Source organism: Pristiophorus japonicus, chromosome 23 (genome assembly GCF_044704955.1).
Source record: "Pristiophorus japonicus isolate sPriJap1 chromosome 23, sPriJap1.hap1, whole genome shotgun sequence".
In the NCBI taxonomy this organism is placed as follows: Eukaryota; Metazoa; Chordata; class Chondrichthyes; family Pristiophoridae; genus Pristiophorus; species Pristiophorus japonicus.
The window spans coordinates 54273504-54417682 of NC_091999.1; the positions used below are offsets into that span (position 1 = coordinate 54273504).

At 44.3% G+C, this 144179-nt stretch overlaps 4 non-coding genes and 1 pseudogene across 4 annotated transcripts; all 5 read left to right on the top strand.

Moving 5' to 3' along the window:
* Positions 1 to 5150: 5150 nt before the first annotated feature.
* Positions 5151 to 112724, top strand: LOC139235546 (probable G-protein coupled receptor 139; annotated as a pseudogene).
* Positions 99381 to 99463, top strand: trnal-uaa (transfer RNA leucine (anticodon UAA)). Its single transcript has one exon. It is a non-coding gene; the product is annotated as a tRNA-Leu (tRNA).
* Positions 101774 to 101856, top strand: trnal-uaa (transfer RNA leucine (anticodon UAA)). Its single transcript has one exon. It is a non-coding gene; the product is annotated as a tRNA-Leu (tRNA).
* On the top strand, positions 104163 to 104245 carry trnal-uaa (transfer RNA leucine (anticodon UAA)). The gene has a single exon. It is a non-coding gene; the product is annotated as a tRNA-Leu (tRNA).
* trnal-uaa (transfer RNA leucine (anticodon UAA)) lies at positions 106548 to 106630 on the top strand. Its single transcript has one exon. It is a non-coding gene; the product is annotated as a tRNA-Leu (tRNA).
* Positions 112725 to 144179: the final 31455 nt, after the last annotated feature.

Sequence of the window (144179 nt, forward strand, 5' to 3'; positions counted from 1 at the left end):
AATCACCTGAAATATCTCAAAGTCCCAATTCAAATATTGTATTGCCAATCTTTTATTTAAAAATCTTTTTACTGAGCGAGAAGCTTTCGCATCAAGATTTTACACAAAGGAATATGGGGGCGTATTTCCCCAGCCCACAGCCTTGAGACACCCACGCAGGCTTCTTTTTTTAAGGCATTACAATTTGCCTTCATCGTTCTTTATTTCATTCCTAGATTAAATGTATTGTCTTTCAACAAAATGTAATCAATGCATACGTGTTTTCTTTTGACAAGTGAGCGTGTCGAAAAAAACAATTTCAACCAACGGGACCTCGCATTTTTTATCTTTTGCTCAACAAACCTATCCTTTGTGCATTTCCTAACTCCATAACATATCATCCAAATAAATCCACACCTGGATTTCTAAATCAAAATGTAATTCAATTCTAGGTTCATACTTTCTTAAAGCTTCCCTCATACAGGACAGCACTGTAAAGGATTAAAAAAATCGTTCACGCTGTTTGAAAAAGTAGGTTGGGCCAAAACAACAGACAGCTCCACCACTTTCTGAAGCAGGCTTTCAGACACTTGAAAAATTCATTAATTCCCACCTCAAATATTCCGCAGTCAACAATCACAGAAGCACTTTCATTCAAAGACAGACATTCACAAAAGTCCATCTTCAATCAACAAAGCTTATTGTTTGGCCGCCTCTAATTTTGGATCCATATTTCACTTAAGATAGTCACTAACAGTTTTTATTATGGTCTTCCGAAAAATATCTGCTTAGCAATACTTCTGGCCCCCAATAAATCCTTTATTTTCTTCGACTCCCACTCATAACCCTGTTAGTGGGGATACAAATTTGAGCCAAATTCCTCTGTCCATTCCCTTCTGTCAACTATATCTATTTTTATACTTACAGCCTCTTGTCTTTTGTCACTTTCTCTGTCCATCTCAACTTCGGGTATATTTCTATTAATCTTTTCGGCTGTTAAACTGCTCTTTTTCTCTTCATCATATCCTGCCTTAACCATCTTCTTAACCTTTTCAGATTTATCTCTCAGAAACTCTTCTGGTAGTTTATACCCCACCCCTCCAAGGGCCTTCGCAGATTCCCTTGCCATTTCTTACACTGGGGCTTTTTCCCCAGTTCCCATTTTACCCATCTTTACTTAAGCCGACCTATTTACACCGAGGCTTTTACCCCGATATCCCGTATACGTACTTATTCTCCCGACACATGTATTTACTTACAGTGTCCTGACGCACCCCTCAACTGGATTTACTGGCTGCACAGACTCTGCTTCAGATTCGTTGCATCTCTGGTTACTTTGCGAGGAGAATTCCTCAAGGTAATTCTCTACTCATTCGTTGTTAGTTTGGTCAGCTTTTTGTGCCTAATCTGCCCGTCCAGTAGATCCTGCTGACTGCGCCAAGTTGTTAGGGTTAACTTCAAACCAACACTCGGAGTCCGTTAGCCGTAAAGTAAATGCAGTTTTTATTAATAAAAGATACAAGCTGGCAGGGGAGCTATCCTTCAAGGAATGCTCAGAGAAACTGCCAGAGATATCTTATTTTATTCAGTTTCAGATTATAGCATTATGTAATTACACAAGTTACAATTAATATGTGCTGATTGATTAATACATGATTATCTGGTAGGTTACTTCCTCCAATCTGACCTCTATATGTTTAATTAGTAATTCAGGATACATGTTGTTATGATTCTTTTTATTTAACTTGTATCTTGTTATAGAATTCAAATTCCACGTTATCTGTGTCTGTGCCCAGCTCCCAAGGCCTTTGATCTATGAATTGGAACATCTGCCCCTCTGTGGAAGGCATCCCACACATGCTTCCCACAGACTGAAAAACAGGCTGTGGGATCCATTTAAAAAATCTGCTAACTCCATTTTAAAACATCCCAATTATTATTATTAATTATAATTACGATTTGTGATCTGCCCTTTCAGTCGATTATGGGGTATCTTATCGAAGGCCTTTGGAAATCCAGATAAATTATATCTACTACAGTATGTTAGTTTACGTTATCTGTTACCTGTTCGAAAATTCAAAGAATTTGGTCAATTCAAGACTTTCCCTTTTATAATCCATGCTGACTATTCGTTTTTGGTTTCTAGCTGTTCTTCCCCTTTTTCTTTTAGTAGTGAATCCATTATTTTTCCTCCCAACGACGTTAAGTTGACTGGACTATAGTTCCTCAGACACGTTCTACCTCCCTTCTTAAAAATAGTTATTACATTAGGTGTCTGCCAATCCTCCGGCACTGCACCTTATTCTAACGAAGTATTAAATATGTTTATTAATGCCTCTGCTGTCTCTTCTCTAGATGTGATTCATCCGAAGCTGGCACTTTATCCATTTTCGGTTTGATTAGTTTATATAATATTTTCCTCTTGTTATTTTAAATGCAGTTATTTCATTTCTAATATCATCCGATGTCATGTCCACCTGTGTTGTCTCCCTGATAAATACTGATGCAAAATAATTGTTTAATATTTCTACCTATCTCTGCCTGTAGACAACCTTCTGAGCCACGTACTTTGGTATGTATTGTGGATGTCCTCCACGCAATCTTTATCCTTATCGTTAAAGGTAATGAGTATATCTTACCTGTTGGACAGGAGCAGTGTCTCATTCTCAGTCTCTCCTCAGTTCTCACTACACGGCACCCAATCAGCCACGGACATTCCTGAACCTGCGCATTTCTGTGGGATGTGACTGTTTTCTGGATTAAATCACTTATCCTGTGTGTTTCAGAGTGTGTCGAACTCGCACTCCAGCCCAATTACGCTGAGCCAGAGCGAATAAAGCATAGACATTTCCTGCAGATGTGGGAATGTGGGACAGATTTCCTGTCCACAAACTCACACACAGTACAGTCTCGACTCATTGCCTGCCCTGCCATCTTTAGTTATTTTTTATAAATTTATTTGCTTATTTACACACTGAATTAATTGAATTACTTAGTTTTTATTCAAATGGTTATTTATAATGATATAATTAATTAGTAATTATAGTTAAATTATTAATTTAATAAAGTGTTGTTATTGCTCCCAGATCTTAGTGTGGACCAAGCGTCGAGAAAAAAGGTAATACTCACCAAAAGTTCATCTACCTGCTGTATTTTGGAGGCCAAAGCAGCACCTCCTTCAACCACTGTTCCCATTCAAACTCTCACCAAATTCCATTTAATATCACTGTGCAGAACACACTGTGAATCTGCAGTTAGTATTTAGTTTTATACCTTTGGAGCCACACACAAGTTACAAGTGCTGTCTCAGCTCCATGTCCATTGTGCGCAGTAATTAGCACATATTTAAGACTAACACTTACAGCTGACTGATAGTTAACTACCACTGACAGGCAATTTCTGCTAACTTCTGTTTTTAAAGTTCTAAGTTCAATTCAAAACGTTAAACTAAATTTCCCTTCTTACAGCTAATACTCAGCCAGACTCACCCCGGACTTACCACTGAATCTCACTTTCTCTACGTTCCCAAGTTTATCACTCTCTTTGTGCACTCCGTTTAAGATCAGGATGTTTTGATAGAGTAAGCTGGGCAGAAAGGGTCGGGGTGGGGAAGGTCGCTCTGTAAATTTGCAGTCCACAGGCAGACGGGCTGCTAACGCCCAGCACCCCCAGGGAAACCTCAGGGGAACCGCCTCAGAAAAGTTTGCAGCCGCGAGCACCGAATGGCCTATTTCTGTGCTGCAGACATTAATTGACTCTTTGTAAGGTGATGGGTGAAGGAGATGGGATGTCTTAAATGCGATTCTGAGTCAGCCACAAGCCAGGGCGTGGTCAGAAGGGCAGGTCTGCGATGTCACAATGCTCAGGCACAGTGTCATGCGAGTTTCCCCGCTTTATTACATCACACATACTGCAATACCTTGCAACAAAGCTCGTTACCACCCTCCCTGAATGTTGCATATTATGGGCTATGTTTAGCACGGAGATTATTGAGAGAGTGAGGAGGAGCTGAGTTTAATGTGTGTCGTGTGTGTACGGGGAACACTTCATCCTGCAGATCACTGCATTGTTCAGGCAAACTTACAAAGGATCGTTATAGTCGTGAATGTCACTGGGATATACTCCGTCTGCAGGAGACCCTTTAATCCCAAAGGTAGATTATCTGAAACAAGGATACGCCGCTATCACCAGGCGCTGGGGCTGCTCAGGTTAAACCCCACTGGGAGAATAACACAAGGAGCCTGCAAAAGGATGAAAGCACTGACCTTTGAGCCTTTGAAATCTTCCCTCTCTGGCTGTTGTTTGGTCCCAGGCCATTTCCCCCCAACTTTCCATGGGAGTGCTGGGGACTGAGCGGCCCTTCCACCCGAGGACTGAAAAGTAACAGAGCCACCTTCCCCGCGCCGCTCCCTTTGGGTAAACACATCCTACACGTGCCTGGCGGTCAGGAGCTTTATAAACCCGTCCCAGGCTGCAGCAGACGTCTTAGCGGGGATAAAACCTGCAGGAGTCCAGCGGGACTGATCTCCGTGGACTTCCCCACCTCTATCATTTTTGTTAGTCACTGAATCCGCGCGGTGAAAAATGAAAACAGGCCTCACTGTGTGTGTATAACAGAGATGAGTGGATTGGGCAGAATACCCGTCCAAAGCATTGTGCGATTCTTATTATTTAACACATTTAACAATTACAGAGAAGGGATATTTCACCACATTCTTCAACTCCTCTCTGAATTTCGTCTGGGTCACGGCATAAATACATGTGTTGGTGCAGCAACTCAGGAGCTGAAGCATAAATCCCATTTCCTGTACATATTGAGGTAGAAACCCAGGATTAAAGTTTAACGAATACAATCGATTAACCACAGAATACAACAGAAACACTACCCATAAGAGTATAAAACTGCCGGATATAACAAACAGTAAAATTATGGATTTCCTTCGCTTCTCCATCTCTGGGTCACTGGGACTCTCCCCACTGCTGTGGGCCCGGAGTCTCCTGCGGGCTCTGCTCGACACTAAAACGTGTCTGACAGTTAAAGCATTGAGCAGAAGGATCAGAACAAATGGAATAAACGGTGTTATAATATAATGAATGAATTCAATTACTGCCCATGATAGTGACTCAGAGACTTCCCATCTAACAATACAAAACCAGGGATTATTGGAAATATGATACACGCCTCCATACATAAAGTACCAGAAAGTGTTCTTTACACAAAACAGCGCACTCAATGTTCCCACAACCATAGTCGCCGTTTTCTAGGAGCAATATTTGGTTTTGAGCTTCTGACAACAAATAGCTATACATCGATCAAAGGTAAAAGCAACTGTGAACCAGACGGAACAGTCTGTCACTGCGTAAAGCAGGATGGCATGGATATTACAAACATTAATCTTCCACATGAACTCAAACGCGGTTGAATAATGAATAGGAATCTGCTTGCATATCAGGTCGAGGATAACGACCAGTAGATCTGCCGCTGCCATTGCCACCAGGTAACGGCTGACACACTTGGAGAGACCGCACCTTCCTCGAGACAGGATCATTATCGTCACTAAGTTCACTGCAAGCAAGAGAAAAAACAGGGAATTTATATTTCAGATTGAGAGCAACAACAGCTGCCTCAAAGAATTATGTGTGAAATGTGTCAGGATTAAATGAACCATCCAATGGGACGTGTGGAGTTTGGGTCAGGACTGATTACACCAGCGGATGGGACGTGTGGTGTTTGGGTCAGGACTGATTACACCAGCGGATGGGACGTGTGGTGTTTGGGTCAGGACTGATTACACCAGCGGATGGGACGTGTGGTGTTTGGGTCAGGACTGATTACACCAGCGGATGGGACGTGTGGTGTTTGGGTCAGGACTGATTACACCAGCGGATGGGTCGTGTGGTGTTTGGGTCAGGACTGATTACACCAGCGGATGGGTCGTGTGGTGTTTGGGTCAGGACTGATTACACCAGCGGATGGGTCGTGTGGTGTTTGGGTCAGGACTGATTACACCAGCGGATGGGTCGTGTGGTGTTTGGGTCAGGAGTGATTACACCAGCGGATGGGTCGTGTGGTGTTTGGGTCAGGACTGATTACACCAGCGGATGGGTCGTGTGGTGTTTGGGTCAGGACTGATTTCACCAGCGGATGGGACGTGTGGTGTTTGGGTCAGGACTGTTTACACCAGCGGATGGGACGTGTGGTGTTTGGGTCAGGACTGATTACACCAGCGGATGGGACGTGTGGTGTTTGGGTCAGGACTGATTACACCAGCGGATGGGTCGTGTGGTGTTTGGGTCAGGACTGATTACACCAGCGGATGGGTCGTGTGCTGTTTGGGTCAGGACTGATTACACCAGCGGATGGGTCGTGTGGTGTTTGGGTCAGAACTGATTACACCAGCGGATGGGACGTGTGGTGTTTGGCACAGGTATTGAAAGAACCAATATATGGGACGTGTGGGTTTCGGGTCAGGGACTGAATGTACCAGTGGATGGGATGTTTGGGTGTTGTGACAGGGAGTGAGTGAAGCGGTGGATGTGATGTGTGGGTGCTGGGTCATGACTGAAAGAATTAATGTATTGGACTTTTGCCAGGTGGGTAAAGCGCTGAATGAGACTCTGATATAACGCCATATTCAGAGGGAGCAATAATTGCACAAGAAGCTGTTAATAACCTGTGTCCATTGAGGGGAATAGAGTCATTGTCCATGGATGGGAATGTAGTATGAGGACAGCGAGGGAAATGGAATCTGTGTCCAGGGAGGAGAATGGAGTTGTGGGCCAAGGGAGTGAATGGAGTCTGTGGCCAAGAAAAGGAATGGCGTCTGTGACAATGAGGGGAATGGAGTATGTGGCCAGGGAGAGGAATCGATTCTTTGTTTTGGAAGGGGAATCGAATTTGTGTACATGGAGGGGAATGGAGTCTGTGGCCAAGGTGGGGAATGAAATCTGTGGCCAGAGAGGGGAATGGAGTCTTTGGCGAGGTTACTGCGGTTGTGTCGAAGGCTGAAGAAGGTGAATTGAATTGTATTATGTGTCGAAATCAGAACCTTTCCAACCATTGTATTGAAAGTACACTTTGTAACTGGCTTAAGCTGACTTTCCCACAATATTGCAAATAATCTTTAAAGAAGGGACTGTCGCTTTACAATAGACTGATGATGACCCATGTTGTAAGATGTCACAAACGATTTTCGAACGTGTCTGTTTACAGCTGGAACCGTGTCAACCAGCTGCCTTTCACCTGGTGTGAGAAAGTTACAGACTTCCAGTTGACAGAGAGAGTTTGAGACTGGAAATATCAAAATATTTCACAATATAGTGCTCCGTTTTGAATAGTTGCTACCGTGCGGCCCACACCGAGCTCTCCTGAACTGTGGCTGAACAAGGGAAATAAATCAATTCAAACACAACTGAATAAACATTTTACTGGAAGTTTTAACCCTGTCCTGACCGTCTGGAATTAGTGACTGTGAGGCAGAGCAGGAGACGGATAAAATTACGACAACTCTCTATAGCTGAATCATTAGTGAATAATGTCTCATATCTCAGTGTATTGGTGAAGGATCTCTCAACGCTGATTTCCACAGAGCAGTGTCATTTACAATAACCAGCGGTCCTTAAAACACTTGTTACCGCTGAACACATATTTATTATCCAACACTGGGCATCAGTGCAGAAGCTGACTGCAAGCTGTTGAATAATATAATCGTTTACTAACATATCTTGTGTCAAAATCAAATTTCTGTCAAATCCTGTAAACCACTTTCACTGGAAACAAGTTGTGGAAACAACACACTGTTTATTGAACTGGGAGTAGCGAGTCAGCAAATGATCAAACATTACATGACAGAAACTTCTGTGCATTGCCAGACACAGAACAAGAGGTTTAAATTGTGAAAACAACATACTGTTCATTGAACTGGGAGCAGCGAATTAACGAATGATCAAACATTACATGACAGAAACTTTTTTGCATTGCCAGACACATTACAAGAGGTTTAAATTGAATACAATTAATCAGTAAAACTAAAAGACGAGGACAAAAAATACAGATAAAAATGGGTTACATAATTAATTGCAGATGAAGGACTCACCAGGAACACCAACAGCAGCGAGGAGCGGGTAATAAATACGTTCTACATTGAAAAATGCCCACAAGATCCAAAGCTCAGTTGGAATCTCCCAGAACATGATTTGACTTTCTGTGAGCTCCAATAAGCACTGTTAATTTTAGACAACAACTTCAGTCAAACATTGCTGAACAGACCGAAAAAGAAATCCCTATTTATAGCCTGAGGGAACTCTCCAGTGAGACAATTAAACTGCACACTGAAGGATATTAATCGCAGTCACTGAATAAACAAGTTGTCCGAACCTTTTCTTTGCATCAGTTTCAATTGCAAAATATCTTAAAAGCAACGTGGCTTTCAGATCAAATAACGTTATCCAAAACCAAGCACTATTGGTAAAAGCAGAAATAGTTAAGTCCACAGAATCACAGCATGCATGTGAAGGGAGCAGCTTCATTCAGGGAGTTTCTATTATTGCTGAGATGTAAAATAACTCTGTAATTTCAGATTTTCAATTCACTTCTCGGGTAACACAAGTGAAATAAAACAAATGGAAGGATAGATTTCGAAGTAAAGGTCAGTAACATACATGGTGACTGACAGTACAGTGTTAAGTAAGGATACATGGGCACTGATAATACAATGGTCAGTAAAGATATATGACGACTGATCACACAATGGTCAGTAAGGATACATGAGGACTGATAATACAATGGTCAGTAAGGATACATGGGGACTGATAATACAATGGTCAGTAAGGGTACATGAGGACTAATAATACAATGGTCAGTAAGGCTACATGGTGGCTGTTAATGTAATGCTGAGTAAGGAAGGATACGTGGGGACTGATAATACAGTGGTCAGTAAGGGTACATGGGGACAGATAATACAGTGGTCAGTAAGGGTACATGGGGACAGATAATACAATGGTCAGTAAGATTACATAGGGACAGATAATGTGGTCAGTAAGGATACATAAGGACTGATAATACAATTGGCAATAAGGGTATATGGGTTCTGATAATACAATGGTTCGTAAGGATACATGAACACTGATAATACAATGGTCAATAAGGATATATGGGCACAGATAATGCAATGGTCAGTAAGGGTACATGGGGACAGTTAATACAATGGTCAGTAAGGGGACATGGGGCAGATAATATATTGGTCAGTAACGGTTCATGGGGACAGATAATACAGTGGTCAGTAAGCGTACATGGGGACAGATAACATATTGGTCAGTAAGGATATGTGTGTGCTGTTAATACAATGGTCAGTAAGGATTCATGGCGACCGATGCCATACTGACAGTCACAGGCCATCCTATGAACAGACCAGCAGGAAGAGTAGTGCAAGGAAGGTAGTGCAGGGGACCCCTGTGGTCATCCCCCTGCAAAACAGATACACGGCTTTGAGTACTGTTGGGGGGGATGACTCATCAGGGGAGGGCAGCAGCAGCCAAGTTCATGCCACCGTAGCTGGCTCTACTGCACAGGAGGGCAGGAAAAAGAGTGGGAGCGCGATAGTGATAGGGGATTCAATGGTGAGGGGAATAGATAGGCGTTTCTGCGGCCGCAACCGAGACTCCAGGATGGTATGTTGCCTCCCTGGTGCAAGGGTCAAGGATGTCTTGGAGCGGGTGCAGGACATTCTGAAATGGGAGGGAGAACAGCCAGTTGTTGTGGTGCACATTGGTACCAACGACATAGTTAAAAAAAGGGATCAGGTCCTACGAAACGAATTTAAGGAGCTAGGAGCTAAATTAAAAAGTAGGACCTCAAAAGTAGTAATCTCGGGATTGCTACCAGTGCCACGTGCTAGTCAGAGTAGGAATCGCAGGATAGTGCAGATGAATACGTGGCTTGAGCAGTGGTGGAGCAGGGAGGGATTCAAATTCCTGGGGCATTGGAACCGGTTCTGGGCGAGGCGGGACCAGTACAAACCGGACGGTCTGCACCTGGGCAGGACCGGAACCAATGTCCTAGGGGGAGTGTTTGCTAGTGCTGTTGGGGAGGAGTTAAACTAATATGGCAGGGGGATGGGAACCAATGCAGGGAGACAGAGGGAGACAAAAAGGAGGCAAAAGCAATAGACAGAAAGGAGATGAGGAAAAGTGGAGGGCAGAAAAGCCGAAGGCAAAGAACAAAAAGGGCCACTGTACAGCAAAATTCTAAAAGGACAAAGGGTGTTAAAAAAACAAGCCTGAAGGCTTTCTGTCTTAATGCAAGGAGTATCCGCAATAAGGTGGATGAATAGACGTTAACAAATATGATGTGATTGGGATTATGGAGACGTGGCTCCAGGATGATCAGGGCTGGGAACTCAACATCCAGGGGTATTCAACATTCAGGAAGGATAGAATAAAAGGAATAGGAGGTGGGGTAGCATTGCTGGTTAAAGAGGAGATTAATGTAATAGTTTGGAAGGACATTAGCTTGGATGATGTGGAATCTATATGGGGAGAGCTGCAGAATACCGAAGGGCAAAAAACGTTAGTGGGAGTTGTGTAGATACCTCCAAACAGTAGAAGTGATGTTGGGGAGGGCATCAAACAGGAAATTAGGGGTGCATGCAATAAAGGTGTAGCAGTTATAATGGGTGACTTTAATATGCACATAGATTGGGCTAGCCAAACTGGAAGCAATACGGTGGAGGAGGATTTCCTGGAGTGCATAAGGGATGGTTTTCTAGACCAATATGTCGAGGAACCAACTAGGGGGGAGGCCATCTTAGACTGGGTGTTGTGTAATGAGAGAGGATTAATTAGCAATCTCATTGTGCGAGGCCCCTTGGGGAAGAGTGACCATAATATGGTGGAATTCTGCATTAGGATGGAGAATTAAACAGTTAATTCAGAGACCATGGTCCATAACTTAAAGAAGGGTAACTTTGAAGTTATAAAGCGTGAATTGGCTAGGATAGATTGGCGAATGATACTTAAGGGGTTGACTGTGGATGGGCAATGGCAGACATTTAGAGACCGCATGGATGAATTACAACAATTGTGCATTCCTGTCTGGCATAAAAATAAAAAAGGGAAGGTGGCTCAACCGTGGCTATCAAGGGAAATCAGGGATAGTATTAAAGCCAAGGAAGTTTCATACAAATTGGCCAGAAATAGCAGCGAACCCGGGGACTGGGAGAAATTTAGAACTCAGCAGAGGAGGACAAAGGGTTTGATTAGGGCAGGGAAAATGAAGTATGAGAAGAAGCTTGCAGGGAACATTAAGGCGGATTGCAAAAGTTTCTATAGGTATGTAAAGAGAAAAAGGTTAGTAAAGACAAACTGCAGTCAGAATCAGGGGAAGTCATAACGGAGAACAAAGAAATGGCAGACCAATTGAACAAGTACTTTGGTTCGGTATTCACTAAGGAGGACACAAACAACGTTCCGGATATAAAAGGGGTCAGAGGGTCTAGCAAGGAGGAGGAACTGACGGAAATCTTTATTAGTCGGGAAATTGTGTTGGGGAAATTGATGGGATTGAAGGCCGATAAACCCCCAGGGCCTGATGGACTGCATCCCAGAATACTTGTCGAGGTGGCCTTGGAAATCGCGGATGCATTGACAGTCATTTTCCAACATTCCATTGACTCTGGATCAGTTCCTATGGAGTGGAGGGTAGCCAATGTAACCCCACTTTTTAAAAAAGGAGGGAGAGAGAAAACAGGGAATTATAGACCGGTCAGCCTGACCTCAGTAGTGGGTAAAATGATGGAATCAATTATTAAGGATGACATAGCAGCGCATTTGGAAAATGGTGACATGATAGGTCCAAGTCAGCATGGATTTGTGAAAGGGAAATCATGCTTGACAAATCTTCTGGAATTTTTTGAGGATGTTTCCAGTAAAGTAGACAAAGGAGAACCAGTTGCTGTTGTATATTTGGACTTTCAGAAGGCTTTCGACAAGGTCCCACGCAAGAGATTAATGTGCAAAGTTAAAGCACATGGGATTGGGGGTCGTGTGCTGACGTGGATTGAGAACTGGTTGTCAGACAGGAAGCAAAGAGTAGGAGTAAATGGGTACTTTTCAGAATGGCAGGCAGTGACTAGTGGGGTACCGCAAGGTTCTGTGCTGGGGCCTCAACTGTTTCCATTGTACATTAATGATTTAGACGAGGGGATTATATGTAGTATCTCCAAATTTGCGGATGACACTAAGTTGGGTGGCAGTGTGAGCTGCGAGGAGGATGCTATGAGGCTGCAGAGTGACTTGGATAGGTTAGGTGAGTGGGCAAATGCATGGCAGATGAAGTATAATGGGGATAAATGTGAGGTTATCGACTTTGGTGGTAAAAACAGAGAGACAGACTATTATCTGAATGGTGACAGATTAGGAAAAGGGAAGGTGCAACGAGAACTGAGTGTCATGGTACATCAGTCATTGAAGGTTGGCATGCAGGTACAGCAGGCGGTTAAGAAAGCAAATGGCATGTTGGCCTTCATAGCGAGGGGATTGGAGTACAGGGGCAGGGAGTTGTTGGTACAGTTGTACAGGGCCTTGGTGAGGCCATACCTGGAGTATTGTGTACAGTTTTGGTCTCCTAACTTGAGGAAGGACATTCTTGCTATTGAGGGAGTGCAACGAAGATTCACCAGACTGATTCCCGGGATGGTAGTACTGACCTATCAAGAAAGACTGGATCAACTGGGCTTGTATTTACTGGAGTTCAGAAGAATAAGAGGGGACCTCATAGAAACGTTTAAAATTCTGACGGGTTTTGACAGGTTAGATGCAGGAAGAATGTTCCCAATGTTGGGGAAGTCCAGAACCAGGGGTCACAGTCTGAGGAAAAAGGGGTAAGCCATTTAGGACCGAGATGAGGAGAAACTTCTTCACCCAGAGAGTGGTGAACCTGTGGAATTCTCTACCACAGAAAGTAGTTGAGGCCAATTCACTAAATATATTCAAAATGGAGTTAGATGAAGTCCTTACTACTCGGGGGATCAAGGGATATGGTGAGAAAGCAGGAAGGGGGTACTGAAGTTTCATGTTCAGCCACGAACTCATTGAATGACGGTGCAGGCTAGAAGGGCTGAATGGCCTGCTTCTGCACCTATTTTCTATGTTTCTATGTTTCTATGGTTTATTTTCCTCAGTACAGGGAATGGAGAGACTGGAGGTGAGGAATGGAGATGAAAGGAGCAGAGAGGTAAGGAGGGGAGAAGAGAGAGGACAGGAGGCGGGAGGGGAGTAGACGAGAGGAGATGAGTGTGGAGGAGAGGAGAGGAGGGGAATAGGAGAGCAGAGGTGAGGGGAGGAGATGAGTGGAGTGGAGAAGACAGCAGATCAGAGTAGAGGATAGGAGGTGAGAGGAGAGGGTGGGAGGAGGAAAGAGAGAAGATGAGTAGGAAGGGGAGGAGAGGTAAGTGGAGGATAGGATAGATGAGAGAGGAAGTAGAGAGGAGGGCAGAGGAGAACAGTCAGAGACGAGTAGAGGAACGGAGAGGAGAGTTGATAAGAGGAAGGAGAGGACAAGAGACGAGAAAAGAAAGGAGAGGAGAAGATAGGAGAGGGGAAGAGAGGAGAGGAGGGGAATTAAGATGATAGTGTAGGGGAGATGGTAGGAGAGGAAAGTGAAATAGAGGTGGGGAGAGGGAAGGGGAGGGGAGAGGGATGAGAGGAAAGGAGAGGGGAGTGGAGATGAGAGTGTAGGGGAGATGGTAGGAGAGCAGAGTGGAGTAGAGGTGAGGAGAAGGTAGGAGAGAGAAGAGAGATGAGAGGAGCGTGGAGTGGAGGAGAGGAGCAGAGTGGAGAAGGGAGGAATGGAGAGAAGTGGAGAGTGGAGAGAGGATGCGAGGGAAGGAGAGTAGAGCAGAGGAGAGCGGAAGGGTGGCGGGAGAGCAGAGGAAAGACCATCAGAGGAGAGGAGAGGAAGAGAGTGGGGAGAGCAGGGGCGAGAAGAGATGAAAATGGAGGGGAGGGGTTCGGAGAAGAGAGGGGAAGTGGAGAGGAGAGTGGAGGAGAGCAGAGCTGTGGAGAGTCGAGCAACGGAGAGGAGAATAGAGGAAATGAGAGGAGTAAAGAGAAAATAAGAAAGCAGAGTGGAGTGAGGAGGTTAGTAGATTAGAGGAGAGGAGGGGACAAGAGAGGGGACAAGAGAGGAGAGTAGAAGAGAGGGCAGGAGAGGATAGAAGAGTGGGTAGAGGAGAGGTGAGTAGAGGTGAATGGAAAAGAGAGGTGGAGAAGTTAGAGCAGAGAAGAGGAGGGAGAAGATAGTGAATGAGAGGAGGAGATGAAAAGAGGGTAGAGGAAAGGAGAGAAGAGGGGAGGAGAGGGTAGAAGGGGGAGGAGAGGAGTGGAGAAGAAAGGAGTGGAGAGGGTAGGGGAGAGCAGAGGGAAAAAGTGGAGCGGGAAGGAGAAGAGAGGGGAGAACATCAGAGGACACAAGTGACGAGAGGAGTTGAAATGAAAGGGGAGAAGAGGTGAGGAGGAGGGGAGAGGAGAAGAGGGGAACATTTAGGGGAGAGGATTCGAGATGATTGGAGTGGAGAGGAGTGGAGCGGAGAGAGGAGAGTGGAGAGAGAAGCGACTTAAAAACAGGGGAGAGAAGAGGAGGGGATAGGTGAAGATAGGGGAGGAGAGGAGAGGAGATGAGTCAAGATGAGAGAGCAGAGGAGAGGAGATGAGAGGAGAATGGAGGAGAGAAAAGGGGAGGAGAAAAAGGTCAGGGCTATGTGAGAATGGAGTAGAGGCGTGGAGAAAGTAGGCGAGAGGGGAGAAAATGAGGGCACAAGAGATTTGAGGAGCACAGCGGAATGGGGAGGAGAGTTGCGGAGAGGGAGAGGAGCGGGGAGAGGACGGGAAGACAGGTGAGGAGAGAAGTGGAGAGGAGAGAGGAGGAGATGGGAGAAGGGATGAGCCGAGTGGAGAGGATAGGAGAGGAGAGGGGATAGGAGGAGAGAAGATGAAAGGATAAGGATGTGAGCAGAGGCGATAGGAGAGGAGTGTGGTGGAGAGGAGAGGCGAGAGGAGGAGAGTAGTGGAGAGGGGAGGAAAATAGTGACGAAGGGACAGAGGAGGGTAGAGATGAGCAGGGAGGGGACGAGAGTGTAGGGGAGGAGAGGGGAGAAGAAAGCAGTGCAGGGAAGAGTAGAGGAACGGAGAGTTGATATGATGAGAGGAGAGGAGAGGAGAGGAAAGCGGAGTGAAGAGGGAAGGGGATTAGCGGAGAGGACTGGGGAGAGAAGAGGAGAGGGTAGGGGCGAGGGTAGGAGAGGAGAATAGATTAGAGGAGGGGAGAAGGTAGGGGAGAGGAGAGGAGATCAGCATAGGAGAGACGTGAGGAGAGAGGAGAGGAGAGGCGAGGGGTGAGGAGGGGAGGTGTTGGGGTACAAAGGAGGCTTCTCTCCTTCAAGGTGGACTAACCGATGTAGTTAATCGACACCTGCCCATCCGTTGGGCTAAAAGGAGGCTTCTCTCCCTCGGGATGGAAGAACTGATATAGCTAATCTACACTTCACCCAGCTTGCCACTGTATAACGACCAAGGAAGTAAACAAACAAAACCTCAGGTTTATCGGTTTTATTACGAGCAATGCACGGGAAGGTTCAGTATTGGAACCTCTGAAATAGAAGCGTTTTCAAGCATTCTTTATACAGGTGTTGGAGAGGAGCTAACCTCCTACAAAATCATCGATCGGTCTATTGCTATTAGCGAAGTTACATTGATTTGTTGACTCTTATTAGACGGGCTCTGAGTGGTACATGCAACTGCCCATCTCTCATCTTTGTTTTGTTCCATTTTGCCCTCTACCTCAGTCTATCCGATGCCTGCTGTGGTTGTCCTGGCTTCTTTATCTCGTCTCAGGGACCTTTAAACAAAACTGCTGTTGGCTGTTTCAGTGTTACTAAGGTTAAGGTATAATATAATGCGTATAAGTATAAGTGTGTTATACCTTTATAAGCAAGTGTTACATACATAGGCAATTGATAAGTTCACAACCTTCAGCATAATTCTGACCCCTATCTACAACCTAACTATTTATCCCTTACAATTCCCCTTAATGGCCCTTGGCTATATGCCCAAGATAGGCCATTTCACAATTAATTCCACATGGGTGAGCTTCCAGGGTTGTCCTTTCACTTGGGTAGTGCGACTTCCCGAGCTCCTGGAGCTATCTGTTGGCTTCCCCATCCATATGATGTAAGTCCTTTCTGCCGGATTGTCTGATTTCCCTTTCTTCAATGTTTTAACTATAGTACGGGCTAGGGCCTGCCTCTTATGTCGGTTGCAGCTTTTAAAAGGATAATACTATCAAGGTGAGTACCCTTCCACTACAACCATACATTGAATCCAGCAAAGTCCTTTCTAGCCAACATTTTCTCGGTGTTCGAGTTATGTCCCGCCTGGGGTATCCTCTGCTTCTTCTATCTTTCCTCCACTTGGGGTCTTCTCTATTCTGCCGAATTTCTGCCCCGCCTGGAATATCCTCTATGTTGTCGAATGGTGTCCACTTCAGTCGAGTTTGTTTCTCTTTCAGTTCGAGTATCGATTTTCCTTGTGGCCCGATGGCCTTCGTATAACCTCCTCAGGTAATGTCCATCATTGTCCCATCGATCATTCCTCCTTTATCTCAGGGGTTATAATAAACACGTTTATATCTGTCTCATCAAGTGGAGTGAAGCAGAAGTAAATATCCATAATGGTGCATGAGGTGTTCCTTTCTTCATTTCAGTTGCCGTGGTGCTCACACATTAAGACCATATCCTCGTGGAACAGTGATAAATTAGTAGTAATTTGTTAGCGGGATGATACTCAAGGTGCACCCGTCCACTTGGTTATATCCACAGTCATCTTTGATCATTCGTAGTGGATCTCGAAATAAAGCAACTTGGTTATTTTTATAACAATCTATATATGGCTGAGACTCTTAGTACTGTTGTTCTCTTCAATTACATTTCTGGTTTGTCATCGTACCGCACGCGAGTTTGATTCCTTATTTCTCCTACATTGTTTGGTGTAGAGAATCTCGCCTTGTCACATCAATAAAAAATAAAAAATCTATTTAAATGTCCGGTTACAAAGCAGGGCTTTTTGTCTAAGGTCCAGTTGGTAAATATATCGAGTGTTATCCAATCCGGCACCTTTCTATTCTGAAGCTACTCTATGTCATGTTGTAGTCCATTGAGCAAACATGTTCCATATTCTGTACATACTAGTTTTGTCGGTATGGTTTTACTTAAGTTCCACTCTGCTCTATTCATTTATAGTTCTGGCGTGGTCTCGCAATGTTTGGGCCATGTAATAATTCCCTTTCTGCGCCACTACCCAGTTGCACCTATAACTTTTCATTATCCTCATCCCTTTCCAGCAATCCCTGCAAGATTTATGTTCGGGCATTAACTCACTCATCTATTGGGTGTAGGTCTATATTGTCGCAACTCCCGCCACGTATCCCGCCGCGTATCCCGCCGTGTATCCTGCAGTGTATCCTGCCGCGTATCCTGTGTACCATGTACCTTCTCTAGTATCCCTCTTTTTCCCCAGTCCCGTTTTTTACCTGACCCTCTTTCCACAATAAACTTCATGGCTTTTGATCCAAGGCCTTTAAGTGCTCACAGGGTTAGGTTTCTATACGGGCTTTTACTGTTTAACCCGCAGATGTTGGGGATAGTTATATTGCAGAAATTTATGAATACAGTAATTATTCGCTGACATACCCTGAAGTATATCTTATCCTTGGTCTGCCTTAACAATTTCTCTTTTGCCCCAGTGTTCACTGTTGGACAGGTTTGTGGCGCTAGGGGTGTGATGGTCGAGGCCCTGGTAGTGCTCACTGTTGCTAAAGTAGTGGATGGGGCCGTGTTGGTGGGTCTATCTCTGGAGATATCCCTCCACCACCATTCAAAGATGTTATTGAAATCTGCACCCACTTCCCCGGGTGCAGTATGTTTGACCCTCCTGATTATAAAACACACCGCGGTCTTAATCCCACTAATTATGGTCCTGTATTATTGGCTCATCCCCAATGTTGTTTCGTTTCCTTGTAACGTTGTTTTATGCCCGTTATTTAACTCTACTGTTGCTCCGTCCGTCACCATCAGTGTTTTTGATGTTTTATTAAACTAATGTCGCCCAAGTCCCTGTAATATAGGCCTTGCCATCCATCAGTCTGTTGTCCCTGATATGAGGCTGCGTTACTCCACGTTATTTCCACGAGCATTATTTTCCGGTTGTCACTGGTTAGTTAGTGACCATGCTTTTGTTAGTGTTAGTGTTTTCTCAGAAGAATCACTCAACACTCAGAGTCGGTTCCAATGCTGATGCAGCCTTTATTACGCTTAGTGGGGAGGAAATCACAAGACTGAGTCCAGGCTTCTCTCCACAGAACAAAGGGTTACATTCACTTTTATATGTTTCACAACAGTTACAAACAGTTTACTACAGTAACACAGCCCATCACGGCTGGACACAAGCCAATCACAACGATTATAGATTACATATAGGTTCTTTTAACACAATAGAATTCCCCTTATGTCTCAGGAACCATGTGTTCGTCTCTTGTCAGCTTGGGCTGATTGATAACTTTACTACAGGAGATAGGTTCTCTCACTAGTTCTTTCTTCTTGGAGAAATAATTGGTTTATAACCTTGTTTACAGGAGATGGGTTCGCTTATCTCTTTCTTCCTGGGGAATTAATTGGTTTATGGCCTTGAATACGGGAGATGAGTTCTCTCCTCATTATTCTTATCCTGCATCCAAGGCATTCCTATAGTGGGCCTCACAGGGTTATTGCTCGGTCATTGAACATTCAACAGTTCACAGCTTGACTACCTGATTTCCCATCATGCCTGGGCAGCCATTTTATGTGTGGCCACTTTAAACTTATATGCGTTTAGATATATCTAGCAGGTGCCTAATGCCTAGTATTCTGGTATATTCTAAAGGTGCCTACCTCCTACAACAACTCCCCCTTTCGGTAAAGGGACTAGTCATAGTCCCCTTTTAACCGATCATTCGACCTTTATTAGATTTTGTGCACGGCCCGGTACTCCCTGCCTCAAAGTGCTGGCCAGTCACGCAGTTTCAGGAGTCCCGGTTGCTTAAATCGAATTGACAAAGTCCAAATCCTCCTGCCCCCTTATAAAACAGGCTTGTTTAGTATCCAGGGAACGGTGATTTGTCCGTCTTCGTTGTGCGTGGTGTCTGCATGCCTGGCAGGCCATTACGCCCCATGTTATTGCTAAGATCAATTGTATCCCGACCAGTATATGTGAAATTATTCGAATCCATGGGTGGATGTTCACATTTATTCCCCTGTCCCAGACCTTTCTCCACCAACTCTGACTTTGTAAGTCTACCTCGGTATCTTCTTCCAGTACTTTGATTTTAGTTAATAGTTGGTGGTAGAGCTTTACGGATTGACCCACTCTGAGCCTCAACTCTCGTAATACTTCGGTTAGATGTGGGATAAGGACCTGATCTGGTTCGTCATAATCCTGTAAATGATCATGGAGCTGATCGGTTACCTCAATAACTTCGGACTTCCGGCGCCTAACCTGGGTGATATGCGCTTGCCCAATCGCGACAGGTCGTAGTGGTGTAAGCAAAAGTTTGGCTGTGGTATATGGCACTGCAGGTCATTATACTGGAATGAACGCTCAGTAGTAGAGAAGCAGTATCTTCCCTTCCCTCCATAGCCTGCCCTCGCGAAATGCATGTGTGCGGGCACTATTTCTAGTACGCACCTGTCGGTTCGGTTAAACCCGCACTCGTCTAGCTCCCCTCTGCCCACCGGGTGAGGGCATACTGTGATTTCCCCCTTTTGCTTGCAATCTGCTAGGGAAATCCCGGTAAGTATGTTGTTTCGACGAACGGCAGAGGTGGTGGTCAGGTAGTAGCGTATGGAGACATTTTCCCATATTATTCCGATATTCTCTCATTGGTATAGGGGGAATGGCCCTGAGTCCGGCGTGGCTATAGGGATCATCAGGACTGTCCCTATCCCGGTAGTCCTACACATCTGGCAATCTGGAATTGCTGGGTATACTCTGGTCAGTCCCTTCAGAGTACAATTATCCAGTGTCCCCCTTTGGTTCGCCAACTGAGCTAAATGTGAACTGTCTATCCAATCGGGTACTTCCCCGCGTTGGATCTAGTCGAGATTGTGGCGGATCTGTCCCACCATCCACAGACCATAAGCGTGACAGTGTTGCCCCTGTCTTTGCTTTCCCTGTATCTTCCTGTTCTCTATCAATGAGGTGATTGATGGTTCTGGCGTGAGCTTTCAGGACTGAGATGCCATCCAGCTGGATTTTGGCACCCTCCTTTCCTAGGTTGGCTTGGTCTTCCTGGTTTTGCTCCACCCTCTCCAATAACCCCTTCATCACCCCTCTAAGCTGTTCCACCCTCTCATTTAATCCTTGTATGTCTATCGAGTTCACTACGGAGGTCCCTGTATTGAAAACGGTAGCAACATCATTAACTATTTCCCTCTTCATCCTGGGGGCTAACCCCTGTCCCCGGAACCTACTGGCACCCATTGCATCGGTAGCCTGCTGCATTACAACTTTACTTAATACATTGTACATCTTCCTTGACTGTTCTGTACAGTATTCCGGCATCTGGATGCCTGAAATATTGATCAGAACAGGCACAATTTCATGTTTAACATTATCATACAACAGTTCCCCTTCGTTGTACATTACAATCCCATTCTCTGGTCCCTTCGTAGTTATGGGACAAGGCAGTTCCTCGGGCAATGTAGTGATTCTTATGGGGCGCGGTGTTGGAGGGGGTGAGAAACATACATACAATGATATTGCAGCCGCCCCCGCCTCCTCGTAATACCCACAAAGCCCCATTCCCTTCTTGCGGATGACTGATTGCTGGGATTGTCCCGGAGGCGCGCAAATTATGCCGAAAGTACATTCATCAGGCCCTTTGACATCCCTCCGTTTAATGCATCTGCTCCTTATACCCGTGGAGCACTGTACACATACTCTGATTCGTATTAGGATTCATATTAGGATTCACTTGTAACTATGCATTAAAATAAGTCCTGTCCTTGCTCCAGTCCTTGGCTGCTGGGATGCATATTCCGTCCGTTAAATTAAACAAGACTCCATAGTTCATGTAGTTGTTTATTTCCAGCATGCTCTGCTGTCCGTCGGTGTTGCCCAGGGTACGTGCATGTCGCAGGGCTATCCATATGACGAGTAGCGCCTTTCGTATTGCCATTCCGATAAGTATTATCTGTAATTTTAAACAGACGGCCTGGTCGTCACCAGGGGTTAAGTTTTTTGCTCTACGAGTGTCCCTGTCACCCTGCAAAATCAGAAGCACAAGGTTATAATCGAACCATTTCGAGTTGAATATGCAGGGAGTGCGCCCATGTCTTTACCCACTTAAATATTACCCAAACTCCTATTATGACCAAGGCCAAAGCTATTCCTCCAAACATCGCTGTCTGCTTTACCGTTAGGTTGGGTTTGTGGACTACACCTACCCACCGTGGGGTACATTGGCTCTATTGCCAGAGGTGATGGTGCTATGGCTGCGCACTGCACTATCCGTCTAGTCCCGTTATCTCTTCCAGCCTGTTTATCTTAGCTTTTAACTCTTCAATTTGTTTTATTGAGTATCTATTTCTTTATTGTATCAGGCAACTATTATTACATAAGCTAGTTCTGTTTTTATTTTTGTTTCCTCTGTTAGGTGAGTCTTTTTTTTCCTATTAAGAAATCCAAATTAATAATGTTCAGTATAAAACGGCTGTCAATGGAAAGGGTTAACTCCTTTCCAGGTGTGTAAGAAGACCTGATGTCATTACGTGACTTCACGTAATCATCTGAAAAAAAGTCTTTGTACCTTCAAAACTGGCTTCGAAATTAGGAATCCGTTAAAAACAGCATAAATCATTTGAGTAAACTCCAATGTTTTCTAAACTTCTAATTCAAGTACTTGCCAAAGAATTTTTTTTAAAATTGTTTTAAAACAAGACCACACATACAATAGCAATTTTGCTTACTGAATTTCAAATCTGTTTTTTTTTAATTTCTCTCTTTCTCCTCGTTATCTTCAAAACCCTCCTGCTTGTTTAGACTGTTCGGGACTTTTTTTGATCAACACTGTCCATTTTGGAAATCTTTTCAAACTGCATTGAAACGTTTTCATAATTTAAAATTCGAATCCATGTAGAGTGTTTTTTACCTATTCCAATTTTTTTTTCCTTCTAATTAAACCAATATCTTTTTCACAGCAAACATCAACTAGTATTTAGTAAGTTATGTCTTTTTCCATTTAGTCCGTTACATCTTTTTTTTTCTTTCTTCAAATTAGGTTTTGTATTTTACACGGAGGGTTCGTAACTCCATAAAGTTGTTAATTTAAAATCATTTGTTTACTTTCAAAGTGGCGTCTTTATCTTTTTCTTTTTCTCCATAACTGGAATGGAGTCCAGCTTTGAGAGTTTGAGGGCTGCCTTTCGTTATCTCAAAATGCTCTAGTTTCAAAGTCGTTACTAAAGCTTGCTGTTTTTAACATTTTCCAAAAGTCCCTTTTAAACCTTCGCAGATAGCTCGCCACTCGCCCAGGAGTTTGACCTGATCAGATTTAATTTAATAATTTTTTTTTTGAATCCACCTCAGTATTTTCTGTGCCTTATCTGAATATCTCAAAATCCCAATTCAAACTTTGTAATTTCAATCTTTATTTAAAACTTTTTTTTTTGCTAGAAGCTCTTTTTTTTTAAAGCATTCTTTATCTCATTCCGAGACTAAATTTATGTCTTTCAACCCAATCAATCATTGCATGTTTTCTTTCGGCAAGTAAGTGAGCGTGTCAAATAAATCTTTTGCTCAACAAACCTATCCTTTATTTGTTTACTTTCCTAGCTCCGTAACTTATCATCCGAATGAATCCACACCTGCGTTTCTAACTTAAATGTCTTAAAACTTCCCACATACAGGACAACACTACAAAGGGTTAAAAAAAGACTTTCACTCTGTTTCTAAAATAAATAGACACTTGCATTCCTCTTCCAACCAGGCTTTCGGAACATGAAAACATTAAAAAATTCATTCTGCAGTCAAAAATCACACAGGCACTTCTCACTCAACGATCAGACATTTACAACAGTCTCTCTTCTTGTTTTGGCCGGCTCTATTTTTGGATCCATGACCTTTCAGGGAATTCGTAGTTTTATCTAAATAATTCCTCACATAACTAGTTCCTGAGGATTCCACCCTGCTTTAATCATTTTCTCGATTAGCTTCTTTTGTTTTTCCGCCAGGTGGCGGGTAAGCGACCCTTCTGGTCCCGACTCGAGTTTACTTGTTTTCATGGCCATTCCTGGGTAGGACTAGTACCGTTAGGAATCTACTCTCAGAGGTCCGCTTTCTTTCTAGCGCGACTTGTAGTAAACTGTCTCTTGGCTACTGTCAGGTCACAAGTTCTGCTGTTACACAAACTTATACAATTCTTAAAAACGCGTTTAAGCAATTCCCGCAGTCCTCTACGTATCCTTAACGACTACCTACAACCGCTCGGCCCATTGGTCCGACCCTGTTCACAGGTTTGGATTCCGTTAGCCGCTGTACACTGCTTGGTTCTACCCCGGGGTATTTCAAATTACACTACTGGGTCCGGAAGATGTCTCTCGGTATCACGATCCCACGGTCTAAGTGTGTTTTCTACGCCTACTTGGTTCCTGGCCGTCACGTGGGACAAAAGTCCTCTTAATTCAGGCTCAGGCTAGGCGTTTGAGATATTAGACTGTCTCTTCGTGTCGATCAACCAGCTTCCACCTTCCGCAACCTTTATACTTAAAAATCGTTTTTTTTTTATACTCACCCGGGTTTTTCCAAGGGCGTCCAGCGACTCCGGGAAATCCCGTCGACTACGCCACTGTTAGTGTTTTCTCAGAAGAATCACTCAACACTCAGAGTCGGTTCCAATGCTGATGCGGCCTTTATTACGCTTAGCGGGGATGAAATCACAAGACTGAGTCCAGGCTTCTCTCCACAGAACAAAGGGTTACATTCAATTTTATATGTTTCACAACAGTTACAAACAGTTTACTACAGTTACACAGCCCATCACGGCTGGACACAAGCCAATCACAACGATTATAGATTACATATAGGTTCTTTTAACCCAATAGAATTCCCCTTATATCTCAGGAACCATGTGTTCGTCTCTTGTCAGCTTGGGCTGATTGATAAGTTTACTACAGGAGATAGGTTCTCTCACTAGTTCTTTCTTCTTGGAGAAATAATTGGTTTATAACCTTGTTTACAGGAGATGGGTTCGCTTATATCTTTCTTCCTGGGGAATTAATTGGGTTATGGCCTTGAATACGGGAGATGGGTTCTCTCCTCATTATTCTTATCCTGCATCCAAGGCATTCCTATAGTGGGCCTCACAGGGTTATTGCTCGGTCATTGAACATTCAATAGTTCACAGCTTGACTACCTGATTTCCCATCATGCCTGGGCAGCCATTTTATGTGTGGCCACTTTAAACATATATATGCGTTTAGATATATCTAGCAGGTGCCTAATGCCTAATATTCTGGAATATTCTAAAGGTGCCTACCTCCTACAACACTTTTTTAACTGGGTCCAGTGTTTACTCTTGCCGATACTCCTTATAAGTATCATAACTTACCATGATTACCTGATAGAGACCGATCCATTTGGATGCGATCCCGAACCTCTCTGGGGTAATCTCTTGACTGCCTATTTGGGGTGTTTGGAACTTCTGTTTCTTAGTGTCGTTCTCTAAATCCTTGATTTGCTGATCTCTAACCTTTGACTCTAAATCATGCAACTGCTTACAGAGTTCCATTACAGATTTCCATATTTTGTTAGTTCAAAGGGTATCATTCCTATCGTCCGACTAGGGGTTGCCTTGAGCTTTATTTATACTCGGGGTATCCTGTCTACCCATCGCTTTCCAGTCTCTTTGATGTGGGATAGTTTTTGCCTAATCCCTAGGTGCAGGCCTGTTTCATTATCTTCCCTGTGTAGTGTGTACCTTGATCTGAGTTCAGCTGTAATGCCATTATATCCTTTGCTAGGATCCTGGCCATGGTTTCTACTGAACAGTTCCTGGTGGCGAAAGCTTCTACCCACTTCATAAACATATCTAATATAACTAAGCAGTATGTTTTCCCCTTGTTGCTGTATAATGGTCTAGTAAAATCTACCTGCAAATTTTCCCAGAGTCCCTTCGGTCGGGACTGATGTCCCATTCTGACCTTTACTTTCCCCCCTGGGTTGTATTTTGCGCATATCACGCACCTTCTGCAGAGGTCGTCTATATCTCTAGATATTCCTTTTCACCACCAGCATCTGGACATCGAGCTTATCATACTGGTTCTATCTGTATGCACATACCCGTGGTATAAATTTAATAGGCTCCCCTGGATGCATTCTGGGGCCACCACATTCCCATCTTTTCTCCATATCCCGTTGGTCCCTTGTTTGGCCCTCTCTGCTTCCATCCCTCCTGTTCCTGCGGAGTGGCCTCTCCCTGTACCTCAAGCATGTTTACTTCCTCTGGTCCAATTGTACATGCTCCGCCTTGGGCTTCCCTGGTCAGTGCACCTGTCTCTGCCACTCGGTTGGTTGCTTCATCTGTCCATGCATTCCCTTGTTCATACTGATCATTATTTTTTACGTGTGCTTTGATCTTTATTATCACACACCCCTGGGGTAGGAAAGAGGCTTCCACTGGATGTTTCCCAATCTCCTGATGTTTAATCGGCCCTCCTCCTGAGCTGGTGTATCCCCGTCTGCTCCCGGCAATCATATAATCATGCACTACTCCGAAAGCGTATCGACTGTCTGTATAGACGTTTACTCATTTTCCCCTAGCCAGCCTGAGAGCCTCAGTTAGAAGCACTAATTCAATCACTGGAGCTGATAGATTCTCTTCTAACCATCCTTCCCCTTTGGCCTGACCGCTGCTATCTACCACGGCCCATCAGATCTGTGGTGTCCCATTGATGTAGCACCAAAACCCATCTACATATAGATCCATGTCTGCCTCCTCAAGCGGGGTTTCACTTGCCTGACTACTTCCCTCATCTTCCTCTGTTGGGCTACACTGATGCTCCTCTCCCTCTGTAATGATCCACCCTTCAGGCGTCTTTTATTATTGTTACCGTCCCGTTGGTGGGGTGGTGGGGGGTGGGGGGGGGGAGGAGGGGGGAGAGCGTTATTTACCACCTTGCCCTTTGTGCATCGAAAACCGTTTTTAGTCTTCCAGTGTTAAGTAATTCTACTAAGGTACGCTGGGTTTGTAGAATAATGCATCCTGACATTATTATTGGTTCGTTAACTCTGATGGCCCAAGCCGCACAGTCGAGGGCAGCAACACACCTGGACAGTCCTGCAGCTACAGGTTGCGGTTTATCTGAGTAATATGCCACTGGTCTATGCCTGTCTCCATGTAATTGAATCACCACCGCATTATAATGATGGTTAATATGGTAGGTATAGACGTAAAAGGGACTATTCTGGTCTGGTAGTCCCAGGGCTGGAGCACTTGTGAGAGTTTGTTTTAACCGCACACATGCAGTTTCTTGATCTAGGCCCCAGTTTACTGGCTCTTAGGAGGGTTTCCACCCTTTGACCTGGTTCTGTATAGGTTAGGCCACCTTGGCATATTCGGGAATAACATGTCTGCAGTAGTTGAATAGCCCTAGTACCTGCCTGACCCCTTTCACGGTTCCTGGTCTGGGGATTGATTGAATTGTTGCTTACTGTCCTCGGGCATCTGTCTCTTCCCTTATGATATTATGTATCCCAGAAATGTTACTTCGCTCCTTCCTTCTCCAAAGTCTACTGGTTCCAAAATCCCTGACAATATTCGATGAAATATGCTCCGGCTGTTATGGAATCCCTGTGGTACTCCTGCCATGTATATTGTTTTCCCTTTACCATGAAGGCAAGTTTTCCTTGGGACTCTTTGTCTAAGGGAATGGTCCAAGTTCCATTCGCTATATCCAGCACGGTGAATATCTTATGATCTGAATCCAGGCCATTAAAAACTGTGTTCGGACTTGCCACTATTGGCTGTTCTCCGGAAGTCACCTTATTCAGGGCGGTATAATCGATAGTCAGTCGGTAAGAGCTGTTCGGTTTCCTTGTCAGTGTTCAGGTCCAGGAATTTTGATGGGTGATATCTCTGCTAATCCATAATCTTGTTTGCATTGTGCCCACAGAGTCGGGTATAATTGGCACACGCTACCCCATACAGCCTTTGTTTCCCACTGGGGTTGGATTATGGTTGTTCCTACCACTCGTTGCTGCTGGTGTCCCGGGTTTCCGAACTTAATTCGGTTTTCGTGCTTATCCCTCAAAATTATCCGGCTATGCTGAGGATCTATCAGTACCCCTATCTCCCTTAATGTATCGATGCCCAATATGTTGTCTTCTGTATTCTGACAGCACCAAAACTGAGCAGGTAGCATTACCTCTGTACTTCTAACAACACCATCTCACTTAGGGTTGCTTTCTGGTATCCCCCACCCTCTATTTGTAAGTTGACGGTCCTATGGCTCAGGGGCAAATCTAAGTTGGTTATTGGGTGTTCTCGGGTTGGGGCAGTGGTGGCAGTGGTACCAGTGGTGCTGGTACCTGTCTGAGCATGTCCAGCTGATCTTCCCTGGTTAATGGTGTTCCCTTCTTTGCCTGTTGGTGGCCTCGCCTTCCTGCGCCTCCCCCATTACTCCAGCAATCTTTGGCCAAATGTCCAAGTTTACCACAATTTGGACATCTCCCTTTAGAATTTCCATAACCTCTGCTTTTCTACAGGCAATCCCTACTGAAGTTGCCTTCCTGATTGCAGTTCAAGCATATCAGGTGAGCTGCGCGGGAGTGCGTCTCTTCCTCCTTCGTCTCGCCTGCTACTGCTGTAGCTGTTATTTTTGCTCTTTTATCCCTTTGTTCGAACTTTAACTCCTCTGCATGTTCTGCCCATTCCAAAGTTTCATCATAATCATCTCCAATGTTAAATGCTCACTTAATTATCTTTTGATGTGCCTTTCATAGTCTATCCTTAAACATTTTCAAGAATGCTGCATCACTTCTGTTGCGGTCATCAGCCCCAAAGTGGTTTTTATATTCAAACCAATTTCGTTCCCCGTACTCCCCAACTCTTTTCCCTGCCTTTTGAGTCAAAATATTCTACTCCAAACTTTTGTCAGAATTCTGTATTTCTACTATTTTGCTTCAGCGGTTGGTAACTTATTCAATATAATTTGTCTCCTGTGGGCTGAGGGGCACCTCCTGTTTGGTAATGTGGGCTGCTCTACATCCGCTGGAGCGAATGGTGGTGGTGCGTATCGGTGTCACTGATAAATAGCCATTATCATGTGCTGGGGCCCCTCTACTCTGCAGTCATTATCCCTGTCTGATTGACTGTTAGGTTGGGGTTGTGGACTACACTTACCCACCGTGGGGTACACCGTAGAGATAGTGCACTGCACTATCCGTCTGGTCCTGCCTTTATCTCTTCCAGCTTATTTATTTCAGCTTCTAACTCTTGAATTTGTTTTGTTTCAGTATCTATCTGTCCTCTGTAGCAGGCAAGTATTATTGCATAGGCTTTCTTTGTTTTATTTTTATTCTGACTATCCCACCATGTCCTCTATCTGTCGGGTGAGTCTTCTTTCTTTTATTAAGAAATCCAAACTGATAATGTCCAGTATAAATAAAACAGCTTTCAATGGAATGGGTAAACTCCACTACAGTTTTGTAAGAAGGTCTGACGTCATTACGTGACTTCGGGTATTCATCTGAAAATATTTCCCCAAGTCTTTGTGCTTTCAAAACTTGATAAGAAATTAGGAATCCGTTAAAATAGCAGAAACTATTAGTAAATTTGTCATAATAAACCTTCTCAGTGGGAAAGGCAGCATTTTAGATTAAACTCCAATTTCTTTACACATCCAATTCAAATCCTTGCCAACGAGTTTTTCATTGATTTAAAGCGAGACCACACATTTTTAATAGCTATTCTGTTTACAGAAATACAATTTCCATGCAATCTATATACATTCCAGCAGTTTGGGTTTTTTACGATCCCGTTCACTGAGCAAATCTTGTGTTTTATTTCCCTCGGCACAAAATCTAAACTTCGGTGCCGGTCCATCGTTTTTAAGAATTCTGTAACTCCCAGTTTTTTCTTTCTGTGCTGAGTTCGCCGAGCTTACTACTTTTCCCCCTTTTGAATCCGAACTTAATCATTTTTTGATGACCTTACTCCAGTCCATAGTTAAACATCGTTGTTTCTCTTTCTCAGCACAAAGCTTTGTCGGGTTTAACTCGTAAGTTTTTATATTTAAACCAATATTTTTTTCACAACCAATTTAAATCTCGTTTCTTCAAATTAGGTTTTGTAATTTGATGATCTTCCTCCAGTCCATTTTCCTCAATATCTTTGTTTCTCTTTCTAGCTGCTGCAGCTTTCAAGTTCGCATTTGTATCTTTTGGTAAAAACAAACTGTCCTTTGTAAATTCAATTTGCTTTTCCAACATTTTTCTTTTCTTTTATTAATTTTCCATTTATTTCAGCGAACATTTTATCCCACTGGCCAGTTTTCCTAGGATCCTGGGGTCCCACCACACTTTTTAGCTTGAATTCCTTCTTGCTTGCACTACACACAATCAATACCAGCTACACTGTGTTATTACCATGTCATGCTTCAGGTCATACGCCGTATATTTCCTCGAACGATCGCTGGGGTACACTCTCCCTTTAGTTGTATTCCTTCTTTTTCAAGCAATACACCTATCCCACCCTTGGTCTTCAGCCTTCTGTGGTTCATTATAACTTGTCCTGCAGCTTACCCTTTCTAATTCTTTATACAGATTACCTCCTTCCCGTCAAGGCTACAGCCATGTTGCTCCTTTCAGAGTACAACACTGCATATCTGGTGCTATCCAAGTTCCTCCCTTCTGAATCAGATATCTTGGATATTCCTCATACTGTTTATGGATCGGACCTAACTCAGTCTTCCACCCTTGCAAACAATTCTACCCTATACACCGGCCAAGGTTTCGTTTAATTTCCATTTTTCATTAGCAAAGGCAAGACCAATCCCACTGGTCTAATATCTTCACTTCTTTCTCCTTCCCTAGGGGCAAAATCCCCATTCCTATTGGCTGCATCACATCAAAGCCTATGATTTTATTCCCCTAAACCATTTTCTCAGTTGTCCTTCATGAATAAAAAAAGGGATTTGATTACTCTCTCTCTTTGTCTAGTCCCTTCTGTACCACATTCATCATAAATGTCACAGAGGCTACACATTATACCTCCAGTAAGCCACATCGTGTTCCCATTCACATTCTATATCTATTCTGTTTACTCCTGCTAACCTTACTGTGGCTCCTATTCTGAGCTATTCTGTCAGCTCTCACTTTCCTTGCGATTTAAACTGATTCTCCTGGTGTTCCCCATCTTCCTCATCCATTGGTTCCTGTTTTCTATTCTTTACTAACACATCCTTTCCTAATTCTCTTCCAATTTTGTCTATTAACTGTGAATATCTCCCTTCACATAATCTAGTTGATAGATTCAAGCTCATGTTTAAATCTTTTGATTTCAATGAACAATTTAAAAACGCACATTGTTATATAATACATTTCCTGATTCAGTTACTTCTAGTCCATTAAATGTGGGTTCTTTTACTGGATGGGACAGGTCGAGTTCTTTTTGTGAGGTGGGATGTCATTTTATTTAAGTCCCACATATGATGATCACTATCAGCATTTGTACTTGGCAAACCAATAGTTAACATTACTGATCAACATACGACATTTCTTACTTTAAAATAACCTGCCATCATTACTTTTTTAGTTTGTATTGAAGTATTTTATAATGGTCTTGAATTACTTTTTGTCCTGGAGTGATACTAACTCTTTCAGTGAACACTATTAATTTAGTGTTTGGGGTCAGGATGTACCCCAACCCACCTGGTTCAGGGGAGTCTTCCTGGTCTCCCAATCTTCCCAAGGAGCAGGCTTTAGGGTTCTTTCTCTATTGCCACCAAAATTATGCTTTTGAGGGTCTCTGCCTCGGTTTATCACGGATTCCAAATCTAACCCTATTGAGGTCCTCTGCTTCCTCCTGGAGATCGCCTCTCACTTGGATCCATGTTTTGTTATGGAACCTGTAATGTCTGGCCTCCTTATCTCCCACCTTCAGCTTGTAGCTGATCTGTACACAGCCATGGCCACCTTGTCCAGACAGAGACAGGCTGACTTTTTTTGTTTTTAGCCTCTCTACAGCTTTCTTTGTTCAGTACTTAGTGGAGGCTTGAAACTGATGACCATTCTAGCTGTAAGGAAATCCTAATTTGATCAGCATTCTCGCTCCTGTTAATTCTAATGCCTCTGACAGGTAGCAGTGTGTTTAACTCTATCCGGATTATTTCAAATTCGGTTTCTCTATGGAGAATGTGTCACGACCTCGATGGTTTAAAAAGTTCTCTCACTCTCCTGAGCCACATTAGCCATTTCATGTTGTGCTGTTGTCGATAACTGAGCATGCCTGAGACTCGTTCACACACACACGCAGCGGTTTCCCAATATCATGCCACATGTGACATCTGATCCAAGCCATTTGAGGTGATCTTATCAAAAGATCATGGGGTGTCTGAAGATCTTTGCTCATCTCCCTCTGCACGGTCCCGATGTCTCGGTTGTGGCCAGGTGATCAAATTCAGTTTTCTTATTGTTCAATGTAGGCAATGACACAAACATCTCAGAGAAATCTTAGCAATTTCCTACACTTCCCTGACTTCAACAAAACTTTACATTAACACCAGATTGTACCCAGGTGATTTATGACAATTCGCCCAGGAACAATGAGTGAAGAAACATTGCTATTTGGAGGTGTAACTTTCCTGTTTTCCTCTTATATCCTCACTCATTTCCTCTCATTACATTTTATACAGTGTTCACCATTTCATTCATGAGCCCGGAGGAACTTTACTGTCTAATACAATATAGTCATACTGTCTTTAAACATCGATCAAACATTCCCACTTGGCCCAAGTTTTGACCCAGTTTCTTTGTTTAATTTTATTTAACCAAACCTCTTCTTGGACCTTTTATTCTCCAAAATACGCCAGAGAGCAATTCAGTCTCCAAGAGGAAGGATGTTAGTTACCTTTAGCATAACAGTCGCCCCCAAAAACTTATTTCTGAATACATAGTTGGACAGAACCGCAGAGACGGGACTTTTTCAAAAATAAAACTTAATTATCTCAATTTTCAGCTAAATTTTCCTTCCCATGTGTTTGACCAGCGATGCTTAGCAATATATATATATATCTTTATATATATATAAAATCAATTTTAATTTCACAAACAAATTATGCCCAGACTTTGTCATTTTACAAAGAAGACAAAAGTAACAATTGCGTTTGGATGCAAGTCATTTATCTTCCCCTTCGAGCAGTGCGTCCTGGACAATAGTATTACATCGGATATACGACACAGAAACAGGCCATTCGGCCCAACCAGTCCATGCCGGCGTTTATGCTCCACTCGAGACTCCTCCCTTCTTTCCTCATCTAAATATATCCGCATAACCCTCTATTCCCTTCTCCCTCATATACTTGTCTAGCCTCCCCTTAAATGCATCGATACTATTCGCTTCAACCACTCCCTGTGGCAGCGAGTTCCACATTCTCACCACTCTCTGGGTAGAGGTTTCTTCTGAATTCCCTATTTGATTTCTTGGTGACTATCTTATGTTGATGACCTCTAATTATGCTGGTCCCCACAAGTGGAAACACTGTATCTACTCTATCAAAACCTTTCATCATTTTAAAGACATAAGCTCACCCCTCAGCCTTCTTTTTTCAAGAGAAAAGAGACCTGGCCTGTCCATCCTTTCCCGATAGGTATACGATCGCCTTTCTGGTGTCATTCTTGTAAATCTTCTCTGCACCCTCTCCAGTGCCTCCATATCCTTTTTGTAATATGGTGATCAGAATTGCACACACAAAGTCTAACCAAGGTTCAATACAAGTTTAGCATAACTTCACCACTTTTCCATTCTATAACAATACAATTCAATAACAATCAATCCCAATAATTTAACTCAATACTTTAAATTCTTAAGTACAACTTTGTCAGCATGCTGCGACATTCGATGTCTGCAGATAACTGGAGATAATTTTGTTTCAACTGCTGGATCTTTTGCTATGCCATCAACCTCTTATCCAACTGGAACTGGCATTGCCGAATATGGTAGTCTTTGGCTACGGTATAGTCAAGAGACACAAGTCTGCATTTTCTTCAACATGCATCAACAATGTTCGAAGCACTGGTCTTCCTGTGACAAGCACAAACCACTAGTCCTTGAACTCTTCTTATTCTAAAATAATATTTCTAATCTAAACATTCTATGATGAAAATATCCTCGGCCAGTTGGTTGCAAACACCAACTGCTGCTCAGTGAAATCTCTCTCTAATGATAACAACCACATTTTCCCCGATATGGAATGAACACCTTTCAGAAGCTGAATTAACCGAGTTCCCTATGCCAACACCCCTCTCATCTTCCATTCACTTCAACTGAAAGGAAAACGCCAGATTGTATCAGTCGGGATTTGAAAGATTTTTAAAACCGAGGCTAGATATACTTAGAGTTAGCATTTTTCTCTATTCTGTCTACTCGAGGAGTTTGATAACAGACTTTCTCCTGTGAATGTAGAGCTGGAATATTGGGCCTGGATGTATTTACTTGTTCATCTTGTTGACTCGAAAACGTTGGCAATTATTTGATGTGATCTGTATTTTCTTAAATACATTTCCTGAATAAATTCAAATTTAAATTGAACCCAGGTTTGCAGGCGTGATGCTCCATTCATACATCGAAGGTGAGAGAGATGCTGTGGGGCACACGCTAAGTCCAGTATCTGAAAGTGATTCACAGACTGGGTTTTGTGTTCAGGGCTCCCAGGCATGTTACCGACACCATCCCTCAATACCAAGGATAGGAGAGGCACTCTGGAAGGTAAGGGGAACTGGCATTTGTCCACGAGAGAAACCGAAGGTATGAGAACTGAAATAATCCAGAGTTAGAAAGGAGAAAAGGCCCCAAAATGGTGCAGTCAGTAACAGGACATCAATTAGTCTCCTCTTATCTTGGAACATTAAATACCGACACACTCTGTTATTGAAACATCAAAATATTATATTCCAGCCCAGTTCTAGGGGTTATCATCAGAAACAAACTTCAACTGTCGGAATGGACACGATTCAGTCGGGATGTGATTAACAGCTGCAATGATAGCAGAATCCAACCCCTGCAGTCACTTGTGAACTCGCTGGTGTATCACCAGGCTGGATGAATGAGTAAATCCCTTCCCACATTCAGAGCAGGTGAATGGCGTCTCTCCAGTGTGAACTCGCTGGTGTATCAGCAGGTGGGATGACTGAGTGAATCCCTTCCCACATTCAGAGCAGGTGAACGGCCTCTCCCCAGTGTGAACTCGCTGGTGTTTCAGCAGGTCGGATGACTGAGTGAATCCCTTCCCACATTCAGAGCAGGTGAACGGCTTCTCCCCAGTGTGACTGTGTTGATGAATTTTCAGCGCAGACGGGCAGCTGAATCCCTTCCCATAGTCCCCACATTTCCATGGTTTCTCCGTGGTGCGGGTGTGCTTCCGTCTCTCCAGGTTGGATGATCAGTTGAAGCCTCCTCCACACACAACACGTTTACAGTTTCTCCCCGCTGTGAATGGTGCGATGGTTTTTCAGGCTGTGTAACTGGTTAAAGCTCTTTCCACAATCAGTGCACTGATACACTCTCACTCGGGTGTGTGGGTCTCTGCTTTTTCAGTCACATTGATGTTTGTAATCTTTCCCCACAGACAGAATAAACAAACATTTCTCCTTCCACATTCAAAAGCCGATGATATTCAAGTCCTGATGAATCGAGTGACTCTATCTGATCTTGACGTGACGTTTAGTTTGAGTTTCCCTTCTTCAAATCCTCCCCTTCTAACACCCTTCAAAAGGAGTTTACAAAAGTCATCACTGTAAGTACAGGATCGAAATTCAGAAGAGACAATTCTAGTTTCTATGGAACATTCTTTCCTTCTGCTGTGTGATTTTAAGTCTTGAATTTATAAAAATAATAAAGAGGGAGAAGGTAGATTGAGAGTAAACTGGCAAGAAATATAAATACAATCAGAGCTTCTACAGATATATAAAAAGGAAGAGATAGCTAAAATAAACATTGGTCCCTTAGAGGATGAGACGTGGAATTAACAATGGGAAACAGGGAAATGGCAGAGACTTTAAACAAATATTTTGTGTGGTCTTCACGGTGGAAGACACTAAAAGCATCCCAATAATAATAATAGATAATCAAGGGGTCACAGGGAGTGAGGAACTTAAAACAATCACTATCACAAGAGAAAAAGTACTAGACAAACTATTGGGACTAAAGGTGGACGTCCCCTGGACCCGATGGCCTGCATCCTGGGGTCTTAAAAGAAGTGGCTGCAGAGAAAGTGGATGGATTGGTTTAATCGACCAAAATTCCCTGGATTCTGGCAAGGTCACAGTGGATTGTAAAACCTCAAATTCAACACCCCTATTCAACAAGGGAGGGAGGGAGAGAGAAAGCAGGAAACTATAGAGCAGTTAGCCTAACATCTATCATTGGGAAAATGCTGGAGTCCATTATTAAAGAAATAGTAGCAGGACATTTCGAAAATCATAATAGTCAAGCAGAGACGGCATGGTTTTATGAAAGGGAAATCAGGTTTGACAAATTTGCTAGAGTTCTTTGAGGATGTAATGAGCAGGGTGGATGAAGAATAACTAGTAGCAGTTGTGTATTTGCATTTCCAGAAGTCATTCGATCAGGTGCCAGATAAAAGGTTACTGCACAATATAAGAGCTCACAGGGTTGGGGGTAATATATTAGCAGAGATGTAGGATTGGCGAACTAACAGAAAACAGAGAGTCGGGATAAATGGTTCATTTTCAGGTTGTCAAACTGTAACTAGTGGGGTGCCACAGGGATCAGTGCTGGGGCCTCAACTATTTACAATCTATATTAATGACTTGGATGAAGGGACGGAGTGCACTGCAGCCAAATATGCTGCTGATACAAAGATAGGTGGGAAAGCAAGTTGTGAGGAGGACACAAAGAATCTGCAAAGGGTTATGGACAGGCTCAGTGAGTGGGCAAAAATTTGGCAGATGGAGTATAATGAGGGAAAATGTGAGGTTATGCACTTTGGTTGGAAGAATAAAAAAGCAAATTATTATTTAAATGGCGACTACAAAATGCTGCGGTACAGAGCGATCTGGGGGTCCTTGTGCATGAAACACAAAAAGTTAACATGCAGGTACAGCAAGTAATCAGGAAGGTAAATGCAATGTTGGCGTTTATTACAAAGGGAATGGAGTATAAAAGTAGAGAGGTCTTGCTGCAACTGTACAGGGTGTTCGTGAGACCACATCTGGAGTACTGCGTACAGTTTTGGTCTCCTTATTTAAGGAGGGCTATACTTGCATTGGAGGCAGTTCAGAGAAGGTTGAAGAGGTTGATTCCTGAGATGAAGGGGTTGTCTTAAGTAAGATTGAGCAGGTTGGGCCTGTACTCATTGCAGTTTTGAAGAATGAAAGGTGATCTTATTGAAACGTGTAAGATTCTGAGGGGGCTTGACAGGGTAGATGCAGAGAGGATGTTTCCCCTCGTGGGGGAATCTAGAACTAGGGTGCATAGTTTCAGAATAACGGGTCGCCCATTTAAAACGGATTTGAGGAGGAATTTCTTCTCTGAGGGTCGTGATCTTTGGAATTCTCTACCCCAGAGAGCTGTGGAGGCTGAGTCATTAAATATATTTAAAGGGGAGATAGACAGATTTTTGAATTATAAGGGAGTCAAGAGTTATGGGGAGCAGGCAGGAAAGTGGAGTTGAGGTCAAGATCAGATCAGCCATGATTTTATTGAATGTCAGAGCAGGCTCGAGGGATCCAATGGCCTCCTCCTGCTCCTATTTCTTATTGTTAATCTGTGAACCTTGACCTGGACGTTCCAAAATGTTACTGATTTTGAGGAATAGACAAAATATCTCAGCATTGATAAATGCATCATCTAACATCTCCAACTGAGCTAACCTGCTCTAACTATGTCAGTATTTGTGTCAGCTGTGACTCAGTGGGTAACACACTTGCCTCTGAGTCACAAGGTTGTGGGTTCACGTCGCACTCCAGAGACATGAACACAAAACTCTCGGCTGATGCTCCAGTGCAGTGCTGAGGGACTGCTGTACTGTCGGAGGTGCTGTCTTTCGGATAAGATGTTAAACCGAGGCCCCGTCTGCTCCCTCAGGTGGACGTAAAAGATCCCATTGCACTATTTCAAGCAGAACAGGGGAGTTACCCCCGATGTCCTGGCCAATATTTTCCCTTAACATCAGTAAAGCAGATTATCTGGTCATTATCACATTATAAATTGGTTGCTGCGTTTCCTACATTGCGATAGTGACTACACTTCAAAAATAACTTAATTGACTGCAAAGTGCTTTGGGGCATCTGGTGGTGGTGAAAGGTGCGAAATAAATGCAAGTGTTTTTATTTTCTATGTGTCTTTTATTACTCTCCCTTCTCCCATTGTTCCTCCTTTTGTCTGCTGTCACTTCCCCAACTCCTCTTCCCCACCCAACTTTACAGTTCATTTCTTGTGTACATGGTCTCTCTCTCTCTCTCTCTCTCTCCTTTCCCTCACTCTATCGCTCCCTATAAGCTGTCCATCTGCCATATATCCCAGTTCTGATCAAATGCTCTCCCTCACCCATCAGCATTTCTCCTTCCTTTATCAACAACAACAACTTTCATTTATATAGCGCCTTTAAGAACATAAGAGTTATGAGCAGGAATAGGCCATACGGCCCCTCGAGCCTGCTCCACCATTCAATAACATCATGACTGATCATCAACCTCAACTCCACTTTCCCGCCCGATCTCCATATCCCTCGATTCCCTGAAACGCCAAAAATGTATCTATCTCAGCCTTGAAATAACTCTGTAAAATGGCCCCTGGTGATTCACAGGAGCATTATCAGATAGAATTTGACACCGAGGGTCAAAGAGGCACATTTTAAAGAGGGTTAAAAAGGAAAAGAGTGGCTCAAGTAAATGTTGGTCCCCTGGAGGATGAGACTGGGGAATTAATAATGGAGAACAGGGAAATGGCAGAGACGTTGAACAAATATTTTGTATCGGTCTTCACGGTAGAAGAAACTAACAACATCCCAATAGTGGATAATCAAGGGGCGATAGGTAGGGAGGAACTTAATACAATCACTGTCACTAATCAAGTGGTACTAGGTAAAATAATGGGACTAAAGGCAGACAAGTCCCTGGACCTGATGCCGTACATCCCAAGGTCTGAAGAGAATTGGCTGCAGAGAGAGTGGATGCATTGGTTTTAATCTACCAAAATTCCCTGGATTCTGGGGCGGTCCCAAAAGATTGGAAAACCACAAATGTAACGCCCCTATTTAAAAAATGAGGTAGACCAGTTACCCTAACATCTGTCGTTGGGAAAATGCTGGAGTCCATTATTAAAGAAGCAGTAATGGGACATTTGGAAAAGCATGATTCAATCAAGCAGAGTCAGCACGGTTTTATGAAAGGGAAATCATGTTTGACAAATTTGCTGGAGTTCTTTGAGGATGTAACGAGCAGGATGGATAAGGGGGAACCAGTGGATGTGGTGTATTTCGATTTCCAGAAGGCATTCGCTAAGTTGCCACATAAGAGGTTACGGCACAAGATAAAAGTTCACTGGGTTGGGGGTAATATATTAGCATGGATAGAGGATTGGCTAACTAACATAAAACACAGAGTCAGGGGAAATGGGTCTTTTTCCAGTTGGCAAACAGTGACTAGTGGGGTGCCGCAGGGATCAGTGCTGGGTCCTCAACTATTTACAATCCATATTAATGCCTTGGATGAAGGGACAGAGTGTAATGTAGCCAAGTTTGCTGGTGATACAAAGATGGGTGGGAAAGCAAATTGTGAGGAGGACACAAAAAATCTGCAAAGGCTCAGTGAATGGGCAAAAATTTGGCAGATGGTGTATAATGTGGGAAACTGTGAGATTATCCACTTTTGGCTGAAATAATAGAAAAGCAAATTATAATTTAAATGAAGAAAAATTGCAAAGTGCTGCAGTACAGAGAGACCTGGGGGTCCTTGTGCATGGAATACAAAAAGTTAGTATGTTGGTACAGCAAGTAATCAGGAAGGCAAATGGAATGTTGGCCTTTATTGCAAGGGGGATAGAGTCTAAAAGCAGAAGTCCTGCTACAACGGTACAGGGTATTGGTGAGGCCACACCTGGAGTACTGCGTACAGTTTTAGTCTCCTTATTTAAGGGGGGATATACTTGCATTGGAGGCTGTCAGAGAAGGTTCACTAGGTTGATTCCGGATATGAGGAGGTTGTCTTCTGAAGATAGGTTGAATAGGTTGGGCCTATACTCATTGGAGTTCAGAAGAATAAGAGGTGATCTTATTGAAATATACAAGATAATGAGGGGGCTCGATAAGGTGGATTCAGAGAGGATATTTGCACTCATAGGGGAAACTAAAAGTAAAGGACATAGTCTTAGAATAAGGGACCGCCCAATTAGCACTGAGATGAGGAAAAATTTATTCTCTCAGAGTGTTGTAAATCTGTGGAATTCTCTGCCCCAGAGAGCTGTGGAGGCTGGGTCATTGAATATATTTAAGGTGGAGATAGACAGATTTTTGAACAATAAGGGAGTAAAGGGTTATGGGGAGCGGGCAGGGAAGTGGAGCTGAGTCGATGATCAGATCAGCCATAATCTTATGGAATGGCGGAGCAGGCTCGAGGGGCCAAATGGCCTACTCCTGCTCCTATTTCTTACGTTCTTAGGGTGTTAAAGGAAGAGGGAGGGAATTTTGGAGCTTAGGGCCTAGGCAGCTGAAGGCATGGCCAGCAATGGTGGTGTGATTAAAACCAGGAATGTGTAGGAGGCCAGAAATCCTGGAGGGTTGTAGGGCTGGAGGAGGTTACAGAGATAGGGAGGGGCGAGGCCACAGAGGGATTTGAAAACAAGAATGAGAATTTTAAAATTGAGCCTTCGTGCCCAGTCACCATTTCTCCTTCCTTTACAGACGCTCCCTGACCACTCTCCATTTCTCCTTCTTTTACCGACGCTCCCTGACCAATCTCCATTTCTCCTTCCTTTACAGACGCTCCCTGACCACTCTCCATTTCACCTTCCTTTACAGACGCTCCCTGACCACTGTCCATTTCTCCTTCCTTTACAGACGCGCCCTGAACACTCTCCATTTCTCCTTCCTTTACAGACGCTCCCTGACCACTCTCCATTTCTCCTTCCTTTACAGACACTCCCTGACCACTCTCCATTTCTCCTTCCTTTACAGACGCTCCCTGACCACTCTCCATTTCTCCTTCCTTTACAGACGCTCCCTGACCATTCTCCATTTCTCCTTCCTTTACAGACGCTCCCTGACCACTCTCCATTTCTCCTTCCTTTACAGACGCTCCCTGACCACTCTCCATTTCTGCTATATTTTTTGAAATATTTAAAGATTTTAATAAATCTTTGAAGGTCGCAGGACAGGTTAACAAAGCTGTTAATAAAGCGTAAAGGATCCTGGGCTTTATAAATCGAGGCACAGAGTTCTAAAGCTGGGAAGTTATGCTAAAGCGATATAAAACACTAGCTCGACCCCAGCTGGAGGGTTGGGTCCAATTCTGGGCACACTTCAGGAAGGACACAAAGGCTTTGGAGAGGGGACAGAAGAGATTTACTGGAATGGTGCCAGGGATGAGGAACTTCATTTATGTAGAGACTGGAGAAGCTGGGATTGTTCTCCTTGGGGCAGAGAAGGCTAAGCCGAGATTTGATAGAGGTGTTAAAAATCATGAAGATGAGATAGAATAAATAGAGAAACTGTTTCTAACACTGATAACCAGAGGGCACAGATTTGAGGCGATTGGCAAAAACAGAGGTCACATGAGGAAAACCATTTTCACACAAGGGATGGTTAGGGTTTGGAATGCACTGCCTGACGGAGCGGTGGAGACAGAGTCAATAGTAGCCTTCAAAAGTGAACTGGACAAAGACTTGAAGCAGAATGATATTGCAGGGATTTGGGGAAAGAGCGGGGGAAGTGGGATAACCGGATTGCTCCCCGAAAGTATCGGCGCAGACTCGATGGGCCGAATGGCCCCCTTCTGTGCTGCAATATTCTGTGATTCTCGAATTCTTTACAGATGTTCCCTGCTCAGTCGCCATCGCTCCTTCATTTACAGACGCTCCCTGGTCCATTACTATTTCTCGTTGATTTACAGACGCTCCGAGAGTTTGACGCAGACAGAGCGCATGCACTGACCGCTCCTTCGGGCTGGACCGGACCCAGGACCCGGCAGGCAGGGGGAGAATGTTCCCCGGTTTATATCCCCCCCCCCCCCCGGTGTGGGGAGAATGTTCCCCGGTTTATATCCCCCCCACCCCCGGTGTGGGGAGAATGTTCCCCGGTTTATATCCCCCCCCGGGTGTGGGGAGAATGTTCCCCGGTTTATATCCCCCCCCCTCTGGTGTGGGGAGAATGTTCCCCGGTTTATATCCCCCGGTGTGGGGAGAATGTTCCCCGGTTTATATCCCCCCCCCGGTGTGGGGAGAATGTTCCCCGGTTTATATCCCCCCTCAACGGTGTGGGGAGAATGTTCCCCGGTTTATATCACCCCCCCGGTGTGGGGAGAATGTTCCCCGCTTTATATCTCCCCCGCCCCGGTGTGGGGAGAATGTTCCCTGGTTTATATCTCCCCCGGTGTGGGGAAAATGTTCCCCGGTTTATATCTGGGCCCGGGGCCTGCACATGCTCAGCTCACACTGCCCGGGTGATTGACGGCAGCTCCCCACCAATAGGAAGAGCGGGGCGTGGCTGGAGGACCGAATGTGCGGTTGGTCCTCCAACCAATTGGAGTGTGTGAGGGGCGGGGCTTCCGGCAGGCTGTAACTAGTGGGGTGCAGCAAGGATCAGTGCTGGGGCCTCAGCTATTTACAATCTGTATTAATGACCTAGATAAAGGGACCGAGTGTAATATTTGCTGAAGATACAAAGCTCGGTGAGACAGTAAGCTGTGAGTAGAACACAAGAGTGCAAAGATATATAGACAGACGATGTGAATGGGCAGTAAGGTGGCAGATCGAGTATAATGTCGGGAAATGTGAGGTTATTCACTTTGGTAGGAAGAATAGAAAAACAGAATATCATTTAAATGGTGAGAAACTTTAAATGTTGGTGTTGAGAGAGATTTGGGTGTCCTTGTGCAAGAAACACAGAAAGCGAGCATGCAGGTACAGCAAGCAGTAAGGGGGTGGAGTATAAGAGTAAGGATCTATTGCTGCAATTGTACAGGGCCTTGTTGAGACGACACCTGGAGTACTGGGCAGTTTCAGTCTCCTTATCAAAGGAAAGATATACTTGCTTTGGAGATGGTTCAATGGAGGTTCACAAGATTGATTCCTGGGATGAGAGAGCTGTCTTACGATGAGAGATTGTGTAGAATGGACCTATACTCTCTGGAGTTTAGAAGAATGAGAGGGGATCTCATTGAAACATACAAGATTCTGAAGGGTATTGACAGGGTAGATGCTGAGAGCTCGATTCCCCCGGGCTGGAGTGACTAGAACTCGGGGGCTCAAGATAAGGGGCAGGCCATTTAAGACAGAGATGAGAAATTTCTTCACTCAGAGGGTTGTGAATCTTTGGAATTCTCTGCCCCAGAGGGCTGTGGATGCTCAGTCTATTCAACGCTGAGATGGATAGATTTTTGAACTCTCGGGGAATCAAGGGATATGGAGATCAGGTGGGAAAGTGGAGTTGAGAGCGATGATCTTGTTGAATGGCGGAGCAGGCTCGAGGGGGCGTATGACCTACTCCTGCTCCTATCTCTGATATTCTAATATTGACATCTAAGGGGCTCTAGATTTATTAGTCCCACCCTTTATCTTAAGGGAACATACTTGCTCTGAACCCTCGCTATCTCCTCCTTGAATGTCTCCCACAGCTCTGACACTAATTTACCTTCAAGTAGCTGTTTCCAGTCCACTTTGGTTAAATCACATCTCTGCTTAGTAACATTAGCTTTACCCCAATTGAGAACTTTTATTCCTGGTCCATCTTTGTCCTTTTCCATAACTACCCTAAATCTAACTGAATTATGATCACCAGCACCAAAATACTCTCCCACTGATACCCCTTCCACCTGCCCAAGCTTCATTCATTAAACCTAAGTCCAGAACTACCCGCTCTCTTGTTGGGCTTGCTACGTAATGGCTAAAAACGTTCTCCTGAATGCATTTTAAGAATTCTGCTCCTTCTATATCTTTCATACTAATTCTATCCCAGTTAATATTTGGGTAGTTGAAATCCCCGACTATTACTGCCCTATTATTTTTGCACGTATCAGAAATGTGCCGAAATATTTGCTCTTCTGTCTCCCTCTGACTGTTTGGGGGTCTATAGTACATCCCCAGCAGTGTGATCGCCCTTTTTTTGTTCTTCACTTCTCCCATGTGGCCTCATTTGATGATCCTTCAAACATTTCATCCCTCCCCACAGCTGGAATTGTTTCTTTAATCAATACTGCGGCGCGCTCTCCTTTTTTTATCCCCATTTCTATCTCGTCTTAAAACCCTGTAACCAGGAATGTTGAGCTGTCATTCCTGCAGTTCTTTTAGCCGTGTTTCACTAATAGTTACAATATCATACCCCCACATGTCTGTCTGTGCCCTCAGCTTATCTGCCTTAATCCCTAGACTCCTTGCATTGGCATTGAAGTATTTCTAGATTGATTCCTGTGATGAGAGTTTGTGTAGAATGGGCCTATACTCTCTGGAGTTTAGAAAAATGAGACTGATCTCATTGAAACACACTGGCACTGGCATTTAGCGCTGCCAAACTCCCTTATTGTCTATTTTCTAGCCTTTGTTTCCTCTGCCTTCCAAACTCTGTCCACACTGTCCCCTCTCTCTGTCCACACTGTCCCCTCTCTCTGTCCACACTGTCCCCTCTCTCTCTGTCCACACTGTCCCCTCTCTCTGTCCACACTGTCCCCTCTCTCTGACCACACTGTCCCCTCTCTCTGACCACACTGTCCCCTCTCTCTGACCACACTGTCCCCTCTCTCTGTCCACACTGTCCCCTCTCTCTGTCCACACTGTCCCCTCTCTCTGTCCACACTGTCCCCTCTCTCTGTCCACACTGTCCCCTCTCTCTGTCCACACTGTCCCCTCTCTCTGTCCACACTGTCCCCTCTCTCTGTCCACACTGTCCCCTCTCTCTGTCCACACTGTCCCCTCTCTCTGTCCACACTGTCCCCTCTCTCTATCCACACTGTCCCCTCTCTCTATCCACACTGTCCCCTCTCTCTATCCACACTGACCCCTCTCTCTGTCCACACTGTCCCCTCTCTCTGTCCACACTGTCCCCTCTCTCTGTCCACACTGCCCCCTCTCTCTGTCCACACTGCCCCCTCTCTCTGTCCATACTGTCCCCTCTGATAGGGTATTCAAACAGGCTCATTGAGACAGGCTTTGAAAATTCACAGACCCCCAAGTCAAAGCTACTCCGTGCTGCTCAGTATGTTGCATTAACTCATCAATCAACTTGACATTTTCAGACCTTGGGTCGCGAGCCAATAAAACGTTAAAAGACTTTCAATTGAGCCAATAAGGTCAAAGAAGGCGCGTTCTTCTCTGTAAATTGATCCAGGTATAAAGTACAGCCTGTTTTGACCATGTGTCTCAGTAAGACAAAGAAATTGGCAATCAGCCAGCAGTTTGTTGCTCTCTGCCGAGATTAAAAAGTTAAAACTACCATCGGAGTTCGTATTTCATTGGAAATTAAGAGATCTAACAATTTTGGCGCTTCGAGCAGGGTCGCTGAGGAAAGAAACTGAATTTTGGACATCGGACCTACATTGAGGTGAGGACTCCTCTTTTTTAAAAAAAGTCCTCGATCAAAAGTCTAAATTCGCCTCGCCTTCTACGCGATTCCGAAAGCCTCCGGTTTGCGAACCCTCCGGTTGGTAGTCAGCTCGAGGTCCCATAGACATCTAAACTTCGGCGGTGTGTTAGTTAATTAATCACCGACCTATTGATCGGCTAGCAGGCCTACGACTCGAGACCCCAGTAAAGAACTCAGTGAAGAATTGGCAGCAGGAGAAAAGGGCAAAGAATTGCCTACAACTGTTAAAGGTGGGCAGGCACCACCTCAAGTTTTGCTCGATTTAATTCTCGAACAGTTGAAAGAATACATAGAGCAACAATTCAACTTATCTAAAACCTGTATTAAGATCGAACAAAAGTACGGAACCTCCAAAGGACAATGGTCCTTGGACGAGATTAAAAGGGTCTGGGGAAAAACGATCCGTATGAAATATAAAGAGCGAACTAGATGGTCCCTAGCGGTTATGGGCTAGATTCGAAACTGGAATGAAATTATAATGCGTTCCCAACATGATCGAGAACTGACCAGTACAAAGGATCAATTGCAAGCTATTTGTGCACAGCTGCGACAGAAAAAGCTTGAACTTGAAAAGCTGGAAGCGGAAGTTAAAGATCTTAAAGCTGAAATTAAAGAATGGAAAAAATCATTAGGTCAAGAGACAGTAATAGGAAAAGGAAAATGTATTGATCAATTCCCAGGGTACCCATGTTTGGACAAATTAAAAGCGCAAACTCGAAGACACGACCGAGGAATAGATACGGTTTCTGAATCCTCCGACAATACAGTGTCGGAGGATGATGAAGAATTAGGGGTGCGCTTTGCCCCGTTTAAAAAAAGATGAGTTGTAGTCAAATCAGAAGAGACTGCGGATGAGGGCGGAACAAAAAAAACCAAGAGAAGGGTGTACGAAGAATACTTAGTTCATGATCCGGCAGGCCCAGAGAAAATTGATAAATGGTCCAAGGAATTGCCCAATCCAAAGAAAGGGGGAGTAAAAACGTGGGACCAATTGGACCGCTTAAGAAATATATATCAACTTCATCCCTGGGACGGAGTGCAAATTTTGACCATAATGGTGCCAAAAACACAGGGAAGAAAATTGCACGACAAGGTAGATGAAGCTTTGGTGCAGAATGAGCAAGAATTAGACGCAGGATGGGAGGCGATTAAACACTGGCTGCAAGCCTTCAGTCCAGCTAAGACAGACGGGGGGAAAATTGCAGCTTGCCAACAGAAAGGAACAGAGGAGGTCCTGGAGTATGACGAGCGGTTTAGATGCATGTGGTTCGAACATTCGGGTATGAATAATACGGATGAGGAAATGGATGAACAAGCGTTTGGACCCCTGAAAGCAGCTTTCGTGGCAGGTCTAAAGCCAGAACTGTCCAAAATGCTTAAGGTAGTGTTACCGGACTGGGAAGGTCGAGGAACTACCTTTGCAGCATTGGTGGATCGATGTAACCAATTAGATACGGATATGGGAGCTCAGGTCCGAGCTGTACAGGCTATGGGATGGAAATCCCAGGATTCCGATAAACAGTCATTTGGAAAATTACCCGGAAAATGTCGTTATTGTGGGAAAGAAGGTCACTGGGCCAAGACGTGCAGGGCAAAACAGAAAGGTCCTGGCTGGGGAAGAGGACGCAGCCAGAGATACAATTCAGCCAACAAGCCAGGCTTATCACAAGATAACGACCTCATAGAAGCATTTAAGCGACTGACAATACAACAACAGAAGGAGTTACTTGGGATAGCAAAAAACAATTAGAGCCCACCCTGGCCCCCCTCCTCGCACTAATACAACAGAGAGGAGATGGACTATATATAACTGTGAGGGTGGGCGATAAGGATGTGGACTGTCTTTTAGACACAGGGGCGGAATTAACATGCTTACCCCAACAATATGTAGACGATATCCTGCTAGATTCAAACACAGAAGAACAGCATGTACAAGATTTACGAGCTTTGCTGGATCACCTTCGGCTGAAAGGACATAAAGCCAGCATCGACAAAGCACAAATCACCAAGAAGGAACACCATGGCCCCAGGCACTACCAATAGTGCTATGCAGCATTAGGGCAACCCTGAACAGAACTATAGGTCTAAGCCCGTTTGAAATTATAACAGGAAGACCCAGGTCGCTGCCAGGAACTATCGATTTACGGAAAGCTGATGTTCACTTAATGAGTGACACTTTCTTATCATACTGTCAGAACTTAACCAATGCTATTAGTTCTGTTTCCCGACAGGTATCGGCAGCTTGGGGTAATCCACCCGAAGGAGGACATGACATCATCCCGGGAGTCTGGGTGTATGTGAAAAAATTGCATAAAGAACCTTTGGGTGCCAAGTGGGAGGGACCTTATCAAGTGTTATTGACCACCCAGGCAGCTGTTAAAGTCCAAGGAAAGAAAGCCTGGATCCTCGTTTCACACGTTAAACGAGCACCTGTAACTGAAGTTGAAGTCTAAAAAGGACAATTACTTTTTGCGAAAATGTATAGATTTACTGTATTATTGATTGTAGGTATTATAGGCATAGGCCTACTTCTTACTAGCCGACCCTCTGCACCAAAGTGAAATAGTAGGGTAAGCAAGGGAATTACATGTAAATACCTTTTTATATATGTCATACATTTATGCCAAACAAGGTAACATTTCGAGTTGTTGGGTGTGTACACATATTCCTATTCACTCAAAGGGAGGGATTCCCTTGAGGCCAGTTCCCTTGAATATCTCGGAAATGGCTGAGTGGATAATAAAACAGGCAATGCTTTTCAGGATACGGAAAACTGGGCACGTAAATGGAAGTCAGCAGGTTACAATTTGACTACCATTGAAGGGGGATACCAACCGTGGTTCAATAATTCCAAACGGCCCCCATTTTTTGTTATCACTAATACAACAGGTATAGGAAGACCGGGGGAATCGGTCTGTCTGATTAGAAACATCCAAGGAGGCCAAAATATGGGGTATAGTAACTGCTCCCGGAATTATAATATAATCAAGCCACGGGACCGTCCAAACTGGGCCGATGTGGGAATTTTTAACTTAACGGGGATTCTGAATAAAACAGATGGAAAAGCCTGGACAGGCCCCGGAGTGTTGCTGATAAAGAAACAGCTAACATTCATTGCATATAATGGCACCTACTGGGTGTGTGGCCACAAGGCCTACCCTTGGCTGCCCCAGAATTGGATGGTATCCTGCTATTTAGCCGACATTGTGCCTTATATGTATCATATAAAGTCATTGTCGGAACATTTACACCGTCCTAAGAGAGCTATCACAGAAACAGAGAGGTTCTTTGCCATCCTGATCCCTGGGTATGGTACCGCCAAACTGGCAAGGGAATCCATTAACATGACATCCGTTGTGGAATGGGTAGCCAATGATTACTCAGAGGCCCTAGTTAAAATCAATGCAGAAATGGTAGCAATCCGCACAGTAGCCCTACAGAATAGACTGGCCCTTGACTATATCCTGGCTGAAAAGGGAGGTACTTGCACCCTACTCGGAACTAAGTGTTTCACATATATCCCAGATAGCTCCGAAGAAATTAGCCACTTAGTGGAGCATATCCAAAAGGAGGTAGAAAAACTTAAGCAACCCCCATCATTCATTTTGTGGAGTGGAGCCACTGAATGGCAAGGTTCAATAGGAAATTCATTGGTGGAAGGTTTAATTCTATTTGTTGTAATTGTTTTACTTTTATATTGTTTGATTATGTTGATTAAATGTTGTTGCGACCAGGCGGCTGTAGCTGCTGTCCTGCAGGTGAGGCACCTTGCAGGTCCCAGCAGACCGTCTGTACGTGGCACAGGGGTATGTTATGCTTAAGGAAAGGTGGTTTACTGGTTGAATTAAGATATTGATTTGGATTAAATTGGAATAAGGTTCATTAACGTATTAAAACCAGACTTCCATTGTGGCCACGATGGAACTCGGGTTGGTGTAAATTTGTGTGGAAGCTACTAGTCTGACCATGTGGCGAAACACATCAACAAATTTTGGAAGGAAACTCTATTAACATGTATGAAATTATTTTGTAGAATGTTTAACCAGTGATACCTGAAGTTTTATGATTCAGTTTGTGAAAGAATCAAAGGGGGGATTGATAGAGTATTCAAACAGGCTCATTTAGACAGGCTTTGAAAATTCACAGACCCCCAAGTCAAAGCTACTACGTGCTGCTCAGCATGTTGCATTAACTCATCAATCAACTTGCCATTTTCAGACCTTGGGTAGCGAGCCAATAAAACGTTAAAAGACTTTCAATTGAGCCAATAAGGTCAAAGAAGGCGAGTTCTTTTCTGTAAATTGATCCAGGTATAAAGTACAGCCATTTTTGACCATGTGTCTCAGTAAGACAAAGAAACTGGCAATCAGCCAGCAGTTTGTTGCTCTCTGCCGAGATTAAAAAGTTAAAACTACCATCGGAGATCGTATTTCATTGGAAATTAAGAGATCTAACATCTCTCTCTATCCATACTGTCCCCCCTCTCTATCCATACTTTCCCATCTCTCTCTATCCATCCATACCATTCCCTCTCTCTATCCATACTGTCCCCTCTCTCTATCCAGTGAGGATATTGTCCGGTCCTGTTGAGGTGCAACCTGTCCGGCTTGTACTGGTCCCACCTCCCCCAGAAACGCTCTCAATGCCTCAGGAATGTAAAGCCCTCCCTCCTGTACCAAACTCCAGCCATGCATTCATCTGCTCTATCCTCTTATTTCTGTACTCACCAGCACGTGGCACCGAGAGTAATCTGGACATTACTACCTTTGAGGTCCTGTTTTTTAATCTCTTTCCTAGCTCCCTAAAATCTGCCTGCAGGATCTCATCCCTCTTTCTACCGATGTCATTGGTCCCGATATGGACCACAACCTCTATATGTTCATCCTCCCCCCTCAACAAATTCCTGCAGCCACTCAGTGACATCCTTGACCCTGGCACCAGGGAGGCAACATACCATCCGGGAATCATGTCTGTACCTGCAGAAGCGCTTGTTTGTTCCCCTATCAAATCCACTCCCACTATTGCTCTTCCAATCTTCTTCCTCCCCGCCCTGTGCAGCTGAGCCACCCACGGTGTCGTGGACATGGCTCTGGCTGCACTCCCCAGAGAAACCAGCAGTATCCAGAACTGAAAACCGGTTAGCGAGCGAGATGCACTCAGGGGACTCCTGTTCTACTCTTGCCCCATAACGCTGAAAATTTTATCAACTCAGGTTTATCTCTTTCTAAAGTTACAAGTGAATCTGCTTCCAGCACCCGAAAAGGCAGTGCGTTCCAGGCCATAACATCTCGCTGCTGCATTAGTCCCCTCATGTAGCATCTGGTTCATTTACCAATCACATTCAATCTGTGCCTTTGGTTACTGAACTTTCTGACACTGAAAATTGTTTCTCCTTCTTAAGAGGATTGGCGGGCTGTAGGAGGTTACAGAGATAGGGAGGGGCGAGGCCTTGGAGGGATTTGAACAAGAGGATGAGAATTTTAAAGCCTGAAGCCACCAGCCATCTCCCCCAGTGCAGAATGTGACTCACTGCTAACAGAAAGGATTTTTGTTTACTTACAAAAGATGCACAATGAAGGGAAGTCAATCTCTGTATCTTTAACTAACAGCGACATGAGGGAAATGAATGACCTTTAAACACCTGGTTCACTTGGCACTGAAATGTCTGAAACTCATAATAGGAACTCCAGGGAAACAAAATACTGACAAATGTTAAACTGTTTTGCTGACAAAAGAAATCTCGATTTAACTTTAAAAGATAAAATTGTTTAACAGGGGTTCACACAGACTCACCTGAAAGGCCGACTCAGGATCCACCCCTCAAGCACCGCGATTGGTTGCAGAACATGCTGCTCCCTGGGCCCTCCGGCCTCTGACCTCTCTTCCTGTTGGTTCCCAGGGCAATCAATCACCACTCGCCAACATTACACTGCCAGATTAAGTTGAGAGGCTCAGAGGAAGAAATAAAATGGAGCCGTGAATCTGCATTAAGAAATAAAATTAGAAATAAATGATTAAATTTATAAGCAAAACTATTAAAAGTCAAATCAAATGAATTGTTGCATTTAATACATCCATCTGGGCCAAGTGGGAAACAAGTGATGTGTGGGCTGTGCAGAGAGTCTGTGCCCGGTTACACAGCGTGTCCCTGGCTCCCCGCTCCAAGTGCACATGTTTCAGCTCACATCCAACTGACTGGATAAACCTCGCCCGTCTAAACCCCATCACACAAATAGCAGCATTTGATGTTTAGTTCTGCTCAACCTTTATAAACACTGGTTAGGCCTCAGCTGACACATTGTGCTCAATTCTGGGCACCACACTTTCAGAAGGGTATCTGCACCTTAGAGAGGGACCAGAAGAGACTTACGAGAATGGTACGAAGGAGGAGGGACTTCAGTTATGTGGAGATACTGGAGAAGCTGCGGTAATTCTCCTTGGAGTAGAAAAGTTTAAGAGGAGATTTGGTAGAGTGTTGAAAATCATGAACGGTTTTAATAGACTAAATAAGGAGAAACACTTTCCAGTGGCAGAAGGGTCAGTAACCAAAGGACACAGAGTTCAGGTGATTGGCAAAAGAAGCAGAGGCGACATGAGGAACCATTGTATAAGCAGCGAGTTGTTGCAATCTGGAATGCACTGCCTGATAGGGCGGTGGAAGCAGATTCAATAGTGGCTTTCAAAAGTGAATTGGATAAATACTAAAGGGACAATATTTGCAGCGCTATGGAGAAAGAGCAGGGGAGTGGAACTAACTGGATAGCTCGACCATAGAGCCAGCACAGGCACGATGGGCTGAATGGTCTCCTGCGCTTTCATTCTATGAAAATGGCGGATGATCTTATCCAGAATGCTGTGACCACATTTCCCCAGAAAACCAAGACCGCCTATTTCCACCTGTGTAATATCGGCCATCTCCACCCCTGCCTCAGCTCATCCTCTGCTGAAACCCTCATCCATTCCCCGGTTACCTCTCGACTTGACTATTCCAACACACTCCTGGCTGGCTTCCCACATTCTACCCCATGTAATCTTCCCCTCTGCCAAAACTCGGCTCCACGTGTCCTAACTCGCACCAAGTCTCGTTCACCCATCACCCCCTGTGCTCACTGACCGACATTGGCTCCCAGTTAAGCAACGCTTCTATTTCAAAATTCTCATCCTTGTTCACAAATCCCTCCATTGCCTCGCCCCTCCCTATCTCTGTAATCTCCGCCAGCTCCACAACGCCCAGAGATGTCTGCGCTCCTCTAATTCTGCCCTCCTGAGTATCCCTGATTATAATCGCTCAACCATTTGTGGCCTTGTCTTCTGTTGCCGAGGCCCCAAGCTCTGGAACTCCCTCCCTAAACTGTCTGTGCCTCATCCCTGAAAGTACTGACTCTGGCTGGGTTCAGTTCTACACTCACTGGTTCCCCTCCCCTGAAAGCACTGACTCTGGCTGGGTTCAGTTCTACACTCACTGGTTCCCCTCCCCTGAAGGTACTGACTCTGGCTGGGATCAGTTCTACACTCACTGGTTCCCCTCCCCTGAAGGTGCTGACTCTGGCTGGGTTCAGTTCTGCACTCACTGGTTCCCCTCCCCTGAAGGTACTGACTCTGGCTGGGTTCAGTTCTACACTCACTGGTTCCCCTCCCCTGAAGGTGCTGACTCTGGCTGGGTTCAGTTCTACACTCACTGGTTCCCCTCCCCTGAAGGTACTGACTCTGGCTGGGTTCAGTTCCACACTCACTGGTTCCCCTCCCCTGAAGGTACTGACTCTAGCTGGGTTCAGTTCTACACTCACTGGTTCCCCTCCCCTGAAGGTACTGACTCTGGCTGGGTTCAGTTCTACACTCACTGGTTCCCCTCCCCTGAAGGTACTGACTCTGGCTGGGTTCATTTCTACACTCACTGGTTCTCCTCCCCTGAAGCTACTGACTCTGGCTGGGTTTAGTTCTACACTCACTGGTTCCCCTCCCCTGAAGGTACTGACTCTGGCTGGGTTCATTTCTACACTCACTGGTTCTCCTCCCCTGAAGGTACTGACTCTGGCTGGGTTCAGTTCTACACTCACTGGTTCCCCTCCCCTGAAGGTGCTGACTCTGGCTGGGTTCAGTTCTACACTCACTGGTTCCCCTCCCCTGAAGGTGCTGACTCTGGCTGTGTTCAGTTCTACACTCACTGGTTCCCCTCCCCTGAAGGTGCTGACTCTGGCTGGGTTCAGTTCTACACTCACTGGTTCCCCTCCCCTGAAGGTGCTGACTCTGGCTGGGTTCAGTTCTACACTCACTGGTTCCCCTCCCCTGAAGGTACTGACTCTGGTTGGGTTCAGTTCTACACTCACTGGTTCCCCTCCCCTGAAGGTACTGACTCTGGCTGGGTTCAGTTCTGCACTCACTGGTTCCCCTCCCCTGAAGGCACTGACTCTGGCTGGGTTCAGTTCTGCACTCACTGGTTAACATAGGATATAGGAGCAGCAGTAGGCCATGCGGCCCCTCGAACCTGCTCCGCCATTTAATACGATCGTGGCTGATCCGATCATGGACTCAAATCCCATTCCCTGCCCGCTCCCCATAACCCCTTATCGTTTGAGAAAGTGTCTATTTCTGATTTAATTTATACAATGTCCCAGCTTCCACAGCTCTCTGAGGCAGTGAATTCCACACATCCACAACCCTCAGGAGAAATTTCTCCTCATCTCAGTTTTAAATGGGGGCCCCTTATTCTAAGATTATGCCCTCTAGTTCTAGTCTCCCCCATCAGTGAAACATCCTCTCTGCATCCACCTTGTCACGCCCCCTCATAATCTTATATATTTCGATAAGATCACTTTTCTATCTTCTGAATTCCAATGAGTCGAGACCCAACATATTCAACCTTTCCTCATAAGTCAACCCCCTCATCTCCTGAATAAACTTTGTGAACCTTTTCTGAACTGCTTCCAAAGCAAGTATATCCTTTCGTAAATACAGAAACCAAAACTGCACGAAGTATTCCAAGTGTGGCCTCACCAATACCCTGTACAACTGTAGCAAGACTTCCTAGCTTTTATACTCCATCCCCTTTGTAATAAAGGCCAAGATTCCATTGGCCTTCCTGATCACTTGCTGTACCTGCATACTGATCTTTTGTGTTTCATGCACAAGTCCCCCCAGGTCCCGCTGTACAGTAGCACTTGGCAATCTTTCTCCATTTAAATAATAACTTCTTCTGTGATTTTTTTTCTGCCAAAGTGTATGACCTCACGCTTTCCAACATTATACTCTATCTGCCAAATTTTTGCCAACTCACGTAGCCTGTCAATGTCGTTTTGAAGATTTTGTGTGTCCTCCTCACACATTGCATTTCCTCCCATCTTTGTATCATCAGCAATCTTGGCTACACTACACTCGGTCCCTTCTTCCAAGTCGCTAATATAGATTGTAAATAGTTGGGGTCCCAACACTGAACCCTGCGGCAACCCACTAGTTACTGATTGCCAAACTGAGAATGAACCATTTATCCCGACTCAATATTTCCTTATAAGTCAACCCTCTCATCTCCGGAATCAACCTCATGAACCTTCTCTCAACTGTCTCTCCTTTCCTCCCCTGAAGATGCTGAATCTGTCTGGGTTCAGTTCTACACTCACTGGTTCCCCTCCCTCTCCTCACCTGATGGTGCTGACTCTGGCTGGGTTCAGTTCTGCACTCACTGGTTCCCCTCCCCTGAAGGTGCTGACTTTGGCTGGGTTCAGTTCTGCACTCACTGGTTCCCCTCCCCTGAAGGTGCTGACTCTGGCTGGGTCCAGTTGTATACTCAGTGGTTCCCCTCCCTCCCATCTGCCCCGTCCCTTAAGGCGCTAACTCTGGCCGTGTTCAATTCCACGCTCACTGTTTCCCCTCCCTCCCCTCTCCAGCACGCAGAGTTCAGGCAGTGAGGAGAGAGATTAAAAAGCAGGACCTCAAAGGTAGTAATCTCCGGATTCCTCCCAATGTCACGAGCTAGTGAGTACAGAAACAGGAGGATAGAGCAGATGAATGCCTGGCTGGAGAGATGGTGCAGGCGGGAGGGCGTTAGTTTCCTGAGGCACTGGGACCGCTTCTGGGGGAGGTGGGACATGGACAATCCGGACGGGTTGCACCTTAACAGAGCCGGGACCAATATCCTCGTGGCGGGGGGGTTTGCTTGTGCTGTCGGGGAGAGTTTAAAACTAGCTTGGCAGGAGGATGGGAACCTGAAAATAGAGTCAGTAGGGAGGGGAGTAAAGCTGGAATTAGGAAGCAAAAAGAAAGAAAGTGAGTTTGGAGGAGAGAGGAAACAAGCAGGAAAAAAGTGTAAAAAAACAAGGCACTTTGTCTAAATGCACGTAGCATTTGTAACAAAATAGATGAGTTGACGGCACAAAGATACAAATGGGTATGATCTGATCGGCATTACAGAGACGTGGTTGCAAGGTGAGCAATTGGGGAATTAAATATTCAGCGGTACTGGACAATCTGGAAGGACAGACAGAAAGGAAAAGGAGGTGGAGTAGCTCTATTGATAAAGGATGGAATCACTGCAATAGTAAGAAACGATATTGGCTCAAATGATCAGGATGTTGAAACGGTTTGGAAGGAGATAAGGAACAATAAGCGGAAAAAGTCACTGGTGGGTGTAGTCGATAGGCCCCCTAACAAGAGCTACTCTGTTGGTCAGCGCATAAACCAGGAAATAGTGGGGGCTTGTAAAAAGGGAACAGCAATAATCATGGGTGATTTTAACCTCCACATTGATTGGACAAACCAAATTGGTCAGGGTAGCCTTGAGCAGGAGTTCATAGAGTGCATAAGGGACGGGTTCCTTCAGCAGTATGTAATGGAACCAACTAGGGGGCAGGCTATCTTAGATCTGGTCCTGTGTAATGAGACAGGATTAATAAACAATCTCCTAATAAAGGATCCCTTGGAATGAGTGATCATAGCATGATCTGAATTTGAAATTCAGATGGTGGGTGAGAAAGTTGGATCTCTAACCAGCGTACTAATCTTAAATAAAGGAGACTATGTAGGTATGAGGGCAGAGTTGGGTAAAGTGGACTGGGAAAATAGATTAAAGTGCAGGACGGTTGATGAACAGTGGTGTACATTTAAGGAGATATTGCACAACTCTCAAGAAAAATATATTCCAGTGAGGAGGAAAGTGTGTAAAAGAAAAGATAGCCAGCCGTGGTTAACTAAATAAATAAAGGACGGTATCCAATTAAAAACAAGGGCATATAAAGTGGCCAAAACTAGTGGGAGGACAGAAGACTGGGAAGCTTTTAAAAGCCAGCAAAGAATGACAAAAAAAAATGATTAAGAAAGGGAAGATAGACTATGAAAGTAAACTAGCACTAAATATAAAAACAGATAGCAAGAGTTTCTACAGGTATATAAAAAGGAAAAGAGTGGCTAAAGTAAATGTTGGTCCCTTAGAGGACGAGATCAGGGAATTAGTAATGGGGAACATGGAGATGGCAGAAACTCTGAACAAATATTTTCTCTCAGTCTTTACGGCAGAGGACACTAACAATATCCCAACAGTGGACAGTCAAGGGGCTACAGGGGGGAGGAACTTAACACAATCACTAAGAAGGTGGTACTCAGTAAGATAATGGGACTAAAGGCGGATAAATCCCCTGGAGCTGATGGCTTGCATCCTCGGGTCGTAAGAGAAGTCGCAGCAGGGAAAGTGGATGCATTGGTTGTAATTTACCAAAACTCCCTGGATTCTGGGGAGGTCCCAGCGATTGGAAAACTGCAAATGTAACGGCGTTATTTAACAAAGGAGGCAGAAAAAAAGCAGGAAACTATAGACCAGTTAGCCTCACTTCTGTGGTTGGGAAAATGTTGGGGTCCATTATTAAAGAAGCAGTAGCAGGATATTTGGAAAAGCAAAATTCGGTCAGGCAGAGTCAGCATGGATTTATGAAGGGGAAGGCATATCTGACAAATTTGCTGGAATTCTTTGAGGATGTAACAAACAGGGTGGATAAAGGGGAACCAGTGAGTGTGGTGTACTTGGACTTCCAGAAGGCATTTGACAAGGTGCCACGTAAAAGGTTACTGCACAAGATAAAAGTTCACAGGATTGGGGGTAATATATCAGCAAGGATAGAGGATTGGCTAACTAACAGAAAACAGAGTCGGATAAATGGTTCATTCTCTGGTTGGCAACCAGTAACTAGTGGGTTGCTGCAGGGATCAGTGCTGGGACCCCAACTATTTACATTCGATATTAAAGAACTTGGAAGAAGGGACTGAATGTAATGTTGCCGAGTTTGCTGACGATACAAAGGATGGGAGGAAAAGCAATATGTGAGTACACATAAAATCTGCAAAAGGACATATACAGGCTAAGTGAATGGGAAAAAATTTAGCAGATGGAGTATAATATTAGAAAGTGTGAGGTCATGCACTTTGGCAGAAAAAAAATCAAAGAGCAAGTTATTATTTAAATGGAGAAAGATTACAAAGTGCTGCAGTACAGCGGGACCTGGAGGCACTTGTGCATGAAACACAAAAGGATAGTATGCAGGTACAGCAAGTGATCAGGAAAGCAAATAGAATCTTGGCCTTCCTGATCCATGTTTCTGAAAAGATATACTTGCTTTGGAGGCAGTTCAGAGAAGGTTTCGGGGATGAGGGGGATGACTTATGAGGAAAGGTTGAGTAGTTTGGGCCTCTACCCATTGGAATTCAGAAGAATGAGAGGTGATCTTATCGAAACGTATAAGATTATGAGGGGGCGGGACAAGGTGGATGCAGAGAGGATGTTTCCACTGATGGGGGAGACTCGAACTAGAGGGCATAATCTTAGAATTAGGTGCCACCCATTTAAAATTGAGATGAGGAGGAATGTCTTCTCTCAAAGGCTTGTAAATCTGTGGAATTTGCTGCCTCAGGGAGCTGTGGAAGTTGGGTCATAGAAACATAGAAAATAGTTGCAGGAGTGGGCCATTCGGTGTTTTTGTGACTGGAAGGCTGTTTCCAGTGGGGTTCTGCAGGGCTCAGTTTTTTGTGGTATATATCAATGACTTGGACTTCAATGTTGGGGGTATGATTAAGAAGTTTGCAGGTGAAACTAAAATAGGCTGTGTGGTTGAGAATTAAGAACAAAACTGCACACTGCAGGAAACTATAAATGTACTGGTCAGGTGGGCAGTAAAATGGCAAATGGAATTTAATCCAGATAAGTGTGAGATAATGCAGTTGGGGAGGTCTAACAAGGCAAGGGATTACACATTAAATGCTACAACACTGGAAATTGTAGAGGAACAAAGGGACCTTGAAGTGTAGGTCCACAGATTCCTGAAAGTGGCAGGCCAGGTCGATAAGGTGGTTAAGAATGCATATGGAATACTTGCCTTTATTAGTCGAGGCATGGAATACAAGAGCTAGGAGGTTATGCTTGAAATGGTTAGGCCGCAGTTGGAATACTGTGTGCCGTTCTGGTCATCACATTACAGGAAAGATGTGATTGTACTGGAAAGGGTACAGAGGAGATTTACAAGAATGTTGCCTGGACTGGAGAATTTTGTCGATGAGGAAAGATTGGAGATGCAGAGTCCATTTTCTTTGGATCAGAGGACACTGAGGGGAGACCTGATGAAAGTATTAAATTATAAGGGGCTTGGATAGAGTGGATCGGAAGGACATGTTTCCTGTGGCAGAGTGGTCAATAACAAGGAGGCACAGATTTAAAGTAATTGGTTCAGAGGAGATACGAAGGGAAATTTCTTCACCCAGAGGTTTGTGGGGGTCTGGAACTCACTGCCTAAAAGGGTGGTAGAGGCAGAAACACTCAGCACATTTGAAAAATACTTGTATGTGCACTTCAACTGTCATCACCGACAGGGCTACGGACCGAGAGCTGGAGAGTGGGATTAGGCTGGATAGCTGTTTGTTGGCCAGCACGGACACGGTGGGCTGAAATGCTGTAAATTTCGATGATTTTATGATTTATGACCTAGATGAAGGGACCGAGTGTAATGTATCCAAATTTGCTGATGATACAAAACTAGGTGGGACAGTAAGCTGTGAGAACACAAGAGTCTGCAAGATATGCATAGAGAGATTATGTGAGTGGGCAGTAAGGTGGCAGATGGAGTATAATGTAGGGAAATGTGAGGTTATTCACTTTGGTAGGAAAAACAGAAGAACAGAATATCTTTTTAATTATGAGAAACTTTTAAACTTTGGTGTTTAGAGAGATTTGGGGTGCCCTTGTGCAAGACACACAGAAAGTGAGCATGCAGGTATGCAAGCAATAAGGAAGGCAAATGGTTTGTCCTTTATTGCAAGGGGTTAGAATATAAGAGTAAGGAGGTCTTGCTACAATTGTACAGTGTCTTGGTGAGACCACACCTGGAGTAATGGGCACAGTTTTGGTCTCCTTATCGAAGGACGGAACCACTTGCCTTGGACACTGTGCAACAAAGGTTCACAAGATTGATTCCTGGTCTGTCTTATGATGAGATAGTGTGTAGAATGGGCCTATACACTCTCAAGTTTAGAATAATGAGAGGTGATCTCATTGAAACATAAAAGGTTCTGAAGTGGACTGACAGGTTAGATGCTGAGTGGTTGATTCCCCTGGCTGGACTGTCTCGAACTAGGGGGCACACTCTCAGGATAAGGGGTAGGCCATTTAAGACAGAATTGAGGAGGATTTTCTTCATTCAGAGGGTTGTGAATCTTTGGCATTCTCTCCCCCAGAGGGCTGTGGATGCTCAGTCTATTCAAGGTTGAGATAGATAGATTTTTGTATATTAAGCGAATCAAGGGATATGGAGATCAGGCGGGAAAGTGGAGTTGAGGGCGATGATCAGCCATGATCTCATTGAATGGCGGAGCAGGCTCGAGGGACATTATGGCCTCCTCCTGCTCCTATTTCTTATGTTGATATCCAGGGGACTCTAGTTTTATTAGTCCCACCCTTTTTCTTGAAGGTAACATACTTCCTCTGAACCCTCATTATTTCCTCCTTGAATGCCTCCCACTGCTCTGAGACTGATTTAACTTCAACATAAGAACATAAGATTTCAGAGCAGGAGTATGCCATTCGGCCCCTCGAGCCTGCTCTGCCATTCAATGAGATCATGGCTGATCTTCTACCTCAACTCCACTTTCCTGCACTATTCCATATCCCTTGATTCCCTTAATTTACAAAAATCTATCGATCTCTGTCTTAAATATGCTCAAAGACAGAGCCTCCACAGCCCTCTGGGGTAGAGAATTACAAAGATTAATGAGTGAATAAGTTTCTGCTCATCTCAGTCCTAAATGGCCAACCCCTTATTTTGAGACTGTGACCCCTGGTTCTAGACTCCTCAGCCAGAGGAAACATCCTCCCTGCATCTATCCTGTCACGCCTTGTAAGAATTTTGTCTGTTTCAATGAGATCATCTCTCATTCTTCTAAACTCTAGAGAATACATGCCTAGGTCTACTCAATCTCTCCTCATAGGACAATCCTCCCACCACAGGAATTCAGTTTGGTGAACCTTCGTTGCCATCCTCAATGGCAAGTACATCCTTCCTTTGGTAAGCAGCCAAAACTGTACACAATACTCCAGCTGCAGTCTCACCAGGGCCCTATATAATTGCAGTAAGACGTCGTTACTCCTGTACTCAAATCCTCTTGTAATAAAGGCCAACATACCATTTGCTTTCTTCGTTGCTTGCTGTACCTGCATATTAACTTTCAGTGATTCGTGTACAAGGACACCCAAGGTCCCTCTGAACACCAACGTTTCCCAATCTCTCACCATTTAAAATAGCTGTTTACAGTCCACTTTGGTTAAATCACATCTCAGCTTCGTAAAATTGGCTTTTCCCCAATTGAGAACTTTTATTCCTGGTCTATCTTTGTCCTTTTCCATACCTACCCTAAATCTAACTGAATTACGATCACTAGCACCAATGCTCTCCCACTGATACCCCTTCCACCTGCCCAGCTTCAGTCCCTAATACTAAGTCCAGAACTTCCCCCTCTCTTGTTGGGCTTGCTACGTACTGGCTAAAAAGTTCTGCTGGTTGCTGACCCCTCTGGGAAGGGAAATAGGTCCTTCCTCTCCACTATATCTGGGCCCCTCATAATTTTATACACCTCATTAAAGTCTCCCCTCAGCCTCCTTTGTTCCAAAGAAAACAAACTATTAAGAGTGTTGGTGGGCTGGAGGAGGTTACAGAGATAGCGAAGGGTGAGACCCTGGAGAGAGTTGAACAAGAGAATGCGTATTTTAAAGGCTGATGCCACCAGCCATCTCGCCCAGCACAGAATGTAACTCACTACTAACAGGAAGGATGTTACTTTAACTACTACGAATGCATAATGCGGGGAAATCAATCTCTGTCCCTTTAACTAACAGTGTCATGGAAAGAGGGAAATGAATGACCTTTAAACACCTGATTATCTTGGCAGATATTAAGTGTCAGAAACTCATAATAGGAACTCCAGGAAAACAAAGTACTGAGCAATGTTACATTGTTTTGTTAACAAAAGAAATCTCGATTTAATTTTTAAAAGATAAATTGTTTAACAGGGGTTCACACAGACTCACCTGACAGGCCGACTCAGGATCCACCCCTCAAGCACCGCGATTGGTTGCAGAACACGCTGCTCCCTGGGCCCAACGGCCCCTGACCTCTCTTCCTGTTGGTTCCCAGGGCAACCAATCACCACTCGCCAACATTACACTGCAAGATCAAGTTGAGGGGCTTGGAGGAAGAAATAAAACATACCGTGAACCTGAGTGAAGAACTAAAATTGGAGAAGCATGATGAAATAAACAAGGATAGACAATATAAACTGAAGGGTACAATCCTAAAGGGGGTGCATGAACAGTGAGACCTGCGGGTATATGTGGACAAATTACTGAAGGTGGCAGGACAGGTTGAGAAATCAGTTAAAATAGCTTACAGGTTGCTGGGCAAGAAAGTTATGATGAACCTTTGTAAAACACTGGTTCGGTCTCAACTGGAGCATTGTGTCCAATTCTGGGCACCGCACATTAGGATGTGAAGGCCTCAGAGAGGGTGCAGAAAAGATTGACAAGAATGATTCATGAGATGAGGGACTTCGGTTACGTGGATTGACTGGAGACGCTGGGGTTGTTCTCCTTGGAGCAGAGAAGGTTGAGAGGAGAATTGATAGAAGTGTTCAAAATCATTAGGGGTCCGGACAGAGTAGATAGAGAGATACTGTTCCCACTGGCAGAAAGGTGGAGAATCAGAGGAGATGGATTTGAGGTGAATGGCAAAAGAACCAAAGGTGACATCAGAAAATCTATGTTATGCAGCGAGCGGTTAGAATCCGGAAAGCACGGCCTGAAAGGATGGTGGAGGCAGATTCAATCACAGCTTTCAAAAAAAAAAGTTGGATAAGTATCTGAAAGAAAACATTTGCAGGGCTGGGGGAAGGGCAGGCAGTGGGACTAGCTGGGAGCAGGCAAGGGTTCGATGGGCCGAACGGTCTTCCGTGCTGTAACCATTCTCTGATTGTGTGAGCAGAACCACTCTGTTCCCTGACTCAATCTAAAGCCTTCCTGATTGTGAGCATCTCTGTTAAACCTGCCCTGCACCTTCACTGCTCCAAGGAGAACCACCCCAGATGCTGCAGCCATCATCTTATTGAATGGCAGCAGGCTCGAGGGGCCAAAGGGCCGACTCATCTCCTATTTCTGATGTTCTCATGTATTCATGTCACTAGTCCCCATCCTGCACCTGCTCCATGCAGTAAGATGGCCGCCGCGCATGCTCCCTGCCCTGCAGCGGGACAATGGAAAGTATTGTGACGTCGAGGAAGCCCCGCCCCTGTTGCTCCCTGCTCCCCATGTCGGGCGGACCCGTGCTGCCCAAAGATGGCGGCCGAACTCCCGGCAAACCCCGACAGTAACCAAGGTCCGTCCCCGCCCGAAGGTGCCCCACAGCCGCCATCCGCCGACTCGGCGGCCAAATCTCACCGCCCGCGCGTGTCCGTGAGAAGGTGAGTCCTCAGGGAGGCTGAGCGCGCTGCCCGAGCTGCTCATCCATCCTCCGCGTGGGGCAAAACATCGTCCGTCCACAGCTAATCTCCCACAATAGGCTGGCCCCGCGCCTGCGCACAACTCCGCCCCGCCTCACCTGGGCCCCGAGCTCAAAGGCTGCGAGCGGAGCCCCCCAACAAACCACCCAACCGCCCGCCCGCAACACTCAGCCCGCAGCCAATGGCGAGGCGGCGCGGGGCACCAGCCCACCCAGCGCGCTGCTCCGCGCCAATCAGTGGCCGGGGGCGGGGCCACGGCACCAATCAATCACTGGTCCCTGAAGATGCTGACTCTGTCTGGGTTCAGTTCTGCACTCACTGGTTCCCCTCCCCTGAAGGTACTGACTCTGGCTGGGTGCAGTTCTACACTCACTGGTTCCCCTCCCCTGAAGGTACTGACTCTGGCTGGGTTCAGTTCTGCACTCACTGGTTCCCCTCCCCTGAAGGTACTGACTCTGTCTGGGTTCAGTTCTACATTCACTGGTTCCCCTCCCCTGAAGGTGCTGACTCTGGCTGGGTTCAGTTCTACACTCACTGGTTCCCCTCCCCTGAAGGTACTGACTCTGGCTGGGTTCAGTTCTACACTCACTGGTTCCCCTCCCCTGAAGGTGCTGACTCTGGCTGGGTTCAGTTCTACACTCACTGGTTCCCCTCCCCTGGAGGTACTGACTCTGGCTGGGTTCAGTTCTACACTCACTGGTTCCCCTCCCCTGAAGGTACTGACTCTGGCTGGGTTCAGTTCGACACTCACTGGTTCCCCTCCCCTGAAGGTGCTGACTCTGGCTGGGTTCAGTTCTACACTCACTGGTTCCCCTCCCCTGAAGGTACTGACTCTGGCTGGGTTCAGTTCTACACTCACTGGTTCCCCTCCCCTGAAGGTACTGACTCTGGCTGGGTTCAGTTCTACACTCACTGGTTCCCCTCCCCTGGAGGTACTGACTCTGGCTGGGTTCAGTTCTACACTCACTGGTTCCCCTCCTCTGGAGATACTGCCTCTGGCTGGGTTCAGTTCTACACTCACTGGTTCCCCTCCCCTGAAGGTACTGACTCTGGCTGGGTTCAGTTCTACACTCACTGGTTCCCCTCCCCTGAAGGTACTGACTCTGGCTGGGTTCAGTTCTACACTCACTGGTTCCCCTCCCCTGAAGGTAGTGACTCTGGCTGGGTTCAGTTCTACACTCACTGTTTCCCCTCCCCTGAAGGTACTGACTCTGGCTGGGTTCAGTTCTACACTCACTGGTTCCCCTCCTCTGGAGATACTGCCTCTGGCTGGGTTCAGTTCTACACTCACTGGTTCCCCTCCCCTGAAGGTACTGACTCTGGCTGGGTTCAGTTCTACACTCACTGGTTCCCCTCCCCTGAAGGTACTGACTCTGGCTGGGTTCAGTTCTACACTCACTGGTTCCCCTCCCCTGAAGGTAGTGACTCTGGCTGGGTTCAGTTCTACACTCACTGGTTCCCCTCCCCTGAAGGTACTGACTCTGGCTGGGTTCAGTTCTACACTCACTGGTTCCCCTCCCCTGAAGGTACTGACTCTGGCTGGGTTCAGTTCTACACTCACTGGTTCCCCTCCCCTGAAGGTACTGACTCTGGCTGGGTTCAGTTCTACACTCAGTGGTTCCCCTCCCCTGAAGGTACTGACTCTGGCTGGGTTCAGTTCTACACTCACTGGTTCCCCTCCCCTGAAGGTGCTGACTCTGGCTGGGTTCAGTTCCAGACACTGGCATCATTCACTTAGTTCCTGCACCAAGATGGCTGCGCATGCGCGGTGCTACTCACTGAATCAAGATGGCGGAGCGCTAAACCTGCCTTCCTGCACGAAGATGGCCGCCGTTAGCCGGGGCCTGTGAACGGGCGAAAGCCCCGAAGCTGCAACCGCCGATATTCCGGGCTTGCGGCGTGCACCGGTTCTTTATGAAGCCTCCACGACTCCCTGCTGGTCGATTATTCCCCTCCGCCCCGCTGAAATGAACAGTTCTCAGGAACCTCTGAAAAAGATGTCTCCTCCGCCATTACACGCACTGCGCATGCTCTAAACACAGCCTGGGCCCGCGGCTGCGCACTGAGCTCCTGTAGTCTGGATGCGTCACATTCTCCCCCGCGGGGCATGCTGGGTACATAGGGCCATGAGAAACAGGAGCAGGAGTGGGCTAGTTACGACACGGTTATATACAGAGTAAAGCTCCCTCTGTGCTGTCCTGAAGAATCCCAGGGCAGGTACAGCACGGGTTAGTTACAATTTAAAGCTTGCTGTTCGCTGACTCATCAAACACTCCCAGGGCAATTACAGCACATGTTAAATACATAGCAAGGATCCATCTGCACTGTCCCACCAGGTATTCCCAGGGTATGCACAGCACAGGTTAGATACAGAATATAGCTCCCTCTGCACTGTCCCAAGAAACAATCCCAGGGCAGGTACAGCACAACTATTTTGTTGTTGACCTGTAAATCAAATGCATCCTGATTAAAGGAGGGAGGGGAACTATAACCGACAAAATAAACCAATTAAACTTTGGACGGTAAACTTAAATCAAATTAAAATTTGGTTGCTGGAGCTGATGATGCACTCCAGTCCCTCCATTGCCGACCTCTTACAGAAGGCTGCAAGCGCACTGGTGGCAGGTACAGCACGGGTTAGATACAGAGTAAAGCTCCCTCTACACTGTCCCATCAAACACTGCCAGGATATGTACAGCACATGTTAGATACAGAGTAAAGCTCCATCAACAGTGACGCATCAAACACTCCCAGGTCAGGTACAGCACCAGTTAGATACGGAGTAAATCTCCCTCTACACTGTCCCATTAAACACTCCCAGTGCAGGTACAGCATGGGTTAGATACAGAGTGAAGCTCCGTCTACACTGTCCGATCAAACACTCCCAGGGCAAGTACAGCATAATTTAGATGTAGGGTAAACGTCTCTCTAAACAGCCAATCCAAAAATGCACAGGACAGGCACAACAGAGATTAGGTGCACATCATCATCATCACAGGCAGTCCGTCAAAATCGAGGAAGACTTGCTTATACTCTAAAGTTGAGTTCTTACGTGACTAAACAATCCAGTACGGGAATTACAGTCTCTGTCACAGGTGGGACAGCCAGTCGTTGAATGACAGGGTGGGTGAGACTGGTTTGCCGCATGCTCCTACGCTTAGTTTCTGCATGCTCTCAGTGATGAGACACGAGCTGCTCAGAGCCCTCCCGGATTCACTTCCTCAACTTAGGGCGGACGTTTGTCAGGGACTCCCAGGTATCAGGGGGTTGTTGAATTTTATCAAGGAGTCTTTGAGGGTGTCGTTGAAAGGTTTCCTCTGCCTACTGTAGGCTCGCTTGCCATGTAGGAGTTCCGAGTAGAGCCTTGCTTTGGGAATCTTGTGTCAGGCATGTGAACAATGTGTCGAGCCAGGGTATCCCTGGAGATTGAGCATCCAGTGTCCACCGGTAGACTCGTGGCCTTCCATGAGAGGTGAGCACCAGAGAGACTGGAGTGCATCATTCCAGAGGGAACATAATTGTAATTTTAATACATTTGATTTGATTTGACAAAAGTTACCTTTATGTTGAATTGTTAATTTGTGTTTTTGGTTACCCTAAAAAAACAAAGGGGCACTTTAATGAAAGTTTCTGGAGTATGACCCCCCCTCCACCCTTTAATCAGGGGGAACCTGATTATTGTTCTACTTAAAATAGTTGTGAACAATGTGGCCCACCCAATGCAGCTGGTCGAGTGTGGTCAGTGCTTCGATGATGGGGATGTTAGCCTGATCGAGGAAACACTGGTTTGATGAGAATGACCAGGAGATGCAAGAGCTAATTAATCACAAGCACAGGGTATTTCTGAACCTAAAACAACAACCCAACTCGGGAGCAGCAAAGCAGCATTACAGACGGCTTAAGGCAGAGGTCCAAGAAAAAAACGTGTGACATAAAGCATCGATAGTGGGTGGAGAAATTAAAGGAGGCTCAGCAGCTGGCCGACAGCCATGATGTGCGAGGATTCTTCATCGCAGTCAAGGCCACTTATGGCCCAAGCACCCAAGGCACCACTCCACTGCTGGCCAAGGATGAGGAAACACTCATCAAGGACACTGAGGCCGTCAGGACTCGCTGGAAGGAGCACTTCGAAGATGTCCTTAACCGAGACTCTGCCTCTGACTCGAGTGTCCTCGACTCCATCCAGCAGCATGCTACCCGCCAACATCTCAGCAAAACCTCAGCCCTGCATGAGATAGAAAAGGCCATCCGCCAGCTCAAGAACAACAAGGCAATGGGAGCAGATGGAATCCCCACTGAGGCACTAAAGTATGGTGGAGAGGCAATATTGGCATGAATGCGTGACCTCATCTCTCTCATCTGGAAGGAGGAGAGCAGGCCTGGAGATCTCAGAGATGCAGTAATCGTGACCATCTTTAACAAAGGAGACAAGTCCGACTGTGGCAATTACAGATAAGTCTCCCTGTTACAAGCCACTGGGAAAGTCATCGCTAGAATCCTCCTCAACCGTCTTCCCCTGTGGCTGAGGAGCTCCTCCTGGAGTCACAATGTGGATTTCATCCTCTACGAAGTACAACGAACATGGAGTAGATACAGATTAAAGCTCCCTCTACACTGTCCCATCAGACATTCCCAGGGCAAGTACAACATGGGTTATGTTATGTATGCAACCTGATGAAACCAGCAATCTACCGCCATCAGAGGGCATATCTGTTGGAGTCCCAAGGGATCCCAGCATCGCTTGGGAGCATTGTATACAAGCAGGCCCCCCATGCTGTACGTGCACTCTGGAGTTAGAAAAAAAGAGACCAAGATCACACTTCCTCATGTCTACAGTACTCAATCACATTATTTTATTCTGGACATAACAATTGGCGACGAGATAACGAAACATCATGCAAAAATGCAGAGAAGTGTTGGTATCCTGGAGAAATTCTCAGAAGGGGACGATTGGGATGTCTTCATGCAGCGACTCGACTAATACTTCATGGCCAACTGGCAGGGAATGTGAATGCTGCCAAACAAAGGGCGATCCTCCTCACTCTCTGCGGGGCAACAACCTATGGCCTCATGAAGAATTTTCTTGCTCCGGTGAAACCATCAACCAAATCGCATGAAGAACTGTGTACGCTGGTCCAGGAGCACCTAAATCCGAAGGAGAGCATTCTGATGGCAAGGTATTGATTTTACACATGTCAACGGTCTGAAGGCCAGGAAGTGGCGAGCTACGTCGGCGAAATAAGGCATCTTGCAGGACATTGTGAATTTGATGGATGCCTGGAGTAAATGCTAAGAGATTTTTTGTGCTTGGCATTGGCCATGAGGATATCCTACGCAATATATTGACTGTTGAAACACTGCACCTAAGCAAAGCCATAATGATAGCCGAGGCATTTATGTCCACCAGCGATAACACCAAACAAATTTCTCAGCAATCAGATGTTTCGGCAAGTACTGTACACAAAGTAACATCGTTTTCAGGCAGGAATGCATATGGCAGAATGTACACGCCTGCAGCTGCATGATCTCAGATGACTCAGAGTCTGCCATCAAGCATTAATGCGAGGCAGTTAACAGCTTGTTGGCACTGCGGAGGTGATCATCGAGCCCATCAATGCAGCTTCAAACACTATGCGTGCAAAGGCTGTGGAACAATGGGACACCTCCAGTGAATGTGCAGATGAGCTGCAAACACTGCAAAGCACCACATTGCAGTGGACGACCGATCCATGGTGGATCAAACTGAACTAGAGACTCAACCCGAGGAGGCAGATGTGTATGGGGTACACACCTTCACCACGGAATGTCCACCGATCATGTTAAATGTTGAACTGAACGGAATTCCAGTATCCATAGAATTGGACATGGGTGCGAGTCAGTCCATCATGAGAAAACGGCCTTCGACAGGCCCAAGCTGAACCCCATTCACACCAAGCTGAAAACGTGCACGAAAGAGCTGATCCCTATAATTGACAGCACAGCATATTAAAAGTCTCTTATGATGGAACAGTACACGAACTACCACTAAGGATCGTGTCAGGAGATGGCCCCACACTGTTCGGCAGAAGCTGGCTGAGAAAATTTCGCTGGAACTGGGATGACATCCGAGCGCTTTCATCCATCGATGACGCCTCATGTGCCCAGGTTCTGAGCAAGTTTCCATCGGTGTTTGAGCCAGGGATCGGAAGTTTCTTGAGGGCGAAGGTGCAGATCCACTTGATTCCCGGTGCATGACCCATCCATCACAAGGCACGGGCAGTGACATATATGATGCGAGAGAAAGTGGAGATCGAGTTAGACAGGCTGCAATGAGAGGACATCATCGCACTGGTGGAGTTCAACGAGTGGGATAGTCAGATTTTTCTGGTTTTCAAGGGTGATGTCACGGTCAGCATATGCGGGGACAATAAATTAATGATTAAGCATTTTTCGCTGCAGGACCAGTACCAGCAACCCAAGGCAGACAATCTATTTGCGACACTGGCAGGAGGAAAGATATTTACCAAGTTTGACCTGACCTCGGCCTACATGACGCAGGAGCTGGCGGAATCTTAAAAAGGCCTCACCTGCATCAACATGCACATAGGTCTGTTCATCGACATTAGATGCCCGTTTGGAATTCGATCGATCGCGGCTATTTTTCAAAGGGACATGGAGAGTCTGCTGAAGTCGGTTCTGCACATCGTGGTTTTCCAGGATGATATACTGGTCACAGGTCGGGACACCATCGAGCACATGCAGAACGTGGAAGAGGTTCCAAGTCGGCTCGATCATGTGGGACTCAGGTTGACACGCTCGAAGTGTGCTTTCCGGGCGCCAAAGGTCGAGTTCTTAGGCAGAAGAATCGTGGCAGATGGCACCAGGCGCACTGACGCCAAGACAGAGGCCATCAAGAACGCACCGAGACCATAGAATGTGAGGGAGCTGCGGTCGTTCCTGGGCTCCTCAATTATTTTGGTAATTTCCTACCCGGGTTGAGCACCTTGCTAGAACCTCTATATATTTGGCTGTCCAAGGGAGATTATTAGGCATGGGGGAAGATCAAAAGAGACTGATTTTGAGAAAGCCCGAAATCTGTTATGTTCCAACACACTGCTTGTCCTGTATGATCCATGTAAACGTTTAGTGCTAGCTTGCGATGCATCTTTGTACGGGGTCGGGCGTGTGTTACAATAAGCAAACGAATTGGGAACATTGCAACCGGTCGCCTATGCGTCCAGGAGTTTGTCCAAGGCCGAAATAACCGACAGCATGATTGAAAAAGAAGCTCTGGCATACGTTTACGGGATTAAAAAATACACCAGTATCTGTTTCGGCTTTAGTTCGATTTAGAAACTCACCATAAGCCGCTCATATCGCTATTCACAGAGAGCAAAGGTATTAAAACCAATGCTTCTGCTCGCATCGAAAGATGGGTGCTCACGCTGTATGCATATAAGTATGTAATTCATCACTGGCCAGGCACAGAGAACTGCACTGATGCCTTCAGTCGGCTACTTTTCCCACCACCGGGGTGGAAATGGCACAGCCTGCAGACTTGCTCTTTGTGATGGATGCATTTGAAAATGACAAGTCACCCGTTACGGCCGCCAGATGAGGACCTGGACCAGCCAGGGTCCTTTACTGTCCCTTGTAAAAACTGTATCCTCCATGGGAGCTGGTCCAGCATCCCAGCGGAGATGCATGAAGAGATCAAGCTGTTCCAGCAGCGTAAAGACGAAATGTCCATACAGGTGGCCCGATATCGACTCAGATTTGGAGTCTTGCGTGTACCAATGCACCACTTGCTCGTAACTGAGCAATGCACCCAGTGCACCCAAGTTTGTGGTCATGGCCCTCCAAACCGTGGTCTAGGATCCACGCTGACTTTGCTGGCCCATTTCTAGGCAAAATGTTCTTCATTCTTGTGGATTTTTATTCCAACTGGATTGAGTGTGTACTAATGTCTGTAAGCACGTCCACTGCCACCCTCGAAAACCTCCGAGCCACGCACGGCCAGCCTGATGTCCTTGTCAGCGACAACGGGCCGTGCTTCACCAGCGCTGAATCCAAGGAATTCATGATACACAATGGGATCAAGCACATCACAACTGCCCCGTTCAAGCCCGCATCCAATCACCAGAGAGAACGTGCAGTCCAAACCATCAAACAAAGCTTGAAACACCTGTCAAAAGAATCCCTGCAGACCCACCTGTCCCGACTCCTGCTCTGCCACTGCACCAGACACCATTCTTTCACCGGGGTTCCCCAGCTGAGCTGCTCCTGAAAAGGGTGCTCAAAACAAGGCTTTCTCTCGTTCACCCTGATCTCCATGATCAAGTCGAGGGCAGGCGGCATCAATAAAGCATGTACCGTGATCGCACAAATTTGTAACGCAATATTGAAGTCAATGACCCTGTATTTGTACTCAACTATGGACATGGTCCCAAATAGCTTGCTGGCACTGTCATAGCCAAAGAAGGGAGGAGGGTGTTTCAGGTCAAACTCGCAAATGGAATAACTTGCAGAAAGCATTTGGACCAAACCAAACTGCGATTCACAGACAGCCACAAGCAACCAACTTCGACCCTCCGACGCACACACAAGTGGCAGCCAACATCATGGTAGACCACGAAGCTGAACTCATCATCCCCAGCAGCCCAGCAAGTTCATCTGCGCAGCAGTCCAGCGAAGAACCAACCAACTCACCTGCACCTGTATTTGTACTGAGACGATCGACTCAGGAGCGAAAAGCCCCAGATCATCTCAGCTTGCAAATAAGTGTACTATTGACTTTGGGAGGGAGTGATGTTATGTGTGCAACCCTATGTAACCAGAATTCTACCACCACAATAGGCCGTATCTGTTGGAGTCCCAAGGGATCCCAGCGTCCCTTGGGAGCACTGTATATAAGCAGACCTTCCATGTTGTACGTGCACTCTGAAGTTAGAATAAAGAGACAGGTCACAATTACTCACGTCTACAGTACTCAATCACATTACTTTTTCTGAACTGAACAGGTTAAATATAGAATAAAACTCACTGTATGCTGTTACACCAAACGTTTCCAGTGCAAGTACAGCACAGGTTAGACACAGACTACATCTCCCTCTAACTTGTCTCAGCCATTCCAGGGCCGATACAGATCTGTTAGATCTAGAGAAAATATCCCTCTATACTGTTCCAGCGGATATTCGCGGTACAGGTGCAGCACGGGTGAGATACAGAGTAAAGCTCTCTCTAACAGTCCCACTGTAATAAAAAGGCAAGCATGAAAGCTCGGTGCCTCAATGCGAGGAGTATTCGGAACCAAGAGAGGGCTCTGAGCTAGTTAGAGTGGGGGAGAACTCAGATGAACAAGACCCCAAGAAAGAATGCAAAAGGCAGGAGGCAACAGAGCAGAGCAGCACTGGGGTAAGAGTAAACCACAAGGTGATAGGAAGGGACAATATTTATAAATATAAAGGGGCTGCAGGAGGGGTCAAAACTAAAAATTATGGTTCAAAAACTATTATTAAAACACTCTACCTAAAGGCATACAGCATTCGAAATAAAATAAATGAGTTGACGGCACAAATCATTACAAATGGGGATGATTTGGTGGCCATTACAGAAATGTGGTTGCAGGGGGGCCAAGACTGGGAATTAAACATACAGGGGTATCTGACAATTCGGAAAGATAGACAAGAAGTGAAAGGAGCTGGGGTAGCTCTGTTAATAAAGGATGATATCAGGCCAGTTGTGAGAGACGATATTGGCTCTCATGAACAAAATGTTGAATCATTGTGGGTGGAGATTAGAGATAGTAAGGGGAAAAAAGTCACTGGTGTGCGTAGTTTATAGGCCCGCAAATAATAACTTCATGGTGGGGCGGACAATAATCAAGGGAATAATGGAGGCATGTGAAAAAGGAACGGCAGTAATCATGGAGATTTTAACCTACATATCGATTGGTCAAATCAAATCGCACAGGGTAGCCTTGAGGAGGAATTCATAGAATGCATACGGGATTTCTTCTCGGAACAGTATGTTCCAGAACCTGCAAGGGAGAAAGCTATCTTAGATCTGGTCCTGTGTAATGAGACAGGAATAATAAACGATCTCCTCGTAACAGATCCTCTCGGAATGAGTGATCACAGTATGGTTGAATTTGTAATACAGATTGAGGGTGAGGAAGTTGTGTCTCAAACGAGCGTACAATGCTTAAACAAAGGGGACTACAGTGGGATGAGGGCAGAGTTGGCTAAAGTAGACTGGAAACACAGCTAAACGGTGGCACAATTGAGGAACAGTGGAGGACTTTTAAGGAGCTATTTCACAGTGCTCAGCAAAATTATATTCCAGTGAAAAAGAAGGGCGGAAAGAGAAGGGATGACCAGCCATGGATAACCAAGGAAATAAAGGAGAGTATCAAATTAAAAACCAATGCTCATAAGGTGGCCAAGGTTAGTGGGAAACTACAAGATTGGGAACAGTTTAACCGACAGCAAAGAATGACTAAGAAAGCAATAAATAAAGGAAAGATAGATTACAAAAGTAAACTTGCACAAAACATATAAACGGATAGTAAAAGCTTTTACCGATATATAAAACGGAAAAGAGTGACTAAAGTAAATGTTGGTCCATTCGAAGATGAGAAGGGGATTTAATAATGGGAAATGTGGAAATGGCTGAGACCTGAAACAATTATTTTGCTTCGGTTTTCACAGTGGAAGACACAAAAACCATGCCAAAAATTGCTGGTCACGGGAATGTGGGAAGAGAGGACCTTGAGATAATCTCTATCACTAAGAGGGTAGTGCTGGACAGGCTACTGGGACTCAAGGTAGACAAGTCCCCTGGTCCTGATGAAATGCATCCCAGGGTATTAAAAGAGATGGCGGAAGTTACAGCAGGAGCATTCGTTATAATCTACCAAAATTCTCTGGGCTCTGGGGAGGTACCAGCGGATTGGAAAGCAGCTAATGTAACGCCTCTGTTTAAGAAAGGGGGCAGAGAAATGGCAGGTAACTATAGGCCGGTTAATTTAACATCTGTAGTGGGGAAAATGCTTGAAGCTATCATTAAGGAAGAAATAGCGGGACATCTAGATAGGAATCGTGCAATCAAGCAGATGCAACATGGATTCATGAAGGGGAAATCATGTTTAACTAATCTACTATAATTATTTGGGGATATAACGGGCATGGTGGATAGAGGTGTACCGATGGATGTGGTATATTTAGATTTCCAAAAGGATAAGGTGCCACACAAAAGGTGACTGCAGAAGATAGAGGTACACGGAGTCAGAAGAAATGTATTCGCATGGATCAAGAATTGGCTGGCGAACAAAAAGCAGAGAGTAGGGATAAATGGGTCCTTTTCGGGTTGGAAATCGGTGGTTAGTGGTGTGCCACAGGGATCGGTGCTGGGATCACAACTGTTTACAATATACATAGATGGCCTGGAAGAGTGGACAGAGTGTAGTGTAACAAAATTTGCAGATGACACAAAGATTAGTGGGAAAGCGGGTTGTGTAGACGACACAGAGAGGCTGCAAAGAGATTTAGATAGGTTAAGCGAATGGGCTAAGGTTTGGCAGATGGAATACAATGTCGGAAAATGTGAGGTCATCCATCTTGGAAAAAAAACAGTAAAAGGGAATATTATTTGAATGGGGAGAAATTACAACATGCTACGGTGCAAAGGGACCTGGGGGTCCAGGTGCTTGAATCCCCAAAAAGTTAGTTTGCAGGTGCAGCAGGTAATCAGGAAGGCGAATGGAATGTTGGCCTTCATTTCGAGAGGGATGGAGTACAAAAGCAGGGAGGTCATGCTGCAACTTTATCGAGTATTGGTGAAGCCGTATCTGGAGTACAGCGTGCAGTTTTGGTCACCTTACTTAAGGAAGGATATACTAGCTTTGGAGGGGGTACAGAGACGATTCACTAGGCTGATTCCGGAGATGAGGGGTTTACCTTATGATGATAGATTGAGTAGACTGGGTCTTTACTCGTTGGAGTTCAGAAGGATGAGGGATGATCTTATAGAAACATTTAAAATCATGAAAGGGATAGACAAGATAGAGGCAGAGAGGTTGTTTCCACTGGTCGGGGAGACGAGAACTAGGGGGCACAGCCTCAAAATACGGGGGAGCCAATTTAAAACCGAGTTGAGAAGGAATTTTTTCGCACAGAGGTTTGTGAATCTGTGGAAGTCTTTGCCCAAGGAAGCAGTTGAGGCTAGCTCATTGAATGTATTCAAATCACAGATAGATAGATTTTTAACCAATAAGGGAATTAAGAGTTATGGGGAGCGGGCGGGTAAGTGGAGCTGAGTCCACGGCCAGATCAGCCATGATGTTGTTGAATGGCGGAGCAGGCTCGAGGGGCTAGATGTCCTACTCCTGTTCCTAATTCTTATGTTCTTATGTTCTTATCAAACACTCCCAGAACAGATACAGCGTGGGTTGGAGACAGAGTAAAGTTTCCTCTTCACTGTCTCATTAACCATTCCCTGGGCAGGTACAACCAAGCTCATGGTCTACAGGGCTGTCGTAATACCCGCCCTCCTGTATGTCTCAGAGGCATGGACAATGTACAGTAGACACTTTTTCTCGCTGGAGATATATCACCAACAATGTTCCCGCAAAATCCTACAAATCACCTGGCAGTACAGGCACACCAACATCAGCGTCCTAGACCAGGCTAACGTCCACAGCATTGAAGCACTGACCACACTCGATTAGCTCCGCTACGCAGACCACATAGTTCGCATGCCAGACACGAGACTCCCAAAGCAAGTCCTCTATGCGGAACTTCTTCACGGAAAATGAGCCAAAGGTGGGCAGCAGATACGTTACAAGGACACCCTCAAAGCCTCCCTGATAAAGTGTGAGATCACCACTGATATCTGGGAGTCCCTGGCCAAAGACCACCCTAAGTGAAGGAAGTGTATCCGGGAGTTTAATCGCCAAGAGCATGCAGAAAACAATTGCAAGCAGTGGAAAGAGCGTGCTGCAAATCGGTCCCACCCACCCCTTCCTTCAACAGCTATCTGTCCCACCTGCGACAGAGTCTGTGGCTCTCGTATTAGACTGTTCAGCCCAAAATAACTCACTTCAGGTGTGGAAGCAACTCTTCGTCGATTCTGAGGGACTGTCTATGATGATGATGATGATAACACAGGTTAGATGCAGAGTAAAACTCCCTCTACAATGTCTCACCACACATTCCCAGGCAGATACAGCTTTGTTTATTGAAGGTTAAATCTCCCTCTAGCCTGTCCCAAACACTCCCAGGGTAGGTACAACATTGGTTAGATACAGAGTTAATCTCCCTCTACACTCTCCCATCAAACACTCGCACAATAGGCACAGCAGGGGTTAGTCAGAGAGTAAAGCTCCCCATATACTAATCCATCAAATACTCGCATCGCAGTTACGGCATGGATTAGATAGAGAGTACAACTCTTGCAACACTGCCCCATCAAACACTCCCAGCGCAGGTATAGCACGGGTTACATACAATGTAAAGCTCCCCCAATACTATCCATCAAACACACCCAGGGGAGGAACAACACGGGTTAGATACTGAGTAAAGCTCACCCTACACTCTCCTATCAAACACTCCGTGGAAAGATGCAACACGGAGTAGATGGAGAGAAAAGCTTGCTCTACACTATCCAATCAAGAACTGCCAGGGCAGGTACAGCACGGGTTAGACAGAAATGTTTAGGCTGGGTTTTCCAGAACTTGGGGCCTTGGCAACAGAAGGCACAGCCACCAAAGCCATCAATGGTTGAACAATTATAATCAGGGATGCTCAGGAAGACAGATATCTCATGGGTGGGAGGGGGGGGGGCGGTGTGGTGCTGGTTGGGGCTGGACCAGTTTACAGAGCTAGGGAGGGGCGAGGCCATGGAGAGTTTTGAAAATGTATTAGAATTTTGAAAGCAAGGCGTTGCTGAACCAGAAGCCAATGTAGTTCAGCGAGCACAGGGCTGATGGGTGAGCTGGACTTGGTGAGAGTTAGGGCATGGGCAACCGAATTTTGGATCAACTCAAGTTTATGCAGGTGAGAATGTGGCAGGAATGCGTTGGAATAGTCAAGTCCAGAAGTAACAAAGGCAGGGATGACGGGTCAGCAGCGGATGAGCTGAGGCAACGGCGATGTTACAGAGGTGGAAATATGTATTCATAATTATGCTGTGGATATGTGGTCAAAAACATACTTCAGGGTTAAGTATGGCACCAAGGTTGCAAACAGTCCGGTTCAGGCACAGACACAAGTTGGGGAGAGGGATTGAGTCGGTGGCTAGAGAGCTGAGTTTGTGGCAATGACAATTACAAATATCAGAATATTTCACAGGCTATCACGTGCAAAATGTGTGGATGCATTTTAAAATTCAATCGGTTCCAAAACCAGGTTACAGAAAGTTACGGATTTCAAATCTTATGCAAGACAGTTCAATAAAGGGGCGGTTCAAAGGACTCCAGCTGAGTTTAAACTGCAGTTAAGTCTATTACAACGACAACTCGTGTACTCAAACGGAACAAGTTTGGGGTTTGATATAATAGAAGGTGAACTAGGTGAGAAGTGATGTAAGTTAGATTAAGAAAAAGCACAAAAATGGAACAGTCAGTAACAGAACATCAATTAGTCTCCTCTGATCATGGAGCAATCAAAAAGTCGACACACTGTTTTTGAAACGAAGATAATTTGTTCAACATTTATACAAGATATTAATCTCCAGCCCATATATAGGGGTTATTAAGATAATCGGAAACAAACAAGAGCTGCCAGAATGAACATGGTTCAGTGCCCAAAGCAATCCCAGTAAATCATGTTCTATTTACAAATGCAGCTTTTCTCCTCAGACCATTTAAAACTAAGATGAGGAGGAATTTCTTCTCTCAGAGGGTTGTAATCTGTGGAATTCTCTGCCCCAGAGAGCTGTGGAGGCTGGGTGATTGAATATATTTAAGGCTGAGGTAGACAGGTTTAACAGAGTTGTTCACAATCAGGAAGGCTTTAGATTGAGTCAGGGAACAGAGTAGTTCTGCTCACACAATCAAAGAATGGTTACAGCACGAAAGGCCATTCGGCTCGTCGAGCCCTTGCCGGCTCCCAACCAGTCTCACTGCCCCGCCCTTTCCCACCGGTCCTGCAAATGTTTTCTTTCAGATACTTATCCAATTCCCTTTTTAAAGCTGTGATTGAGTCTGCCTCCACCACCCTTTCAGGCCGTGCATTCCAGATCCTAACGACTCACTGCATAAAATAGATTTTTCTTCCATTGTCTTTGGTTCTTCTTCTCATCCACTTTAAATCCGTCTCCTCTGGTTCTCGACCCCTCCACCAATTGGAACAGTATCTCTCAATCTACTCTGTCTGGACCCCTCATGATTTTGAACAGCTCGATCAATTCTCCTCGCAACCTTCTCTGCTCCAAGGAGAACAACCCCAGCTTCTCCAGTCAATCCACGGAACTGAAGTCCCTATTCTCGTGAATCATTCTTGTCAATCTTTTCTGCACCCTCTCTAAGGCCATCACATCCGAATCTGCGGTGCCCAGAATTGGACACAATGATCCAGTTGAGACCGAACCAGTGTTTTACAAAGGATCATCATAACCTCCTTGCTTTTGTACTCTGTGATGCCCAGGATCCTGCAAGCTTTTTTAACTGCTTTCCCAACCTGTCCTGCCACCTTCAGCGATTTGTCCACATATACCCGCAGGTCTCACTGTTCATGCATCCCCATTAGGATTGTACCCTTTCGTTTATATTGTCTCTCCTTGTTCATTTAATCATGCTTTTCTAATTTTATTTCTTAACTCAGATTCACGGCCTCATTTTATTTCTTCCTCCGAGCCCCACAACTTAATCTGGCAGCGTAATGTTGGCGAGTGGTGATTGATTGTCCTGGAAACCTACAGGAAGAGATGTCAGAGGCCGGAGTGCCGAGGGAGCAGCGTGTTCTGCAACAAATCACGGTGCTTGATGGGTGGATCCTGAGTCGGCCCATCGGGTAAGTATGTTTCAACATCTGTTAAACAATTTATCTTTTAAAAGTTAAATTGAGATTTCCTTTGTCAACAAAACAGTTTAACATCTGTCAGTATTTTATTTCCATTTATGAGTTCCTATTATGAGTTTCAGACACTTCAGTTCCAAGTGTACCAGGTATTTAAAGGTCATTCATTCCCTCTTTTCATGTCGCTGTTAGTTAAAGGGACAGAGATTGATTTCCTCTCATTATGCATTTATAGTAGTAAAAGTAACATCCTTCCTGTTGGTAGTGATTTACATTCTGTGCTGGCCGAGATGGCTGGTGGCATCAACCTTTAAAATACACATTCTCGTGTTCAAATCTCTCCAGGGTCTCACCCATCCCTATCTCTGTAACCTTCTCCAGCCCACCAATCCTCTTAACAGTTTGTTTTCTTTGGAACAGAGGAGGCTGAGGGCAGACTTTAATGAGGTGTAGAAAATTATGAGGGACCTAGATAGAGTGGATAGGAAGGACCTATTTCCCTTCGCAGAGGGGTCAGCAACTAGCTGAACCTTTTAGCCAGTATGTAGCAAGCCCAGCAAGAGAGGGGGAAGTTCTGGACTTAATATTAGGGATTGAAGCTGGGCAGGTGGAAGGGGTATCAGTGGGAGAGCATTGGTGCTATTGATCGTAATTCTCTTAGATTTAGGGTAGTTATGGAAAAGGATAAAGATAGACCAGGAATAAAAGTTCTCAATTGGGGGAAAGCCAATTTTACTGAACTGAGATGTGGTTTAGCCAAAGTGGACTGGAAACAGCTACTTGAAATGGTGAGAGATTGGGAAATGTTGGTGTTCAGAGGGACCTTGGTGTCCTTGTACACGAATCACTGAAAGTTAACATGCAGGCACAGCAAGCAATTAAGAAAACAAATGGTATGTCGGCCTTTATTACAAGAGGAGTTGAGGATAATAGTAAACATAAGAACAGGAACATAAGAAATAGGAACTGGAGTAGGCCATACGGCCCCTCGAGCCTGCTCCGCCATTCAATGAGATCATGGCTGATCTGATCATAGACTCAGCTCCACTTACCCACGAGCTCTCCATAACCCCTTATCCCCTTATCATTTAAAAAACTATTTCTGTCTCAAGTTTATTCAATATCCCAGCTTCCACAGTTCTCTGAGGCAGCGAGTTCGACAGATTTACAACCCTGTGAGAGAAGAAATTCCTCCTCATCTGTTTTAAATGGGCGGCCCCTTATTCTAAGATCATGCTCTCCAGTTCCAGTCTCCCCCCATCTTATACGTTTCGATAAGATCACCTCTCATTCTTCTGAATTCCAATGAGTAGAGGCCAAAACTACTCAACCTTTCCTCATAATTCAACCTGCTGATCCCTTATATCAACCTAGTGAACATTCTCTGAACTGCCTCCAAAGCAATTATATTCTTTCCTAAATATGGAAACCAAAACTGCATTCAGTATTCCAGGTGTGGCCTCACCAAAACCTTCTATAGCTGCAGCAAGACTTCCCCGCTTTTATACTCCATCCCCTTTGCAAAAAAGGTCAAAAAACAATTGGCCTTCCTGTTCACTTGCTGTACCTGCATACTATCCTTTAGTGTTTCATGCACAAGTAACCCCAGGGCCTGCTGTTTTGCGGCACATTGCAATCTTTATCCATTTAAATAATAACTTGCTCAGAGACATCTTACTGCAATTATATAGGACCCTGCTTAGACGACACCTGGAGTATTGTGTACAGTTATGATTGCTTACCTAAGGAAGGATGTACTTACCATTGAGGATGGCAACGAAGGTTCGCCAGACTGATACCTGGGATGGAGGGCTTGTCCTGTGAGGAGAGATTGAGTAGACTAGGCCTATATTCTGTACAGGTTAGAAGAATGAGAGGTGATCTCATTTTAAAACATAAAAATTCTTACAGGGTTTGACAGTATAGATCAGGGGTGTCAAACATACGGCCCGCGGGCCGAACACGGTCCCGCAAGCCTCTTCCTCCGGCCCACCACGTGTTTCAATTTATATGAACCCTCACCCCACCCCCCCCCCCGCCGCCCCGATCTTTTGCTTGCTGACTGAAACACAACTTGAATTTGACGGCCGTCACGCAACAGGAGAAGGGTGGCGGAGGCAGTGGAAAGGTCAGTCGGTGTCCACGGGGAGCAATTCTGGGACAACGAGGGCACTCACATGGACTGACAATGGGAGATAAGTTTTGAGTGAGGCAGTGAGTAAATAAACACCAAGAGAGAGGGGGAGGAGTGTCGCTGGAACTCCAGGTGATGTAACAGATGATGGGGGTTAGTGCAGGGTAGGTAGTGAGGGGGTTGTTTTCTTGCATTTCTCCCCCCTCCTCAGCCCCAGTGAGGCGCTGATTTTAAAATTCTCAGCTTCCTGTTCAAACCCCTCGATGGCCCCGCCCCTCCCTATCTCTGTAACCACCTCCAGCCCCTACAACTTTCCCTCTCTCTGTAACCTTCTCCAGTCCCGACACCCCTCCCTATCTCTGTAACCTCCTCCAGTCCCTACACCCCTACCTATCTCTGTAACCTCCTCCAGACCCTACACCCGTCCCTATCTCTGTAACATCCTCCAGCCCTACACCTCTCCCTATCACTCTAACCTCCTTGAGCCCCTACACCTCTCCCTATCATTGTAACCTCCTCCAGCCCTACACCCTTCCCTATCTCTGTAACCTCCTCCAGCCCTACACCCCTCCCTCTCTCTCTAACCTCTTCGAGCCCCTCCACCTCTCCCGATCTCTCTAACGTTGTTAGGGTTAACTTCAACCCACCACTAGGATTCTGTTAGCCTTAAAGTAAATGCAGGTTTTATTAATACAAGCCAGCAGGGGAGCTATCCCTGAAGGAATGCTCGAAGATAGAGCCAGAGACATATTACTTTATACAGTTTCAGATTATAGCATTAAGTAAATACGCAAGTTCGAATTAATACATGCTGATTGATTAATACATGATTGGTACAGCGCTTCCTCCAATCTGGCTTCTATATGCCTTAATTGGCAATTCAAAATACATGTTGTTATGATTCTTTTTAATTAACTCTTATCTTGCTATACAATTCAAATTCTATGTTATCTGTGTCTGTTCCCAGCTCCCAAGGCCTTTGGTCTATGAATTGGAACATCTGCTCCTCTGTGGAAGGCATCCCACACATGGTTCCCACAGTCTGAAAACAGGCTGTGGGATCCATTTTAAAGACCTCTTAACTCCATTTTAAAACATCGCAATTGTTATTATTAATTGTAATTTCAATTTGTAATCTGCCCTTTCAGTCCCTCCTGTTGATCCCTGATTATTTCTAAATAATCAGCTGATCACACATATGTTCTGAGCCATCTGCTGGAAATGGTGATATCAAGTCCATATTCCTGGGATCGCTCGTAGTTCCATCTTTTGCGGAGTCTTTACACACTACCCCTGACCATTTCACTGGGATATTGGCACGCCATTTATATTTCTTTTTGTACATACAGTGCATAAGCTCGGGGGTCTTGGTTGTTTCCCTAACGCGTTACAAAATCATTCGCCTCCCTATCATGCCTACATTACATAATTAACAAGGCTGTTTGCTGTTCGGCTAGAACCACGTGGTTGTATATCTCTCTGATCTGACACATCAGATATAGTTGGATCACGATACATGTCCATTCCACTACCATTATTATCTCAATTAAATGCCACATCAATTTGAGGACTGCGTAGGCTTCAGGTGACCAGACCTTAAAAATATCCCACCGTGAACAACAATCTTCCTTTCACTGCCTTATCCTAACCTGTTTCCTATATCTCCCGCCTCGGTTTCGTTGATCAGGCGATAGGATTGGGACACTCACGACTCAGATCAGGTGTTCATGCCGTTTTTTTTTTGTTTGATTAACCCTCTTTGGATCTAGCAAAGGCTTTCTGCGTTCTTGGTTACGGGCCTTGGCCAACCTCTTCTTCCTGCATCTCTTGTATCTGCATGTGCAGTCTCCCAGGAGCATCAACACCACTATCAGCTGCACTAGGACTAACACATGGGATATAATTCGAATCCCTATCTTGTAAATTTACTCGGGTAAGCCTCGCCTGTCTTTGCAGTTGTTACATAACATCACCAACCAACTCAAGGCTATTACTATCTTTACTGCCACTAGTGTATGGGAAAGGATCCTTATCCAGGGATGTATAATCTCAAGTACCAAGGCGGGTTTTTCAGGTTATCCTTTATATCACTGTCCAGTTCTTCAGCTTTCTCCTTCAGCTCTTAATATCTTTTAATGTTATTTCTTGAGCTCAGTTAAATCTTCAAGTAACAGGTGAATTGATTGTGCTTGCTCTTCCATGTAAACATCAATGCCTTGCTTAATCTCATCACTTATATTTCATGTCATTGTTTTCCTGGCATGTCATGTTTGCTCTTCCCACTGCCACCGACAGTCTTGGAGTAACGTAAGTTCCCAGGCTAGTTACCACACAATATTCTCCTCGCCCATGATAGGTGTAATGTGTGGGTTCGGTTCGGGCAGGGTTTATTCCCATGACACATCCTTCCATAGTATTGTCAAACCCGCAGCTATCCTTTCTCCCGTCTCCCACTGGGTGAGGGCATATAGTTAGGCTCCCTTCTCTCCGGCACATGGATAAAGATATTCCCCTTATATTTCCATTCTTTTTGATCTCATACTGGTCCATCGCGGATGCACTCTTCCCCTCGTATTATGTTTGTTTCCCCTCACATCCTCCTGTAACCGCATACACCCTTGTCATTCCTTTCAAAAAGGGCCACATTACAGCAAAAGTCTAAAGGGACAAAGTGTGTTAAAAAGACAAGCCTGAAGGCTCTGTGCCTCCATGCGAGGAATATTCGTAATAAGGTGGACGAATTAACTGCACAGGCACCAATTAATGAATATGATATAATTGGCACCACGGAGACATGGCTGTCCTAAGGCTGTGTCCCCTGGTTCTGGACTTCCCCAAAAATCGGGAACAAGCTACCCGCATCTAACCTGTCCCGTCCCGCCAGAATCTTTATGTTTCTATGAAATCCCCTCTCATCCTTCTCAACTCCAATATATAAAAATCCAGTTGATCCAGTCTCTCCTCATATGATAGTCCAGCCATCCCGGGAATCAGTCTGGTGAACCTTCGCTGCAATCCCTCAATAGCAAGAACGTCTTTCCTCAGATTATGAGACCAAAACTGAACACAATATTCCATGTGAGGCCTCACCAAGGCCCTGTACAACTGCAGTAAGAATCTGTTGAATCTGCATTTTACTGTAACTCTATGACATTCTGAACCGATAAAGAAATGGAATCGTGAAATGTATCTGTGTCTCTCAGTCTCTGCCTCACTCTCTACCTCTGTCTCTTTAGAGATCTGTGCATGTGTTTGCGTGTTTGAGTCTTTGTCTCCCTCACTCTGCCTCTCTCTGACTCACTCTGTCTTTCCCTGTTTTTCTGTTTGTCTTGATCTCTCAATCTGCCCGTCTCTTTCTCACAGTGTCCAGTTCTGTTCCAAAGGGATTCTCTCAGTCTCTCTGTCTGACTGTCTCTCTCTTTCCCATCAGCACTGTCTGTCTATGTCTCTGCCTGTCTGTCTCTCTTTGCCTGTCTCTGTTCGACCCTGTCTCTAAACTGTTGAGTATTTCCATCATTTTCTGTTTTTATCTCTGTCTCTCGCTCTCACCTCTCACTATCTCTCTCTCTCTCTCTTTGACGCTCCCTTTTTCCATGTCTTTGTCTTTGTCTCTGGCTTTCCTGTACTCTTTGCCTCCCTCTCTTTATGGAGCACACACACACACATATCTGTGTATGTGTGTGTTTGAGTCTTTGTTTCACTCAGTCAGCCTATCCCTCTCAGTCTCACACTTGCTCTCTCTCTATTTCTCTAGCTCGCTGTCTGTCTCTCCATGTTCCTGTTTTTGTATCTGTCTCTCAATGTGTCTGTCTCTTTCTCATGGTGTCTAGTTCTTTTCATAGCTCGATTCCTGCTGTCTCAAAATCTACACCCGTCATACCTCGTTTGTATAGTCGTGAGTATCCCCACCTGTCATGCGGGAGGAAGCATTTTCGAAATGTAGAATTGTACTTCTGTTATTCGGTATAGATTAATCTTAAAAGTTCCAGAGCAACATAGAAGAGTAAAAATACAGCAAGACGATATTGGCTCTTCCAGATTTTTAGGAAACGGAGACTTTTTCAGGACTCTGTGGTGTTCTGATGCAGAGAGATGGATGATTGAGTTATATCTTAGTAACATTTAAAAACACACAGACGCAGTAATCGTGGCCGAGTGGTTAAGGCGATGGACTAGATATCAATTGGAGTTTACCCGCGCAGGTTAGAATCCTGCCGACTACGGATTTCAGCATTTTTCATTCAATTTCAGACTTTAACCAGGTCCCTGCAAAACGGATCCTGAGTTGGGTGGAATAACGTCCCACACCTTTCAACACTGACATGTTATTCTCATTTTCATTAATCTGCAATATTCACGATACATACGGATAGAAAAACGCAAAAATCAGCGAAATTAGCGACAGTTAGTCAGCCTGTCAATCCCTCTATATGTCTAAGGCACTCTGTGTATGTCGATTGGTGCATCTATATTTTTGGTTATGTATGCGTGTGTGTCTCTGTGTCTTTCTATCTGTGTATATGTCTCTATGTATGCGCAACTGTCTGCGGATATCATCACCATGAATTTGGTATGTCCTGGAACTTTTAAAAAAGATTTGGGAAAAATAATACGGTTGTGACATATGATATCGGCTTTGCTTCAGCGACAGCATTTTCGACTTCAAGTCCCACTCCTGAGACTTGAGCATATAATCTTGGTTGACACTCAAGTGCCGTACTTGGGGAATTTTGCATTGTTGAAGATGTTGACTTTCGGATGAAATGTTAAATTGAAGCTCCATCTGCTCTCTCGGGTGAATGTGAAAGTTCCGACAGCATTATTCGATAAAGAGTACTGAGTTGCCCCCATGTCACTTTTATATAAATATTCTGAAATGCTCACTGAAAAGCTGTGTGTCTGCGTGTGTCTGTGAGGGTGGAGCTCAAGCCCAGATTCTCACAGAGACAGAATGGCCGAGTGTATAAGTCGTTGCATTTCAGATCCAATGGGTTTATAGCTACGTGGGTTCGAACCCCACTCCTGGTAACTCTTGAATTTAACACCAATTTTCTCCCATCCTGCTCAGTGATACCCTAATGCCTTCTGTTGAAACTGTAACTCTGTCACATTCTCAACTGACCAAGAAATGGGATTGTGAAGTGCCTCTCACTCTATGTCTTTAGAGAGCTCTGTATATCTTTACGTGTTTGAGTCTCTGACTCAATGTGTCTGAGGACCAACAAGCTGAATTCAGGGAGCTAGGAGTTAAATTAAAAAGTAGGACTTCAAAGGTAGCAAACTCAGGATTGCTACCAGCGCCACCTGCTAGTCGGAACAGGAATCGCAGGATAGCTCAGATGAATACGTGGCTTGACGTGTGGTGCAGATGGGAGGGATTCAAGTTCTGGGACTTTGGAACCGGTTCTGCGGGAGGTGGGACCAGAACGAAACCGGACGGTCTGCACCTGGGCAGGACCAGAACCAATGTTCAAGGGGGAGTGCATGCTAGCGTTTCTGGGGAGTGTTTAAAGTAATACGGCAGGGTGACGGGAGACAGAGGGAAGTAGAATGGGCGCAGAAGTGAAAGAATAAAAGTAAAGGTGGAGGGCAGAGAAACCCACGGCAAAAATCAAATAGGGCCACTTTACAGCAAAATTCTAAAGGGTCAACGTGTGTTAAAATAACAAGCCTGGAGGTTCTGTGCCTCATTGCGAGGAGTATTCGTAATAAGCTGGACGAATTAACTGCACAAGCAGCAATTACTGAATATGAAATAATTGACACCACGGAGACATGGCTCCAGGGTGACCAAGGCTGGGAATTCAACATTCAGGAAGCATAGACAGAAATGAAAAGGTGGTAGGGTAGCGTAGCTGGTTAAAGAGGAAATTAAGGCAATAGTAAGGAACGACATTAGCTTGGATGATGTGGAATATGAATGGGTGGAGCTGCGGAATACCAAAGGAAGAAAACGCAAGTGGAGTTGTGTACAGATCAGCAGACAGTAGTAGTGAGGTTGGGGACAGCATCAAACAAGAAATTAGGGATGCGTGCCATAAAGATACAGCTGTTATCAAGGGCGACTTTACTTTACATGTAGATTGGGCTAACCAAACAGGTAGCAATATGGTGGAGGAGTATTTCCTCGAGCGTATTAGGGATGGTTTTCTCACTCAGTATATCGAGGGATCATCTAGAGGGCTGGCCATCCTAGACTGGGTGATGTGTAATGAGAAAGGACCAATTAGCAATCTTGTTGTGCGAGGCCACTTGGGAAAGAGTGACCATAATAAGGTAGAATTCTTTATTAAGGTGGCGAGTGACACAGCTAATTCAGAGACTAGGGTCCTGAATTTAAGGAAAGATAACTTCGATGGTATGAGGCGTGAATTTGCTAGAATAGACTGGCGAATGATACTTAAAGGGTTGAAGGTGGATAGGCCATGGCAAACATTTAAAGATCAAATGGATGAACTTCAACAATTGTATTTCCCTGTCTGGAGTAAAAATAAAACGGGGAATGTGGCTCAACCGTGGCTAACAAAGGAAATTAAGGATAGTGTTAAATCCAGGGAAGAGGCATATAAATTGGCCAGAAAAAGCTTCAACCTGAGGACTGGGAGCAATTTAGAATTCGGCAGAGGAGGAAAAAGGGTTTAATTAGGAGGGGGAACATAGATTATGAGAGGAATCTTGCTGGGAACATAATAAAGTTCGATAGATATGTGAAGACAAAAAGATTAGAGAAGACAAACGTAGGTCCCTTGCAATCAGATTCAGGTGAATTTATAGTGGAGAAGAAGGAAATTGTAGACCAGTTGAACAATCACTTTGGTTCTGTCTTCACGAAGGAAGAAACGCATAACCTTCCAGAAATACTAGGGCACCAAGGATCTAGCGAGAAGGAGGAACTGAAGGAAATCCTTATCAGTCAGGTAATTGTGTTCGGGAAATTGATGGGATTGAAGGCCGATAAATCCCCGGGGCCTGATAGTCTGCATTGGAATGTACTTAAGGAAGTGGCCCTAGAAATAGCGGATGATTGGTGATCATTTTCGAACAGTCTATCGACTCTAGATCAGTTCGTATGAACTGAAGGGTAAATAATGTAACACCACATTTTAAAAAAGGAGGGAGATAGAAAGCGGATAATTACAGACCGGTTAGCCTGACATCAGTAGTGGGGAAAATGTACGAATCAATTTATTAAAGATGAAATAGCAGCGCATTTGGAAAGCAGTGACAGGATCGGTCCAAGCTGCATGAATATATGAATGGGAAATCAAGCTCGACAAATCTTCTGGAATTATTTGAGGATGTAGCTAGTATAATGGACAAGGGCAACCAGTGGATGTGGTGTATTTGGACTTTCAAAAGGCTTTCAACAAGGTCCCACACACGTATTGGTGTGCAAAGTTAAAGCACATGGTATGGGGGTAATGTACTGACGTGGATAGAGAACTGGTTGGCAGACAGAAAGCAGAGAGTCGGGATAAACGGTCCTTTTCAGAAAAGCAGGCAGTGACTTGTGGGGTGCCACAGCGCTCATTGCTGGGATCCCAGCTATTTACAATATACATTAATGATTTAGATGAAGGAATTGAGTGTAATATCTTCAAGTTTGCAGATGATACTAACAGGGTGGCGGTGTGAGCTGTGAGGAGGATGCTAAGAGGCTGCAGGGTGACTTGGACCGGTTAGGTGAGAGGGCAAATGCATGGCAGATGCAGTATAATGTGGATAAATGTGAGGTTATCCACTTTAGTGGCAAAAACACGAAGGCAGAATATTATCTGTATGGCAGCAGATTTGGAAAACGGGAGCTGCAACGAGACCTGGGTGTCATGGTACATCAGTCAATGAAAGCTGGCATGCAGTTCCAGCAGGCAGTGAAGAAGGCAAATGGTATGTTGGCCTTCATAGCTAGGGGATTTGAGTATCAGCGCAGGGAGGTCTTACTGCAGTTGTACAGGACATTTGTGAGACCTCACCTGGAATATTGTGTTCAGTTTTGGTCTCGTAATCTGAGGAAGGTCTTTCTTGCTATTGAGGGAGTGCAGCGAAGGTTTACCTGACTGATTCCCGGGATGGCAGGTCTGACATATGAGGAGAGATTGAATCGACTGTGTCTCTGTGTCTGTCTATCTGTATATATGTCTCTGTGTATGTGCAACTGTCTGTGGAAATCATCACCATGAACTTGGTATGTCCTGGAACTTAAAAAAAAGACTTGGGGAAAGTAATACAGCTGTGAACTTTTGTCTCAGCTTTGGTTCAGTGGCAGCATTCTCGACTGAATTAGGAGTTTGTGTGTTCAAGTCGCACTCCTGAGACTTGAGCATATAATCTTGGCTAACACTCAAGTGCAGCACTTGGGGAATTTTGCATTGTTGAAGCTGTTGACATTCGGATGAAATGTTAAATTGAAGCTCCGTCTGCACCCTCGGGTGGAGGTGACAGGTCCCAGAGCATTACATCAAAAAGAATAGGAGAGTTGCCCCCGTGTCAATATTGCTAAAAATGATCGAAATGCTCCCTGAAACCCGATGTGCATGTGTGTGGCTGTGGGGGTGGAGATGAAGCCCAGATTCTCACAGAGACAGAATCTAATTGCTGACGGGACCAGGATGGCCGAGTGGCTAAGGCGTTGGGCTGGTGATCCAGTGGGTTTTTACGCTCGTGGGTTCGTATCCCAGTCCTGGTAATTGCTTAATTAAACAAAGTTTTTTTTTTCATCCTGCTCAGTGATACCCGAATTTCATCTGTTGCATTTGCATTTTTCTGCAACTCGGTGACACTCTGAGCAGATAATGAAATGAAATTGTGCAATATATCTGTGTCGCTAAGTCTCTGCCTCTCTCTCCCTTTAGAGAGCTGTGTATGTGTTTGTGTATTTGAATCTTTGTCTCTCTCAGTCTGCCTCTCTCTGATTCACTCTGTCTGTCCCTTTTACTTTGTTTGTCTCTGTCTCTCAATCTGTCTCTTTCTCACGGTGTCAAGTTCTGTTCCAAAGGGATTCTCTCAGACTATCTGTCTGAATGTCTCTCTCTTTCCATCATCTCTGTCTGTCCATGTCTTTGCCTGTCTCTATTACTCCCTGCCTCTAACCTGATGAGTATTTCCATAATTTTCTGTTTTTGCCTCTTTGTCTCTCTCTCTATCTGTCTTTTTCTCTATCTGTCTACCTCTTTGTCTCTCTCTTTGTCCCTGGCTTTTTCTTTTCATTCCATCACTATTTGCCTCCCTCTCTTTTTGGAGCACGCAAACACATCTCTGTGTATGTATGTTTTCAAGTCTTTGTCTCACTCAGTCTGACCCTCCGTCTCAGTCTCAAACTTTCTGTCTCTCTCTGTCTCTATCTCACTTTCTGTCACTCCCTGTTTCCCTGTTTGTCTCTGTTTCTCAATGTGCCTCTCTCTTTCTCACGGTGTCCAGTTCTGTTCCAATCGGATTCTCTCAGTCTCTCTTTCTGACTGTCTCACTCTTTCCCATCATCTCTGTCTGTCTATGTCTCTGCCTGTCTGTCTCCCTTTGTCTGTCTCTGTTAGTCCCTGTCTCTAACCTGATAAGTATTTCCATCATTTTCTGCTTTTGTCTCTATCTCTCTCTCTCTCTATCTGTATCTCTCCTTGTCACTGTATTTATCATTGTCTTTCTCTCATTCTATCCCTCTCTCTCTTAATCGATCACACACACAGACCTCTGTATATGAATGTGTTTGAGTCTTTTTCTCACTCAGTCTGCCTCTCCTTCTCAGTCTCACACTTTCTGTCTGTCTTTCCCTGTTTGTCGGTTTGCCTCTGTCTCTCAATGTGTCTGTCGACTTTTCATGGTGACCAGTTCTGTTCACAACTCGATTCCTGCTCTGACAGAACTGATGCTCGTCAGTTTCTCGTTTGTTAGTGGTGAGTATCCCCGCCTGTCATGAGGAGTCCGGGGATCAATTCACCGACGGGGAGGCAGTTTTTTCAAAATGTTGAATTTTACTTCTGTTTCTTGGAAGAGATTCATATTAAAAAGTTCTAGAGCAATATAGAACTGTAAAAATACAGGTAGAGGAGATTGCCTCTTCCTGATTTTGAGCAAACGGAGACTTTTTCATGATTCTTTGGCCGTCTGCTGCACAGAGATGGATGACTGAGTTGTTTCTGCGTAACGTTCAAGCAGGCAGAAATGCATTAGTCGTGGCCGAGTGGTTAAGGCGATGAATTCGAAATCCATTGAGTTTTCTCCATGCAGGTTCGAATCCTGCAGACTTCGATGCCCAGCATTTTTCATTGCATTTCACAATTTAACCATGTCTCTACAAAACTGATCCTGAGATAGGTGGAATAACATCCCACACCTTTCAACACTGACAGCTCTTTCTGATTTTTATTAATCTGCAATATTAAAGATACATACGGACAGAAAAACGCAAAAAGCTGTCAAAGTTTCTACAGTGATTCAGACTGCCTATCCTTCTATATGTCTAAGGCATCGGTGCATCTCCGTTGGTGCGTGTAACTGTCTGTGGAAATCACCACCATAAATTTGGTATGTCCTGGAACTTATAAAAAAGAATTGGGAAAAATAATACTGTTGTGAACTTTGGTATCGGCTTTGTTGCAGTGGCAGCAGTCTCGACTGAATCAGGAGTTTGTGTGTTCAATTCCCACTCCTGAGACTTAAGCATATAATCTTGGCTAACACTCTAGTGCAGCACTTGGGGAATTTTGCATTGTTGAAGCTGTTGAAGTTCGGATGAAATGTTAAATTGAAGCTCCGTCTGCACCCTCGTATGGATGTGAAACATTCCAGAGCATTACTCGAAAAAGAATAGGAGAGTTGCCCCCGTGTCAATATTACTAAAAATGTTCGTAAATGCTCACTGAAAAACGATGTGTATGTGTGTGTCTGTGGGAGTGGGGTTGAATCCAGATTCTCGCAGAGACAGAATCCAGATTGTGACAGGACCAGGATGGCCGCGTGGTTAAGGCGGTGGCTTTAAAATTAAATGGACTTTTCCCGCGTGGGTTTGTACCCCACTCCTGGTATCTCTTTAATTTAACACGATTTCCTCCCATTCCGATCAGTGATACCGGATTTTCATCTGTTGAATCTGCAATTTTCTGTACCTATGTGACACTCTGAGCCGATAATGAAATGAAATTGTGAAATGTATCTGTGTCGCTCGGTCTCTGCCTCTCTCTCTCTTTCGAGAGCTGTGTATGCGTTTGTATGTTTGAGTCTTTGTCTCAATCTATCTGTCCCTGTTTCTCGATTTGTCTCTGTCTCTCAATCTGTCTCTTTCTCACGGTGTCCACGTCTGTCCCAATGGGATTCTCTCAGACTCTTTGTCTGACTGGCTCTCTCTTTCCCATCATTTCTGTCTGACCATGTCTTTGCCTGCCTCTGTTCGTCCCTGTCTCTAACCTGATAAGTATTTCCATCATTTTCAGTTTTTGTCTCTATCTCTCTCTCGCTATCTGTCTCTCTCCTTGTCACTGTCTTTATCATTGTCTTTCTCTCACTCTTTCCCTCTCTCTCTTTATAAATCACACACACACATCTCTGTATATGTTTGTATTTGAGTCTTTTTCTCACTCAGTCTGCCTCAGACTCATACTTCCTGTCTCTCGTTGTCTCTATCTCGTTGTCTGTCTCTCCCTGTTTGTCGGTTTGTCTCTGTCTCTCAATATGTCGGTCGGCTTCTCATGGTGTCCAGTTCTGTTCACATCTCGATTCCAGGTCTGACAGAGCCACGATCTGTCAGTTCCTCGTTAGTATAGTGGTGAGTATCCCTGCCTGTTATGCAGGAGACTGAGGTTCAATTCGCCGACGAGGAGGCAGTTGTTTCAAATATACAAAGTTTTACTTTTGTTTCTTGGTATCGACTCATGTTAAAAAGTTCCAGAGTAATATAGAACATTACAAATACAGCAAGATCAGATTGCTACTTCCAGATTTTTAGCAAACGGAGACTGTTTCAGGATTCTGTGGCCGTATGCTGCACAGAAATGGATGACTGAGTTTTAGCTGAGTAACATTTAAAGAGGCAGCGGACCAGTGGTTGTGGCCGAGTGGTTAAGACGATGGACTGAAAATCCATTGGGGTTTCCCCGTGCAGATTTGATTCCGGCCGACTGCGTTTCTCAGCATATTTCATTCTGTTTGATAATTTAACCAAGTTCATGCAAAACTGATTCTGAGATAGATGGAACAAAAGCCAGCCAAAGTAGCGACAGTGAACCTGCCTGTCTATCCATCTATTTGTATAAGTTCTCTGTCTATATCTTGATCTGGGTGTTATGGTACATCAGTCATTGAAAGTTGGCACGCAGGTGCAGCAGGCGGTGAAGCAGGCAAATGGCATGTTCGCCTTCATAGCTGGGTGATTTGAGTGTAGGAGCAGGGAGGTCTGACTGCAGTTGTACAGAGCCTTGGTGGGGTCACACCTGGAATATTGTGTGGAATTTTTTGAGGATGTTTCCAGTAGAGTGGACAAGGGAGAACCAGTTGATGTGGTATATTTGGACTTTCAGAAGGCTTTCGACAAGGTCCCTCACAAGAGATTAATGTGCAAAGTTAAAGCACATGGGATTGGGGGTAGTGTGCTGACATGGATTGAGAACTGGTTGTCAGACAGGAAGCAAAGAGTAGGAGTAAATGGGGACTTTTCAGAATGGCAGGCAGTGACTAATGGGGTACCGCAAGGTTCTGTGCTGGGGCCCCAGCTGTGTACACATTAATGATTTAGACGAGGGGATTAAATGTAGTATCTCCAAATTTGCGGATGACACTAAGTTGGGTGGCAGTGTGAGCTGCAAGGAGGATTCTATGAGGCTGCAGAGCGACTTGGATAGGTTAGGTGAGTGGGCAAATGCATGGCAGATGAAGTATAATGTGGATAAATGTGAGGTTTTCCACTTTGGTGGTAAAAACAGAGAGACAGACTATTATCTGAATGGTGACAGATTAGGAAAAGGGCAGGTGCAAAGAGACCTGGGTGTCATGGTACATCAGCCATTGAAGGTTGGCATGCAGGTACAGCATGCGGTTAAGAAAGCAAATGGCATGTTGGCCTTCATAGCGAGGGGATTTGAGTACAAGGGCAGGGAGGTGTTGCTACAATTGTACAGGGCCTTGGTGAGGCCACACCTGGAGTATTGTGTACAGTTTTGGTCTCCTAACCTGAGGAAGGACATTCTTGCTATTGAGGGAGTGCAGCGAAGGTTCACCAGACTGATTCCCGGGATGGCGGGACTGACCTATCAAGAAAGACTGGATCAACTGGGCTTGTATTCACTGGAGTTCAGAAGAATGAGAGGGGACCTCATAGAAACGTTTAAAATTCTGACGGGGTTAGACAGGTTAGATGCAGGAAGAATGTTCCCAATGTTGGGGAAGTCCAGAACCAGGGGACACAGTCTAAGGATAAGGGGGAAGCCATTTAGGACCGAGATGAGGAGGAATTTCTTCACCCAGAGAGTGGTGAACCTGTGGAATTCTCTACCACAGAAAGTTGTTGAGGCCAATTCACTAAATATATTCAAAAAGGAGTTAGATGAAGTCCTTACTACTAGGGGAATCAAGGGGTATGGTGAGAAAGCAGGAATGGGGTACTGAAGTTGCATGTTCAGCCATGAACTCATTGAATGGCGGTGCAGGCTAGAAGGGCCGAATGGCCTACTCCTGCACCTATTTTCTATGTTTCTATGTTTCTATGTCCTTGCTATTGAGGGAGTACAGCGAAGATTCACCAGCTTGATTCCCGGGATGGCAGGACTGACATATGAGGAGAGACTGGATCAACTGGGCTGGTATCCACTGGAGTTTAGAAGAATGAGAGGCGCTCCCATAGAAATATATAAAATTCTGACGAGATTGGACAGGTTAGAGGCGGTTAGAATGTTCCCATTGCTGTGGAATTCGAGAACCAAGGGTGACAGTGTAAGATTAAGTGGTAAGGTATTTAGGACCGAAATGAGGAGACACCTCTTCACTCTGGCATTCTCTACCGCAGAAAGTTGTTGAGGCCAGATCGTTAGATATATTCAAAACGGAGTTAGATATGGCCCTTACGGCTAAAGGGATCAAGGGGTATGGAGAGAAAGCAGGAAAGGGGTACTGAGGTTGAATGATCAGCCATGATCTTATTGAATGATGGTGCAGGCTCGAAGGGCCGAATGGCCTACTCCTGCAACTAATTTATTTGTTTCTATGTTTCTATGTTGATGCGTGTATATTTTTGGTTATTGTGTGTGTGTGTGTCTGTGTATGTCTGTCTGTATACATGTCTCTGTGTATGTGCAACTGTCTATGGAAATCATCACCATGAATTTGGTGCGTCCTGGAAATTTTAAAAAGCTTCGGGAAAATAATACGTTTGTGACCTTTGGTATCGGCTTTGTTTCAGTGGCTCCATTCTCGACTGAATCAGGAGGTTGTGTGTGTCAGTCGCACTCCTGAGACTTGAGCACGTCATCTTGGCTGACACTCAAATGCAGTGCTTGGGGAATTTTTGAAGCTGTTGACATTCGGATGAAATGTTAAATTGAAACTTCATCTGCACACTCGGGTGGATGTGAAAGGTCCCATAGCATTCTCATGGTGTCCAGTTCTATTCACAGCTCGAATATTGCTTTGACAAAACCCATGCGCATCAATTCCTCGTGGGAAAGTGGTGAATATCCCCATCTGTCACACGGGAGACCACGGTTCAATTCCCTAACGGGGAATCTGCATTTTACAAAAGGCAGAATTTTGCTTCTGTTTCTTGGTATAGATTCATATTAAAAAGTTCCAGAGCAATAGAGAGCAGCAAAAATACAGCCTCTTCCAGATTTTTAGCAAACGGTGACTTTTTCCACTATTCTGTGGCCGTCTGCTGCACAGAGATGGATGGTTGAGTTTTAACTGAGCAACATTTAAAAAGGCAGCGAGCCAGTAGTCGTGGCCCATTGGTTAAGGCCATAGACTAAAAATCCATTCGGGTTTCCCCGCATAGATTTGAATCCTGCCGACTCCGTTTCTCAACATATTTCATTCTGTTTGACAATTTAACCAGGTCCCTGCAAAACTGATTCTGAGATAGACGGAACAACGCCCCACACCTTTCAATGCCGCCGCAATTTTCTTTCTTTCATTAATCTGCAATATTCACGAGACATACGGATAGAAAATCGCAAAATTCAGCCAAAGTTGCGACAGTGATTCAGCCTGTCGAACCCTCGAGATGTCGAAGGCATCTGTGCATGTCCGTTGGTGCTTGTAAATTTTTGTGTGTGTGTCTCTGTGTCTGTCTATCTGTAAAAATGTCTATGTGTATGTGCAACTGTCTGTGGAAATCATCACCATGAATTTGGTATGTCCTGGAACTTAAAAAAAAGACTTGGGAAAGTAACATGGCTGTGAACTTTTGTCTCAGCTTTGGTTCAGTGGCAGCATTCTTGACTGAACCAGGAGTTTGTGTGTTCAAGTCGCACTCCTGAGACTTGAGCATATCATCTTGGCTAACACTCAACTGCAGCATTTGGGGAATTTTGCATTGTTGAAACTGTTGACTTTCTGATGAAATGTTAAATTGAAGCTCCGTCTGCGCACTCGGGTGGTTGAGAGGTCCCAGAGCATTACTCGAAAAAGAATAGGAGAGTTGCCCCCGTGTTAAAATTCCGAAAAATGTTCGGGAATGCTCCCTGAAACCCGATGTGTTTGTGTGTGTCTGTGGAGGTGGAGTTGAAGCCCAGATTCTCACATAGACAGAATCCAATCGCTGACGGCACCAGGATGGCCGAGTGGTTAAGGCTTAAGATCCAATGGGTTTATACCTGCGTGGGTACGAACCCCACTCCTGGTAATTACTTAATTAAACAGTGATTTCTCCCATTCTGCTCAGTGATAACTGATTTTCATCTTTTGCATTTTTCTGTAGCTCGGTGACAATCTGAGCAGATAATGAAATGAAATTGTGAAATGTATCCGTATCGCTCAGTCTCTGCCTCTCGCTCTGTCTTTAGAGAGCTGTATATGTATTTGTGTGTTTGAGTCTTTGTCTCTCTCAGTCTGCCTCTCTCTGATTCACTCTGTCTGTCCCTGTTTCTCTGTTTGTCTCTGTCTCTCAATCTGTCTCCTTCACACGGTATCCAGTTCTGTTCCAATGGGATTCTGTCATACTCTCTGTCTGACTATCTTGTTCTTTCCCATCATCTCTGTCTTTGCCTGTCTCTGCTCGTCCCTGTCTCTAACCTGATGAGTATTTCCATCATTTTCTGTTTTGGTCTCGATGTCTCTCTCTCTATTTTTATCTTTCTCTCTATCTGTCTCCCTCTTGTCTCTCTCCTTGTCCCTGTCTTTCTCTCACTCTTTCCCTCCCTCTCTTTATAAATCACACAAACACATCTCTGTATATGTATGTGTTTGAGTCTTTGCCTCACTCAGTCTGACCCTAACTCTCAGTCTCAAACTTTCTGTCTCTCTCTGTCTCTACCTCGCTGTCAGTTTCTCGCTGTTTTGCTGAATGTCTCTGTCTCTCAATGTGCCTGTCTCTTTCTCACGATGTCCAGTTGTGTTCCAATGGGATTCTCTCAGTCTCTGTCTGACTGTCTCACTCTTTCCCATCATCTCTGTCTATCGATGTCTCTGCCTGCCTGTCCCTCTTTGCCTGTCGCTGGTAATTCCTGTCTCTACCCTGCTGAGAATTTCCAACATTTTCTTTTTATTTCTTTGTCTCTCTGTCTATCTGTCGCTCTCTCTCTCCATCTGTCTCTCTCCTTGTCACTTTCTTTATGATTGTCTTTCTCTCACTCTTTCCCTCTTTCTCTTTATAGATCACACACACAGATCTCTTTAGATGTATGTGTTTAAGAGTCTTTTTCTCACTCTGTCTGCCTCTCGTTTTCAGTCTCACACTTGCTGTCTCTCGATGTCTCGATCTCGCTGTCTGTCTCTCCCTGTTTGTCGGTTTGTCTCTGTCTCGCAATGTGTCTGTCGACTTCTCATGGTGTCCAGTTCTATTCACAGCTCGAATATTGCTTTGACAAAACCCGTGCGCATCAATTCCTCGTGGGAAAGTGGTGAATATCCCCGCCTGTCACACGGGAGACCACGGTTCAATTCCCTAACGGGGAGGCTGCATTTTACAAAAGGCAGAATTTTGCTTCTGTTTCTTGGTATAGATTCATATTAAAAAGTTCCAGGGCAATACAGAGCAGCAGAAATAGAGCAGCAAAAATACAGCCTCTTCCAGCTTTTTAGCAAACGGTGACTTTTTCACTATTCTGTGGCCGTCTGCTGCACAGAGATGGAAGGTTGAGTTTTAACTGAGTAACATTTAAAAAGGCAGCGAGCCAGTAGTCGTGGCCCATTGGTTAAGGCCAGAGACTAAAAATCCATTCGGGTTTCCCCGCATAGATTTGAATCCTGCCGACTCCGTTTCTCAGCATATTTCATTCTGTTTGACAATTTAACCAGGTCCCTGCAAAACTGATTCTGAGATAGACGGAACAACATCCCACACCTTTCAATACCGCCGCTATTTTCTTTCTTTCATTAATCTGCAATATTCACGATACATACGGATCGAAAATCGCCAACATCAGCCAAAGTTGCGACAGTGATTCAGCCTGTCTATCGCTCGAGATGTCTCAGGCATCTGTGCATGTCTGTTGGTGCGTGCAAATTTTTGTGTGTGTGTTTCTCTGTGTCTGTCTATCTGTAAAAATGTCTATGTGTATGTGCAACTGTCTGTGGAAATCATCACCATGAATTTGGTATGTCCCGGAACTTAAAAAAAAGACTTGGGAAAGTAATATGGCTGTGAACTTTTGTCTTAGCTTTGGTTCAGTGGCAGCATTCTTGACTGAATCAGGAGTTTGTGTGTACAAGTCGCACTCCTGAGACTTGAGCATACAACCTTTGCTAACACTCAACTGCAGCATTTGGGGAATTTTGCAGTGTTGAAACTGTTGACTTTCGGATGAAATGTTAAATTGAAGCACCGGCTGCGCACTCGGGTGGTTGTGAGAGGTCTCGGAGCATTACTCGAAAAAGAATAGGAGAGTTTCCCCCGTGTCAATTTTCCCAAAAATGTTCGGAAATACTCCCTGAAACCCGATGTGTTTGTGTGTGTCTGTGGAGGTGGAGTTGAAGCCCAGATTCTCACATAGACAGAATCCAATCGCTGACGGCACCAGGATGGCCGAGTGGTTAAGGCGTTGGGCTTAAGATCCAATGGGTTTATACCTGCGTGGGTTCGAACCCCACTCCTGGTAATTACTTAATTAAAGAGTGATATCTCCCATTCTGCTCAGTGATAACTGATTTTCATCTGTTGCATTTGCATTTTTCTGCAGCTCGGTGACAATCTGAGCAGATAATTAAATGAAATTGTGAAATGTATCTGTATCGCTCAGTCTCTGCCTCTCGCTCTGTCTTTAGAGAGCTGTATATGTATTTGTGTGTTTGAATCTTTGTCTCTCTCAGTCTGATTCACTCTGTCTGTCCCAGTTTCTCTGTTTGTCTCTGTCTCTCAATCTGTCCCCTTCACACGGTATCCAGTTCTGTTCCAATGGGATTCTGTCATACTCTCTGTCTGACTGTCTCGTTCTTTCCCATCATCTATGTCTTTGCCTGTCTCTGCTCGTCTCTGTCTCTAACCTGATGAGTATTTCCATCATTTTCTGTTTTGGTCTCGATGTCTCTCTCTCTCTATTTATCTTTCTCTCTATCTGTCTCCCTCTTTGTCTCTCTCCTTGTCCCTGTCTTTCTCTCACTCTTTCCCTCCCTCTCTTTATAAATCACACAAACACATCTCTGTATATGTATGTGTTTGAGTCTTTGCCTCACTCAGTCTGACCCTCCCTCTCAGTCTCAAACTTTCTGTCATCTCTGTCTCTACCTCGCTGTCTGTTTCTCCCTGTTTCGCTGTTTGTCTCTGTCTCTCAATGTGCCTGTCTCATTCTCACGGTGTCCAGTTGTGTTCCAATGGGATTCTCTCAGTCTCTCTGTCTGACTGTTTCACTCTTTCCCATCATCACTGTCTATCTATGTCTCTGCCTGCCTGTCTCTCTTTGCCTGTCGCTGGTAGTTACTGTCTCTAACCTGCTGAGAATTTCCAACATTTTCTTTTTATTTCTTTGTCTCTCTGTCTATCTGTCGCTCTCTCTCCATCTGTCTCTCTCATTGTCACTGTCTTTATGATTGTCTTTCTCTCAATCTTTCCGTCTTTCTCTTTATAGATCACACACACAGATCTCTTTAGATGTATGTGTTTGAGAGTCTTTTTATCACTCAGTCTGCCTCTCGTTTTCAGTCTCACACTTGCTGTCTCTCGTTGTCTCGATCTCGCTGTCTGTCTCTCCATGTTTGTCGGTTTGTCTCTGTCTCGCAATGTGTCTGTCGACTTCTCATGGTGTCCAGTTCTATTCACAGCTCGAATATTGCTTTGACAAAACCCATGCGCATCAATTCCTTGTGGGAAAGTCGTGAATATCCCCACCTGTCACACGGGAGACCACGGTTCCATTCCCTAACGGGGAAGCTGCATTTTACAAAAGGCAGAATTTTGCTTCTGTTTCTTGGTATAGATTCATATTAAAAAGTTCCAGAGCAATATAGAGCAGCAAAAATACAGCCTCTTCCAGATTGTTAGCAAACGGTGACTTTTTCACTATTCTGTGGCCGTCTGCTGCACAGAGATGGAAGGTTGAGTTTTAACTGAGTAACATTTAAAAAGGCAGCGAGCCAGTAGTCGTGGCCCATTGGTTAAGGCCATAGACTAAAAATCCATTCGGGTTTCCCCGCATAGATTTGAATCCTGCCGACTCCGTTTCTCAGCATATTTCATTCTGTTTGACAATTTAACCAGGTCCCTGCAAAACTGATTCTGAGATAGACGGAACAACGTCCCACACCTTTCAATGCTGCCGCTATTTTCATTCTTTCATTCATCTGCAATATTCACGATACATACGGATCGAAAATCGCAAAGATCAGCCAAAGTTGCGACAGTGATTCAGCCTGTCTATACCTCGAGATGTCTCAGGCATCTGTGCATGTCCGTTGGAGCGTGTAAATTTTTGTGTGTGCGTCTCTGTGTCTGTCTATCTGTAAAAATGTCTATGTGTATGTGCAACTGTCTGTGGAAATCATCACCATGAATTTGGTATTTCCCGAAACTTAAAAAAAAGACTTGGGAAAGTAATATGGCTGTGAACTTTTGTCTTAGCTTTGGTTCAGTGGCAGCATCCTTGACTGAATCAGGAGTTTGTGTGTACAAGTCGCACTCCTGAGACTTGAGCATACAACCTTTGCTAACACTCAACTGCAGCATTTGGGGAATTTTGCAGTGTTGAAACTGTTGACTTTCGGATGAAATGTTAAATGGAAGCACCGGCTGTGCACTCAGGTGGTTGTGAGAGGTCCCAGAGCATTACTCGAAAAAGAATGGGAGAGTTTCCCCCGTGTCAATTTTCCGAAAAATGTTCGGAAATACTCCCTGAAACCCGATGTGTTTGTGTGTGTCTGTGGAGGTGGAGTTGAAGCCCAGATCCTCACATAGACCGAATCCAATCGCTGACGGCACCAGGATGGCCGAGTGGTTAAGGCGTTGGGCTTAAGATCCAATGGGTTTATACCCGCGTGTGTTCGAACCCCACTCCTGGTAATTACTGAATTAAACAGCGATTTCTCCCATTCTGCTCAGTGATAACTGATTTGCATTTTTCTGTAGCTCGGTGACAATCTGAGCAGATAATTAAATGAAATTGCGAAATGTATCTGTATCGCTCAGTCTCTGCCTCTCGCTCTGTCTTTAGAGAGCTGTATATGTATTTGTGTGTTTGAGTCTTTGTCTCGCTCAGTCTGCCTCTCTCTGATTCACTCTGTCTGTCCCTGTTTCTCTGTTTGTCTCTGTCTCTCAATCTGTCTCCTTCACACGGTATCCAGTTCTGTTCCAATGGGATTCTGTCATACTCTCTGTCTGACTGTCTCGTTCTTTCCCATCATCTATGTCTTTGCCTGTTTCTGCTCGTCCCTGTCTCTAACCTGATGAGTATTTCCATCATTTTCTGTTTTTGTCTCGATGTCTCTCTCTCTCTATTTATCTTTCTCTCTATCTGTCTCCCTCTTTGTCTCTCTCCTTGTCCCTGTCTTTCTCTCACCCTTTCCCTCCCTCTCTTTATAAATCACACAAATACATCTCTGTATATGTATGTGTTTGAGCCTTTGCCTCACTCAGTCTGACCCTAACTCTCAGTCTCAAACTTTCTGTCTCTCTCTGTCTCTACCTCGCTGTCTGTTTCTCCCTGTTTTGCTGTGTGTCTCTGTCTCTCAATGTGCCTGTCTCTTTCTCACGGTGTCCAGTTGTGTTCCAATGGGATTCTCTCAGTCTCTCTGTCTGACTGTCTCACTCTTTCCAATCATCTCTGTCTATCTATGTCTCTGCCTGCCTGTCTCTCTTTGCCTGTCGCTGGTAGTTCCTGTCTCTAACCTGCTGAGAATTTCCAACATTTTCTTTTTATTTTATTGTCTCTCTGTCTATCTGTCGCTCTCTCTCCATCTGTCTCTCTCATTGTCACTGTCTTTATGGTTGTCTTTCTCTCAATCTTTCCGTCTTTCTCTTTATAGATCACACACACAGATCTCTTTAGATGTATGTGTTTGAGAGTCTTTTTCTCACTCAGTCTGCCTCTCGTTTTCAGACTCACACTTGCTGTCTCTCGTTGTCTCGATCTCGCTGTCTGTCTCTCCCTGTTTGTCGGTTTGTCTCTGTCTCGCAATGTGTCTGTCGACTTCTCATGGTGTCCAGTTCTATTCACAGCTCGAATATTGGTTTGACAAAACCCATGCGCATCAATTCCTTGTGGGAAAGTCGTGAATATCCCCACCTGTCACACGGGAGACCACGGTTCGATTCCCTAACGGGGAAGCTGCATTTTACAAAAGGCAGAATTTTGCTTCTGTTTCTTGGTATAGATTCATATTAAAAAGTTCCAGAGCAATATAGAGCAGCAAAAATACAGCCTCTTCCAGATTTTTAGCAAACGGTGACTTTTTCACTATTCTGTGGCCGTCTGCTGCACAGAGATGGAAGGTTGAGTTTTAAATGAGTAACATTTAAAAAGGCAGCGAGCCAGTAGTCGTGGCCCATTGGTTAAGGCCATAGACTAAAAATCCATTCGGGTTTCCCCGCATAGATTTGAATCCTGCCGACTCCGTTTCTCAGCATATTTCATTCTGTTTGAAAATTTAACCAGGTCCCTGCAAAACTGATTCTAAGATAGACGGAACAACGTCCCACACCTTTCAATGCTGCCGCTATTTTCATTCTTTCATTAATCTGCAATATTCACGATACATACGGATCGAAAATCGCAAAGATCAGCCAAAGTTGCGACAGTGATTCAGCCTGTCTATACCTCGAGATGTCTCAGGCATCTGTGCATGTCCGTTGGAGCGTGTAAATTTTTGTGTGTGCGTCTCTGTGTCTGTCTATCTGTAAAAATGTCTATGTGTATGTGCAACTGTCTGTGGAAATCATCATCATGAATTTGGTATGTCCCGAAACTTAAAAAAAAGACTTGGGAAAGTAATATGGCTGTGAACTTTTGTCTTAGCTTTGGTTCAGTGGCAGCATCCTTGACTGAATCAGGAGTTTGTGTGTACAAGTCGCACTCCTGAGACTTGAGCATACAACCTTTGCTAACACTCAACTGCAGCATTTGGGGAATTTTGCAGTGTTGAAACTGTTGACTTTCGGATGAAATGTTAAATGGAAGCACCGGCTGCGCACTCGGGTGGTTGTGAGAGGTCCCAGAGCATTACTCGAAAAACAATAGGAGAGTTTCCCCCGTGTCAATTTTCCGAAAAATGTTCGGAAATACTCCCTGAAACCCGATGTGTTTGTGTGTGTCTGTGGAGGTGGAGTTGAGGCCCAGATTCTCAAATAGACAGAATCCAATCGCTGACAGCACCAGGATGGCCCAGTGGTTAAGGCGTTGGGCTTAAGATCCAATGGGTTTATACCTGCGTGGGTTCGAACCCGACTCCTGGTGATTACTTAATTAAACAGTGATATCTCCCATTCTGCTCAGTGATAACTGATTTTCATCTGTTGCATTTGCATTTTTCTGTTGCTCGGTGAAAATCTGAGCAGATAATTAAATGAAATTGAGAAATGTATCTGTATCGCTCAGTCTCTGCCTCTCGCTCTGTCTTCAGAGAGCTGTATATGTATTTGTGTGTTTGAGTCTTTGTCTCTCTCAGTCTGATTCACTCTGTCTGTCCCTGTTTCCCTGTTTGTCTCTGTCTCTCAATCTGTCTCCTTCACACGGTATCCAGTTCTGTTCCAATGGGATTCTGTCATACTCTCTGTCTGACTGTCTCGTTCTTTCCCATCATCTATGTCTTTGCCTGTCTCTGCTCGTCCCTGTCTCTAACCTGATGAGTATTTCCATCATTTTCTGTTTTTGTCTCGATTTCTCTCTCTCTCTATTTATCTTTCTCTCTATCTGTCTCCCTCTTTGTCTCTCTCCTTGTCCCTGTCTTTCTCTCACTCTTTCCCTCCCTCTCTTTATAAATCACACAAACACATCTCTGTATATGTATGTGTTTGAGTCTTTGCCTCACTCAGTCTGACCCTAACTCTCAGTCTCAAACTTTCTGTCTCTCTCTGTCTCTACCTCGCTGTCTGTTTCTCCCTGTTTTGCTGTTTGTCTCTGTCTCTCAATGTGCCTGTCTCTTTCTCACGGTGTCCAGTTGTATTCCAATGGGATTCTCTCAGTCTCTCTGTCTGACTGTCTCACTCTTTCCAATCATCTCTGTCTATCTATGTCTCTGCCTGCCTGTCTCTCTTTGCCTGTCGCTGGTAGTTCCTGTCTCTCACCTGCTGAGAATTTCCAACATTTTCTGTTTATTTCTTTGTCTCTCTGTCTATCTGTCGCTCTCTCTCCATCTGTCTCTCTCCTTGTCACTTTCTTTACGATTGTCTTTCTCTCACTCTTTCCCTCTTTCTCTTTATAGATCACACACACAGATCTCTTTAGATGTATGTGTTTGAGAGTCTTTTTCTCACTCAGTCTGCCTCTCGTTTTCAGTCTCACACTTGCTGTCTCTCGTTGTCTCCATCTCGCTGTCTGTCTCTTCCTGTTTTTCGCTTTGTCTCTGTCTCGCAATGTGTCTGTCGACTTCTCATGGTGTCCAGTTCTATTCACAGCTCGAATATTGCTTTGACAAAACCTATACGCATCAATTCCTCGTGGGAAAGTGGTGAATATCGCCGCCTGTCACACGGGAGACCACGGTTCAATTCTCTAACGGGGAGGCTGCATTTTGCAAAAGGCAGAATTTTGCTTCTGTTTCTTGGTATAGATTCATATTAAAAAGTTCCAGGGCAATATAGAGCAGCATAAATACAGCTTCTTCCAAATTTTTAGCAAACGGTGACTTTTTCACTATTCTGTGGCCGTCTGCTGCACAGAGATGGATGGTTGAGTTTTAACTGTGTAACATTGAAAAAGGCTGCGAGCCAGTCGTCGTGGCCCATTGGTTAAGGCCATCGACTAAAAATCCATTCGGGTTTCCCCGCATAGATTTGAATCCTGCCGACTGCGTTTCTCAGCATATTTCATTCTGTTTGACCAGGTCCCTGCAAAACTGATTGTGAGATAGACGGAACATCGTCCCACACCTTTCAATGCCGCCGCTATTTTCTTTCTTTCATTAATCTGCAATATTCACGATACATACGGATAGAAAATCGCAAAAATCAGCCAAAGTTGCGAAAGTGATTCAGCCTGTCTATCCCTCGAGATGTCTAAGGCATCTGTGCATGTCCGTTGGTGCGTGTAAATTTGTGTGTGTGTGTGTCTGTGTCTGTCTATCTGTAAAAATGTCTATGTGTTTGTGCAACTGTCTGTGGAAATCATCACCATGAATTTGGTATGTCCTGCATCTTAAAAAAAAGAATTGGGGAAAGTAATATGGCTGTGAACTTTTGTCTCAGCTTTGGTTCAGTGGCAGTATTCTTGACTGAATCAGGAGTTTGTTTGTTCAAGTCGCACTCCTGAGACTTGAGCATGTAATCTTGGCTAACACTCAACTGCAGCACTTGGGGAATTTTGCATTGTTGAAACTGTTGACTTTCGGATGAAATGTTAAATTGAAGCTCCGTCTGCACTCGGGTGGTTGTGAGAGGTCCCAGAGCATTACTCGAAAAAGAATAGGAGAGTTGCCCCCGTGTCAATATTCCGAAAAAAGTTCGGAAATGCTCCCTGAAGCCCGATGTGTTTGTGTGTGTCTGTGGAGGTGGAGTTGAAGCCCAGATTCTCACATAGACAGAATCCAATCGCTGATGGCACCAGGATGGCCGAGTGGTTAAGGCGTTGGGCTTAAGATCCAATGGGTTTATACCCGCGTGGGTTCGAACCCCACTCCTGGTAGTTACTTAATTAAATAGCGATTTCTCCCATCCTGATCAGTGATAAATGATTTTCATCTGTGGCATTTGCATTTTTCTGTAGCTTGGTGACAATCTGAGCAGATAATGAAATTAAATTGTGAACTGTATCTGTATCGCTCAGTCTCTGCCTCTCGCTCCCTCTTTCGAGAGCTGAATATGTATTTGTGTGTTTGAGTCTTTGTCTCTCTCAGTCTGCCTCTCTCTGATTCACTCTGTCTGTCCCTGTTTCTCTGTTTGTCTCTGTCTCTCAATCTGTCTCCTTCACACGGTACCCAGTTCTGTTCCAATGGGATTCTGTCATACTCTCTGTCTGACTGTCTCGTTCTTTCCCATCATCTATGTCTTTGCCTGTTTCTGCTCGTCCCTGTCTCTAACCTTATGAATTTTTCCATCATTTTCTGTTTTTGTCTCGATGTCTCTCTCTCTATTTATCTTTCTCTCTATCTGTCTCCCTCTTTGTCTCTCTACTTGTCCCTGTCTTTCTCTCACTCTTTCCCTCTTTCTCTTTATAAATCACACAAACACATCTCTGTATATGTATGTGTTTGAGTCTTTGCCTCACTCAGTCTGACTCTCCCTCTCAGGCTCAAACTTTCTGTCTCTCTCTGTCTCTACCTCGCTGTCTGTTTCTCCCTGTTTCGCTGTTTGTCTCTGTCTCTCAATGTGCCTGTCTCTTTCTCACGGTGTCCAGTTGTGTTCCAATGGGATTCTCTCAGTCTCTCTGTCTGACTGTCTCACTCTTTCCCATCATCTCTGTCTATCCATGTCTCTGCCTGCCTGTCTCTCTTTGCCTGTCGCTGGTAGTTCCTGTCTCTAACCTGCTTAGAATTTCCAACATTTTATTTTTATATCTTTGTCTCTCTGTCTATCTGTCGCTCTCTCTCCATCTGTCTCTCTCCTTGTCACTGTCTTTATCATTGTCTTTCTCTCACTCTTTCCCTCTTTCTCTTTATAGATCACACACACAGATCTCTTTAGATGTATGTGGTTGAGAGTCATTTTCTCATTCAGTCTGCCTCTCGTTATCAGTCTCACACTTGCTGTCTCAGGTTGTCTCGATCTCGCTGTCGATCTCTTCCAGTTTGTCGGTTTGTCTCTGTCTCTCAATCTATCTATCGACTTCTCATGATGTCCAGTTCTATTCACAGCTCGAATATTGCTTTGACAAAGCCCATGCGCATCAATTCCTCGTGGGAAAGTGGTAAATATTCCCACCTGTCACACGGGAGACCACGGTTCAATTTCCTAACGGGGAGGCTGTATTTTACAAAAGGCAGAATTTTGCTTCTGTTTCTTGGTATAGATTCATGTTAAAAAGTTCCAGAGCAATATAGAGCAGCAAGAATACAGCCTCTTCCAGATTTTTAGCAAACGATGACTTTTTCACGATTCTGTGGCCGTCTGCTGCACAGAGATGGATGGTTGAGTCTTAACTGAGTAACATTTAAAAAGACAGCGAGCCAGTAGTCGTGGCCCAGTTGTTAAGGCCATAGATTAAAAATCCATTCGGGTTTCCCCGCATAGATTTGAATCCTGCCGACTCCATTTCTCAGCATATTTCATTCTATTTGACAATTTAACCAGGTCCCTGCAAAACTGATTCTGAGATAGACGGAACAACGTCCCACACCTTTCAATGCCGCCGCTGTTTTCTTTCTTTCATTAATCTGCAATATTCACGATACATACGGATAGTAAATCATAAAAATCAGCCAAAGTTGCGACAGTGATTCAGTCTGTCTGTCCCTCGAGATGTCTAAGGAATCTGTGCATGTCCGTTGGTGCGTGTAAATTTTTGTGTGTGTGTGTCTGTGTCTGTCTATCTGTAAAAATGTCTATGTGTATGTGCAACTGTCTCTGGAAATCATCACCATGAATTTGGTATGTCCTGGAACTTAAAAAAAAGACTTGGGGAAAGTAATATGTCTGTGAACCTTTGTCTCAGCTTTGGTTCAGTGGCAGCTTTCTTGACTGAATCAGGAGGAATCATTTTTTATGCAGCGTGTTGTTGTGATCTGGAATGCAATGCTTGAAAGGGTGGTGGAGGCAGATTCAATAGTAACTTTCTAAAGGGAATTCGATAAGTACTCTAAGGTGGAAATAGCACGGTTCCGAGAGGAGAACAGTGGATAGCTCTGTCAAAGAGCCTGCACAGGCACGATGGGCCGAATGGTTTACTTCTGTGCTGTATCATTCACTGCTTGGCCCTTGGCCTCCTACTTCAGATTGGAGCAACCCCTTGGTCATTTTACTGGAGCCGGTCAACCAGTGGCTCATTTGCTCCTCCACGATGTTTCCGTGTAACTCCTAATCCCATCTTCAAACCGGGAGCCAAAATCCAAATTAAACCCGACCGTTCATCATCCCTTGTGGCACAGTCCACATTCACCACCTCTGAAATGATTCACAACATTTAACGTGTCTTTTACAATCTGCTTCTTGTTGCATGTCCGATTCTGAATGGTTGGCTCCCATTAAAAACTCCGTCACCACCTATCCCGCAGGCTATAAGCTCATCCCCGACTGTCCCTTAGTGGCTCCCATTAAACGCTCCCTCAACACGTTTCACGCAGGTTCTAGACAGACCCCGGCTCTCACTGAGTGGCTCCCATTAAACGCTCCCTCACCAACTATGCCGCAGGTTATAAGCTCACCCCCGGCTGTCACTGAATAACTCACATTAAAGGCTCCCTCACCACCTATCCAATGAGTTATAGACTCACCCCCAGCTCTCACTGAGTGGCTCACACTAAACGCTCCCTCACTACCTATCCCACAAGTTATGGACTAACACCCGGCGCTCACTGACTGGCTCACACTAAACGCTCCCTCACTACCTATCCCACAAGTTATGGACTCACCCCCGGCTCTCATTGAGTGGCTCCCATTAAACACTCCCTCACCACCTATCCCACAGGTTATGGACTCACCCACGGCTCTCACGGAGTGGCTCACACAATACTCTCCATCACCTTCTATCCCACAGGTTATGGACTCACTCCCAGCTCTCATTAAGTGGCTCTCATTAAACACTCCCTCACCACCTATCCCGCAGTTTATAGGCTCACCCCCGGCTCTCAATGAGTAGCTTACACTATACGCTCCCTCACCACCTATCCCGCAGTTTATAGGCTCATCCCCGGCTCTCAAGGAGTGCTTACACTATACGCTCCCTGACCACCTATGCCACAAGTTATAGACTCACCCCCGGTTCTCACTGAGTGGTTCCCATTAAACACTCCCTCACCACCTATCCCGTAGGTTATAGACTCATCCCCGGCTGTCACTGAGTAGCTCCCATTAAACGCTCCCTCACCACCTAACCCACAGGTTATGGACACACCCCCGGCTGTCACTGAGTGGCTCATGTTAAACGCTCCCTGAACACGTATCACGCATATTATAGACTGACCACGGCTCTCACTGATTGGCTCCCATTTAACGCACCCTCACCAAGTATTCATCAGGTTATAAACTCACCCCCGGCGGTCACTGAATGGCTCCCATTAAACGTGCCCTCACCACCTATCCAATGGGTTATAGACTCTCCCCCAGCTCTCACTGACTGGCTGAGACTAAACGCTCCCTCACCACCTATCCCGCTGTTTATAGACTCACCTCAGCTCTCATGGAGTGGCTCACACTATATGCTCCCTCACCACCTATCCCACAGTTTATAGGCTCACCCCCGGCTCTCACTGAGTGGTTCCCATTAAACGCTCCCTCACCACCTGTCCAATGGGTTATAGACTCACCACCAGCTCTCACTGAGTGGCTCACACTAAATGCTCCCTCACCACTTGTCCCGCATTTTATGGACTCACCCCCGGCACTCATTGAGTGACTCCCATTAAACGCTCCCTCACCACCTATCCCGCAGTTTATAGACTCACCTCGGCTCTCATGGAGTGGCTCACACTATACGCTCCCTCACCAGCTATCCCACAGTTTATAGGCTCAACCCCGGCTCTCACTGAGTGCTTCACATTAAATGCACCCTCACCACCAATCCCACAGATTATGTACTCGCACCCGGCGCTCACTGACTGGCTCCCATTAAACGCTCCCTCACCACCTATCCCACAGGTTATGGACTCACCCCCGGCTCTCACTGAGTGGCTCCGATTAAACCCTCTCACACCACTTATCGCGCAATTTATAGACTCACCCCCAGCTCTCAAGAAGTGGCTCACACTATACGCTCCCTCACCTTCTATCTCACAGGTTATGGACTCACCTCTGGCTCTCACTGAGCGGCTCCATACAACGCTCCCTCACCACTTATCCTGCAGTTTATAGGCTCAACCCAGCTGTCACTGACAGGTTCTCTGCAGTGACGCCATTACAGTGATACTGGATACCATGACACTGTCTAATGTTCAAGGAACAACTGGACCGAGTGCTGGGAGTTGTGCCCTGGCCAACATTTGTCCCTCAACCAATATCACAAACGTGCAGTTTTCTGGTCAATGATCTCATTGCCTTTTTTCACCGCCCATTAGCAGAATGGCTGCTCCATTAACAAGATAGCAACAATCGTAATTTGGAGTCATTCCATATGGGAATTTTACGATTCTCCTGAGGTGTAAATAGCAGTCGATCGCACTCTTTCTACCATCAATTTTCAAGGTGACATTATGTTTAGCTTGTCCTATTTAATGTTGGGATAAATTATTCATTAACTATTAGTTTATGTCTGTTCTTTACTATGGTCAGTTTCGCTCTCCTTCTCTTTTTGTGCCGAGTTCAGGCGATTATAGCTTCAAGTCTATCGAGCAAAACGCTTTCCCTGCGATTCCATATTGTAAAGCTCTGCTGATCTGGCAAATTGATTGGTTTCCATCAACTGATCAGGTAATGAACTCAGAAACCATGTCCAGTCAAACTAAGACTTTGAATGGCTATGGAGGCTGGGTCACTGAAGATAATTAAGGCGGAGATAAACAGATTTTTGAGCGATAAGTGAAAGAAGGTTTCGGGGGGGTGGGCAAGGAAGTGGAGCTGATCCATGATCAAATCAGCCATGATCTTATTAAATGGCGGAGCAGGCCCGGGGGAGGGGGGTGCGGTGGGAGGCAAATGGCCTACTCCTGCTCCTATTTCATATGTGCTTATGTTCTTATGATGGTAGTCTGATGTGTAATTTCCATTTTGCTCCTTTTTGCAGCGAACATCGCGGCGATTGTGATCCTGTCCCGAGGAAGATGCGGTCTCTCCAGGTGTATCACTCGGTACCTGGTGTTCATGGCGGTGACCGATCTCCTGGTCATTATCACCGCTGTGATATTGAATAGAATTGGTGGTATCTATTTCCGGAATAGCATTCTGTCCACCACACCAGCGTGCAGCATCAGCACTGTGCTCATTTATTCATCAAGAGATAGTTCTGTCTGGTTAACGGTCGCGTTCACCTTTGATCGATTTGTGGCCATTTGTTGCCAGAAGCTGAAAACAAAATACTGCACCGAGACAACGGCGGCTGTGGTGATAGGAGCGGTCTGTGCCCTGAGATGTTTAAAAAACATCCCTTTCTACTTCACGTATGAACCATTATTTACTATTAATAAGCTGGCCTGGTACTGCAACATAAAACTTACTTTTTATGTTTCACCCGCTTGGACAGCGTTTGACTGGCTGGACCGTATTCTAACCCCGTGTGCACCGTTCCTCCTGATGTTACTGCTCAATGCTGTGACCGTCAGATACATTCTAGGGGCTAGTAGGGCCCGCAGGAGACTCCGGGCCCAAAACAATGGAGAGAGTCAGAGTGATCCAGAGATGGAGAGCCGGCGAAAGTCCATAATTTTACTCTTCACCATCTCGGGAAGTTTCATCCTGTTGTGGTTGACGTATGTTATCAATTTTCTCTATGTCCGAATTGAAAACAATAATTATTTCACAGGTTTAATTTCAATGACCCCAAATTTATTCTGCAGGAAAGTGGAAACATGCTTCAGCTCCTAAGCTGCTGCACTAACACGTTTATTTATACAGTGACTCAGAGTAAGTTCAGACAGCAGTTAAAGAACGCGCTGAAATATCCATTGAATCTAGTTGTTAAATTACTTCTATAACGAAACTAGCTATTCCAGCACTCAACCACCATTAAGCTCTGCACTGTAGTCTTTTGTTCCATTTCTCCAAACCCGCTGGTCATTCCTATTCTCCACAGTGGAAACATGCACTTTATCACCCAATTTAATGTTGTAAACTGATTTATTTTATTTCCAAGTGACCCGTCATGTCCTATGGATGCTGACACTTACCTTAGTGCAGTAAGTCAGTTGTATCTTTAGGAATAGCTTGGTTTTTGAGGTGGATGCACTCAGCCGTGGTAGCCCTCTTGCACCTCAGTTAGAAGAATGTGGGTTCAAGTCCCATTACAGGCTGACCCGCCAGTGCAGTACTGATGGAATGCTTCTTTGTCAGATGGTGCTGTCTTTCAAGTGAGACTTTAAACCGAGGTTCCGTCTTCCCTCTCAGGTGGATGCCAAGGATCTGAGTGTATTATTTTCAAGAAGTGAGTAAATGTTCTGCCGATGCCCTGACCAATGCTTATCGCTCAACAAATATCAGCAAAACTGATTATATGCGCCTGTATTTATTTCTCGGTAGGTGGAACTTTGCTGAGTGCAAATCTGCTGCCACGATTCCCTGCATTACAACAGTGACTACACTTCAATATAAAGCACCTTGGAACTTCCCTGGGTGTGAAGCTCCATGGAACCTCCGTGGGAGTACATCGCCTTGGAACCTCCCTGGGAGTAAAACACTTTGGAACCTTCCTGGGTGTAAAAAACTTTGGATCCTCCCTGGGACTGAAATACTTTGGAACCTCCCTGGGAGAAAAACACTTTGGAACATACCTGGGTGTAAAACACTTTGGAACCTCACTGGGTGTAAAGCTCCAGGGAACCTCCCTGGGTGTAAACCGCCTTGGAACCTCCCTGGGTGTAATACATTTTGAAACCACCCTGTGGGTGTCAAACACTTTGGAACCACCCCCCATCCCGGGTGTAAAATACTTTGGAACCTCTCTGGGAGTAAAACACATTGGAACCTTCCTGGGTGTAAAACACTTTGGAACCTCCCTGGGTGTAAAACACTTTGGAACATCCCTGGGTGTAATGCTCTTTGGAACCTCCCTGGGTGTAAAACACTTTGGAACCTCCCTAGGTGTAAAACACTTTGGAACCTCCCTGGGAGTAAAATACTTTGGAACCTCCCTGGGTGTAAAACACTTTGGAACCTCCCTGGGTTTAAAATACTTTGGAACCTCCCTGGGTGTAATGCTCTTTGGAGCCTCCCTGGGTGTAATGCCCTTTGGAACCTCCTTGGGTGTAATGCGCTTTGGAACCTCCCTGGGTGTAATGCTCTTTGGAACCTCCCTGGTTGGAAAACACTTTGGAACCTCTCTGCATGAAAACATTTTGGAACCACCCTGGGTGTAAAACACTTTGGAACTTGCCTGGCTGTGAAACACTTTGGAACCTCCGGGTGTAAAACACTTTGGAACCTCGCTGGATGTAAATATCTTTGGAAACTCCCTGGGTATAAATCTCTTTGGAAGCTCCCTGCGTGTAAAACACTTTGGATCCTCCCTGGGGATACATATCTTTGGAAACTTCCTGGGTGTGAAGCACTTTGGAACCTCACTGGGTATGAAACACTTTGGAACCTCCCTGAGTGTAAGTATCTTTGGAACCTCCATGCGTGTAAATATCTTTGGAACATCTCTGGGTGTAAAGCACTTTGGAACCTCCCTCGCTGTAAAGCTCCATTGAACCTCCCTGGGTGTAAAGCCCTTTGGAACCTCTCTCGGTGCAAAGCACTTTGGAACGTCTCTGGGTGTAAAGCCCTTTGGAACCTCCCTGGGTGTAAAGCACTTTGGAACCTCCCTGGTTGTAAAGTTCTTTAGTACCTTCCTGTATGTCACACTCGTTTGGTCAACCCTGGCTGCAACGCCCATTGGAGCATCCCGATAGGTTGGACAGACAAGTTCATTACTGCTCCCAGATGAGAACAGCTTCGTTGTTCTATCCTCCTATTGCCCACCGCTCAGCCGCAGTCCTTTGTCCGTACAGCTGAGATTGGACATTGCATCAGGAAAGGGAAAAGGATTGAAACTGCAGCAAGTGAGTTGTGTCCCAAAAATGGAATACTGTTATTTTGCCTCTTGCAGAGATAAGCTATAATTTTATTATCCCTCTTTCGTTCTCCTTTTTACCAAATTTGCTGTCTCCACTTTAAACACAAGTAGCTGTATCCATTAATGAGAGAGCTACAGGCCCGAATCTTAAACTTAACACTGCCAGCTCACTTGGATGTACAAAATATCCCTCGTTGTTTTCACTTGGAATAGACTAAACGGGCAAGGAATAATTGCTCCATTACTGATACAGTAAATATTAGGAAATATATTCTCCATCGTTAGTTCTAGCGAAATTGAAAGAATGTTTGTACAATATTTCGCTAGAAATCTCCGAAAAATAAAACTGTAAAGTGTCTACACACAAAAGTGGGACTACGTCTCGGTCACAGCTTTTTCGTAATGTTGTTCTGTTGCATTAATCGTTGATTAATGTAAAACAACACGCACTTTTACATCGCAATCTCTGCCTGTTGTAATTTGAAGAACAACTCTTCAGTCTTACATGTGATGAACCTCCCCTATCCATTCCAGCTGCCTCTGTTCCAATGAAATGATAAGAATATATACACTGAGACTGTGAAATAGGAACGTGAAGGGTAAGTGTTAGAGAAAACATGGTGATGTACTGGGCCAACGGATTACCAGGCACTGACTGGCACTTGTTCAATGTATAAATATACACTGTGAACTTTATGGCTTTAAAGGAATGTTTGCAATTCACCAAATCAACACGTTTCTCTTCCGTGTGCTATTCGCTGATACCAAAAAATAACTGCTTCATGTCATTCTGGCTAATATATCATTCCACTTGCGCGGTGCACAACAACAATAAATTACATTTATTCAGCGCCTTTAACATAGTAAAGAATCTCAAGGCACTTCACAGGACCTTTATCGAACAAAATGTGACAACGAGTCACTTAAGGAGATATTAGCGCAGGTGATCAAAAGTTTGGACAAAGAGGTAGGGTATAAAGAGCGTGTTAAAGAAGGAGAAGGCGTCAGAGAGGCGTAGATGTTTAGGGAGGGAATTAGAAAGCTTATGCCTTTTCAGCTGAAGGTATAGCTGTCAAAGGTTGAGCGATTAAGAACACAAGAAATAGGAGCAAGCATAGGCCATTTGGCCCGTCGAGCCTGTTCCGCCATTTATTAAGATCATGGCTGATCTGATCACGGAATCAATTCCACTTCCTTGATCTCTCCCCATCACCCTTTACACCCGAATCACACACAAATCTGCCTATCTCCACTTAAAAATATTCAGTGACCCAGCCTCCACAGCTTTCCTTGGCAGAGAAATCCAGAGATGTAATACACACTGAGAGAAAAATTCCTCCTCATTTCCGCTCTGAATGGGCGACCCCTTATTTTAAAACTATGCCCCCTAGCTCTTGAATAACCCACGAGGGGAAAAATCCTCTCTGCATCTACCGTGACGAACCCTCTCAGTATCTTGTATGTTTCAATAAGATCAACTCTCATTCTTCTAAACGCCAAGGAGTATATGCCCAACTTGCTCAACCTTTCTTCACAAGTCAATCTGTTCATCTCAAGAAGCAACCTAGTGAACCATCTCTGAATAGCCTCCAATGCAAGTATATCCCTGCTTGTATAATGAGATCAAATTCGTACACAGTACTCTAGGAGTGTTCTCACCAATACTTTACACAGTTTTTGTAGGACTTGTCTGCTTTTATACTCTTTACACCTTGCAATAAAGGTTAACATTCCATTTGCCTTCCCAATTATTTGCTGTATCTGCATACCAAATTTTTATGTTTCATGCACACGGACCCCAGTTCACTCTGTACTGCAGCATTTCGCAATTACTCTCCATTTAAATAATAATTTGCTTTTTTATGTTTCCTGCCAGATTTTCTGTGTCCTCCTCACAATTTGCTTTCCCACCCATCATTGTATAATTAGCAAACTTGACAACATTACATGGACCCTTCATCCAAATAATTATTATAGATTGTAAATAGTTGAGACACTTGCACCGCAGTCTTTATCATTTGCCAACCGGAAAATGTTGCATTATTCCAGAATCTATGTTTTCTGTTCGGTAGCCAGTCCGCTATCCATGGTAATATATTTCCCCAAACCCCGTGCACTCTTATCTTCTGCAGTAACCCTTTATGTGGCACTTTATAGACTGCCTTCTGGAAATCCAAACACATCACATCCACTGGTTCCCCCTTTTATATCCTCAAACAACTCCAGAAAATTTGTCGAACATGATTTCCCTTTCATAAAACACAGCTGACTCTGCTTGACTTTATTATTGGTTTCCAAATGTCCTGCTATTGCTTGCTTAATAATGAACTCCAGCAATTATCCAACGACAGATATTAGTCTAACTGGTCTATAGTTTCCTGCTTTCTATCTGCCTCCTTTTCAAATAGGGGTGTTGCATTTGCGGTTTTCCAATCCACCGAGCCCTCTACAAACTCCAGGATATTTTACTAGATTAGAACCAATGCATCCAGTATCTCCGCAGCAACTTCTGTTAAGATCCTAGGATGCAGGCCACTAGGTCCAGATGACTTGTCCATCTTTAGTCGCCATATTTTACCGAGTGCTTTTACTTTAGTGATAAGGATAGTTTAAAGTTCCTCCCTCCCTATACCCCCTTGATTATTTTTATTGCGATGTTTTTATTCTACCATAAAAACCGATACAAAATATGTATTCAAAGTATTAGCCACTTCCCTGTTCCCCATAATTTTTTCACCAGTCTCATCATGTAAGGGACCAATATTTACTTTTGCTACTCTCGTCCTTTGTTTATACCTGTTGAAGCTCTTACTATCTGTTTGTTTATATTTCTTGCTAATTTACTCTCATAATCTATCTTTCCTCTCTGAGTTTTTTTTTTTAGTCATCCTTTGCTGTTAAAAAAAATTCCCAATCCTCTGGCCTCCCAGTTACCGGAGATATTCAAGAGGCCAGAACTGGAGCAGCGCAGAGATCTCGTAGGAGTGTCGGTTGGAGGAGATTACAGAGGTCGGGAGAGGCGAGACCGTAGAGGGATTGGAAAACAAGAATTAATGTTATAAAATCGAGCATTTATCAGATGAGGAGCCAACGTGGGTCAGCGAGCACAGGGATGATTGGTAAGCAGGATTTGTAGCGAATTAAGCCATGGACAGCAGAGTCTTGGATGATCTAAAGTTTACGGTGGGGTAGAATGTAGGTAAGCTGCAAGGAGTGCATTGCAAAGTCAAGTCTAGATGTCAAAAAGCAATGGCTCATGTTTTCTGCAGCAGCTGAGCTGAGGCAGAGATAGATTTTGCGAAGTTATGGAGTTCGGAGTAGGCGGTCGTGGTGATGGATCAGTAATGTGGTAGGGTGCACATCCAATGTTCAATTATGGCACCAAGATTACGATCAGTCTCGTTCAGGCTCAGAAAGTTACCAGGTAGTGTCAGTAATTAGGGAACGGGGTTTGTGCCAGAGACGAAAGACAATGATATTTAGTACTGGATGTAGCACAGGCTGTTTGACAAATCTGAGAGAGTTTAGGTGTCGAGAGACCAGATGATGAGGTAAAGCGTGGTGTCATCAGCATACATGTGCAATCTGTAATATTGTGTTCGGATATAATCGCCGAGGGGCAGCACGGAGATGGGAAGCATGAGTTGCCAAGGATAGATACTTGGGGAACTCCAGAGGTAACAGTGCTGGAATGGGAATTGAAAGAGGTCCAGAATTGAACACAATACACTAAATGTGTTTTACCTACAGTCTTATATATGTACTTGTACTTCCACCTTTTTGTATTCCAGTTCGCTTGTAATAACTTGCGATAATGGCCAATATTCCATTAGCCTTTCTGAATATATTTTGTGCCTGTCCACTGAATTGTAGTGCTTCCTGTACGTGGGAACCTCTCTGATCCTCTCAAGTTCCAAGCTTCTCACACTTTAGTAAATACTCTGATCTATCTCTCTTAGGTCCAATTGGATGATCTCAAACATACCCACGTTAAACTCCAACTGCCACAGTTTTGCCCGGTTTTGGAATATATCTCAATGTATTGGCATTAAGTATGATCTCATTGAAAGACGTAAGATTCTCAGAGGGTTTGATAGGCTAGATGCTCAGACGGTGTTTCCCTTGCCTGGATGGTCTAGAAATAGGATGTTTCATCTCAGGAACAAGGGTCGACCATTGAGGACTGAGATGAGGAGATTTTGTTTCGCTCAGAGGGTTGCGATTCTTTGGAATTCTGTAACGCAGAGGACTGTGGATGTTCAGTCGTTGATTATATTCAATGCTTAGAGTGATAGATATTTGGACGCAAATGTAATCATGTGATATGGGGATCAGGTGGAAAATTGGGGTTGAGGTCGAAGAACAGCCATGATCTTATTAATTGGCGCTCAGGGTCAAGGGGCCGTATGGTCGACTTCTGCGCCTATTTATTTTGTTCTATGCTATTCAGCATTCTTTGCCAGACTTTGCATCAATACAGTTCAATTCCAATAGATTGCTTTCCCATTCATCTCGCATTGTCGGCGTGTGATCTCCATTGGGCTGGGAAATCATTTTTCCCCTTGCAGATTAGGTCAAGGAGCTATATCCAGGAACTGTGGGTTTTAGACTTTGCAACCAGACCGCATAATGCCCTCACCCCACATCAACATAAACCAGTTAACTGCTAGATTTGCATTTAAAATGTATTTCACATGGCTTCCTCCTGAATTTCGAGCAGGAATTTCCTGGATCCTAGTTACTTAACAATCACGCTGAACTATGAACCAGTATATGCCTCAATCTGGGCGCCAGTAACTTTCGCCCAAATTTGCATGGATCTTACAAGAGAGCATATACCCCATCCGATTTGATTCCCATTAACAAATAAATAAATTAGGGCGGGCTGTACAATCAACCTACTGCAGGATTTGATGCCCTGTCGAGGTTACAAGTTTTAATCTTGTTTTAATAAAGCTGTCAAAACTATACACCCGCAGCTAACCTTTGACTGCAGTGCATGCGTATGTCAATAATCAAACTTGTTAATAAATTAAACCTAATTTTGCACCAATCTTTGTTGGTTCTTGATAGGGGCAACTGTCAGAAACCCGAATGTGAATTTTGCTACTGAAATATTTGACACCGAGCCGCATTAGGAGAAATTAGCGCAGGTACCAAAAGCTTGGTCAAAGAGGTAGGTTTTAAGGAGCGCCTTGAAGGAGGAAAGGGAGGTAGAGAGGCGGAAAGGTTTAGGGAGGGAGATCCAGAGCTTGAAGCTCAGGGAACAGAAGGCACGGCCAACAATGGTTGTGCGATTAGAATCAGGGATGCGCAAGAGGGCAGAATTAGAGGCTGGAAGAAATTAGAGAGATTGGAGAGGCGATGCCATGGAGGGATTTCAAAATAAGGATGGTAATTTTGAAATTAAGGCATTACTTAACCAGAAACCAATGTAGCTCAGTGAGCCCAGGGGCGATGGGTGAGCAGGAAACGGGCAGCTAAGTTTTGGATACCTATCGTTTCTGTAGGGTAGAATGTGGGAGGCCAGCTATGAGTGCATTAGAACAGACACATCTAGAGGTAACAAAAACATGGATGAGGGCTACAGCACCGGATGCGCTGAGGCAAGTGTTGTGGCCACGTCGTCAGAAGCTCATTTCAGGGTCAAAATATGATATCAAGGTTTGCTTCAGTCTCAGACAGAAGTTGGGCAGAGGGATGGAGTCAGCTGCTCCAAGGAAATCACGTTTCACACATTTATTTGAGTTATGATATTCTTTTATCATTTCCTCAGTAATGTATTCCAGCATGTGCCCGACGACTGAGTTCAGGCTACCTGGCCTGTAGTTCCCTTTCTTTTTAATCTTTGCTCCATTTCTTGAATAGTGGCGTTATATTTATTACTTCCTAATCCACTGGGCCATTCTATTATCAGAAAAGTTTGGAAGATGACAACCAATGCATCCACTATCTCTGCAATCACCCCATTTAGAACCCTAGGGTGTAGGCAATCCGGTCGAATGGATTTGTAGGCCTTTAGTCATTTTGTTTTCTCAAGTACTTTTTCTCTTCTGGAATTAATGAATTTAAGTTCCTCACTCTTAATATTCCCTTGTTTTTCCATTGCTTATTTATGTTTTTGTGTCTACTACTGTGAAGGCAGAAATAAAATATTTGTTTAAAGTCTATGCCATTTCATTATTTCACCTGTTCCAGCCTGTAAGGAACCAACACTTACTTTTGCTAATCTCTTCCTTTTTACATACTTGTAAAAGGTCTTACAATCTATTTTTATCTTTCTTGCTACTTACTCAACATTTACCAAAAGATGTAGTAGAAAAACATCTATAAACTAGAAACTAGATGTCATAAAGATTAATCGTTGCGGAATACAAAAGGTCCGATGATGTCTAACCAATCAGCTTAATTTATTTGAGGAAGTAAATAAAGGGTAATGCAGTAGACGTAATGGCTCGTATTTTGCGGTTGCAATTGCAGCGAAACTGTCAGCGTTCACCACGTTTATCCTGTGAATCTGACAGCAACTTCTGTCTGATTCCTCCTTTTTCCAGACTACTCTTTATTCTAACGTGCCTTCTCTCCCAGTTATATTCTTGACATGTTTCTCCTCTCTGACACATCACACTTGTTTCCCTCCCTCTGCCAAATAGGTTTGAACAGTAACAGTGTTACTGTAACCTCCTTTCATGTTTGGCTCTTTGTTTCACCATGGCAACTCCACAACAAGCTTTTCATAGAATCTCTTAAAATCGCTTTAGGCCTGTATAATTTCTATTTGAATCCAGTCTAATGCATCCAACCCATTCGAGTAAAAGTGACTCACATCTGCTTGTTCCATTCACTGTATTCAATTCCCATGCGTGAAAATCATTGTTAATTTGTTTGTTTAAATAACTGACAAACATAAATTTATGATGTGATCAAATCGTCTCTCGGACGAGTAACACCAGATATAAACAAAGGTACCTTTTTATGTGTCACAGAGAATGGCTCACAGAAAATGCATGCACCTCAAAAGAGCCTGATTTATACCATTTACTACATCGTTCTTGCAGCTCTCGGAGTCCCATGTAAGTTATTGTATTAATTTATTATTGATACAAATCGCTTACTTGTTGGAGTTAAGTTATAATTGTCTCGTTGTCTTAACCACCAATTCCTCCCTTAAAGTTGTATCCTTTGAGACAATAATGTATCCCAGCTTTCTGTTTTTTATTTTTTTGAAACAATTAGTTAACTTCCGATTCACACACTTACACACACTATACACACTCATGCACACAATGGATACAGGATTATTCTCCTTCACAACCGATTTGCAGCCTCGTATCTGAACCCGCCCAGTTTATGGAACACAGCACTGATAGCCTTGCCGTTGTTTCTACAGGAAAATCCAAGACATTGTGTCTTACTTCTGATCAGTGCCTTGAAATGAGGTTTAAAAGCTTTGGCCCTGACTTTGCTAAAACAATTAAAGGCGAGGCTATCAGCGCTTACTCTTATTAAAAGTAAATCGGACATCAACTTGCGGCGTCCACACATGCAGAATCAAATGGTGAAATCAGAAAGTTGCCATCCGAGTTGCTTGGCTCCTACAGGAGCTTCCTGTATCCTTTAACCGGTACTTGCCGACAGACTCGGCTTTCAAATACACGGCGTGAAGTAGGAATAGTTATGTGATAGATACACACTTTACACCGCAGAATCATTTAGGGTAAGTCAATTGATATGTAAATTATTTTTAACGGCGAGATAATTATTAATGACTGTCAAGCTATCTCTCTGGGACTGTAACATAACGTTTACATATGCAGAGTCCTGTTCCTTCAGTTGTTAATTTTTGTTGGAGATATTCAATAAGTGTTATTTCTTTCACTTTTATCTCTCTCCCTTTATCCTAGCTTTCGTTGCTTCAATTTATTTAGAAACATAGAAAATAGGTGCAGGAGTAGGCCATTCGGCCCTTCTAGCCTGCACCGCCATTCAATGAGTTCATGGCTGAACATTCAACTTCAGTACCCCATTCCTGCTTTCTCGCCATACCCCTTGATCCCCCTAGCAGTAAGGACCTCATCTAACTCCTTTTTGAATATATTTAGTGAATTGGCCTCAACAACTTTCTGTGGTAGAGAATTCCACAGGTTCACCACTCTCTGGGTGAAGAAGTTCCTCCGCATCTCGGTCCTAAATGGCTTACCCCTTATCCTTAGACTGTGACCCCTGGTTCTGGACTTCCCCAACATTGGGAACATTCTTCCTGCATCTAACCTGTCTAACCCCGTCAGAATTTTATATGTTTCTATGAGGTCCCCTCTCATTCTTCTGAACTCCAGTGAATACAAGCCCAGTTGATCCAGTCTTTCTTGATAGGTCAGTCCCTCCATCCCGGGAATCAGTCTGGTGAACCTTCGCTGCACTCCCTCAATAGCAAGAATGTCCTTCCTCAGGTTAGGAGACCAAAACTGTACACAATACTCCAGGTGTGGCCTCACCAATGCCCTGTACAACTGTAGCAACACCTCCCTGCCCCTGTACTCAAATCCCCTTGCTATGAAGGCCAACATGCCATTTGCTTTCTTAACCGCCTGCTGCACCTGCATGCCAACCTTCAATGACTGATGTACCATGACACCCAGGTCTCTTTGCACCTCCCCTTTTCCTAATCTGTCACCATTCAGATAATAGTCTGTCTCTCTGTTTTTACCACCAAAGTGGATAACCTCACATTTATCCACATTATACTTCATCTGCCATGCATTTGCCCACTCACCTAACCTATCCAAGTCGCTCTGCAGCCTCACAGCATCCTCCTCGCAGCTCACACTGCCACCCAACTTAGTGTCATCCGCAAATTTGGAGATACTACATTTAATCCCCTCATCTAAATCATTAATGTACAGTGTAAACAGCTGGGGCCCCAGCACAGAACCTTGCGGTACCCCACTAGTCACTGCCTGCCATTCTGAAAAGTACCCATTTACTCCTACTCTTTGCTTCCTGTCTGACAACCAGTTCTCAATCCATGTCAGTACACTACCCCCAATCCCATGTGCTCTAACTTTGCACATCAATCTCTTGTGTGGGACCTTGTCGAACGCCTTCTGAAAGTCCAAATATACCACATCAACTGGTTCTCCCTTATCCACTCTACTGGAAACATCCTCAAAAAATTCCAGAAGATTTGTCAAGCATGATTTCCCTTTCACAAATCCATGCTGACTTTGACCTATCATGTCACCTCTTTCCAAATGCACTGCGATGACATCCTTAATAATTGATTCCATCATTTTACCCACTACCGATGTCAGGCTGACCGGTCTATAATTCCCTGTTTTCTCTCTCCCTCCTTTTTTAAAAAGTGGGGTTACATTGGCTACCCTCCACTCCATAGGAACTGATCCAGAGTCAATGGAATGTTGGAAAATGACTGTCAACGCATCCACTATTCCCAAGGCCACCTCCTTAAGTACTCTGGGATGCAGTCCATCAGGCCCTGGGGATTTATCGGCCTTCAATCCCATCAATTTCCCCAACACAATTTCCCGGCTAATAAGGATTTCCCTCAGTTCCTCCTCCTTACTAGACCCCCGACCCCTTTTATAACCGGAAGGTTGTTCGTGTCCTCCTTCGTGAATACCGAACCAAAGTACTTGTTCAATTGGTCTGCCATTTCTTTGTTCCCCGTTATGACTTCCCCTGATTCTGACTGCAGGGGACCTACATTTGTCTTTACTAACCTTTTTCTCTTTACATATCTATAGAAACTTTTGCAATCCGTCTTAATGTTCCCTGCAAGCTTCTTCTCATACTCCATTTTCCCTGCCCTAATCAAACCCTTTGTCCTCCTCTGCTGAGTTCTAAATTTCTCCCAGTTCCCAGGTTCGCTGCTATTTCTGGCCAATTTGTATGCCACTTCCTTGGCTTTAATACTATCCCTGATTTCCCTTGATAGCCACGGTTGAGCCACCTTCCCTTTTTTATTTCTATGCCAGACAGGAATGTACAATTGTTGTAGTTCATCCATGCGGTCTCTAAATGTCTGCCATTGCCCATCCACAGTCAACCCCTTAAGTATCATTCGCCAATCCATCTCAGCCAATTCACGCCTCATACCTTCAAAGTTAGCCTTCTTTAAGTTCTGGACCATGGTCTCTGAATTAACTGTTTCATTCTCCATCCTAATGCAGAATTCCACCATATTATGGTCACTCTTCCCCAAGGGGCCTCGCACAACGAGATTGCTAATTAATCCTTTCTCATTACATAACACCCAGTCTAAGATGGCCTCCCCCCTAGTTGGTTCCTCGACATATTGGTCTAAAAAACCATCCCTTATGCACTCCAGAAAATCCTCCTCCACCGTATTGCTTCCAGTTTGGTTAGCCCAATCTATGTGCATATTAAAGTCACCCATTATAACTGCTGCACCTTTATTGCACGCACCCCTAATTTCCTGTTTGATGCCCTCCCCAACATCACTACTACTGTTTGGAGGTCTGTACACAACTCCCACTAACGTTTTTTGCCCTTTCGTGTTCTGCAGCTCTACCCATATAGATTCCACATCATCCAAGCTAATGTCCTTCCTAACTATTGCCTTAATCTCCTCCTTAACCAGCAATGCTACCCCACCTCCTTTTCCTTTTATTCTATCCTTCCTGAATGTTGAATACCCCTGGATGTTGAGTTCCCAGCCCTGCTCATCCTGGAGCCACGTCTCCGTAATCCCAATCACATCATATTTGTTAACATCTATTTGCACAGTTAATTCATCCACCTTATTGCGGATACTCCTTGCATTAAGACACAAAGCCTTTAGGCTTGTTTTTTTAACACCCTCTGTCCTTTTAGAATTTTGCTGTACAATGGCCCTTTTTGTTCTTTGCCTTGGGTTTCTCTGCCCTCCACTTTTCCTCATCTCCTTTCTGTCTTTTGTTTTTGCCTCCTTTTTGTTTCCCTCTATCTCCCTGCATTGGTTCCCATCCCCCTGCCATATTAGTTTAACTCCTCCCCAACAGCACTAGCTTTACCTGATTGGTTTTGAAGTAACTATTCTAACTACACTTCTTGGTTCAGATTCTGCGGATTGTTCGATCTGATTGGTTAATTGTGGACAGCGTTCAACGAACAAGGCTAGCCGTTCATTGTACTTACACTTGCCCACAGACTTTATATGGATTTTTGCACTGGAACTTTTGGTCTGCAGAAATCCAAAACAGCGCCGATCAGTGTGTGTAGAGGACCAGTAACTGCGTATCTCCTTAACCAACCAGACTGAAAGAGATCCTTACACAGACATGCCAAGTTTGATCCAGGAAGTGTAAGTTATAATAGTTAATCAAAAGCCAAGTCATGGACACAAAGCAAAAGAAAGTGATGGAAAAAAAGGAGAGGATAAAGGAGAGGCACGGATTTTGCAGTTAGCTGCCCTCAATTAATACTGCCCACAATCATCTAGCGATCACTGTGGCATGGATTTCACCTTTCCCAACATTAATTTCATTCTGGTGTTACCTATAGGGGATCACTGGCGGGCAGCGACAGTGATGTCATCAAGCAGGCTAAGAAGACGGTGACAATGAATAATTCTTTAAACAGCAACCCAGGAAGTAGAAAGCATGGATTATCATTCACTTTTTACTCATTTAATAGCAAGCGAAAATGATATTGGGACATACTCATGGCATTAAGAATGAAGCTGAAATATAAATTAAAAAAACTTTAAATATATATTGTATTAATTTAACAATCTAGGATTTTTTTCACAATGCAGAAATCTAACAGTCTACAACGTATTTATCCAATGCAAGCGAGCGTTTTCAACAGTAATTATGACTTGCTATGGCTTTAAACCCACCGTTCGCCGCATTCAACAAGGCATAACTTTTTCAGTTTTTTAGATGCGATATTAGAGTGTAAAAGTGGAAGTTCACGTTAATTCCGATGATTTTAAGATTTCTTTCTTCGAAAGCTTCATCAGTGCATCCTATGGAGGAGCAGGGTATTACTTGCAGCAACTTCCAGATTTCGACATTTAAATCTGCGTCTTTGGATACTAGAATGTGCTGGTAGTTTCATAAGTTAATGAAGGCAAACGCTGAGAGTTTCGTAATTCTTACAAAGACAAAATCCTGGCCAAATTATTTGCTTGATTTTGAATTGATGATTCATTAAATTATTAATTCTTACCTTGACGTTGAAAGCTCATTTTCTGTTTTTATATTTTCATCATTTACCGTTGCTTTTTAATTTATTGTGATTTCACAGTTTCTTATTTTCCAATTAACTTCAATGTTCCATGTACTGCAACAAACTACCTTCACTTTTAACCCATTATTGTTCACGTTATTTTACTTTCACTCAGGTCTTTTGACAAACTTCAGTTGTAATTTCAAATGTTACTGTATTATTCCATAAAAACATAAGAATATGTGAAAAAGAAGCAGGATTAAGCTACCTGGCCCCTCGAGCCTGCAACGCCAATCAATGAGATTATGGCTGATGTGATCATGGACGTCCCTGCACGCTCCCCATAACCACTTCCGCTCAAAAATATGTCTCTGCCCGCCTTACATCTATTCAATGACCCAGCCTTCACAGCTTTCCGGGGTCGAGAATTCCTTAGATTTAGAACACTCTGAGAGAAGAAATTCCTCCTCACCTCAATTTTAAATGGTCGGCCTTGATTCTGAATCTCTGTCCACTAGTTTAAGTTCCCCTATGAGTGGAAATATCCTTTTTTGAACACCGACTAATGCAAGTATATCTTTCCTTAAATACGGAGACCAAAGCTGTACGCAGTACTCAAGGTGTGGCCTCACCAATACCCTGTACAGTTGTCGGAGAACTTATCTGCTTTATGTTCTATCCCTCTTGCAATAAAGGTCAACATTCCATTTGCCTTCCTGATTACTTGCTGCACCTGCATACTCACTCTTTGTTTTTCATGCACAAGGACCCCACAGGTACCTATGTACTGCAGGTCTTTGCAATGTTTCATGTCCTCCTCACAATTTACTTTCGCACTTATACCACTTGGTTATATGCCATGCATCGGTATCAATGGACACTATGTTAGTTCTGTAAAATAAAGAGGCTACTAACTTCAGACACCATTCACACAAAGTCATATTGGAATTCTAATCTGCCATTTCTCTTACTTGCAGCGAATTTTGTGACGAAAGGGATCCCTTCCCAGGGAAGGTGTGGTCTCTCCAGATGTATCATTTTGTATCTGGTGTCGATGGGGCTGACCGATCTCCTGGTCATTATCATCGCTGTAATATGAAATAGGATCAGTATTACTTATTCCCCAGGTAGCTTCGTATCCATTACCCCGCTGTTTAATGTCAGTAGTGTATTAATATTTGCAGCCAGTTCGGCCTGGTTCACACATCGCTTTCACTTTCGATCAATTTGTAGCCATTTCTTGCAAAATCGTAAAAAAAATACAGAATCGAGAAAACGGCGGCTGTGGTTTATGAACGGTCTGTGCGCTGTGCTTTACATCCATTTTGATTTTATCTATAAATCATCGTATATAATTAACAAGATATCGTGTTACTGCAACGTTAAGTTACTTTTTTAGACGCCGCCTTTATGGACAGCGTTTAACTGGAGTGGCTGCATTCTAGCCCCGTGGCTCCCGTTGATTCTGATCTTGCTGCTCAATGCTCTGACCGTTAGACGCATTCTAGACCAGTAGAGCCCGCAGGAGACTTCGAGCCCACGGCAATGAAGATACTCAGAGTGAGCTAGAAACAGAGAACCGCAGAAACTCCATCGTTTTACTCTTCGCCATGTCATGAAGTTTTAACTTTTTATTGATTGCTATGTTGCAAAGGTATTATTTGTTGAAATTACAAAAGGTAATTATTCCGTGGGTTTCAACTTCAATGAGCCAAAGTTTATTTTCAGGTTATTTGTAACTATGCTGAAGCTATTGAGTTCCTACACCAACACCTGTATTTATGCCATTATCCAGAATAAATTCAGACAACAGTTGAAGAATATGGTGACTTTTCCTCTCAATCTACTTGTTAAATGATTTACATAATTACATAGATTGTAACATTGATTCTGTCCAATATCCCACGATGCAGACCTTTACCAAACATATGCACTCACTACCTTTGCTTTCACACGGAACTCCCAGGTTGCCTCTCGCTCCAAGATTGTTCCACATACACACAACGTGGGCATGTTTGAGGGTATTTTAACTATTTCTCCCAAATCGAATGTTGTAAAAGGCTCTGATTAGGTTTTCAGTAATTCTATCCATTCTGCAGGCGCTGTCTTACTTTTGCACAGATTTTAGAGCGCCAATCACCCTTGACAATCTCGACATTAATAATTGAGATAGTCAGATTATTGAATATAAGCAGATGCACGTATAGATTATGAAATAAAATAACTTAGTTGGTATTTTGTGTAATTAAACGGAAGTACTGTAAGATTGTAAGGTTGAAACACACAACAGCGAGATGCAAAGCTGTAGAAGTGAGCTTTTATCAGAGGGGAGTGTGAAGAAGGAATTTCGATTGCCAGCTTAGAAAAGAGAAAATCAATATTATGAAATAAAGGTTTGAAGAGATAAGACATCAACACATGCACAACAAATGGTAACAGTTAAACTTAGGACAAAATGAGTGGAACTGTATCAATAGCATTTACGCAGAGAGGTAGTCCTAACATATGGTACAAACATTCTTTAGAAAAATACCACTGTCTGAAGCTGCTGGAAAATCTTCAATCTGCTTCTTCTGAGGCGAGTGTAAAAAGCAAACACAACACGCATGTGATCTCCTGATGACCAATCATTTGCAAATTATTTATAAATACTACCGATCTCATATGCATTGTGCATAATTGGTGTGTATTATTATCTCTTTGAATTGATTTACTACATTACAACAGCGATTGTACTTCAGAAGAACTGTATTGATTGTAAAGCGCTTTGGTGCATCTGCGGTTCATGAAAGGCGCTATGTAAATGCAGGAGCTTTAAATAATCTTTTAATTGTTTTCCAATTTTCGAACTTGTGTTACAGGTAAAGAATGCATGATGAATTTTAATACCTTCATATTAAAGCAATAAGGATAAATGACAATATTCTATAATACGTCTAAACATAGGCAATACAGATACATGACAATTATCAATAATGCCTCTACTTAAAGTAAATAGCGATATATGACACTATTCTATAATATCTTCACATAAAGCAATAAAAATACATGACAATAACCAATAATATAAACGAATTAATCCAATAGTGTGATGTATAACCATATCCTATGTAAACGCAACAATGATGTGTTAGACTTTTAGTTTCATGTTAGTTTCATGATGTGGAATCTTTATGGGGAGAGCTGCATAACAGCAAAGGGCAAAAAACGTTAGTGGGGGTTGTGTACAGACCTCCAAACAGTAGTAGTGATGTTGGGGAGGGCATCAAACAGGAAATTAGGGGCGCATGCAATAAAGTTGCAGCAGTTATAATGGGTGACTTTAATATGCATGTAGATTGGGATAGCCAAACTGGAAGCAATACGGTAGAGGAGGATTTCCTGGAGTGCATAAGGGATGGTTTTCTAGACCAATATGTCGAGGAACCAACTAGGGGGGAGGCCATCTTAGACCGGGTGTTGTGTAATGAGAGAGGATTAATTAACAATCTCATTGCTCGAGGCCCCTTGGGGAAGAATGACCATAATATGGTGGAATTCTGCATTAGGATGGAGAATGAAACAGTTAATTCAGAGACCATGGTCCAGAACTTAAAGAAGGGTAACTTTGAAGGTACGAGGCGTGAATTTGCAAGGATAGATTGGTGGATGATACTTAAGGGGTTGATTGTGGATGGGCAATGGCAGACATTTAGAGACCGCATGGATGAGATACAACAATTGTACATTCCTGTCTGGCGTAAAAATAGAAAACAGAAGGTGGCTCAACCGTGGCTATCAAGGGAAATCAGGGATAATATTAAAGCCAAGGAAGTGGCATAGAAATTGGCCAGAAATAGCAGCGAACCTGGAGACTGGGAGAAATTTAGAACTCAGCAGAGGAGGACAAAGGTTTGATTAGGGCAGGGAAAATGGAGTACGAGAAGAAGCTTGCAGGGAATATTAAGACGGATTGCAAAAGATTCTACAGTTATGTAAAGATAAAAAGGTTAGTAAAGAAAAACGTAGGTCCCCTGCAGTCAGAATCAGGGGAAGTCTTAAACGGGCAACAAAGAAATGGCAGACCAATTGAACAAGTACTTTGGTTCGGTATTCACTAAGGAGGACACAAACAACCTTCCGGATATAAAAGGGGTCAAGGGTCTCGTAAAGAGTAGGAACTGAGGGAAATCCTTATTAGTCGGGAAATTGTGTTGGGGAAATTGATGCGATTGAAGGCCGATAAATCCCCAGGGCCTGATGGACTGCATCCCAGAGTACCTAAGGAGGTGGCCTTGGAAATAGCGGATGCATTGACAGTCATTTTTCAACATTCCATTGACTCTGGATCAGTTCCTATCGAGTAGAGGGTTGGCAATGTAACCCCACTTTTTACAAAAAGAGGGAGAGAGAAAACAGGTAATTATAGACCGGTCAGCATGACCTCAGTAGTGGGTAAAATGAAGTAATCAATTATTAAGGATGTCATAGCAGCGCATCTGGAAAGAGGTGACATGATAGGTCCAAGTCAGCATGTATTTGTGAAAGGGAAATCATGCTTGACAAATCTTCTGTAATTTTTTGAGGATGTTTCCAGTAGAGTGGACAAGGGAGAAGCAGTTGATGTGGTATATTTGGACTTTCAGAAGGCTTTCGACAAGGTCCCACACAAGAGATTAATGTGCAAAGTTAAAGCACATGGGATTGGGGGTAGTGTGCTGAATTGGATTGAGAACTGTTTGTCAGACAGGAAGCAAAGAGTAGGAGTAAATGGGTACTTTTCAGAATGGCAGGCATTGACTAGTGGGGTACCACAAGGTTCTGTGCTGGGGCCTCAGCTGTTTATACTGTACATTAATGATTTAGACGAGGGGATTAAATGTAGTATCTCCAAATTTGCTGATGACACTAAGTTGGGTGACAGTGTGAGCTGCGAGGTGGATACTATGAGGCTGCAGAGTGACTTGGATAGGTTAGGTGAGTGGGCAAATGCATGGCAGATGAAGTATAATGTGGATAAATGTGACGTTATCCACTTTGGTGTAAAAACAGAGAGACAGACTATTATCTGAATGGTGACAAGTTAGGAAAAGGTGAGGTTCAACGAGACCTGGGTGTCATGGTCCTTACTACTAGGGAGATCAAGAGGTATGGCGAGAAAGCAGGAAGGGGATACTGAAGTTGCATGTTCAGCCATGAACTCATTGAATGGCGGTGCAGGCTATAAGGGCCGAATGGCCTACTCCTGCACCTATTTTTCTATGTTTCTATGTTTCTATGTTAACTAAATGTTCGTCCTTGGAAGGATTCAATTACCAATAATAGGAAGGTTCCTGAATTTAGAACACCTACCATGCCCATCCGCTGTCTTTCCCTCATTTGTCACCACCACTCAGGCACGCCGCTGTGTGACTGAAATGTCCTTAAATATCTTTGTTGTGTACCCTCTGTACCTGCTGCGTTAGAAGTTGCCCCATGTCATCTGCAAGGACCAACTTCGGAAGCCATCTGGACTGGAAGATGACATTCTTTGCTGCTTCGAGAAGCTTTTATGAAGGATAAGAGCATAAAATATGACTCTGACATGTTAACTCTACTTCAGTCAGGTACTCCCAGATAACCGCTTTCCTAGATGAACGATATCGATGGGAGTCACAGTGAGTCACTGAGAGACAATATTCCCATTTATTTTACAAGGGATACAAACAGCCGCAGGAACAGGATGTGTTTGGAGTCGATCCCCATCTGCGTGTAAAACAGATTCTGACCAGTGACCCACCGATTTATCAGATTCATGTCATGTCGTAGATATATATCATAACGTTGACACCAAACATCTTACCAATGTTCGTCAAACTCTTTCCATCGCTGATTCTTCCAACATGCTTCGAGTTTGCACATGTCATTTCAGTATACAGAAATGACTTTATTTCTCCAGCATGGATGATCAGTCCAAAGAGTTGCGGTAGCACTGATATTAAAGAAAGAGGTAAAGCCAGTAGGGAGAAAGGCTCTTAGCTCAGAACATCAGAATGTGGGCTCAGTATGGGTGGAGGTCGGATGAAACAAAGGGCAGTAAACAGTGGTGGGAGTACTTTATAGCTGCACTGAGAGTACTAATAGTAGTGGACAATATATAAATTGTGAATGATTATTAATCTTCATATGGACTGTGAGAAACACATTGGCAAAAAGTACTTGAAGGATGAGTTATTTGAATGCATTCGAGAGAGTTTACTAGAACAATGTGTCGATGAACCAAAAAGGAACAGGTTATTTTATATCTAGCATTGTGTGACGAGGCAGGGTTAATTAGTAATCTTCTAGTGAAGTATCATCTGGAGAAGAGTCATCAAATTATGATAGTATTCCATGTTAAGTCCGAAACATCAGTCTTAAATTTAAACAATGCCATTTAGAGGCGAGTTGGCTGAGGTACATTCTAGTAATTAGATTAAAAAATATGACGGAAGATGAAGTGGAAAATATTTAAATAAATAATTCATGATTGTCAACGAGTATACATAACGTACGGGAAGAAACTCCATTGTAAAATCACGACAGCCATGACGAACTAAACAAGTTATGGATAGTACTTGGTTAAAAGAAGAGGCTTATAGTGTTTCAAAAACTACTAATAACCATAAAGATTGGAAAGGTTTTAAATATCAGCAATGATGAGTAATAAATTGATGAACAGGGAGAATATAAATTATGAGAGTTAACCAGAAATAAACTTTAAAAGATATTAACAGCTTTTGCAAGTATGGAAAAAAAAATATGAGCGAAATTAAACGTGGGTCCCTGAGAGGCAGAGACATGAGAAATGTTAATTGCAATAAGAAAATCGCAGAGGGTTTCTACAAATGTTTTTTGTGTGTCTTCACAGTAGAAGACACAAAGATCATAACGGAAATTGTGGGGAATCAAATGTGTATTTATAGTGAGGAACTTAAAGTATTTATTATCAATAAAGTAAAAGTATTCGAGAAATTAATGGTCTGAAAGACGACAATCCCCTGGACCTGACGGCCTACCTCATAGGGCTCTAAAAGAGGTGGCTGCAGAGATAGTGGATGCATTGATTCCCCAGAATCTAGAACGGTACCAGTGGATTGGAAGGAGGAAAATATATCTCGGCTACACAAGAAAGGAGGGAGAGAGAAAACAGGAAACCATAAACTGGTTAGCCTGACATCAGGAATAGGGAACATGCAAGAATCTAATATTAAGTGCATAGCAACATGGCACTTGGAAAAATTCAAAAAAGTTAGGTAGAGCCAAAATTGTTTAATGAAAGGAAAATAGTGTTTGACAAATATATTCATGTTTTTTAAGGGGTAGATAAGGTGGAACCGGTGGATGTAGTATATTTGCACTTCCATAAGGCATTCAATAAGTTGCCACACAAGAGGTTTTTACACAGGATTAGGGATCATGCAATTGCAAAATGTAGCATGGATTGAGGATTGCTTACGGCCAGTAAAAATGAAAAAGAAAGACTTGCATTTATAGAACACGCTTCATGAACACCGGACATCACAAAGAATTTTACAGTCAATAAAGGACTTTTAAAGTGTAGTTATTGTTGTATTGTAGGAAACACGGCAGCCAATTTCACACAGCAATCTCTCGTAAACACCAATGTGCAATGTCGAGATAATCTGTTTTAAGGGATATTTATTAAGGAATACATATTGGCAAGAACAACGGGGAATATTCCCCTATTCAGTGCTGTGGGATCTTTTACATAGACCTGAGAGCACAGCAGGGGCCTCAGTTTATTGTCTCATCTGAAAGACGGCAACGCCAACAATTCAACACTGCTTCAGCCTAGAGTTTTGTGCTGAACTATTTGTATGGGACTTGAAGCCAGAAGCTCTGATTCAGAGGTGAGTGTGCAGCCTACCGAGCCACGGCTGGAAAGGAGAGCAGGAATAAACAGGTGTTTTTCTGAATGGCTGGTTGCAACTTGTGAGTTACCAAGAAGACGAATGCTTTGGCTTGAGCAATTTCAAATCTACATCAATGACTAAATGAGGAGACGTGCAGAAATATATCCAAGTTTTCTGATGAAACAATGTGACGTGGGAAGGTAAGTTGTGGGCAGGATGCAAGGAGGCTCAAAATGGATATAGACCTTTAAATGAGGTTAAATGATTCGGCAAATCCTGGCAAACCCTGCAGTTCACGGGCTGATTCATGTTAACAGAAGCTGAGTTCTATGTTAAGTGGCCGAGTTCATTTTAGCAGAGGCCGAAAACTTTGGTCAGGGGCCGGCTTCATGTTAGCTTAAGGGGACAATTCTACAGGAGGTGCATGAATAGCGAGACCAGGGGTTATATGTGCATAAATCGTTGAAGATGGCAGAGCAGGTTGAGAAAGCGTGAAAAGATACTGGGCTTCAAAATAGAGGCATAGAGTACAAAAGCATGGAAGCTTTGACAAACCTTTATGAAACACTGGTTCGGCCTCGACTGGATTATTGTCTCCAATTCTGGACAACTATTTTACGAAGGCTGTTAACGCCTTAGAGAAGGTGCAGAAACAATGTACGTCAAAGGTTCCTGGGTGAGGGAATTGAGTTACATGGATAGACTGGACATACTGTGGTTGCTCTCCTCAGAAGAACATGGAAGTTGAAAAAGTGACTGGATTGAGGTGTTCAAAATTATGAATGGTCTGTACAAAGTAGTTAGAGAGAAACTATTCCCATTGGCAGAACGGTGGAGAACCAGAGGACAGGTGATTTAACGTGATTGGCAGAAGAACCAAAGGCTACATGAGGGTAAACATTTTTTATCCAGCTAGTGATTAGAATCTAGAATGAACTGCCTGAAAGGGAGTGGAGGTAGTTTCAATCACTGCCTTCAAAATGGAGTTGGATAAGAACCCGAAGATAAAAAAAACTGCAAAGATACGGGGAAAGGACGGGGTAGTGGAGCTAGCTACATTTTGAACACCTCAATCTCGTCACTTTTCCAACTTCCATGTTCTGATGAGAGCAACCACAGCTTGTCCAGTCTCTCCATGTAACTCAATTCCCTCACCCAGGAACCTTCGACGTACTTTGTGTCATAGAGGTGTAGTGGTAAACATAGTTGCTTTCCAAGCAGTTGACCTGGGTTCAATTCCCAACCATCATATTTTTTACTTTTTGAGGATGTTTCCAGTAGAGTGGACAAGGGAGAACCAGTTGATGTGGTATATTTGGACTTTCAGAAGGCTTTTTACAAAGTCCCACACAAGAGATTAACGTGCAAAGTTAAAGCACATGGGATTGGGTGTAGTGTGCTAACTTGGATTGAGAACTGGTTGGCAGACAGGAAGCAAAGAGTAGGAGTAAATGGGGACTTTTCAGAATGGCAGGCAGTGACTAGTGGGGTACTGCAAGGTTCTGTGCTGGGGCCTCAGCTGTTTACACTGTGCATTAATGATTTAGACGAGGGGATTAAATGTAGTATCTCCAAATTTGCTGATGACACTAAGTTAGGTGGCAGTGTGAGCTGCGAGGAGGATGCTATGAGGCTGCAGAGTGACTTGGATAGGTCAGGTGAGTGTGCAAATGCATGGCAGATGAAGTATAATGTGAGGTTATCCACTTTGGTTGTAAAAACAGAGAGACAGACTATTATCTGAATGATGACAGATTAGGAAAAGGGGAGGTGCAACGAGACCTGGGTGTCATGGTACATAAGTCATTGAAGGTTGGCATGCAGGTACAGCAGGCGGTTAAGAATGCAAATGGCATGTTGGCCTTCATAGCGAGGGGATTTGAGTACAGGGCAGGGAGATGTTACTACAGTTGTACAGGGCCTTGATGAGGCCACACCAAAGTATTGTGTACAGTTTCGGTCTCCTAACTTGAGGAAGGGCATTCTTGCTATTGAGGGAGTGCAGCGAAGGTTCGCCATACTGATTCCCGGGATGGCGGGACTGACATATCAAGACAGATTAAATCAACTGGGCTTCGTTCTTTCGCCAGAAAATAGTAGACTTCAGGAAAAATCTGCTAATTCATTTGGTGGATGCACACTCACTGAATTTCTTGAAGTGAAAGCTGAATTTGTTTCTTGCTGCGGTGGAGTTTAACTCTTTCAAAGCGTAGGTTCTGCAGGGAATTCAAGTCGACAGTGATCTCCTGAGCTAGTTTCGATCGCTTATATGGATCAGAGAGGAATTTCCCAGATTTTTCTCCACAAATTGTCCCGTGCTTTTTATCTGGTATTTCGCAGCTCCCAGGAGATCACATGATTTGGGTGGGGTGAAGTGTATATGTTGTGATACACACGCTATTGCAATTGTATGTGGAAGGCTTGATGGACCAAATGGTTTTTACCTGCCTGTCATTGTGGCTTTGTTCATATGTTCCTATGTTCTATCCAATTAGTCACACATTAGGGAGGTGTTGCTACAGTTGTATAGGGCCTTGGTGAGGCCACACCTGGAGTATTGTGTACAGTTTTGGTCTCCTAACTTGAGGAAGGACGTTCTTGCCTTTGAGGGAGTGCAGAGAAGATTCACCAGACTGATTCCCGGGATGGTGGGACTGACCTATCAAGAAAGACTGGATCAACTGGGCTTATATTCACTGGAGTTCAGAAGAGTGAGAGGGGACCTCATAGAAACGTTTAAAATTCTGACGGGTTTGGACAGGTTGGATGCAGGAAGAATGTTCCCAATGTTGGGGAAGTCCAGAACCAGGGGTCACAGTCTAAGGATAAGGGGTAAGCCATTTCGGACCGAGATGAGGAGAACCTTCTTCACCCAGAGAGTGGTGAACCTGTGGAATTCTCTACCACAGAAAGTAGTTGAGGCCAATACACTAAATATATTCAAAAGGGAGTTAGATGATGTCCTTACTACTCGGGGGATCAACGGGTATGGCGAGAAAGCAGGAAGGGGGCACTGAAGTTTCATGTTCAGCCATGAACTCGTTGAATTGCGGTGCAGGCTAGAAGGGCTGAATGCCCTGCTCCTGCACCGATTTTCTATGTTTTTTCTTTGTTACACCCGGGCTCTTTCCCCATAAACCTGCAAATATTTCCCCTTCTGTATTTATCCAATTCCATTTGGAAAGTTACGATTGAATCTGTTACCGCCACACTTTCATGCAGTGCATTGCACGTCATAAAAAATTGTTGTGTAAAGGAAACGTTCCTCACATCACCTCTGGCTCTTTGCCCAATCACCGTAAATCTGTGTCCTCTGGTAACAGAAACTTCTGCCAGAGGAAACCGTTTCTCCTTTTCTCCCCATCTATTAAATCTCCTCTAAACCGTCTCTTCTCTAAGGTGAACAACCCCAGCTTCTCCAGTCTCTCAACACAACAAATGTCCCTCGTCCCTCCTACCAATCTAGTAAATCTGAATCCTCTCTACGGCATTGACATCCTTCCCAATGTGTGACGCTCAGAATTGAATACAATTCTCCAGCTGAAACTTAACCAGTGTTTTATAAATCTTTTCCAGAAGTCAACACCAATATTGCTCTTGCTGTGATGGGGTTAAGAAGAGCGAGGCTAATCCAGTCAGTTGGATGTGTGAATGAGACCGATGAGCTGAAAGAAGTGCAGTTGGAGTGGACAGACAGGAACATGCAGTTTAATCGGGTGCAAACACTCCTGCACAGCCCACACACCACTTGCTGCTCACTTGGAGCAAGAGGCAAATATTAATTGCAGCAATTCATTTGATTTGATTTTAAATAGCTTATTTTATAAACTGTATCATATTTCTGTAACTGCAGTTCCAAGCTCAGATTTTTCGTCGGAGCATTTGGGACTCACCTGGTAGCGTAATGAGTGGTGATCGATTGTCCTAGGAACCAACAGGAATATTGGTCAGAGGTCGGAGGGCCAAGGGAGCAGCGTGTTCTGAAACCAATCGTGGTGCCTGATTGGCCATTCTTGTGAGTCAATATTAATCCCTGTTAAACTACTTATCTTTTGAAAGTTAAATCGAGGTTTCTGTTGTCAAGGGAACTGTTTAGCATCTCTCATTCTTTCATTTGCCTGGAGTTCCTATTATGAGTTTCAGTCAGCTCAATGCCAAGTGGACCAGATGTTTAAAGGCCATACATTTTCCGATTTCCATGTCACTGTTATTTAAAGGTACAGAGGTTGATTTCCTCTCATTATGCATCTGTTGTGATATTTAGAGGGACAATGTCTCAACATGCTGCACGTTTAGGAGATAAAGTAATGTCTTTCCTGTTAGTACTGAGTCAAATTCTGCACTGGGGAAGAGGGCTGGTGGCTTCAGCATTTCAAATTCTCATCCTCTTGTTCAAATCGCTCCATGGCCTCGCTCGTATGTCTTTGACCTCCTCCAGCCCCACAACCCACCTTACTGAGGAGAAACAGTTTGCAGTGAGAAGAGTCGATAAGCAGAGGCCACAGATTGAAGGTAATTGGTGAAAGACCCAGAGGTGACATGAGGGCATACATTACACAGCGAGATGTTAAGACATGCAAGGCAGTTCCTGAAAGGCCAATGCAATTGGATTCACTAGCAATTTTTAAATGGGAATTGGGTAAAAATTGAAATTGGAAAATAAATTGCAGGCGAGACATGGAAACATAGAAACACAGAAAATAGATGCAGGAGCAGGCCATTCGAATCTTCGAGTCTGCACCACCATTCAATAAGATCATGGCTGATCATTCACCTCAGTACCTCTCTCCTGCTTTCTCTCCATACCTCTTGATCCCTTTAGCGGTAAGGGCCATATCTAACTCTCTCTTGAATGTATACAATGAACTGGCATCAACAACTTTCTGCGGTAGGGAATTCCATAGATTAACAATTCTGAGTGAAGAAGTTTCTCCTCATCTCAGTCCTAAATGGCTTACCCCTTATCCTTAGACTATGCCCCCTGGTTATGGACTTCCCCGACATCGGGAACATTCTTCCTGCATCTAACTTGTCCAGTCTCGTCAGAATTTTATATATGTTTCAATGAGATCCCCTCTCATCCTTCTAAACAAAAGTGAGTATAGGCCCACCCGATCCAATCTCTCCTCATATGTCTGTCCTGCCATCCTGGGAATCAATTTGGTGAACCTTCGCTGCACTCCATCAATAGCAAAAACGTCCTTCCTCAGATTAGGAGACCAAAACTGAACAAAATATTCCAGGTGATGCCTCACCAAGGCCCTGTACAACTGCAGTAAATCCTTCCTGTTCCTATATTCAAATACCCCAGCTATGAAGGCCAACATATCATTTGCTTTCTTCACCGCGGACTGTACCTGCAGGCCAACTTTCAATGATTGATGTACCATGACACCCAGGTCTCTTTGTACCTCCTGTTTTCCTATTCTGCCCCCATTCAGATAATATTCGGCCTTCATGTTTTGGCCACCAAAATGGATAACTTCATATTTATCCACGTTATACTGCATCTGTCATGCACTCACCTAACCTGGCCAAGTCACCCTGCTACCTCAAAGCGTCCTCCTCATAGCTCACACCGCCAGCCAGCTTCGTGTCATCTGCAAAACTGGAGATATAACATTCAATTCCTTCATCTAAATAATTATTGTATATTGTAAATAGCTTGGGTGCCAGCACTGAGCCCTGAGGCATCTCACTAGTCACTGCCTGCCATTCTGAAAAGGATCCGTTTATTCCGAGTCTGCTTCCTGTCTGTCAACCAGTTCTCTATCCATGTCAGTACATTACACCCAATACCATGTGCTTTAATTTTGCAGACCAATCTCTTGTGTGGGACCTTGTCAAAAGCCTCTTGAAAGACCAAAAACATCACATCCACTGGTTCTCCCTTGTCCCCTCTACCAGTTACATCGTCAAAAAATTCTAGAAGCTTTGACAAGCATGATTTCCCTTTCATAAATCCATGCTGACTTGGACCGTTCCTGTCACTGTTTTCCAAATGCGCTGTTATTTCATCTTTAATAATTGATTCCAACATTTTCCTCTCTACTGATGTCAGGCTAACCGGTCTATAATTACCAGTTTTCTCTCTTCCCTACTTTAAAACAAAGTGTTGTTACATTAGCTAACCTTCAGTCCACAGGAACTGATCCAGAGTCGATAGACTGTTGGAAAATGATCACCAATATATCCACTATTTCTAAGGGCACTTCCTTAAGTATTTTGGGATGCAGACTATCAGGCTCCGGGCATTTATCGGCCTTCATTCCCATCAATGTCCCTAACACAATTTCCCAACATTAAGCATTTCCTTCAGTTCTTCCTTCTCACTAGACCCTCGCACCCCTAGTATTTCTGGAAGTTTATTTGTGTCTTCCTTCGTGAAGAGAGAACCAAGGTATTTGTTCAACTGGTCTGCGATTTCTTTGTTCCCCATTCACCTGAATCTGACTGCAAGCGACCTACACTTGTCTTCACTAATCTTTTTCTTTCACATATTTATAGAAGCTTTTGCAGTCATTTTTTATGTTCCCAGCAAGCTTCCTCTCATACTCTATTTCCCCCACCTAATTAAAACCTTTGTCCTGCTCTGCTGAATTATAAAATCTCCCCAGTCCTCAGGTTTTTTGCTTTTTCTGGCCAATTTCTATGCCTCTTCCTTGGATTTAACACTATCCTTAATTTCCCTTGTTAGCCACGGTTTAACCACCTTCACCGTTTTATTTTTACTCCAGAGAGTGATGTATAATTGTTGAAGTTCATCCATGTGATCGTTAAATGTTTGCCATTGCCTATCCATCATCAAGCCTTTAAGTACCGTTTGCCAGCCTATTCTAGCCAATTCACGTCTCATACCATCGAAGTTACATTTCCTTAAGGTCAGTACCCTAGTCTCTGAATTAACTGTGTCACTCTCCATCTTAGTAAAGAATTCTACCATATTATGATCACTGATCTCCAAGGGGCCTTGCACAACAACATTGCTAATTTACCCTTTCTCATTTCACATCACCCAGTCTAGGATGGCCAGCCTTCTAGCTGGTTCCTCGACATACTGGTCTACAAAACCATCCCTAATACACTCCAGGAAATCCTCCTCCACCGCATTGCTACCAGTTTGGTTAGCCCAATCTGTACGTAGATTAAAGTCGCCCATGATAACTGCTGTAACTTCAGGGGAAAGCGCAGTTGTTTGGCACTGAATCGAAAAGCTCTTCAAAGAGCCTGCAAAGGTTCCGTGGGCTGAATAATCTCCTTCTGTGCTGTGTTGTTGTATGGTTCTAACTCTGGCCTCTTGTGCAAACGCCATTTCCTTCTCTCCACCATTGGCGGCCGTGCCTTCAGTTTCTGATAACCTACAATGTTTGTCCCGGGTTTGGGTCACCTGTTCCAATGTCTTCTTCCGTGGGTCAGTGTACATTTTTGAGAGATTGCTCCCTTGTGTTGCGCATTCGATCGCTTTACTATGGTAGCGGTCCGATGTAAATTCTAGTTGCTATTGCTCTGCTTCGCCAGACAGATTCAGCCGGGGACCGAGGCTGTGCTGCTACCCCTGTTAGCCCTGGGAGATAGTTTCCCCTTGCTGGAGTGTTTGAACTCGAGGGCACAGTCGCAGGATAAGGGGTAAGCCACTTAAGACTGAGGTAAGGACGAATTTCGGCACTCGGAGGCTTGTAAATCTTTGGAATTCTCTACCTCAGAGGCTGTCGATGCTGAGTTCTGAATATATTCACAGCTGAGACAGATACATTTTTGGCCTTTAGGGGAATCAAGGAATGGAGATCAGGTGGCAAAGTGGAGTTGTGGTCGATGTTCAGCCAGGATATTATTGAATGTTGGAGCAGGCTCAAAATGCGCTGGGCCCTACTCTCCTCCTCTTTATAATGTTTTATGAAATGCCGCAGGCTCACTCACAGCTCAGAATTACCACTCGGCAAGTTACTGAGAGCAAACGGTGACTGGGGCTGAACCCCACCATCATGCAGCAGATTCTGGAAAGGCTAAGAGCTCAGAATTAACACTCGGCAAGGTACCGAGGGCAAACAGTGAAAGGTGCTGAGCACCACCATCCTGCAGCATCTGCATTATAGCCTGGTACAATTATACAACAGATATTTCCTCTCCAGTTACAGTAGGACCTGCAGCCTGTTTCCAGAAATTCCCTGCTTTATGGATGATTGCTTATTAGACATCAGGATAGCTAAAAATAAATGACATGGAACAACCCCTGAGGCGTGATCCCGACAGTTTATCTGGGACAGTCCCGCTATGGAACTCCACCAGTGACCCCGCTGAAGGTTACAGGCTCAGGGAGTGGAATCTCCAGGAGTGGACTGTAAGAAAGCTGGAATTCGGTACCCTGACAAATATATGACAAGGACCAAAATGAATCCTTACTAAAGACTCGCCTGGGGTTTTAGCTGCCAGCCTAGGTCTGGGGGTGAATGATTCCTGACTCCCAGAACTGTCTTACATTGAAAATTTCAGCGGGTCAGGCAGCATCTGTGCAGAGAAACCTAGTTAACGTTTCGGGTTGATGAACCTTCGTCAGAACAGGCGAATATTTGAAATGACCAAAGGGGGAAAGAACGAAAGGGAAGATCTGTGATATGGTGGAAGACAGGAGAGTTTGGAGAGACAAAAGGGCTAATGCTACGACTTGAGATGGTAATAGCAGAAGTTAGATCAAGATTAGTTTAGATAGGGTGTGAATGGCAGATTAATTAGCAGCTGCCATGGGAAACAAAGAGAGAAAAAATATATCAGAGCAAAATATGGGCAGAGGCTACGGTCTGCAATTGTTGAACTCAATGTTGAGTCCAGAAGGCTATAACGTACCTTCGTTTCGTTTCTAACTTCTGCTATTATAATCTCAAATCGTCCCATCATCCCTTTGGTTTCTCCTGTCATCCACCCTATCACAGACCTTCCCTTTTCTCCCCTTCCCATTTCAGTGCTCCTTACGAATGTGTTAATTTCGAACATTCGCTAGTTCTGACGGAGGGTCATCGACCCGAAACGTTCACTCAGTTTTTCTCTTCAGATGCTGTCTGACCCGCTGAGATTTCCAGCATTTTCTGTTTTTATTTCAGATTCCAGGATCCACAGTATTGTACTCTTGTCTCACATTGACTCCAGTTCAGAACAAGATGGATTCAGTTTACAGCAGAATAGCAGGAAATATCACCCACAATTGAGGGAGACTAGAGCAGCCATTAGAGAATCTAAGAGATCTGTGGAAAAAGAAGATGGTGAACAATACTGGAAATAATAGCAAAAGCTTTTCCAGCTATTTCAGGAGTCAGAAGACC